At 43.6% G+C, this 106,203-nt stretch overlaps 2 protein-coding genes across 4 annotated transcripts; one reads left to right on the top strand and one right to left on the bottom strand.

Moving 5' to 3' along the window:
* Positions 1 to 10,438: 10,438 nt before the first annotated feature.
* LOC115108945 (uncharacterized) lies at positions 10,439 to 12,964 on the top strand. Its single transcript, XM_029633496.2, has 5 exons — positions 10,439 to 10,480; positions 10,601 to 10,698; positions 10,841 to 11,325; positions 11,434 to 12,180; positions 12,316 to 12,964. The coding sequence occupies exons 2-5, from the start codon at positions 10,628 to 10,630 to the stop codon at positions 12,480 to 12,482; spliced, it is 1,470 nt and encodes a 489-aa protein (XP_029489356.2). The 5' UTR covers positions 10,439 to 10,480; positions 10,601 to 10,627; the 3' UTR covers positions 12,483 to 12,964.
* A 14,853-nt stretch (positions 12,965 to 27,817) lies between these two features.
* Positions 27,818 to 100,239, bottom strand: LOC115109726 (coiled-coil domain-containing protein 136-like). Of its 3 annotated transcripts, none has more exons than XM_029635000.2 (12): positions 99,994 to 100,237; positions 99,700 to 99,758; positions 67,584 to 67,720; positions 63,578 to 63,728; positions 57,410 to 57,484; positions 56,479 to 56,579; positions 55,834 to 56,035; positions 54,687 to 54,804; positions 49,116 to 49,404; positions 48,441 to 48,572; positions 44,621 to 44,733; positions 27,818 to 31,393 (listed from the first exon to the last, which is right to left on the bottom strand). In XM_029635000.2, the coding sequence occupies exons 2-12, from the start codon at positions 99,749 to 99,751 to the stop codon at positions 31,381 to 31,383; spliced, it is 1,383 nt and encodes a 460-aa protein (XP_029490860.1). In that variant the 5' UTR covers positions 99,752 to 99,758; positions 99,994 to 100,237; the 3' UTR covers positions 27,818 to 31,380. The 3 variants fall into 3 exon arrangements, 2 of the variants coding, with proteins under 2 accessions (XP_029490860.1, XP_029490861.1); XR_003860548.2 differs by having other exon boundaries at positions 31,372 to 31,393; positions 44,621 to 44,684; positions 99,994 to 100,239; XM_029635001.2 differs by lacking the exons at positions 99,700 to 99,758; positions 99,994 to 100,237 and adding an exon at positions 89,742 to 89,853.
* Positions 100,240 to 106,203: the final 5,964 nt, after the last annotated feature.

Here is a 106,203-nt window from a genome sequence, read left to right as displayed (position 1 = left end):
TGCAATTGCACCTGTGTAATGATCATGCTGTTTAATCCACTTCTTGATTTGCCACACCTGTCAGGTGGATGGATTATCTTGGACAAGGAGAAACGTTCACTAACGGATGTAAACAAATTTGTGTACAAAATTTGAGAGAAATAAGCGTTTTGTGTTTATGGAAAATTTCTGGGATCTTTAATTTAAGCTTATGAAACAAACACTTTATACGAGAACAAGTTTTAAAACCTTTTTGTCATAGAAAATGAAACATTTGTGTTTCTTATTGGACAATTCCATGTAGTTACTCCCTTTTTCAGTCTTGTTTTCTTCCGGTAGATACCTAATGAACACAACCCTGTTGTGCGGTGTTGTCGTCTTCTTTTTTGTCTTTCTATTCCTCTCCTTCCTCCTCTTCCCCCAGCTGAACCGTAGTGTGGAGTTGCAGGGAGGGCATCCCAGCCTAGAGGAGAATGAATGGCGGTGAGGATGGTACTGGCCATGATCGGGGCCTTCTTTTTCTGATGACTTCCCTACACGGCCCTGTCTGTGGTGGTGGACTCAGAGCTCCACATCCCTCCACTGTTGGCTGTCATGCCTTTGTACTTCGCCAAGCCCAGTCCTGTCAACAACCCTATCATCTATTTCCTAAGTAACAAGCAGCTATGTGTAGGAGTGCCAGAATAAAGTGAGGACACAGCACATCAATTGAGTTTGTAGATTATTGAAGGAGACTGCTAAATCAGGTCCTTGTGGTCGTAATTCAATTAGGATACAGATTTACATTAAAATGTTGGTTATTAAGTAGATTACACTCGTATCAAGATAAACTTGGTATGTCTTGTGTATTGAAGAGTGTATGAATTGTCTTAAAGTTCTTTACCACAATTCTGTATGTAGTTTCTAACAGTTGGTGTCTGTCTGTCTACTCCCTGTAGTTCCGCGATGCCACTCTAGAGGTCCTCTCCTGTGGGCTCTACATCGCTCATGGCCTGGCAACCGACACCCTCACCATGCACTCAATGACCCTGATAAGCACCGTGGGCACAGGTAGCCGAGGGATCAGCGCCCACAGCAAGGTTTTACCGCTGTGAATCCTCTCTCCTTTGTCTCCTCCATCACTCCACCGGAAACAGAAACAGGCACCTTAGAAGTATCACGTTGGTCTGGGTACATCCGAGTCCCGGCCCCATGAAGGGGGAGAGGAGAGAATAGCTTCCTCCTCATCCTCAGGCCACTTAAAGTTGTCCCCGTACAAGTCCACTTCAGTCATTATCAGCAAGACCTCAAGCCACATAAAGTAGTCCCAACCCTGCAATTCCACATCAGTCATCAGCCAAGGCCGCCTCCTCAATGCCACCAACATTGGAATTGACTAAAGGACTAAGTCTTACAGTAAGTGTCCAGTGAAAATCTAACTTTTAAAAGTTCATATTCTGTTAACTGATACCCAAAGAATGTGGTTGACCCATCCCATACTCATGTGGCCAAAGCATAAATGGGAGAAAAAACACTTACAAGATTGAGGTATGTTTTTTTATTTTTTATCTCAAACATTTCAAAAATCAGCATGAATATTTTTAATGAACGATATATGATATATGCCCACACCATTTCAACACAGAAAAACTGCTTTTTAACATAGTTAATTACCATTGTTTGGAAGGAAAACAATTTCACACATAGAAAATGGGATCGTGAATTATGTTTGATGTCAATTCCTCTTTGAAAATTATTTTTGTTCCTACAGATGTAGGAGCTTAATTTCACCTACAGTTCCAGTCAAACGTTTGGATACACCTACTCATTCAATGGTTTTTCTTAATTTAAAAAAAATGTTTTACATTGTAGAATAACAGTGAAGTCATCAAAACTATGAAATAACACATTTGGAATCATGTAGTAAAGTAGCCACTCTTGGCATTCTCAACCAGCTTCATGAGGTAGTCACATGGAATGCATTTCAATTAACAGGTGTGCCTTGTTAAAAGTTAATTGTGGAAGTTCTTTAACTTCTTATGGCTGGGGGGTAGTATTGAGTAGCTTGGATGAATAAGGTGCCCAGAGTAAATTGCCTGCTACTCAGGCCCAGAAGCTAAGATAGGCATATTATCAGTGGATTTGGATAGAAAACAGTCTGAAGTTTCTAAAACTGTTTGAATGATGTCTGTGAGTATAACACAACTCATATGGCAGGCAACAACCTGAGATAAAATCCAACCTGGAAGTGGGAAATCTAAGGTTTGTAGGTTTAAGTCTTTGGCTATCCAATAAACAGTGTCAAATTTGGTCCGATTGCACTTCCTAAGGCTTCCACTAGATGTCAGCAGTCTTTAGAACCTTGTTTCAAACTTCTACTGTGAAGGGGGAGTGAATAAGAGCTGTTTGACTAAGAGGTCTGGCAGAATGTCATGAGCTAAATCATGTGTGCGGCCGTGAGAGCGAGCTCTGTTCCTTTTAATTTCTAAAGACAAAAGAATTGTCCGGTTGGAATATTATTGAAGATTTATGATAAAAACATCCTAAAGATTGATTCTATACATTGTTTGACATTTTTCTACGAACTGTAATGGAACTTTTCGTCTGGACTAAGTGCCTGCGCCTCTTGAATTTGGATTTGTGAACTAAACGCGCAAACAAAAAGGAGATATTTGGACATAAATGATGGACTTTATTGAACAAAACAAACATTTATTGTGGAACTGGGATTCCTGGGAGTGCATTCCGATGAAGATCATCAAAGGTAAGTGAATATTTTTAATGCTATTTCTGACTCTGTTGACTCCACAACATGGCGGGTATCTGTATGGCTTGTTTTGGTGCCTGAGTGCTGTACTCAGATTATTTCATGGTGTGCTTTTTCCGTAAAGCTTTTTTGAAATCTGACACAGCGGTTGCATTAAGGAGAAGTATATATTTAATTTCATGCATAACACTTGTATTTTCATCAACATTTATGATGAGAGGCCTCCCGGGTGGCGCAGTGGTTAAGGGCGCTGTACTGCAGCGCAAGCTGTGACACCAGAGACTCTGGGTTCGCACCCAGGTTCTGTCATAACCGGCCGCGACCGGGAGGTCCGTGGGGCGACGCACAATTGGCCTAGCGTCGTCCGGGTTAGGGAGGGTTTGGCCGGTAGGGATATCCTTGTCTCATCGCGCACCAGCGACTCCTGTGGTGGGCCGGGCGCAGTGCTCGCTAACCAAGGTTGCCAGGTGCACGGTGTTTCCTCCGACATATTGGTGCGGCTGGCTTCCGGGTTGGATGCACGCTGTGTTAGCATCTTATGGCTAGGGATTCCGCTAGCGCCCCCCCCCAAAATTCCGCTGAAAAGGCAGCGCGGGATATTCAAAAATATATTTTTTTAAATATTTAACTTTCACACATTATAAAGTCCAATACAGCAAATGAAAGATTAACAAGATGTTTATCTACCCATCGTGTCTGATTTAAAAAATGTTTTACAGCCACCAAATCCCAAAAAAACACACAGCCATTTTTCCCAGCCAAAGATAGTCACAAAAGCAGAATTAGAGAAAAAATGAATCACTAACCTTTGATAATCTTCATCAGATGACACTCATATGACATCATGTTACACAATACATTTATGTTTTGTTCGATAATATGCATATTTATATCCACAAATCTCGGTTTACATTGACGCCATGTTCAGAAATGCCTCCAAAATATCCGGAATAATTACAGAGAGCTATGCCAGATAACAGAAATACTCATCATAAACTTTGACGAAAGATACATGTTTTACATATAATTAAAGGGACACTGGTTGTTAATGCAACCGCTGTGTCAGATTTTTATTAAACGTTACTGTCACGTTCTGACCATAGTTCTGTTGTGTTTTCCTTGTTTTAGTGTTGGTCAGGACGTGAGCTGCGTGTGCATTCTATGTTGTGTGTCTAGTTTGTCCGTTTCTGATATGGTTCTCAATCAGAGGCAGGTGTTAGTCATTGTCTCTGATTGGGAACCATATTTAGGTAGCTTGTCTTGTGTTGGGGTTTGTGGGTGGTTGTTTCCTGTCTTTGTGTTCTCTGCACCAGATAGGACTGTTTCGGGTTTTGCCACGTTTGTTATTTTGTATTTGTGTAGTGTTCACGTTATCGTCTTTGATTAAACATGTTGAACACAAACTACGCTGCATTTTGGTCCTCCTCTCCTTCGACGGAAGAAAAACGTTACAGAACCACGGGCAGGAGCAGGAGAGGCAGCAATGTCAGGATTTCTGGACATGGGAGCAGAATCTGGACTATACAACTTGGGAAGAGATAGGCAGGTGGGCGGTCGACCCAGGGAGAGTGCCGGAGCCCGCCTGGGATTCGCTGGAGCAGTGCGAGGAGGGTTACAGGAGAATGGAGTTGGAGAAACGAGCATGGCGGCGCAGTAGGAAGCCCGAGAGTCAGCCCCAAAAATGTCTTGGGGAGAGGCACACAGGGAGTATGGCGAAGCCAGGTAGGAGACCTGCGCCAACTTCCTGTGCTTACCGGAGAGCGAGATCGACCGGGTAGGCACCGTGTTATGCTGTGGAGCGCATGGTGTCTCCAGTGCGGGTGCATAGCCCGGTGCGGTACATACCAGCTCCTCGTATCGGCCGGGCTAGAGTGGGCATCGAGCCAGGTAAAGTTGGGCAGGCTCGGGGCTCAAGAGCTCCAGTGCACCTGCACGGTCCGGTCTCTCCAGTGCCACCTACACGCACCAGCCCTCCGGTGGAAGCGCCCCGCTCCAGGCTTCCTGTGCGTGTCCAGAGCCCAGTACTCCCTGTTCCTCCTCCCCGCACTCGCCCTGAGGTGCGTGTCCTCAGCCCAGTACTACCAGTTCCGGCACCACGCACCAGGCCTACAGTGCGCCTCGCCTGTCCAGAGCTGCTAGAACCTCCCGCCTGTCCAGAGCTGCTAGAACCTCCCGCCTGTCCAGCGCTGCTAAAACCTCCCGCCTGTCCAGAGCTGCTAGAGTCTCCCGCCTGTCCAGAGCTGCTAGAACCTCCCGCCTGTCCAGAGCTGCTAGAACCTCCCGCCTGTCCAGCGCTGCTAGAACCTCCCGCCTGTCCAGAGCTGCTAGAGTCTCCCGCCTGTCCAGAGCTGCTAGAGTCTCCCGCCTGTCCAGAGCTGCTAGAGTCTCCCGCCTGTCCAGAGCTGCTAGAGTCTCCCGCCTGTCCAGAGCTGCTAGAGTCTCCCGCCTGTCCAGAGCTGCTAGAGTCTCCCGCCTGTCCAGAGCTGCTAGAGTCTCCCGCCTGTCCAGAGCTGCGAGAGTCTCCCGCATTACTTCGACGGAAGAAAGCCGTCACAGTTACGAAAAAAGCATACCATGCAATAATCTAAAATGGCGCTAAGAGGTAACAATATTTCTCAGCCATGTTTGAGTCAACAGCAATACGAAATTACATCATAAATATTCCCTTACCTTTGATGATCTTTCATCAGAATGCAGTGCAAGGAGTCCTAGTTCCACAATAAATATTTGTTTTGTTCCATAATGTCCATTACTAGTGTCCAATTAGCTGCTTTTGCTAGCACGGTTAGTTCACATGTCCAAAATCTGGTGCTGGTCCAGGCGAACCCAGACGAAAACTTCAAAAAGTTATATTCTAGGTCGAATAAACTGGTCAAACTAAGTAGAGAATCAATCTTCAGGATGTTATTTTCATATATATCCAATAACGTTCCAACATTCATTTTTGTCTACAGAGTAATGGAACGCAAGGCTATATCAACAGTAATATGCGCAACCAGGAACTGGCATTCTGACAGACCACTAACTCATTCCCCTCCCGTCCGGTCCCACATCACACTAGAGACTTCATTCCATGTTCTACTGACTGTTGACATCTAGTGGAAGGCGTAGGAAGTGCGAACAGATCCATATCTTATTTGGATGTGAATAGGCGATGACTTGAAATTCAACCAGCCCCAGAATTTCCACTTCCTATTTGGAAGTTTGCCTGCCCTATGAGTTCTGTTATACCCATAGACATAATTCAAACAGTTTTAGAAACGTCAGTGTTTTTTCTATCCAATAGTAATAATAATATGCATATATTAGCATCTAGGACAGAGTAGGAGGCAGTTTACTATGGGCATGCAATTCATCCAAAGTGAAAATGCTGCCCCCTCTCCCTAACAGGTTTTAAGAAGTAGGGTTGGGTTGGGTTGTGTATCGGAGGACGCATGACTTTCAACCTTTGTCTCTCCCGAGCCCGTACGGGACTTGTAGCGATGAGACAAGATAGTAGCTACTAACAATTGGATACCACGAAATTGGGGAAAAATAAAAAATAAAAAAACACATTTATGAGTATTTCTGTAAATTGATGTCGCTCTCTGCAAAATCACCGGATGTTTTGGAAGCAAAACATTACAGAACAGCGCGCCAATGTAAACTGAGATTTTTGGAAATAAATATGAACTTTATCGAACAAAACATACATGTATTGTGTTACATGAAGTCCTATGAGTGTCATCTGATGAAGATCATCAAATGTTAGTGATTAATTTCATCTCTATTTCTGCTTTTTGTGACTCCTCTCTTTGGCTGGAAAAATGGCTGTGTTTTTCTGTGACTTGGCGCTGACCTAACATAACCATGGTATGCTTTCTTCGTAAAGCCTTTTTGAAATCGGACACTGTGGTGGGATTAACAACAACTTTATCTTTAAAATGGTGTATAATACTTGTATGTTTGAGGAATTTTAATTATGAGATTTCTGTTTGAATTTGGCGCCCTGCACTTTTACTGGCTGTTGTCAAATGATCCCGTTATCGGGATTTCAGCCGTAAGAAGTTAATGCGTTAGAGCCAGTCAGTTGTGTTGTGACAAGTTAGGGGTGGTATACAGAAGATAGCCCTATTTGGTAAAAGACCAAGTCCATATTAAGGCAAGAACACCTCAAATAAGCAAAGAGAAACATTTCAAGAACTTTGAAAGTTTCTTCAAGTCTAGTCGCAAAAACCATCAAGCACTATGATGAAACTAGCACAGCCCAGTGCGGGCTATTCCACCTCGCCGCACTGGCCTGGTTACGGGGAGCATTCAACCAGGTAAGGTTGGGCAGGCTCGGTGCTCAAGAGCTCCAGTGCGCCTGCACGGTCCGGTCTATCCAGTGCCACCTCCACGCACCAGCCCTCCGGTGGCAGCCCCCAGCACCAGGCTGTCTCTCAGTCTTCTGCCTACAGGTGTTCCCGCCTGTCCAGCGCTGCTAGAGCCTTCCTCCTCTCCAGCGCCGCCAGAGTCTCCCGTCTGTCCTGAGCCGCCAGAGTCTCCCGTCTGTCCTGAGCCTGCTGAGCTGTAGTCGATGAATCATCAGACACCGGCTTTAACCAGTTGAGATCACCAATCAAGATCATTTCACTATAAAGAAGTTTACACATAAGGTGTGTCAAAGAATAAAATTCATCACCGAGAGCACAGGGGGGTCTATAACAGCCAATCACAGTTATAGAGAGACCCTTTGAAACCTCAATATTCAAAGCAAGAAATTCCAACTGTTTACATATAGCTTCAGACTTTGCCACACTTATAGGGAATTTAGTTTTTACATATATAGCCACACCCCCACCTTTCTTAACCAGATCAGTGCGATAAACATTGTAACCACAAAAACAGACTTGCTGAGCCAGGTTTCAGAAAAACACAATTACATCAGCATCAGTTGATTTAGCCCAAATCCTAACCCCATCAATTTTTGACAACAGGATGTTTTTAAATGAAAAATACCAAAACCAGATCTTGATTTAAAATCAGAGGGGGTTTGGAGACATTGCATATCAGGGCCAGGGTTAGGTTGCACGTTACCTGATATCAACAAAAGAAGAATAACTAGGCACCTCGGTTTAATAACCTTTGTACGGCTTCTCTTTTTTTAAGAGACCTACCGCAAGCCAATTCTAGAAGTGAGTTTCCAGACAATACAAAACAGTCATTTAAAACCATTAGACCTTGGTAGTGACAAAATTCGTACTGTTCACATCATGCCACAAATACATCGGCATTTGGACGAGTGGACCGAGTGAAAAAGAGCGAGTTCCTGCAGACAAAATGTCTAATGGACGGGAGAGCACATTGTCAGATGTACTCACCCCACAGCAATGTTCGTTTTCTCCAGAGTTCAGTAAAGCCTAGTGGTTAGAGCATTAGACTAGTAGCCGCAAGGTTGCAAGTTCAAACCCCCGAGCTGACAAGGTAAGGTACAAATCTGTCGTTCTGCCCCTGAACAGGCCGTCATTGAAAATAAGAATTTGTTCTTAACTGATTTGCCTAGTTAAATAAAGGTACAAAATATATAAAAAAATGTTTGAGTGTGAGTAGATTGGGTGTTGAGGTCGTAGGTACAACTGTAAACATTTCCGTTCTCAAATGTCTGTTTAATGTGAGAAACAAAATGGAAAAACACCTGTTAGACCATTACAATGCGCACTGTCATGCAATTTTACTATTACCAACAAGACAATGAAGTGATACGTGCCATGGAGACTTATAACGGATACTTTCCAAACACCAAAAGTTCCCACGCTGGGCGATACTGTTTACTACACTATTGTGCATACAATCCAAGTCATTGTGCATACAATCCAAGTCATATTGTCATTCATAATCTTATTTTTAACCGTATATCTTTGCAAAGGTGTTCCTTGTGTCAATTCAGAGCTTGGAAATATTGGAATAATGTGCTTAAGAGGACTCTCAAGGCGCACAACAGGATAACACAACAACCACATGTTCAATTGACAATCATTGCTTAAATGGATGTGGTCGATAGATTTGTATAGGTGTAGCAGTGTGATGTTGTTCCCCTATATTATGCACCAAATTGCACACAAGGACCAATTCAAATAGGCCAGGTATAATTTGATAATAATAATAATTCAGTGTATTTTTTTTATTGAATTACAGCTGCATAGCTAATGTTTTTCTTTGGTGTAAAAACACTTTTTCATATCAATATTGTTCATACATGTGATTGTATATTTTGGTTTGGCCCATCGCGGGTTTACTGCATTTCCATACCCCCTTATTGTTCTCTTTTGCCTGCCCTTCAGCTTGCAAGGTACGTTGTCCTTGGCTCCGAAATTGTTCAATATAAAACCGTGGTAATGTTACACAATGTACTGTTATGCTACCATAAGTTTGTTACAATGTGGATAATATAAAGATGTATGTTAACAAGGTTCACAAAGCTCGCTAACTGGGGTATCTATTGTAACTTGTGAGTACTTGGGACAGTGTTTGAGTGAGTGTCCGTATGCTTGCGCAGGTGCCTGAGAGCTAGGACTGCGCCAAGGGTTAACCTAATGTGTGTTGTCTCTTCGTGTGCAGGGCAAATAAAAAAATATTAAACTAGCAGACCTCCAGTTGTGGCAGCGTCCTAATTAAAAGTACACAACGCAGAACGAACCACGCAACATAGGCATATATAAATAATGTATTTACCTTGTAAGGCAAGATTGGATTAGTTGGTCTAAGCAACATGCACCTGGATAATCGCGTCATGAATCGGGAAAGGCTCCTATATCCTCATATACACATTATGACATAATAAAGAGTTTAATCGTTCACGAAATAAAGACATAGAAGCATACCCATTTATACAGGTTCTACACATTCCATTTCTCCATGGCAATAGAATGTAAACATTCTAATTTGCGCCAAACATCGCCTACAACTCCATTCTAAGTGCAGCATATTGGACGACTCCACAGTCATTGATCATTCGCGACTTTAAGTCATTCCTGCTATCTCTAGAGCATCCCGTGTATCTATAGCGCTGCATTTCTTCCCCATCTTACCATGGATAGGGTTTGGTGCATTCCAGAGATCACTTATGGTCCCACAAAGGTAATCTTAGGAGAAACTCATTTTAGCATACTGTAAATGCCTGTGCATAATGTGCATAACAAAGCATCATTACTTTGATTATCTTCAAAGGAATTCTGTAGAAGCAGCCTTTATTTTCAGACTCTGCAGGCCTGCTGGGAGGAAACATATTACAATAAACAGGTAAGATCCATCCCACAAAAACATAAACAACAGAAAGAGAGTTGTATTTCAAGACAGTTTAGAGAAGGTGGTCATAAGAGTTCTTAATATCACTTGCAAATTGTGGGGCATGAGCAGTTGTGAAATGTTTAGAGAGGCCCTTCTGAAAGCACATATGGTATTTCGTGGCACGGTCTCACACCTTACCTCATCTTGCAGAAGAAGCTCATGGTCCACTATCTGCTGCTCCAGAGTCAAGGCCAGGTCCCGCCCCATGTCACCACGGAGCACATGAGCAACTGGCTGGTGTCTCAGGGCAAAAAATCCCTTAGGGAGAGGTGAGTACCACATCAGCACTCACCTTCACTGCCATTTCCTGCCACCAGCAGCACTCCAGGAGGTGTGGGTAAAATAAGCAACAGAAAAATCAGAAGCCAGGAAAGTTGAATTGCTCTGTGTTTTATTTGAAGGGTGTGGAGGGAAACCCTGGAGCAGGGAAACGACTTCGCTCGGCTGGTAAGAGAATGAGAGTTGGAGACATACTACAAGTTAGTGAGCCTTTCAACAACGAGTTAGCACAGCAGAATTAATCTGTTGTGAAATTACACTAATGGGACTTCCTGTTGTATACTGCAGGCCTGGGATGTAAACACTTGCCTAAAAATGATGAACATAGAGCACGAGGCTTTCTGCAAGCTCCGCCGCTCCATGCACCCCACCTCGCCTGCTGACATGTGAGTTCCATGTACTGCCCTGCATATGACTTGATCCATTTATCTACATATCTGGAACTACGCAGAAACAGACTAAGACAGTGTTCTAAGTGAGTACATTGCACATCGTTTAGCTTTGTTTTCTCCTTATTGTTGATTTCAGCGATCCTAAGGTCCACAGCATCGTGGAGAGAGCTGTGAGGAGCATTCTGGGCGAGCAGTCCAATGAGCCCCGTAGCAACCTGCTCAGCCCATCTCAGTTGGTGGTGGAGGTGGTGCCCAGGCTCCTCCTGGCCCTGTGGTTTCAGCCAGAGGAATGCCATTCAGAGCACCCGATCCTTATAAGTGGGATGGCCGTAGGCATGGTGGCGGCCGTAGTGGAGAAGCTCTCCTGCATGTTAAAGGACCCTTCCCCTCACATCCCTTTCTCCCGGGCTGCTGCTTTTGACTCTGTGCGGTCAATCCTCGGGAGAATCAGTCAGTCCTTCTCCACCGATGACCTGCAGAGCCCTTTTTATATGAGCGCTGTCTGTGCCTTTGTGGCGGACGAGGTGCAGAGCTGCTTCCAGCCCCCTGCAGCCACCCTACCAGTCCCCCCTGTCCTCGTGGTGGGCGTTTCCACCACATTACCAGCTGACATCCAAGCAGGTGAGTAGCAATGATAGAGAGCACTCTGACAGATGCCTGTTCTGATGACATCTTGGTGCCTTGTAGTAGTAGAGCTCATCAGGATTGTTGTTGTCACCCACAATACAGACCCGGCTTCTTCCCACCTGGAGGTTGAGGACATCACCCATAACACAGAGGCAGACCCAGCATCTTCCCACCTGGAGGTTGAGGACATCACCACTAACACAGAGGCAGACCCGGCATCTTCCCACCTGGAAGTTGAGGACATCACCACTAACACAGAGGCAGATCCGGCTTCTTCCCACCTGGAGGTTGAGGACATCACCACTAACACAGAGGCAGATCCGGCTTCTTCCCACCTGGAGGTTGAGGACATCACCACTAACACAGAGGCAGACCCGGCATCTTCCCACCTGGAGGTTGAGGACATCACCACTAACACAGAGGCAGATCCGGCTTCTTCCCACCTGGAGGTTGAGGACATCACCACTAACACAGAGGCAGACCCGGCATCTTCCCACCTGGAGGTTGAGGACATCACCACTGACACAGAGGCAGACCCGGCATCTTCCCACCTGGAGGTTGAGGACATCACCCCTAAGACAGAGGCAGATCCGGCTTCCTCCCACCTGGAGTTTGAGGAGATCACACCTAAGACAGAGGCAGATCCGGCTTCTTCCCACCTGGAGGTTGTGGACATCACCACTAACACAGAGGCAGATCCGGGTTCTTCCCACCTGGATGTTCAAGACATCACCCCTAATACAGAGGCAGAGCCCATCTCTTCCCTCTTGGAGGTTGTGGACGTCACACCTGAAGAAAGGACTCTCACGATGGCCGTCTTCGCCACTCTGCCAGCTGACATCCAAGCAGGTGAGTAACACTTAGAGAGCACTCTTGACAGGTGCCGTTTGTCATGACATCTTAGTAGAACCTTTCAACTGGCCAGTGTTTAGAAGCTACGGTTTGCATTTGTTTACATTCTGATCCTCTTTCTTCCCTTTCCAGAGGATGTTGCTGTGGTCACCCCGGATGTCACCCCACACGTCACCAAGGATGTGACACTGGATGTTCCATGCAGAGCTAGGAAAGGGGCAGTCCGGCGATTATTTTGCAGGCTTTGGAGGGCAGTGTGCTGCTGCGCCTGCCACAAGGAAGAGGAGGAACAATATTAATTATTCATCACACCTGTAGAAAAGGGATTGAACCATAGACCATTAAATTATTCGCATTTTAATTGAACTAAGTTCTGCTTTTCTTCTGTTTACTACTTAATTTCAGAACTTTTCTATAAACTTTCACTTTGCAAGTGTGGATTAGGTTGTGTAAATAAGTGGGAAACATCCCAATTTTAATGCTTTGAATAATTTACTTTGTACATTAAAAAAAAAAGTATTATTTGACAATAAAAAAACGGAGGGCGCTCAACCAACTTTCAGTTGAAGTGCAACCAAAAATTTGAATCATCATAGAAAAGGAAAAAGCCCAACTCTTGTTCACTATAAAAAAAAAATGCATTGTTTTATTCAAGCAAGGTTAAAAGATTAACGTTTCGGCCTAGTCTATGATGATATGCAAGTTGTGTTTGCCCAGTAAAAGGGTGACCCAGACTCACCCTGGTTCTTGAGGGTTGAAGACAGTGAAAAATGATCATTAAGTAAATGGGACTTTTCAACTATTGAATAAAAATCTTTAATGAACATGAATTTAAATACAATTGACTTGAGGATCAGAGCAGGCTAACTGGATAGGCCTGAAGGCCCTCTGCCTCTACCTCTGTGTGGTTCATCTCAACCAAGAGGTTGTGTGGGTTGTCTTTCTCTCTGTGGGTGTGAATCACTATGACTTCTCCCTCTGCCTGCCATTTGACTGATCAGAAGCCTTAAGTTCTTTCTTGCTCACATGAACAGGAGGAATGGCGTCTGGGGTAACCTCCTCTATCTAATGCCTTTTCCACCTCCTCTTTCTGTCTGTGTTTGACTGAGGTCACTCGTTCTCTCTCCATGGGTGTTGGATAGTTCCTAGTCCTCTGTGTCTTTGTGATGGTGGAGGGAGTTAACCTGTTCCGGCTCCCTCTAAGGGTGTGCACCGTAATCTCTTTCGGTGTGTTGAGGGGTTCAGTGGTTTTGGAGGGAGTCTGAAGTTCGATCTCTAGCGATGACTGTGGGGTCTGTCCCGTGGTGGTGTCCCCCTCCCTCCTAAGGAGGAGCCACTGAGACATGTGATGAGGCCAAGAAAGATCTCTGCAAGGACAGTTTAGGATCACAACATCACAACACTGCTGCTCATTCATATTCAAACACACCTCAGATTACGGACACCAACATGGACGCCCCCCTTAAGGACCTATTGTCCTTAAGGCTTTTAATACAGTCTTTTATCTCAATTTCAGATAACTCATCATCACAAAAATCCCTGAAATCATTATCTATCTTCTTAGCAATTTTTGCAACACGTCATGCTCTATCAACTGAGCTACGAAGGAGCACGTCGACGTCACTAGAATGATGACAAGCCATTTTAACGGTTTCTAAAGGGAATCATAGAATTCCAAACTCATTTCTATGGCAACACAGTTGTCAATTTTGTAAACAATCATTTTCGAACATGTGTTGCCAAGAGACATCTAACCGACGTTCTATGGAATGTTTTCTGTGCGAAAACAACAACTTCAGTTTGCTGCTGACAACAAACTTGTTTGATTTTTGAGACCTGAGAACAATCGACTGGAAAATGCCTGGGTGCTTTTCAAGACTGGCGGAGAGAGTGCGTGGACGTCGGCGGCCTACTGCGTCGACAGGTTGTTCAAATTCATTTGTGGCTTGTTTTTCTTGTCTTTTTCCGTTTTGCAGGGTTCGTGATCGTCGACAGGTGGACAGCGACAGCGACTTCGAAGAAGGTATGTGGAGTTTAAAACTCTTATTTTACTACATTTAACAATGTCATTATAATTTGCGAAATGTTGTGTATTTCTATCATTCAGACTTGGCAAAAATGCTTGTGCTAGAGATGTTGTAGCTAGCTAGCTTACTAGCTAACATTAACTTTAGTAACTGTTGCTAAGCGATCGACTTTTGCTACCTAGCTAGCTAGTATTAGCAATCTTGCTACGTTTTATGTCCTAACAATAGTTTATTTTATATTCCAATGTTTTAGAAACAACTGTCCTGGATGAGGTCCAGTTGGATGTGCCATTGGATGATGTGCCAGATGTTCCACAGCTGCCAGTCCTCCTTGATGCCCAGAATGCTGCTATCATCCTTGAGGATGTGCCAGATATGCAGACTATCCTTGAGGTACAATTTTCTGAAAGTTTGGGGTTTTATGTTTGAAAAATATCCCTGATATTCAAGTTGTGTCTCTTTGACATGCAACAAATCTCTTGTCTGCTTTCTGCTTTAGGAGGCCACTGGCAATTGGCAGTTGATTCTGATTAGGTTCAGCCCCCTATAAAGGGCCTGTTGTTATCAGGGTAAGAGACCCCCCACACACACACACACACACACACACACACAGTCACATCATGGTTACAATGTTTACTGTTTCCAACATGAATGTATTGTAATGTGCAGAACAATGCTTGGTGGTTAAAGCTTGGAGAACTTTCCAGTTCATCAGCCCCATCATCACCTACATGCGTGGGGGATCCCAGGGGCGGCAGGGTAGCCTAGTGGTTAGAGCGTTGGACTAGTAACCGAAAGTGTTGCAAGTTCAAATCCCCGAGCTGACAAGGTACAAATCTGTTGTTCTGCCACTGAACAGGCAGTTAACCCACTGTTCCTAGGCCGTCATTGAAAATAAGAATCTGTTCTTTAACCTGTTGCGACGAGCAATCCCGTATCCGGGAGCGTAATTATAGCCTCAAGCTCATTACTATAACGCAACGTTAACTATTCATGAAAATCGCAAGTGAAATGAAATAAATATATTGGCTCACAAGCTTAGCCTTTTGTTAACACCACTGTCATCTCAGATTTAAAAAAATGCTTTTCAACCAACCCAGTGGGTTAACTGCCTGTTCAGTGGCAGAACAACAGATTTGTACCTTGTCAGCTCGGGGATTTGAACTTGCAACACTTTCGGTTACTAGTCCAACGCTCTAACCACTAGGCTACCCTGCCGCCCCTGGGATCCCCCACAAGCATTTGTGTAAGAGTATTGATAGCTAGCATAGCATTAAGCCTAGCATTCAGCAGGCAACATTTTCACAAAAACAAGAAAAGCATTCAAATAAAATAATTTACCTTTGAAGAACTTCGGATGTTTTCAATGAGGAGACTCAGTTAGATAGCAAATGTTCAGTTTTTCCAAAAAGATTATTTGTGTAGGAGAAATCGCTCCGTTTTGTTCATCACGTTTGGCTAAGAAAAAACCCCCGAAAATTCAGTCATCACAACGCAAACTTTTTTCAAAATTAACTCCATAATATCGACAGAAACATGGCAAACGTTGTTTAGAATCAATCCTCAAGGTGTTTTTCACATATCTATTCGATGATAAGTCACTCGTGGCAGTTTGGTTTCTCCTCTGTTCAAAATGGAACAATGCACGCACCTGGAGATTACGCAATAGTTTCGACGGAGGACACCGAGTGGACACCTGGTAAATGTAGTCTCTTATGGTCAATTTTCCAATAATATGCCTACAAATACGTCACAATGCTGCAAACACCTTGGGGAAAAGACAGAAAGTGTAGGCTCATTCCTTGCGCATTCACAGCCATATAAGGAGACATTGGAACACAGCGCCTCAAAAATCTGGCTCACTTCCTGTATGAAATTTCATCTTGGTTTCGCCTGTAGCATTAGTTCTGTGGCACTCACAGACAATATCTTTGCAGTTTTGGAAACGTCAGAGTGTTTTCTTTCCAAAGATGTCAATTATATGCATAGTCGAGCATCTTTTCGTGACAAAATATCTTGTTTAAAACAGGAACGTTCTTCATCCAAAAATGAAATACTGCTGAAATACTGAAATACTGCCCCCAGAGGTTCAAGATTTAGTTGGAGGCGTGCATGGCCACGCAGTCATGGGTGAACAGGGAGTACAGGAGAGGGCTCAGAATGCACCCTTGTGGGGCCCCAGTGTTGAGGTTCAGCGGGGTGGAGATGTTGTTACCTACCCTCACCACCTGGGGGCGGCCCGTCAGGAAGTCCAGTACCCAGTTGAACAGGGCGGAGTCGAGACCCAGGGTCTCGAGCTTGATGACGAGTTTGGAGGGTACTATGGTGTTAAATGCTGAGCTGTAGTCGATGAACAGCATTCTCACATAGGTAGTCCTCTTGTCCAGATGGGTTAGGGCAGTGTGGTTGAGATTGCATCGTCTGTGGACCTATTTGGGCGGTAAGCAAATTGGAATGGGTCTAGGGTGGAGGTGATATGGTCCTTGACTAGTCTCTCAAAGCACTTCATGATGACGGAAGTGAGTGCTATGGGGCGGTAGTCGTTTAGCTCAGTTACGTTAGCTTTCTTGGGAACAGGGACAATGGTGGCCCTCTTGAAGCATGTGGGAACAGCAGACTGGGATAATGATTGATTGAATAAGTCCATAAACACACCAGACAGCTGGTCTGCGCATGCTCTGAGGACGCAGCTGTGGATGCCGTCTGGGCCTTCAGCCTTGCGAGGGTTAACACGTTTAAATGTTTTCCTCACATCGGCTGCAGTGAAGGAGAGTCCGCAGGTTTTGGTTGCAGGCCATGTCAGTGGCACTGTATTGTCCTCAATGCAGGCAAAAAAGTTATTTAGTCTGCCTGGGAGCAAGACATCCTGGTCCGTGACTGGGCTGGTTTTCTTCTTGTAGTCCGTGATTGACTGTAGACCCTGCCACATACCTCTTGTGTCTGAGCCGTTGAATTGTGACTACTTTGTCTCTATACTGACGCTTAGCTTGTTTGATTGCCTTGCGGAGGGAATAGCTACACTGTTTTGTATTCGGTCATGTTTCCGGTCACCTTTCCCTGGTTAAAAGCAGTGGTTCGCGCTTTCAGTTTCACGCGAATGCTGCCATCAATCCACGGTTTCTGGTTTGGGAATGTTTTAATCGTTGCTATGGGAACGACATCATCAATGCACTTTCTAATGAACTCGCTCACCGAATCAGCGTATTCGTCAATGTTGTTGTTTGACGCAATGCGGGACATATCCCAGTCCACGTGACCAAAGCAGTCTTGAAGCATGAAACAAACTAAATCCGAAACAATACCATGTGGCCCAAACACTCACACGGAAACAAACACCCACAAACCAAAAGTGAAACCCAAGCTACCGGTCCCACAAACCGCGGACCCAGCTTCCGGCAGGGCAGGCGGAGGGGTAGGTTTCGGGTCGAGAGCCAGACCCGGTCTAGTAATGAGGGAATGTAAACCAGGTGTGTGGGAAAACAAGACAAAACAAATGGAAAATGAAAGGTGGATCGGCGATGGCTATTAGACCGGTGACGTCGACCGCCGAAAGCAGTGGAAGTCGTGACAGAACTGTTTAAAACCATCAATCTTGTCATCGTGATGTCTATAAACTTTTAGACTAACATCACCAATCTGAGGTTAACATTGTGTAATTCCACTAAGATTTATAGGGTGAAAATGCAAGCTTGTGTAAGGTAGTAACACACACTGTCAGCATTAGGGAAATTTGCGCAATATTCAATTTACTATGGCAAAGAAATTCAACATGTCAATTTAAGATTATTGTATTTGTTGCCTACTCACAAAGTATTACCAAAAGTACAGTGTAGGATCGGAGGTGCTGGGGGATGGAATGGACGGACCCCGATCCAGACGTCCGCGGTGGCCAACAGGTTATCCAGCCGAATGGATAAATCCTCCAGCTGGTCGAGGGTAAGGGTGGTGTCCCTGCAGGCCAGCTCTCGACAAATGTCCTCACATAGACTACACCGGTAATGGTCGATCAGGGCCCTCTCATTCCATCCCACGCTGGCAGCCAGGGTCCTGAAGTCCAGGTGACGGAGGGGTGGACAGCGGTGTGGGTTGTGGTGTTGGTTGGGGTGAAGTTGATGGAGGTGTGGGAAAACCCCCTCTCTCCCATCGTTCCTTGGTGAGCAGCACGCGATCCATGGCTGTGCCAAGATGTTGGAGCATAGTCGCGTGCTACTGGACGCGTTCCTCTACTGGTACAGGAGGACTGGGTGCACCTGCTGATTCCATATTTTTGGTGCGTGATTCTGTCAAGTGTCAGTGTGCAGAGGTGAGGACGGAGTCAGACGCAGGATACAGAACTGAGAAAATAACGTAGTTTACCTGAAAAATAAACAATCATAAATTCCACGCAGGGAAAAACACAATGACACAGAAGACTAACACTCAACAAGGAACAATCACGCACAAAATATCATGGGAACCAGAGGGTTATATAGGGAAATAATTATAACGTAATTGGAACCAGGTGTGTACAATCAAGACAAAACAAATGGAAAAAGAAATGTAGATCGGTGGCAGCTAGAAAGCCGGTGACAACGACCGCCGAACACCGCCCAAACAAGGAGAGGCACCAACTTCGGAGGAAGTCGTGACACAACTAAACACCCTGGATTCTTTACACACACATTGAAAGGCAAAAATCTCAAATTTGGACTCATCAGACCAAAGTACAGATTTCCACCAGTCTAAGGTCCATTGCTCGTGTTTCTTGGCCCAAGCAAGTCTCTTCTTATTATTGGTGTCCGTCCTTTAGTAGTGGTTTTAATGGAGCAATTCGATCATGAAGGCCTGATTCACTCAGTCTCCTCTGAACAGTGTATGTTGAGATGTGTGTTTCTTGAACTCTGTGAAGCATTTATTTGGGCTCCAATCTGAGGTGCAGTGAACTCTACTGAACTTATCCTCTGCAGCAGAGGTTACTCTGGGCCTTCCTCATGAGAGCCAGTTTCATCATAGCGCTTCATGGTTTTTGCGACTGCGCTAGAAGAAACTTTCAAAGTTCTTGAAATTTTCCTTATTGACTGACCTTCATGTCTTAAGTAACAATGGACTGTTGTTTCTCTTTGCTTATTTGAGCTATTCTTGGCATAATATGGACTTGGTCTTTTACCAAATAGGGATATCTTCTGTAAACCATCCCTACCTTGTCTCAACACAACCTATTGGCTCAAACGCTTTAAGAAGGAAAGAAATTCCACAAATTAACTTTTAAGAAGGTACACCTGTTAATTGAAATGCAATCCATACCTCATGAAAAGGTTTGAGAGAATGACAAGAGTATGCAAAGTGGTCAAGGAACAGGACGGCTACTTTTTTGCTTACTACATGATTCCAAATTGTGCTATGTCATAGTTTTGATGTCTTCACTATTATTCTAAAATTTAAAAAATTGTAAAAAGAAAGAAAAACCCTTAAATGAGTAGGTGTGTCCAGACTTTTGACTGGTACTGTATATATTGTGACATTGCAAATATGGTACAATCCAGGGGTGCAAAGCTCTTGGAAACTTACCCAGAAAGACTCACAGCTTTAATCACTGCCAAAGGTGATTCTAACATGTATTGTGAATACTTAAATGTGAATACTGTGTGATTATTGTAAATGAGATATTTCTGTATTTCATTTAATACATTTGAGAAAAGAAAAAAACATATTTTCACTTTGTCATTATGGGGTATTGTCTGTAGCTGGGTGAGATGATTAAAAAAAATCATCATCATTTAATCCATTTGGAATTCAGGCTGTAAGAAAACAAAATGAGGAATAAGTTAAGGGGTATACCTTCTGAAGGCACTGTATATATGCAAGAAAGTGATAAATGAGCGACTCTTTGAAAGGGGTTCATATAAACATTGCCTTATTTAAAAATAAATAGCTATCATGCTATAATCGGCATAGTTTCTCAGACCAAATCTTCATTCTGGTATAAAAAAAGCAATCTGATCATACTCCAGTAAAATACACGCTACAGGGAATGCAAAAAAAAATGGCTTCTGCAAAGCACATATACATTGATTTCATACTTCGGGTCTTTATTCAAACACACTTGGAATAAAATGCTCTTTCAGTATTTTGTTGCAGGTTGTGCAATGTTCAAAAGTGTGTGAGAAATTAGCATCAATGTGTGTGTTTGTGTGTGGGGTCAAGTTTGGACGGTCGTACATATGCAAATAGCCGAGATTGTATATTTCAGGACCATGGACAGCAGCGATATCGGCATGGCGATATCTGTCATCCAGCACCACATGACAGTAGACAGCGGCCATCTCATGTGAAGTTGGCACTGGGGAAATCCCATGTAATGAGAAACGAGGCCAAGGAGGAAAAAAGACTGAAGGAGAAGACTCCCACAGGAACTCTATGCTATAAACTGTTCTGCCACATTCCCTTCAAATGTTACATCTTTCAATTTGTAAATAATAGGGAATACAGTGGGGCAAAAAAGTATTTAGTCAGCCACCAATTGTGCAAGTTCTCCCACTTAAAGATATGAGAGAGGCCTGTAATTTTCATCATAGGTACACTTCAAATATGACAGACAAAATTATTTTCTATGAATTTATTTGCAAATTATGGTGGAAAATAAGTATTTGGTCAATAAAAAAAGGTTATCTCAATACTTTGTTATATACCCTGTGTTGGCAATGACAGAGGTCAAACGTTTTCTGTAAGTCTTCACAAGGTTTTCACACACTGTTGCTGGTATTTTGGCCCATTCCTCCATGCAGATCTCCTTTAGAGCAGTGATGTGTTGGGGCTGTTAGTGGGCAACACGGACTTTCAACTCCCTCCAAAGATGTTCTATGGGGTTGAGATCTGGAGACTGGCTAGGCCACTCCAGGACCTTGAAATGCTTCTTACGAAGCCACTCCTTCGTTGCCTGGGCGGTGTGATTGGGATCATTGTCATGCTGAAAGACCCAGCCACGTTTCATCTTCAATGCCCTTGCTGATGGAAGGAGGTTTTCACTCAAAATCTCACGATACATGGCCCCATTCATTCTTTCATTACATTACATTTACATTTAAGTCATTTAGCAGACGCTCTTATCCAGAGCGACTTACAAATTGGTGCGTTCACCTTATGACATCCAGTGGAACTGCCACTTTACAATAGTGCATCTAAATCTTTTAAGGGGGGTGAGAAGGATTACTTTATCCTATCCTAGGTATTCCTTAAAGAGGTGGGGTTTCAGGTGTCTCCGGAAGGTGGTGATTGACTCCGCTGTCCTGGCGTCGTGAGGGAGTTTGTTCCACCATTGGGGGGCCAGAGCAGCGAACAGTTTTGACTGGGCTGAGCGGGAACTGTACTTCCTCAGTGGTAGGGAGGCGAGCAGGCCAGAGGTGGATGAACGCAGTGCCCTTGTTTGGGTGTAGGGCCTGATCAGAGCCTGGAGGTACTGAGGTGCCGTTCCCCTCACAGCTCCGTAGGCAAGCACCATGGTCTTGTAGCGGATGCGAGCTTCAACTGGAAGCCAGTGGAGAGAGCGGAGGAGCGGGGTGACGTGAGAGAACTTGGGAAGGTTGAACACCAGACGGGCTGCGGCGTTCTGGATGAGCTGTAGGGGTTTAATGGCACAGGCAGGGAGCCCAGCCAACAGCGAGTTGCAGTAATCCAGACGGGAGATGACAAGTGCCTGGATTAGGACCTGCGCCGCTTCCTGTGTGAGGCAGGGTCGTACTCTGCGGATGTTGTAGAGCATGAACCTACAGGAACGGGCCACCGCCTTGATGTTATTTGAGAACGACAGGGTGTTGTCCAGGATCACGCCAAGGTTCTTAGCGCTCTGGGAGGAGGACACAATGGAGTTGTCAACCGGGGATAGAGTCAAGCGGGCAGGTTGTTGGGCGGCCGGCCGTCACAAGACGCGAGATTTCATCTGGAGAGAGAGGGGAGAAAGAGGTCAGAGCACAGGGTAGGGCAGTGTGAGCAGAACCAGCGGTGTCGTTTGACTTAGCAAACGAGGATCGGATGTCGTCGACCTTCTTTTCAAAATGGTTGACGAAGTCATCTGCAGAGAGGGAGGGGGAAGGAGGATTCAGGAGGGAGGAGAAGGTGGCAAAGAGCTTCCTAGGGTTAGAGGCAGATGCTTGGAATTTAGAGTGGTAGAAAGTGGCTTTAGCAGCAGAGACAGAAGAGGAAAATGTAGAGAGGAGGGAGTGAAAGGATGCCAGGTCCGCAGGGGAGGCGAGTTTTCCTCCATTTCCACTCGGCTGCCCGGAGCCCTGTTCTGTGAGCTCGCAATGAGTCGTCGAGCCACGGAGCGGGAGGGGAGGACCGAGCCGGCCTGGAGGATAGGGGACATAGAGAGTCAAAGGATGCAGAAAGGGAGGAGAGGAGGGTTGAGGAGGCAGAATCAGGAGATAGGTTGGAGAAGGTTTGAGCAGAGGGAAGAGATGATAGGATGGAAGAGGAGAGAGTAGCGGGGAGAGAGAGCGAAGGTTGGGACGGCGCGATACCATCCGAGTAGGGGCAGTGTGGGAAGTGTTGGATGAGAGCGAGAGGGAAAAGGATACAAGGTAGTGGTCGGAGACTTGGAGGGGAGTTGCAATGAGGTTAGTGGAAGAACAGCATCTAGTAAAGATGAGGTCGAGCGTATTGCCTGCCTTGTGAGTAGGGGAGGAAGGTGAGAGGGTGAGGTCAAAAGTGGAGAGGAGTGGAAAGAAGGAGGCAGAGAGGAATGAGTCAAAGGTAGACGTGGGGAGGTTAAAGTCGCCCAGAACTGTGAGAGGTGAGCCGTCCTCAGGAAAGGAGCTTATCAAGGCATCAAGCTCATTGATGAACTCTCCGAGGGAACCTGGAGGGCGATAAATGATAAGGATGTTAAGCTTGAAAGGGCTGGTAACTGTGACGGCATGGAATTCAAAGGAGGCGATAGACAGATGGGTAAGGGGAGAAAGAGAGAATGACCACTTGGGAGAGATGAGGATCCCGGTGCCACCACCCCGCTGACCAGAAGCTCTCGGGGTGTGCGAGAACACGTGGGCGGACGAAGAGAGAGCAGTAGGAGTAGCAGTGTTATCTGTGGTGATCCATGTTTCCGTCAGTGCCAAGAAGTCGAGGGACTGGAGGGCGGCATAGGCTGAGATGAACTCTGCCTTGTTGGCCGCAGATCGGCAGTTCCAGAGACTACCGGAGACCTGGAACTCCACGTGGGTCGTGCGCGCTGGGACCACCAGATTAGGGTGGCCGCGGCCACGCGGTGTGGAGCGTTTGTATGGTCTGTGCAGAGAGGAGAGAACAGGGATAGACAGACACATAGTTGACAGGCTACAGAAGAGGCTACGCTAATGCAAAGGAGATTGGAATGACAAGTGGACTACACGTCTCGAATGTTCAGAAAGTTAAGCTTACGTAGCAAGAATCTTATTGACTAAAATGATTAAAATGATACAGTACTGCTGAAGTAGGCTAGCTGGCAGTGGCTGCGTTGTTGACACTACACTAATCAAGTCGTTCCGTTGGGTGTGATAGTTTCGACAGTGCTGCTATTCGGGGGCTAGCTGGCTAGCTAGCAGTGTTGATTACGTTACGTTGCGTTAAAAGAACGACAATAGCTGGCTAGCTAACCTAGAAAATCGCTCTAGACTACACAATTATCTTTGATACAAAGACGGCTATGTAGCTAGCTATGTAGCTAGCTACGATCAAACAAATCAAACCGTTGTACTGTAATGAAATTAAATGAAAATGTGATACTACCTGTGGAGCGAAGCGGAATGCGACCGGGTTGTTGAGAGAGGAAGTTCAATTCGGTGGACGTTGGCTAGCTAGCAGTGTCTCCTACGTTAAGGACGACAAATAGCTGGCTAGCTAACCTCGGTAAATTAAGATAATCACTCTAAGACTACACACTCTAAACTACACAATTATCTTGGATACGAAGACAGCAAAGACAACTATGTAGCTAGCTAACACTACACTAATCAGGTCATTCAGTTGAGTGTAATAGTTTTTAGTGCTGCTATTCGATAGACGGTGGACGTTAGCTAGCTGGCTAGCTGGCTAGCTGCTGGGCAGATAGCAGTGTAGACTGCGTTAGGACGACGAAATACGATAATTACGCAATTATCTTTGATACAAAGACGGCTATGTAGCTAGCTAAGAAGAAATTGCTAAGATTAGACAAATCAAACCGTTGTACTATAGTGAAATGTAATGAAATGTAATGAAAAGTTATACAACCTGCGGCCGAAGTGCGAATGCGACCGCTCGCTCCAACGGGCCCCAACGGGCTCCTTTACACGGATCAGTCGTCCTGGTCTCTTTGCAGAAAAACATCCCCAAAGCATGATGTTTCCACCCCCATGCTTCACAGTAGGTATGGTGTTCTTTGGATGCAACTCAGCATTCTTTGTCCTCCAAACACGACGAGTTTTTACCAAAAAGTTATATTTTGGTTTCATCTGACCATATGACATTCTCCCAATCTTCTTCTGGATCATCCAAATGCTCTGCAGGATTTGAGTCCCTGGCGGCGTAGTGTGTAGGCTTTGTTACTTTGGTCCCAGCTCTCTGCAGGTCATTCACTAGGTCCCCCTGTGTGGTTCTGGGATTTTTTCTCACCGTTCTTGTGGTCATTTTGACCCCACGGGGTGAGATCTTGCGTGGAGCCCCAGATCGAGGGAGATTATCAGTGGTCTTGTATGTCTTCCATTTCCTAATAATTGCTCCCACAGTTGATTTCTTCAAACCAAGCTGCTTACCAATTGCAGATTCAGTCTTCCCAGCCTGGTGCAGGTCTACAATTTTGTTTCTGGTGTCCTTTGACAGCTCTTTGGTCTTGGCCATAGTGGAGTTTGGAGTGTGACTGTTTGAGGTTGTGGACAGGTGTCTTTTATACTGATAACAAGTTCAAACAGGTGCCATTAACCCCTTGAACCTCTGGGGGCAGTATTTCATTTTTGGATGAAAAACGTTCCCGTTTTAAACAAGATATTTTGTCACGAAAAGATGCTCGACTATCCACAGGGATGCTGGCCCATGTTGACTCCAATGCTCTCCACAGTTGTGTCAAGTTAGCTGGATGTCCTTTGGGTGGTGGACCATTCTTGATACACACCGGAAACTGTTGAGCTTGAAAACCCCAGCAGCGTTGCAGTTCTTGACACAAACCGGTGCGCCTGGCACCTACTTTCATACCCCATTTAAAGGCACTTAAATCTTTTGTCTTCCCCATTCACCCTCTGAACATACAAAATCCATGTCTCAATTGTCTCAAGGCTTAAACATCTCCTCCCTTCATTTACACTGATTGAAGTGGATTTAACATGTGACATCAATAAGGGATCATAGCTTTCACCTGGATTCACCTGGTCAGTCTGTCATAAAAAGAGCAAGTGTATATTAGTGTAAAAAAAATGACATTGCAGAGTATTTTTGTAGATTGTCCCAAAAACATTCACACAACAAAATGTGAAAAATTTCATGGGTGTGAATACTTTCTGAAGGCACATATATTATTCAGTGTATTTGAAAATTCAGACCCTTTGACTTTTCCCACATTTTGTTATGTTACAGCCTTATTCTAAAATTGATTAAATAAAACATTTTCCTAATCAATCTACACACAATACCCCATAATGACAAAGTGAAAACATTTTTAGAAATGTTTGCACATTTATTACAAATAAAAAACAGATACCTTATTTACATAAGTATTCAGACCCTTTGCTATGAGACTCAGGTGCATCCTGTTTCGATTGATCATCGTTGAGATGTTTCTAGAACTTGAATGGAGTCCACCTGTGGTAAATTAAATTGATTGGACATGATTTAGAAAGGCACACACCTGCCTATATAAGGTCAGTTGACAGTTGACAGTGGATGTCAGAGCAAAAACAAAGCCATGAGGTCAAAGGAATTGTCCATATAGCTCAGAGACAGGATAGTGTTAAGGCACAGATCTGGGGAAGGGTACCAAAACATTTCTGCAGCATTGACGGTCCCCAAGAACACAGTGGCCTCCATCATTCTTAAATTGAAGAGGTTCAAAACCACCAAGACTCTTCCTAGATCTGGCTGCCCGGCCCAAACTGAGCAATCGGGGGAGAAGGGCCTTGGTCAGGGAAGTGACCAAGAACCTGATGGTCACTCTGATAGAGCTATAGAATTCCTCTGTGGAGGTGGGAGAACCTTCCAGAAGGACAACCATCTCTGCAGCACTACACCAATCAGTACTTTAATGGTAGAGTGGCCAGATGGAAGCCACTCCTCAGTAAAAGGCACATGACAGCCTGCTTGTGGTTTGCCAAAAGGCACCTAAATACTCTCAAACCATTATAAACAAGATTCTCTGGTCTGATGAAACCAAGATTGAACTCTTTGGCCTTAATGCCAAGTGTCACGTCTGGAAGAAACCTGGTACCATTCCTACGGTGAAGCATGTTGGTGGCAGCTTCATGCTGTGGAGATGTTTTTCAGCGGCAGGGACTGGGAGACTAGTCAGGATCGAGGGAAAGATGAACGGAGCAAAGTACAGAGAGATCCTTGATGAAAACCTGCTCCAGAGTGCACGAGGACCTCAGACTCGGGCGAAGGTTCACCTTCCAACAGGACAATGACCCTAACACACAGCCAAGAGAAGGCAGGAGTGTCTTCGGGACAAGTCTGAATGTCCTTGAGTGGCCCATCCAGATCCCGGATTTGAACCCGATCGAACATCTCTGGAGACACCTGAAAATAGCTGTGCAGCAACGCTCCCCGTCCAACCTGACATTGAGAGGATCTGCAGGAAATAACGGGAGAAACTCTCAAAATACAGGTGTGCCAAATTTGTAGCGTCATACCCAAGAAGACTTGAGGCTGTAATCTCTGCCAAAGGTACTTCAACAAAGTACTGAGTAAAGGGTCTGAAAACGTATGCAAATGTGATATCAGTTTTTGTATTTATACATTTGCAAACATGTATATAAAATCTGTTTTTGCTTTGTCATTATGGGGTATGGTGTATAGAGTTTTTTTGTGTGATTTTTAAAAATCCAATTTAGAATAACACATTGTAGAAAAAGTCAAGGGGTCTGAATACTTTCTGAATGCACTGTATGTGTTAATACGTATCATTGGCACTGACACATATGGATTATAATTTACTTTTCTAATCATTTACGGTACAAAATATACCTCCAGGTATCAAAATGACCACAACTACTGTATATTCAAAACAACAAAGTCAAAGGGAAACAAATGCAAAGCAGCAAACTGAGAACTCTGAAATAGAGGCTCATAACTCACATACATACAATAGCATTTGCTATGAAGCATAGGTAAAATAAGCTTAAACAATCGTGTTCAGGATAAAGCAACATTCATATGCATTGTTGCAGTCATATAGGAATTAGGGACTGAAGTTTAGTAAGTTGAGCAGCATTAAGATGCATTATTTTTCGGAAGAGGTGAGTCACTAAGTTCTACATTGCCTGTCAAGATGTAGGACCTTGAATGAGAACTAACTGTTACTAACTAACTAACTAACTAACTGTCTACTATTAGATCTCCCACAACAAAAATTAAGATACATTTGTATCTGTAACATAGGCAAATATACAACTCAAGGAAATACAGGATCAGTATTGCTTTTGGTGGGTTGTTTATTTTTAGCGATAGCATACTTATACTGGCAAATAATAATAAAAAAAAAACTCTATATGCATCCAGTGATTACTCAACCAAACATAGGTATTGAAAACAATTGTCAATATAAACTCACCATGAATAGGCTTTTACATATAGCTTAATTTGGCTATCAAATATACACTGCTCTTTCAAAATAGATAGACTTTCTACAAATCTATTACAAATGGAGAAATATATCTCTCCCATTACTCTATACCACTTCTGACTATTTACATCAAATACAGAGTAAAACAGAAACATCATATTAAACATAAATGAACTATAACAATTCTCTTAGACTGTATGTAGCATGCGTTTTTTTAAATTCGGAAGTAGTTATATATACTTTTACTGTGTCACAAAATTTCCCAGGTGTTATCAGAGAATTGAAAACATTTGAAATGCTGCCTTGGATTTGAATGTGACAGTTCAATCTAGACATATTTTGAATTAGCAAAGAAAATGAACATAATTGACATAACAATCCAATTTCAAGAATGGTTTCTGCAATCAAACTGGTTTAGCTGCCACTTAGTCTACCAACCCTCTGCCACCACCACACTCATGCTTATTGTCATGTTATGACCAGATATGGTAGAAAGTAAATGTACTATCTCTGGTATGACCACAAGAGCATTAAACTATGGAATGCTGACTGTCAACATTCTCATGCTGTGTACCTGGAACTAGAACAATCTGAACAATTCATTTGAATGACATCTCAGTCTCAACTACATGTGCAAACACCAAGCAAAGACACTAAAGTCTCTTGTCCTTCTCATAAAAACACCTGTAGGTTCCTTTTTACATACATTTTAACGAGAGTAGTAATACTGAATAATAATATTATTTTGAGTAATACAAGAGAGAGGATACAGGGAAAACTCAGTTATGATTAGTGCGTACAGGTGTTTTGTAAATATTCACAAGTTCAAAGTTAAATACCCACTGTCCTTTGTCTGAATAACTGCTACTGTATGTTCAAATGAGTAGATAACATGATCAATACATTACAAATAGGTCATTTAACACTAATGTGTTACTGCACTAAACATTTCAGATTTCTAGGGGAACTGGTGAAGACATCAAAGACGTGTCGGAGACACCTCCAAATGTGACCCTACTTGGAATGTGAGTGGATTTGTTTATTAATCTGGCATCTGAATTAATTTTTTGGGGGGAGGCTGATTCCACTATCACAGTATGACAGTGCAGTCATGCAGGCTTTACCGGCGACAAACCTGGGCTCAAATACTATTTGAATACTATTTGACGTCTTCCAAATACTCTGAGTGTTTTCTCTAGCCTGCCTGAAGTGCCAGATGGGTGTGGTTTGCAATTTTGGGACTATTGTATTGGTGCATTCAACAAACAAGCTCAATCAAGCACGGATGAGGTATTTGAACTGATTTGAGATTTTTAACCCAAGTCTGTTTGACAGTGCCCTAGGCTAAGTTAAATTCAATTTTTTTTAAAGTGACTGACTGTGGACAAACATAGCTAGGACACTCCTATGTGGGTGAGGTGGTGGTTAAACATAGGCTTGAAACACCGGGCTAGGGTTGACAGGTGCTTTAGAAGAGCTGAGCTTATCTCACATACTCTTCTCTCTTTAATGAGGAAACCATAACAAATAGGTATTTACAACTTGGACACAAAGATTGAACATCCTCATCCTCACTAAAGATAGAACGAGTGGAATGATCTTTGTATTTTTAAGTAAATGTAAGTGTACAGTGTCGTGAAAGTATTTGCCCCTCTCTGATTTTCTCTATTTTTTATACTAAATATTATCAGATCTTCAACCAAAACCTAATATTAGATAAAGGGAACCTGAGCAAGACAAATAACAAACATATTTTAATGATTTAAATAAGAAAGTTATGCAACACCCAGTTCCCCTGTGTGAAAAATAACTGACCCCTTACACTCAATGACTGGTTGTGCCACTTTTAGCTACAATGACTACAACCAAACACTACCTGTAGTTGTTGATCAGTCTCTCACTTCACTGTGAAAGAATCTTGTCCCACACTTCCATGCAGATCTGCTTTAACTCAGCGACATTTGTGGAGTGGCCTAACTACAGGAAACGTTTGGGTGGAGTAATTGCAGCTAAAGGTGGCACAACCAGTTATAGAGCGTAAGGGGGGGGCAACTACTTTTTCACCGATTGGGTGTTGCATAACATTGTTTATGAAATAAGTATGTAATTGGTGCGTTATTTGTTCACTCAGGTTATCTTTATCTAATGTTAGGTTTTGGTTGAAGATCTGATAACATTCAGAATAAAAAATATGCAAAAGTAGAGAATCAGAAAGGGGACAAAAGGTTTTTCACAACAGTGTATATTGATGAGAACATAGTGTATGTGTTATAAATTAGTTATTGCCTTTAGGGGAAAGTATCTGCCACTCTAGACTAGACCTTCATGACTAATTTCACTTTAATTTAGAGAAATCCCTAGGGTTTTAGCGATTCACAAGACACAAGCTATTCAAAATACATAATTATTTCATGTATTTGACATATTCCTTTAAATCAGAGGTGTCAAACTCATTCCACGGAGTGTCGATTGTCTTTGTTTTTGTGTGTGTGTTTTTTTCCCCCCTTTCAATCAAGACCTAGACAACCAAGTGAGGGGAGTTGCTTACAAATTAGTACAAAGGCGAAAACCTGCAGACACTTGGTCCTACGTGGAATGAGTTTGACAGGCGCTTTAAATAATTCAATACACATAGATATAATTATATTTGAAGAACATTTCTGTTAGTACTTATTTACAATATCATGAGTTAAAGAGCTTTATTCAGCAATTGTGCAAGATGCAGAGGTTGCTATTGTTAAAGAGAACTAATCACAAAGGCAAATCAATAGAGGACTCAACATTAGTAGAGTAGAGATAGTAGCATAATAAATTCATGTAGAAAGACACAAGGTGAGTGTTGTATAAGAATAATACTGGACATTCAAACTCAGGAGGACTTAAGCAAATCAACAGAGAGACAGGAAAGGAATAGGATACAACAGGAGTAGACATAGATTTAGGCTCAACAGGTACTCTCCCATTGAAACTATGTATTCACACTCTCTTCTTAGCTTCACGAAGACACTCTCTTAATAAGTCTTGACATGTGTTCCCCAGAACAGGGGAGAAAATGAATCCATCTGTTTTCATCTGAAAAGCTGTGGCAGCACATCACTTTATCTACCAATTTCAGAACATTCCTTTCACAAATCCTGTGTTTTTCTGAATAGTTGCCATCTAAATATATTTTGCTGCTTCCAAGCTATGAATTAGAGGAATGGTGTCTGATCTGTTGTTGGTGCCCTGGTAGGGTCCCAGATAGACGTGATAGGAGGGTAGAATGGAAGGTAGCGGTCTATAAGCAGACATCACTGTCTTTGTCCGTATACAGTTGTTGTCTTTCTGCTCAACATCAGGTCAAGGCTCTCAACAAGCTAACCATGATCAGAAGAGCAGCTGTTGCTGCGGTGACGGTCAGAATAGGGTTCCATTCTATATCACTCCCCTGAGGATGCAGAGACAAAGGTTAGGGGTGGATTTTAGAGACCTTTGCACACTTAGTAAGGCATACAATAAATACAAATATGAAATAAACATGCACACACAAACACATTTACGCCAAACGTGCACTGAAAACTGTCACCAAATATTTAAATCACAAATATGTACACATTCGGCATTAAATAATTTGCTGACGTTACAACAAAAATTATCTAAAATATAACAGTGATGTCATACATGAAAGCACTGTGTGAAACTACCTACCGTCCCATGTTTGTCACTCAAAAATACTTGGTATGTTTTATGCATGTACATCTTACGATAAATGGGACTTTCTAATTGCCACCCTCTAGCTAGCAATTACTTTGTCTGGTACCATACTGTATGTGCTGTAGCCAACTTCTCTCTGCCTTACCTGACAATGAATGAAGAGACTTGGCTAAAGCACAAACTGACTGGCACGAGACTAGTAATTATCCTCTTCAACCTATGGGAGCGCTATGTCATTATTGGATAAAAAACGTGCCCGTTTAAGCGCAATATTTTGTCACGAAAAGATGCTCGACTATGCATATAATTGGCGGCTTTGGAAAGAAAACACTCTGACGTTTTCAAAACTGCAAAGATATTATCTGTGAGTGCCACAGAACTCATGCTACAGGTGAAACCAAGATGAAACCTCAAACAGGAAATGAGCAGAATTTTTGAGGCTCTGTTTCCCATCGTCTCCTTATATGGCTGTGAATGTGCCATGAATGAACTTGAGCTCTCTGCCGTTCGTCCAAGATGTCTGCAGCATTGTGACGTATTTGTAGGCATATCATTGGAAGATTGACCATAAGAGACTACATTTACCAGGGGTCTGCCCGGTGTCCTGTGTCGAAATTATTGCGTAATCTCTAGGTCCATGTGCGTTCCATTTCTTCAGAAGAGAAAGTCAACTGCCACGATGGATTTATCGTCGATAGATATGTGAAAAACACCTTGAGGATTGATTCTAAACATCGGTTTGCCATGTTTCTGTCGATATTATGGAGTTCATTTGGAAAAAAGTTCGCGTTTTAATGACTTAATTTTCGTTTTTTTTCTTACCCAAACGTGATGGAGAAAATGGAGCGATTTGTCAACACAAATAATATTTTTGTAAAAACTGAACATTTGCAATCTAACTGAGAGTCTCCTCATTGAAAACATCTGAAGTTCTTCAAAGTTCTTCAAAGGTAAATGATTTTATTTGAATGTTTTTCTGGTTTTTGTGAAAATGTTGCTTGCTGAATGTCAGGCATGTCAGGCATAATACTATGCTAGGCTATCAATAGTGTTACACAAATGCTTGTTTTGCAATGGTTGAGAAGCATATTTTTGAAAATCTGAGATGACAGTGTTGTTAACAAAAGGCTAAGCTTGAGAGCAAATAGATTTATTTCATTTCATTTGCGATTTTCATGAATGTTAACGTTGCGTTATGCTAATGAGCTTGCGGATAGATTTACACAATCCTGGATACAGGTTTCTTTCGTAGCTAAACGTGAAGCAGAAAACGGAGCGATTTGTCCTGCACAAATAATCTTTTTGTAAAAACTGAACATTTGCTATCTAACTGAGAGTCTCCTCATTGAAAACATTTGAAGTTCTTCAAAGGTAAATGATTTTATTTGAATGTTTTTTTGGTTTTTGTGAAAATGTTGCCTGCTGAATGCTAACGCTAAATGCTACACTAAATGCTACGCTAGCTATCAATAGTGTTACACAAATGCTTGTTTTGCAATGGTTGAGAAGCATATTTTGAAAATCTGAGATGACAGTGTTGTTAACAAAAATATAAGCTTGAGAGCCAACATATTGATTTCATTTCATTTGCGATTTTCATGAATAGTTAACGTTGCGTTATGGTAATGAGCTTGAGGCTGTATTCACGATCCCGGATCCGGGATGGCTCGTCGCAACAGGTTATCCACAATTATAAACTGGGTGGTTTGAGCCCTGAATGCTGATTTGCTGACACCCGTGGTATATCAGACTGTATACACACGGGTATGACAAAACATTTATTTTGACTGCTCTAATTATGTTGGTAACCAGTTTATAATAGCAATAATGTACCTCAGGGGTTTGTGGTATATGACCAATATACCACGACTAAGGGCTGTATCCAGGCACTCCGCGTTGTGTCGTGGGTAAGGACAGCCCTTAGCCGTGGTTTATTCTCCTTATTTCTTAAACATAGAGTATCAATGATATATCTCAACTCCTATGTCAACTCTGAACACCTGATCAAACCAAAACTACACAACAGCAGTAGTAACCAAAATAAACATTTCGGACAATCTTCGTGGTCCTTCGAGATGGATTTGAACCAGCATCTGTCTTACTTTACTTTAAAGGGAAATGGAAACACTAGGTTTTACTGTAACTGTAAATCGCCATTGCTTTTGGGTTCATATTATTACATCAGTGACCGGGTAGAAACATTTTAGAATGCTGATTTATGATGGCCTGTAATGCTTGATGCTCAAGTGGTTTGCAGGTCATTTCTATTTTTCTAATGGTTGGGAACTCTTTTGGATCTTATTTTTCTCAGTAGACTACAGATATCTGCCTCTCCAGTGCATACTGTCCGTGCAACAATGTATCAATTCATCTCCTGTCAATCTTTTCCCCACCAGTTGATTTAGCCTATGCTGTATTTACATTCAGCAACCAAAAGCAAGGTTGCTTCTCTCCTCAAATAGGCTAATAGTAACAAAACGTATTCAAAATAACTGTCCAAAAAGTTGTAGCCTAGTTTTCCCCTATGACTCAACAAAGCTTAGAGGAATTGCTCAAATGTCAGCGGAGAGGCAAGCGAAAGTGCATTATTGCGCAGGAGACAAGTGAAGATGAATAGGCTAAAGATGAAGGCTACCTATTTAAAAGCTCATCCTTAACCATCATTCGTAGGCTAAATATTATGCCTAACGGGACTACTCTAGTGGATTTACCACTTTGCAAGAGAGAACAATTCTGGCGGTTTCTAGAGTTTACACTCCGAGGGCCCTCGGAGTGTGGTGTCGGGAAAATAACTTCACACTCAACATCAACAAAACTAAGGAGATGATTGTGGACTTCAGGAAACAGCAACTTCCGGGTTGGAGCGAGCGGTCGCATCTGCACTCGGTCCGCAGGTAGTTTTTCATTTCATTACATTTCATTATAGTACAACGGTTTGATTTGTCTAATCTTAGCAATTGTTCTTCTCAGCTAGCTACATAGCCGTCTTTGTATCATAGATAATCATAGATAATTGCGTAATTATCGTATTTCGTCGTCCTAACGCAGTCTACACCGCCCTGCAGCTAGCTAGCTAGCTAACGTCTACCGTTAGCTAGTCCACCGTCTACCGATTAGCAGCACAACTTCCACTCAACTGAACGACTTGATTAGTGTAGTGTTAGCTAGCTACATAGTTGTCTTTGCTGTCTTCGTATCCAAGATAATTGTGTAGTTAGAGTGTGTAGTTTTAGAGTGATTATCTTAATTTACCGAGGTTAGCTAGCCAGCTATTCGTCGTCCTTAACCTGTTGCTCCTACCCTCTACTTTTTTGAACATTTTGTTAAAAATCGCGCAACATTTCAGCGCCCTGCTACTCATGCCAGGAATATAGTACGTTCATATGGTTAGAATGTGTGGATAGGAAACCCTCGGACGTTTTTAAAACTGGTTAAATCACGACTGTGGCTATTACATAACGTGCGTTACATCGGAAAGCGCAGGAAAACCTGATCACAGAAAATGGAAATAAATATCCTTGCGCCACTTCAAGCAATTGTTAACAGTGAGCCGAATTAGATAAGACCGAGCATTCAACTCCCACAGCATCCCCATGTTGTCTAGAGTCTTGTGAATTGAATCCTCTTTGATTCTTGGTTGAACCGAAAGAGGGGCACGACTTACCTCCGGTCTCCGCCCAGATCATTCCGGAAGAGCTCTCTCCTGAAATTTTTTCCAAGACGACAGCTAATGATATTTACATCGCCTACGGATGATTTTTATCGCTTATTAACGTTTACTAATACCTAAAGTAGCATTACAAACGTATTTCGAAGTGTTTTGTGAAAGTTTATCGTCTACTTTTTGAATTTTAAAAAATGACGTTACGTTGTGAAATCGCTGTTTTTTTAGTTTATCACACAGTCTACATATAACGATATCTTGGCTTTATATGGCCCGATTTAATCGAAATAAAGACCCAATAGTGTTTATGGGACATCTAGGAGTGCCAACAAAGAAGATGGTGAAAGGTAATGACTGTTTTCTATTTTATTGTGCGGTTTGTGTAACGCCGAAATGCTAATTATTTTGTTTACGTCCCCTGCTGTGCTTTTCTGTTGTAGTGTATTGGTGCATGCTATCAGATAATAGCTTCTCATGCTGTCGCCGAAAAGCATTTTAAAAATCTGACTTGTTGCCTGGATTCACAACGAGTGTAGCTTTAATTTGATACCCTGCATGTGTATTTTAATGAACTTTTGAGTTTTAACTAATACTATTAGCATTTAGCGTAGCACATTTGCATTTCCAGAGCTCTAGTTGGGACGCAAGCGTCCCAACTAGAGGCAAGAGGTTAACGTAACAGAACTTCCGCACTCAACAATCCGGTCGCATTTTGCTTCGCTCCACAGGTAGTATCACATTTTTCATTTCATTACAGTACAACGGCTTGATTTGTTTGATCATAGCTAGCTACATAGCCGTCTTTGTATCAAAGATAATTGTGTAGTCTTGAGCGATTTCCTAGGTTAGCTAGCCAGCTATTGTCGTTCTTTTAACGCAACGTAACGTAAATCAACACTGCTAGCTAGCCAGCTAGCCCCGAATAGCAGCACAGTAGAAACCATTACACTCAACGGAACGACTTGATTAGTGTAGTGTCAACAACGCAGACACTGCCAGCTAGCCTACATAGTCAACAACGCAGCCTCTGCCAGCTAGCCTACTTCAGCAGTACTGTATCATTTTAATCATTTTAGTCAATAAGATTCTTGCTACGTAAGCTTAACTTTCTGAACACTCGAGACGTGTAGTCCACTTGTCATTCCAATCTCCTTTGCATTAGCGTAGCCTCTTGTGTAGCCTGTCAACTATGTGTCTGTCTATCCCTGTTCTCTCCTCTCTGCACAGACCATACAAACGCTCCACACCCCGTGGCCGCGGCCACCCTAATCTGGTGGTCCCAGCACGCACGACCCACGTGGAGTTCCAGGTCTCCGGTAGCCTCTGGAACTGCCGATCTGCGGCCAACAAGGCAGAGTTCATCTCAGCCTATGCCTCCCTCCAGTCCCTCGACTTCTTGGCACTGACGGAAACATGGATCACCACAGACAACACTGCTACTCCTACTGCTCTCTCTTCGCCTGCCCACGTGTTCTCGCACACCCAGAGAGCTTCTGGTCAGCGGGGTGGTGGCACCGGGATCCTCATCTCTCCCAAGTGGTCATTCTCTCTTTCTCCCCTTACCCATCTGTCTATCGCCTCCTTTGAATTCCATGCTGTCACAGTTACCAGCCCTTTCAAGCTTAACATCCTTATCATTTATCGCCCTCCAGGTTCCCTCGGAGAGTTCATCAATGAGCTTGATGCCTTGATAAGCTCCTTTCCTGAGGACGGCTCACCTCTCACAGTTCTGGGCGACTTTAACCTCCCCACGTCTACCTTTGACTCATTCCTCTCTGCCTCCTTCTTTCCACTCCTCTCCTCTTTTGACCTCACCCTCTCACCTTCCCCCCCTACTCACAAGGCAGGAAATACGCTCGACCTCATCTTTACTAGATGCTGTTCTTCCACTAACCTCATTGCAACTCCCCTCCAAGTCTCCGACCACTACCTTGTATCCTTCTCCCTCTCGCTCTCATCCAACACTTCCCACACTGCCCCTACTCGGATGGTATCGCGCCGTCCCAACCTTCGCTCTCTCTCCCCCGCTACTCTCTCCTCTTCCATCCTATCATCTCTTCCCTCTGCTCAAACCTTCTCCAACCTATCTCCTGATTCTGCCTCCTCAACCCTCCTCTCCTCCCTTTCTGCATCCTTTGACTCTCTATGTCCCCTATCCTCCAGGCCGGCTCGGTCCTCCCCTCCCGCTCCGTGGCTCAACGACTCATTGCGAGCTCACAGAACAGGGCTCCGGGCAGCCGAGCGGAAATGGAGGAAAACTCGCCTCCCTGCGGACCTGACATCCTTTCACTCCCTCTCTACATTTTCCTCTTCTCTCTCTGCTGCTAAAGCCACTTTCTACCACTCTAAATTCCAAGCATCTGCCTCTAACCCTAGGAAGCTCTTTGCAACCTTCTCCTCCCTCCTGAATCCTCCTCCCCCCCTCCTCCCTCTCTGCAGATGACTTCGTCAACCATTTTGAAAAGAAGGTCGACAACATCCGATCCTCGTTTGTTAAGTCAAACGACACCGCTGGTTCTGCTCACACTGCCCTACCCTGCGCTCTGACCTCTTTCTCCCCCCTCTCTCCAGATGAAATCTCGCGTCTTGTGACGGCCGGCCGCCCAACAACCTGCCCGCTTGACCCTATCCCCTCCTCTCTTCTCCAGACCATTTCCGGAGACCTTCTCCCCTACCTCACCTCGCTCATCAACTCATCCCTGACCGCTGGCTACGTCCCTTCCGTCTTCAAGAGAGCGAGAGTTGCACCCCTTCTGAAAAAACCTACACTCGATCCCTCCGATGTCAACAACTACAGACCAGTATCCCTTCTTTCTTTTCTCTCAAACTCTTGAACGTGCCGTCCTTGGCCAGCTCTCCCGCTATCTCTCTCAGAATGACCTTCTTGATCCAAATCAGTCAGGTTTCAAGACTAGTCATTCAACTGAGACTGCTCTTCTCTATATCACGGAGGCGCTCCGCACTGCTAAAGCTAACTCTCTCTCCTCTGCTCTCATCCTTCTAGACCTATCGGCTGCCTTCGATACTGTGAACCATCAGATCCTCCTCTCCACCCTCTCCGAGTTGGGCATCTCCGGCGCGGCCCACGCTTGGATTGCGTCCTACCTGACAGGTCGCTCCTACCAGGTGGCGTGGCGAGAATCCGTCTCCACACCACGTGCTCTCACCACTGGTGTCCCCCAGGGCTCTGTTCTAGGCCCTCTCCTATTCTCGCTATACACCAAGTCACTTGGCTCTGTCATAACCTCACATGGTCTCTCCTATCATTGCTATGCAGACGACACACAATTAATCTTCTCCTTTCCCCCTTCTGATGATCAGGTGGCGAATCGCATCTCTGCATGTCTGGCAGACATATCAGTGTGGATGACGGATCACCACCTCAAGCTGAACCTCGGCAAGACGGAGCTGCTCTTCCTCCCGGGGAAGGACTGCCCGTTCCATGATCTCGCCATCACGGTTGACAACTCCATTGTGTCCTCCTCCCAGAGCGCTAAGAACCTTGGCGTGATCCTGGACAACACCCTGTCGTTCTCAACTAACATCAAGGCGGTGGCCCGTTCCTGTAGGTTCATGCTCTACAACATCCGCAGAGTACGACCCTGCCTCACACAGGAAGCGGCGCAGGTCCTAATCCAGGCACTCGTCATCTCCCGTCTGGATTACTGCAACTCGCTGTTGGCTGGGCTCCCTGCCTGTGCCATTAAACCCTACAACTCATCCAGAACGCCGCAGCCCGTCTGGTGTTCAACCTTCCCAAGTTCTCTCACGTCACCCCGCTCCTCCGCTCTCTCCACTGGCTTCCAGTTGAAGCTCGCATCCGCTACAAGACCATGGTGCTTGCCTACGGAGCTGTGAGGGGAACGGCACCTCAGTACCTCCAGGCTCTGATCAGGCCCTACACCCAAACAAGGGCACTGCGTTCATCCACCTCTGGCCTGCTCGCCTCCCTACCACTGAGGAAGTACAGTTCCCGCCCAGCCCAGTCAAAACTGTTCGCTGCTCTGGCCCCCCAATGGTGGAACAAACTCCCTCACGACGCCAGGACAGCGGAGTCAATCACCACCTTCCGGAGACACCTGAAACCCCACCTCTTTAAGGAATACCTAGGATAGGATAAAGTAATCCCCCCCCCTTAAAAGATTTAGATGCGCTACTGTTCCACTGGATGTCATAAGGTGAATGCACCAATTTGTAAGTCGCTCTGGATAAGAGCGTCTGCTAAATGACTTAAATGTAAATGTAATGTAAATGGAACACCCCCCTATCCACATCGATGGAACAGTAGTGGAGAGGGTAGTAAGTTTTAAGTTCCTCGGCGTACACATCACAGACAAACTGAATTGGTCCACACACACAGACAGCATCGTGAAGAAGGCCTCTTCAACCTCAGGAGGCTGAAGAAATTTGGCTTGTCACCTAAAGCACACAAACTTCTACAGATGCACAATCGAGAGCATCCTGTCGGGCTGTATCACCGCCTGGTACGGCAACTGCTCCGCCCACAACTGTAAGGCTCTCCAGAGGGTAGTGAGGTCTGCACAACGCATCACCGGGGGCAAACTACCTGCCCTCCAGGACACCTACACCACCCGATGTCACAGGAAGGCCGTAAAGATCATCAAGGACAACAACCACCCGAGCCACTGCCTGTTCACCCCGCTATCATCCAGAAGGCAAGGTCAGTACAGGTGCATCAAAGCTGGGACCGAGAGACTGAAAAACAGCTTCTATCTCAAGGCCATCAGACTGTTAAACAGACAGCACTAACATTGAGTGGCTGCTGCCAAAACACTGACTCAACTCCAGCCACTTTAATAATGGGAATTGATGGGAAATGATGTAAAATATATCACTAGCCACTTTAAACAATGCTACCTAATATAATGTTACATACCCTACATTATATATCTCATTCATCTCATTATTCATCTCGTATATACTGTACTCTATATCATCTACTGCATCTTTATGTAATACATGTATCACTAGCCACTAACTATGCCACTTTGTTTACATACTCATCTCATATGTATATACTGCACTCAATACCATCTACTGTATCTTGCCTATACCGCTCTGTACCATCACTCATTCATATATCTTTATGTACATATTCTTTATCCCCTTACACTTGTGTCTATAAGGTAGTAGTTTTGGAATTGTTAGCTAGATTACTTGTTGGTTATTACTGCATTGTCGGAACTAGAAGCACAAGCATTTCGCTACACTCGAATTAACATCTGCTAACCATGTGTATGTGACAAATAAAATTTGATTTGATTTCAAATTCAAATGTATTGTCGGCATTGACCACCACATGCTTAACTCCCACTGATAAAGGATTAATCATTATGTAGGTGACCGGTTGCTGGAATTTCTATTTTCTTAATGGTTGTGAATTTGATCAGCATCACACCGTCGTAGCCTACTAGCCATAGGTCTATTCTTTCACCTTTAAACTCTCCCCCATCAATATATTTTGTACATTGTGTCTTTCCATTATCCTGCACATGCAACATTTCAGAAATAACTGCACTTGTAAGGTGTTTTTAACTAAAAGAGTAGGCCATAGCTGCAGCAGCGAATTTCACTGTGCAAGAAACACATTTCAGATGTTGGGATGACAGGTGCTGTATGCAATGTGAACTTCGCAAGCCCTCAACTCACATAAAGCTTCCGTTACATTGCTGAACAGCACACTTGCACTTGATGTGCGTTTATGGATGAGAACGTAAACTTGCCATTTTCAAAGAGTTTAGCTCAATGGGAAACAGCGGATGTCCTGCTTTGCAATTTATTGCCTACATTTACAGCCAGGGCAGAGCCGGTGTTGTGGGAGGGCCTTAGGGTTCCTGGCCCGCCCTAACGTACCTCCTTGCCTGTCCAAATAAAACATTCAAATATTGATCATTTATTTGACTGAGACAGGCGCTGTCAGAAAGACCCATCATTGTCAGATAAAGCATCTGAGCAAGCGAAACAGCGTCTCTCTATCTCAGGATGTGTAGCCCATGTATCTGATGCTGTCTGGACTAAAAGAGTATGGCATGACATCATTTTTTGACCAAACCACATCAGATACATGGGGCTACAAGACAGAAGGGTGCTGTTTCAGTCGATCGGAAGCTATTTTGGACTAACTTGCGAAGGTAACCTATTACTTCTAAGTTATTTGTTTTACAATCAGATGAATACACCATGACTGGTTGTGTTCATGCCACATTAACAGTCAGGCTAACACATTTGTATAGTCACATGTCGTTACTATAAAACCCACAATAGAACTGCTAAAGCACTCATTTGGACTGCTCATGAATGTAAGGAATGTATTACTGTGCAATCTTTAAAGTCATGCCCCACTCTGTCCTTGCCATTGTTAGAACTGGTGTTATAGACTGTTTTAGGATGGCATGTCGTATATGGTTTTCCCCATTGCCCCGCCTTCTCTCGACATTAGGGCCTGATCCCCTCCTTCTCCCGATAGTCGATGATGCCAAACTCGCTCTGATTGTCTGCCCAGTCATGTGAAATCCATAGATTAGGGCCTAATGGATGTTTTTCCATTGATTGATTTCCTTATATGAACTGTAACTCAGCAAAATCTTTGAAATTGTTGCATGTTGCGTTTTATATTTTTTGTTCAGTATAGTAAGAGATGAAATACATGAAGTAGGCTTAAAGTATGATGGGGAAAATGGAAGTGAACTATGCATAATTATGTAATCACCAATTGTGAATGAAGAACAGGGCGGTCCATTATATTGTATTGAACTATTCTAATGATATAATCTCAAAATGTTATGTACTATATCAGTCTACTCTGGCCTACTTGGTGTACACAGTGAGAGCGTGCCTAATTTACAATGTCACGAAGACCAAGACGAATGGATGCACTCGTTAGCGTTTCTACAAAATCTGAATTAAAACGACTTCTGATGGAGGGGAGGAAATGAATCATGATGACTTCTCTGTTGAGTATTCTTCTGATTCTGAGCCTCAACCTGAATCTTCACCTCCGGAGCTTAAGCTAAAAAAAACTGTCTGCACTGTGCAGGTGCCCACGCCACCACCAAATGAAACGGCGAGACAGGAGAGAGGATGGCAGGGTTTGGAATAGAACAAGCCGGTGAAAATTCTACAGGCTATTATCACCACAAATGTCATCACTGAGGGAGCCGGCCCTACATCTCAAGCAAGACATAAAATCAGCAATGCACTCAACAGCTTTCGTTGTTTGTTGGACATGCTCCAACTGAAAGCTGACTTTTTGACTGCTGTCATATCAACACTTATATTCATAATGCCATTATTGCTTTTGTGATGATATTCTCCATTATCAAGCACACTTGGTGCTTGTAATGATGTTTAGGCTACTGATGTTTTTGTCATTTGACTATGCGGCAGGGTAGCCTAGTGGTTAGAGCGTTGGACAAGTAACCGGAAGGTTGCAAGTTTAAACCCCTGAGCTGACAAGGTACAAATCTGTCATTCTGCCCCTGAACAGGCAGTTAACCCACTATTCCTAGGCCGTCATTGAAAATAAGAATTTGTTCTTAACTGACTTGCCTAGTTAAATAAATGTAAAATAAAAAATGCATCTTACTGACTGTACTTCTTTGTGGTTGGGGTATTTATTTGTATTTTGTAGTTATAAGAGAAGCTTATACCGGGATCCAACACCAATGCTTTCTGTTTCATAGTTGTAACAACGGCAAGTCCTCAACTGGCAGCTTCATTAAATAGTACCCGCAAAACACCAGTCTCAACATCAACACTGAAGAGGTGACCCCGGGATGCTGGCCTTCTAGGCAGAGTTGCAAAGAAAAAGCCATATCTCAGACTGGCCAATAAAAAATAAAATATTAAAATGGGCAAAAGAACACAGACACTGGACAGAGGAACTCTGCCTAGAAGGCCAGCATCCCGGAGTCGCCTCTTCACTGTTAACGTTGAGACTGGTGTTTTGCGGGTACTATTTATTTTGAATTGTGCTAACATAATTGCAAAATGGTTTTCTAATGATTAATTACTCTTTTAAAATGACTTGGATTAGCTAACACAACGTGGCATTGGAACACAGGAGTGATGGTTGTTGATAATGGGCCTCTGTACGGCTATGTAGATATTACATTTAAAAAATCAGACGTTTCCAGCTACAATAGTCATTTACAACATGAACCATGTCTACACTGTATTTCTGATCAATTTGATGTTATTTTAACTGACTTTTATTTGCTTTTCTTTCAAAAACAAGGACATTTCTAAGTGACCCCAAACTTTTGAACAGTAGTATATGTCTACATAGCCTAGGCCTACTGTAGCTAATATTGAATATCGTTTACTTTGAAGTTTAACAGGGCTTAGCTATATTGCACAATGAGCATCAAGGTTTCAATGCAAATACATCTTGTATTTCACAGTAATTTTGCTTAAAGGAATAATCCACCCCAAACCACTAATTCCTATTATTTACAGTGTTCAATAACTAATATGTGAGAACAACATTTTTGGCAAACAAATGTTTCTGTACTTATAATAAGATTGGGAGAAACATGTGGCGGCAGGTAGCCTAGTGGTTAGAGCGCTGGGCCAGTAACCGAAAGGTTGCTGGATCGAATCCCTGAGCTGATAAGGTAAAAATCTGTCATTTTGCCCCTGAACAAGGCATTTAACCCATTGTTCTAGGCCGTCATTGTCAATAAGAATTTGTTCTTAACTGGCTTGCCTAGTTAAATAAAGGTTACATTTAAAAAATGAAAATCTTTGTGGAAATCTGTTGCAGATAAATTGACTTCAAACCCCGCAGTGCTCTCTCTCTCTCTGGTCAAGCTTGCTAGCTAGCTAACAAACGTAGTTACACACAAGTATCATGATGATGTAACACGTTTCATTTCTAGGGTGGAAACCCTTTAATATTTGGATGTGAGAGCTCTCACTCCCCTTACTGTACAATAATAAATCAACGTTCCAAATGTCTGGACCCAGTCAATGAAGTTGCAGCTTGCGTCATTACCATGGCAATGTTAATGGCAGGGCCTAGTCCCAAATTAGCATTGGCTCCGAAAAAAAGTATTCAAAGTTATTCAAAGTAGCAGTTTCTGTATGACAAACACCCAGGACATGTATTTAGGGTTTGTTTAGATTGTTTTATATGGCCTAGCTTGTAAAATGCTTCCATTCCCCTGCAAGTTACTTTACTTTAAGATAGGGCCTTAATTTTACGTACAGTAACTATCAATATGGACATAACAAAGTGCAGAGGACCGACAGACAGAGAAGTATTCTTCCTCCTACCTTGCTTTCTGGAACGCCAGCTCGGACAACCAGCACCAAACCACTCCCAATATTACAATCATTCCTATGAAGGGGATGGAGAGAACAGGGGACTCAGACGAATGGATGTTGCTCTGGATTAGGGGAAGAAAAGGGGGGGGGGGGGTGGATGAAGATGGAGGGGCATTGGAGAGAACGAAATAATAAATGAGTGGAGGGCAAAAACGTTTACATACGGACACCACAAATCACCCAAATGAATCCAAAATTAAACATGATATGGCCTTGCTATGAAGGGGTAGGGGAGTTATGGTATGGACTGATACAAATAGGGTAGGGATGGAAATCTAGATAGATTACGTCAATTCGACTGAACGACAGTACATATAAGAATTTATTATGCCAAAGTAAGCCACCATATTTTTTCAAAGGTTTGAAGAAAAAAAGAATGGAATATATTAGTACAATGCATGTGATTATTTATGTGCATTACGTGACTGAAATTGTCTGTGGTGACAAAACAAACAACAATGAAAAATAGTGACACAAAGCAAGATGTTGAAATACATGGTGAAAATCTCATAACTCTTTCCGTATTCATTGGGGCTCTTGAGTGGTGCAGCGCTCTAAAGCACTTAATCTCAGTGCAAGAGGTGTCACTACAATCCCTGGTTCAAATCCAGGCTGAGTCACATCTGGCTGTGATTGGGAGTGCACAATTGGCACAGCTAGGCTGTCATTGTAAATAAAAATTTGTTCTTAGCTGACTTGCCTAGTTCAATTTTTTTTATTTTTTTATTTTTTTTATCCCAAGTCCACGGTAAACACATAAAGCGTGTGGACATATAATACAACGCACAGGGACAGTATTTGTAGACTGGGACAGGCAGACAGTTTGACACAAGGGACAGTGCTGCCATAGGGAGGGCATGACACAGACAAAGTGGAGGGCAATTTACAGTGCCACATACAGACAGAGATCATAGCCCTTAAGCATGTTCTCTGATATGATCTGACAGTCATTGCCACCTTATATCAAAGCATATTATAATATACAGTCATGTATATACATACATACATACATATATGTATGTATGTATATTGATATACAGTGCCTTCAGAAAGTATTCACACCCTTTGACCTTTTCCACATTGTGCTACAGCCTGAATTTAAATTGTATTAAATTGAGACTTTTTTTGTCAACGGCCTACACACAATACCCCGTAATGTTGAACTGTTTTAGACATTTTTACAAATTGATTAAAAATTAAAAGCTGAACTGTTTTGAGTCAATAAGTATTCAACCCCTTTGTTTTGGTAAGCCGAAATAAGTAAGAATTGGCTTGACAAGTCACATAATAAAGTTGCATGGACTCACTGTGTGCAATAATAACATGATTTTGGATTACTACCTCATCTCTGTACCCCACACATACAATTATTGGTAAGGTATTTTCTGTCATCTGAATTAGTTTTAACATAGATTAGTTTACCCTGGCCTCAGATCATTTTAAGAATTTTTGTCTTGACTCAACTTATTTCAGAACAAACATGGATTCATGTAAAAGAAGAAAAAAGCTAAATCCTCTCTGATTGACATAATTCTGAAAACTTGCCCCCATAAGTACTTTTCCGGTGGTGTCTTTGCAAATTAGCTGAGTGATCACTGTCCTGTTGCATGTATTAGAAATACCAAACAGACCTGATCCTCGTAAAGTAATAATTAAAAAAAAATGTTTTCTCCCCAAGGGTTTCTTCATGATATATGTATCTTGGGGTTCCCGAGTGGTGCAGCGGTCTAAAGCACTGCATCTCAGTGCAGGAGGTGTCACTACAGTCCCTGGTTCAAATCCAGGCTGTATCACATCTGGCCGTGATTGGGAGTCCCATAGGGCGGCGCACAATTGGCCCAGCATCGTCCAGGTTTGGCTGTTATTGTAAATAAGAATTTGTTCTTAACTGACTTGCCTAGTTCAATAAATGTATTACTCAGAGATTTAATCTCTATGTCAGATAAACAGGCCATCTTCAAACACCTTAGAGTCAAAAATATAACAAATGCTTGGTACTCTATAGAACTTTCAAATCTCTTTATGATGAAAAATCAGTCCTGCCTGGCCTGGGCTTAGGCTATAAAGAACTGACTCGGTTGCTGATTGGAGGCTTTCAGGCAACTGCGAAATAACCACTTTTAAGAAAGCGAAATCAAGCTACTTTCTGAGTTCTAGCTCAGACTCTGGTAATGTGTCTACATTTGGGAAAATAGTTAATGCACTGACGCGTGGAAATTCCTCTCTGTCAATGCCTAAGCAAGTTGTGTCAGAGTCTGGATCATTACTGATGTTGGGTCACCACGAGCCGCCAGAACAGCTCAATGCGCCTTGGCATAGATTCTGTGTGGAAGCACCTACTTTCAATATACTTTTGTATTCATCATTTACTCAAGTGTTTCCTTTATTTTGGCAGTTAATTGTAGAATGGACAGAGAGGTATCGCTCGAGTTGCCACATAATGGAATATAACGTTGTGGATATGATGTGTACGATATGTAAAGATCTGCATCACTATACTGAGAGCTTTTCGGTTTCTAAAATGACTAATTTGTGTTTTCTTTAGAGCCCCTATACTACACAACAAGGTTGAGGAAATTATTGTTGGTCGGGGGTAAGTTTCTCAAAAACAAGTGAAATCACAAAACAAGTGTCTGGACCCTTCTATAACATGCCATTTCCATCCAAATTTTAGATTTGGTTGTAAAAATGCTAAATACTTCCTTAACCTACAGACGTAGGTACCAGACCCGGTCTCAGGGATGGTTAACTCTCGAAATCACTTCAATATCCACTAAATTAGGTAAATCTCCTTTAAAAAAATGTCAACTTACTTGTGGAATAATCTCCAAAACTCTCTAAAATGTAATGCTTTGATGCAGCTCGTGCAATTCAGATAGCTAATTGTTGACCTTTTTTTACTGAAGAATGTGTTTGTTTTGTATGATTGTGTTGTGTTTTGTAAGTTGATGGTGTAATAATTTGTGTTTTATATGTTTTATTTGTAAATGTTGTACATTTGTGTCACGCCCTGATCTGTTTCACCTGTTCCTGTGAATGTCTTCACCCCTTCCAGGTGTCACTTATTCTCCCCAGTGTATTTATCCCTGTGTTTCCTGTTTCTCTGTGCCAGTTCGTCTTGTATGTTTAGTCAAGTCAACCAGCGTGCTTTTCCCATACTCCTTTTGCTATTCTCCTTTTTCTAGTCCTCCTGGTTTTGACCTTTGCCTGTTTCTGGACTCTGTACCCGCCTGCCTGACCACAAGCCTGTCTGCCACTCTGTACCTCTTGGTCTCTGATCTAGTTTGAACCTTTTTGCTTGTCCATGACCATTCTCTTGCCTACCCCTTTGGATTAATAAACATTGTAAGACTCCAACCATCCTCCTGTGTCTGTATCTGGGTCTCGCCTTGTGCCTTGATACATTTGTATTGATTGTGTACATGCAAGGCTCCCATGTTTAAGTGGCCTTGGTCTCAATGGGATATCCCTGATTAAATAAAGGTTCAAATAAAAATATTTCAACAGTATCTATACACATAACATGTGGAATAAACAGACACAGAATAGGTGTGATGTGTGTGCTGTATTTCTTGTTTTCATTTGCGTAAACTTGAACTTTTTTGTAAAACACAACAGTCAAAAATCTCAAGCAGGGAAATGTTGAAGTCAGAAAACAGTCAGAAACAATTAGAACAAACCCCAAAAGCCTTAATGATATGCAATATACCGTTATTAACTCATATCACTAGGGTGACACCTGACCTCTAACCCCAATGTGACCTCTCACCTGCCACCCTCCAGCCAACCTCTCGAGCTCTGCCTTGCAGTGCAGTAGCTCCTCCTCCAATTCAGCCCTCTCCCTCTGGCTGCAGTCATACAGTTCCTGCAGTTCCCGCAGCTCCGTCTTCAACCCATCACACTGAGGGAGACCGAGTAGAACATAAAGAATCAATCAATCACATTTATTAATTAACAAAGCCCGTTTTACATCCACCGCTGTCACAAAGATCTTTAAAGTAATCCAGCTTAGACCTCAAAGAGCAAGCAGAAGCACAGTGACAAGAAAACACTCCCTAGAAAGAACAATTGTTGAACACTTCAGAACAGAGATTCATCCCGACACATTACAGGCCAGGTCTGTAAATTGTGTCGTAAGTCCATTGCTGCAGTGCCTAATAATTTGTTAGTGATTGTGCAGCTGCTGCTCTGTTGTTTTTCTTTGGCTTTATAATTTCTTCAGCGCAGTTCTGAATCTGGCTGATTAAAACTGCTCCAATAGTCAGTGAGCATCCACTACTATAGTTACTATGGTACCGTCTGGTGCCTAATATACCTGTCTCTGTACCAGCGAGGCCTTCCCCTGCCTTTTTCACCTGGTCCCTCAGAAAGAAAATCTCCCTGAATCTTCCTTTCCAGACCCATCCAATAGACTGTACTGTACCGTTCTATTACCATAACATACCTGTCTCTGTACCAGCAAGGCCTTCTCCTCAGCCTGTTTCAGCTGGTCCCTCAGGGAGAAGATCTCCCCAAATCCTCCATTCCAGCCGGTGGGGGTCATGGGCTTCCCATCGAACGAAATGTTCTTCTGGATGGAGGCGTCCACAAGGCGGCAGTTGGTGCCTGGGCTCGTAGACTGGCACTCGACCATGGTCATATAGCTCTCCGCCATGCCCCCCTCCTCTGTGCCCACCCCCACTCCTGTACCAGCTATCTCACCATCCTTCAGGGACAGATATACGCTGTTGGAGCTGATGTGGAGCGAGAGGAGAGAGTAAAATCCCAAAGGGGATTAGGTGAAAAGAAGGAGAAGAAGATTAATTGATCTGGTGAACAATTAAATCTTAGGCTTTTTACGAAACAAAAATAGAAACGCAACATGTAAAGTGTTGGTCCCATGTTTCATGAGCTGAAATAAAAGATCCCAGACATATTCCATACGCACACAAAACTTATTTCTCTCAAATTTGTGCAAAAATGTGTTTACATCCCTGTTAGAGAGAATTTCTCATTTGCCAAAATAATCCAGGTGTGACATATCAAGAAGTTGATTAAACAGCATGATCATTACACAGGTGCACCTTGTGCTGGGGACAGCAAAAGGCCACTCTAAAATGTGCAGTTTTGTCAAACAACACAATGCCACAGATGTCTCAAGTTTTAGGGAGTGTGCAATTGGCATGCTGACTGCAGGAATGTCCACCAGAGCTGTTGCCAGAGAATGTAAGGTTTATTTCTCTACCATAACCCACCTATCCAATGTCATTTTAGAGAATTTGGCAGTACTTCCAACTTCTCAAATCAAATCAATTTTTTTGGGTCACATACACATGGTTAGCAGATGTTAATGTGAGTGTAGCGAAATGCTTGTGCTTCTAGTTCTGACAGTGCAGTATCTAACAAGTAATCTAACAATTCCCCAACAACTACCTAATACGCACAAATCTAAAGTGGTGAGAATATGTACATATTTTATTTTATTTTACTTCACCTTTATTTAACCAGGTAGGCAAGTTGAGAACAAGTTCTCATTTACAATTGCGACCTGGCAATGGATGAGCGATGGCCGAACGGCATAGGGAAGGTGCAATAGGTGGTATAAAATACAGTATATACATATGTTATGAGTAATGTAAGATATTTACACTTTATTAAAGTGACATTGTTTAAAGTGACTAGTGATCCATTTATTAAAGTGGCCAGTGATTGGGTCTCAATGTAGGCAGCAGCCTCTGAGTTAGTGTTTGCTGTTTAGCAGTCTGATGGCCTTGAGATAGAAGCTGTTTTTCAGTCTCTCGGTCCCAGCTTTGATGCACCTGTACTGACCTCGCCTTCTGGATGGTAGCGGTGTGAACATGGAGTGGCTCGGGTGGTTGTTGTCCTTGACGATCTTTTTGTCCTTCCTGTGACATTGGGTGCTGTAGGTGTCCTGGAGGGCAGGTAGGTTGCCCCCAGTGATGTGTTATGCGGAGCAGTTGCCGTACCAGGCTGTGATACCACCCAACAGGATGCTCTCGATTGTGCACCTGTAAAGGTTTGTCAGGGTTTTGGGTGACAAGCCAAATTTCTTCAGCCTCCTGAGGTTGAAGAGGCGCTGTTGTGCCTTCTTCACCACACTGTCTGTGTGGGTGGACCATTTCAGTTTGTCTGTGCTGTGTACACCAAGGAACTCAAAGCTTTCCACCTTCTCCACTGTCCCTTCAATGTGGATAGGAAGGGTGCTCCCTCTGCCATTTCCTGAAGTCCACGATCATCTCCTTTGTTTTGTTGACGTTGAGTGAGAGGTTGTTTTCCTGACACCACACACCTAATTGCCCTCACCTCCTCCCTGTAGGCTGTCTCATCGTTGTTGGTAGTCAAGCCCACTAGCGTTGTGTCATCTGCAAACTTGATGATTGAGTTGGAGGTGTGCATGGCCACACAGCCGTGGGTGAACAGGGAGTACAGGAGGGGGCTGAGCACCCTTGTGGGGCCCCAGTGTTGAGGGTCAGCGAAGTGGAGATGTTGTTTCCTACCTTCCTACTAGCACAGCTGGCCCTTGGATGTACACAGAGAGCTAATATTAATAATATGCATGTCAATCTCAGCCAGGAGAGATTGACTTCATCAGTACTTTTATTTATGAGAGGTATTGTTGAATGCACCGAGCTGTCTGTCTAAACTACTGGCGCACAGCTTGTACACCCATGCATACCCCACAAGACATGCCACAAGATGTCTCCTCACAGTCCCCAAGTCCAGAACAGACTATGGGAGGCACACAGTACTACATAGAGCCATGACTACATGGAACTATTCCACATCAAGTAACTGATGCAAGCAGTAAAATTAGATTTAAAGAGCAGATTAAAAAAACACCTTATGGAACAGCGGGGACTGTGAAGCAAATCAAACATTGGCACAATCACACACACACACACACACACACACACACACCCACGGATTTAGTACTGTAGATATGTGGTAGTGTTGGAGTAGGGGCCTGAGGGCACACAGTGTGTTGTGAAATCTGTGAATATATTATAATGTTTTTAAAATTGTATAAACTGCCTTAAATTTTGCTGGACCCCAGGAAGAGTAGCTGATGCATTGGCAGCAGTGGGGATCCATTATAAATACAAATACAAAATTCCTTCACCACCTGCGGGCGGCCCGTCAGAAAGTCCAGGACCCAATTGCACAGGGAGGGGTTGAGACCCAGGGCCTCCAGCTTGATGATGAGCTTGGAGGGTACTATGGTGCTGAATGCTGAGCTGTAGTCAATGAACAACATTCTTACATAGGTATTCCTCTTGTCCAGATGGGATAGGGCAGTGTGCAGTGTGATGGCGATTGCGTCATCTGTGGACCTGTTGGGGCAGTATGCAAATTGAAGTGGGTCTAGGGTGGCAGGTAAAGCACTTCATGATGACAGAAGTGAGTGCTATGGGGCGGTAGTAATTTAGTTCAGTTATCTTTGCTTTCTTGGGTACAGGAACAATGGTGGCCATCTTGAAGCATGTGGGGACAACAGACTGGCATATGGAGCGATTGAATATGTCTGTAAACACACCAGCCAGCTGATCTGCGCATGCTCTGACGACACTGCTAGGGATGCCGTCTGGGCCAGCAGCCTTGCAAGGGTTAACACGTTTAAATGTTTTAATCATGTCGGCCACAGAGAAGGAGAGGCGCAGTCCTTTTTAGCGGGCCACGACGATAGAACTGCATTATCCTCAAAGTGGGCAATGATGGTGTTTAGTTTGTCTTTAAGAGTGACGTCGGTGTCCATGACGTGGCTGGTTTTCTGTTTGTAGTCCGTGATTTCCTGTAGACCCTGCCACATACGTGTCTGAGCCGTTGAATTGCGAGGGGGGGGGGGGAATAACTACACTGTTTATATTCAGCCATATTCCCAGACCTCTTTCGTGGTTAAATGTGGTGGTTCTCGCTTTCAGTTTTGCGCAAATGCCGCCATCCATCCACGGTTTCTGGTTAGGGTAGGTTTTAATAGTCACCGTGGGTACAACATCTCCCATGCACTTCCTTACAAAGACACTCACAGAGTCAGCGTATAGATCGATGTTGTCCTCTGAGGCTGATCGGAACAAATCCCTGTCCGCTTGATCAAAACAATCTTGAAACGTGGATTCCCATTGGTCTGACCAGCTTTGAATGGTTCTAGTCACTGGTACATCCTGTTTGAGTTTCTGCCTATAAGACATAGGAGCAATATGGCGTTGTGGTCGGATTTGCCAAAGGGAAGGCGGGGGAAGTTCGCGGAAGTTAGAGTAGCAGTGATAGAGTGTATTACCCCCTGTGCGTAGTGCACTCAATATGCTGATAGAATTTAGGTAGACTTGTTCTCAAATTTGCTTCATTAAAATTCCCAGCTACAATAAATGCAGCCTCAGGATATATGGTTTCCAGTTTACATAGAGTCCAGTGAAGTTCCTTGAGGGCTGTCTTGGTGTCTGCTTGAGGGGAAATGTACACAGCTGTGACGGTAACTGATGAGAATTCTCTTGGGAGGTAATATGGCCGGCATTTGATTGTAAGGAATTCTAGATCGGGTGAGCAGGACTTGAGTTCCTGTATGTTGTTATGATTACACCATGAGTCGTTAATCATGAAGCATACACCCCCGCCCTTCCTCTTCCCAGAGAGGTGTTTATCTCTGTCGGAGCGATGCATGGAGAAGCCCTGTAGCTGAACTGATTCCGACATCATATCACGAGAGAGCCATGTTTCCGTGAAACAGAGAATGTTACAATCTCTGATGTCTCTCTGGAAGGCAACCCTTGCTCGAATTTTGTCTACCTTGTTGTCAAGAGACTGGACATTGGCAAGTAGTATACTCGTGCACATCACCCACCGTTCCCGTCTACAGAGCCTGACTATAAGGCTGCTCCATCTGCCCCTTCTGTGGCGCCATTGTTTTGGGTCGGCTTCTGGGATTAGATCCATTGTCCTGGGTGGTGGTCCAAACAGAGGATCCACTTCGTGAAAGTTGTATTCCTGGTCGTAATGTTGGTAAGTTGCCATCGCTCTTCTATCCAATAGTTCTTCCTGGCTGTATGTAATAAGACTTAAGATTTCCTGGGATAACAATGTAAGAAATAATACATAAAAAACAAAATATTGCATAGTTTCCTAAGGACTCAAAGCGAGGCGACCATCTCTGTCGGCGCCATCTCTGTCACAACCTCAGACCACGTGTAACCACACCAGCCCGGGAGTGTCACATCAGACTTCTTCACCAGTGGGATCATCTGAGACCAGCCACCCAAACAGTTGATTAAACTGTGGATTTGCACAACCAAAGAACTTCTGCACAAACTGTCAGAAACCGTCTCAGGGGAGCTCATCTGCATGCTCGTCATCCTCACAAGGGTTTTGACTTGCCTGCAGTTCGGAGTTGTAACCAACTTCAGTGGGCAAATGCTCACCTTCGATGGCCACTGGAACGCTGAAAAAGTGTGCTCTTCACGGATGAATCCCAGTTTCAACTGTAACGGGCAGATGGCAGATAGCGTGTAGAGCATCATGTGGGCGGGAAGTTTGCTGTTGTCAACGTTGTGAACAGAGTGCCCCATGGTGGCAGTGGGGTTATGGTACTGTATGAGCAGGCATAAGATGCGGACAAAGGACACAATTACATTTTACCGATGGCAATTTGAATGCACAAAGATACAGTGATGAGATCCCGAGGCCCATTGTCGTGCCATTCATCCGCCGCCATCACCTCATGTTTCAGCATCATAATGCATGGCCTCATGTCGCAAGGATCTGTACACAATTCCTGGAAGCTGAAAATGTCCCAGTTATTCGCCTGCATACTCACCAGACCAACATATGCATATCTGTATTCCCAGTCTAGTGAAATTCATAGATTAGCGACTAATTTATTTATTTCAATTGACCGGTTTCCTCATATGAACTGTAGCTCAGTAAAAAATTGGTGCATGCTGCATTTATATTTTTGTTCAGTTTAAATGGGTAGCAGATACTGTAAGCAGACTAAGTAGCCAAATAATTGGATGCGTCCTCTCACCCTGTCCTCTGTAGTTGGAGGAGCTGTAGTTTCTCAGTCAGGCGTCTGTTGTCGTCCTTCAGAGTCTCACACTCCTCCCTCAAAGTGACACACTCCTGCCTCAGTGTACCTACATCACCTGACAAAACACAACAGGATCGTCACACATATCAGGGTTGAGTTCAGTCGGCACAAAACGCAAGAAAACTATCTGAAACGGAGTGATCTAGGGAGGTACTCTGAACTTGTCCAATAAGAAACACACACAACCCAAGAGCTACACAGTAACACATCCTCCACAAGTTCTGTTTGTGTGACCACAGGCAAACATTGGGTATGATAGATGTATCGCTCATCACTATGTACATGGGAGGTTTAACTAAAGTATCAACGCTGAGTCTATACTTATGTGCCCTACCCATCAAAACCATTCGGCCTATTTTACAAGTCTGTACTCTGCCCACTGCAAATAGACATCAATGACAGAGGCAGAAAGAGAAAGACCTACTGTCTGTAAACCTAACATCAGACTGGAATTTGACACTCATAAAACTGTGACCCAAACCCTACTGACTCTGCCACTCCTGTACTGCTCTGTCTAGGCATCTACACTGATAACATGATGAAACCTGTGCATGAGGTCCTGGCTGTGTTATTGCTGTGTTATTGCTAGCTGCATCATGGTTACAATCTCACAGTCAAAGACAGTTGGGGTTTAATAAAAGAGGTTGAGGAAAGGGTTAAATATGACAAAAATGTCTCACACAGGGAGCCACGGGGGTGGTGGTAGGGTGATAGGTTGTGTGTGTTTGGAATACCAAGGATGACAGTGATGTCAGTGATGTCACCCTCTGAGTCAGGGAATGAGGCAAGTTAGGGGGGAAGTAGAGGGGAGGCACAGTGACATGTAAGGGACACAAACCCAATACATGACATCACTGCTCTGCTCTGGTGGTGAGGGTTAGGGTGTGACTCAGGGAAGGGGGGAAGGGTCTAGAGAAGCCCTTTGCTGATTGATGCTGCTTTGACCTGGCCAGTGGACAAGGTCAGGGGTCAGGGATAATAAGATCAGCAAATTTACTGTGAAGACCTTCCCAGATCTCGATTCGCAGCGTGGTGATCTCTAGCTCCTATTGCTGCTCCTCTTATCTCCTCCCCTCTCTCTCACCTCCTTTCCTCTCTTCCTCCCTCCTTTGACTCTTCATGCTGATCTCTGCTCTCAGTGTGGTGATCTCCAGCTCGTACTCCTGCGCCTCATCGTTGAGCCTCCCCAGCTGGGCCCGGAGGCGACACAGCTCCTCCTGCAGGGACGCAATGTCGTTCTCCCTCTCGGCCGCTGCCTCCTCAGCCGCCTGCTGCAGAAGCAGAACCTGCAAATAATCAATCAATAAATCAATCAATCAAACTCAGCAGCACCACCTGTAACACAAGGAACCGAACAGTCAAACCTATCCTCGCATGCAGAGAGCACATACTTCTGGAAATAGTAAAGTAAAATAGCCTAACAAAGTAGAATAACCTAAAGTAGAATAGCCCTAAAGTAAAGTAGCCTAAAGTAACTTAAAGTAAAATAGCTTAAAGTAAAGCAAAGTATCTAAATCCAAGTAAAATAGCCTTATTAAGTTGCATAGTCTAAAGTAAAGTAGCCTAAAGTAAAGTACCTTCAAGTAAAGCAAAATAGCTTAAAGTAAAGTAAAGTATCATACAGTAAAGGAAAATAGTCTAAAGCAAAGTACAATAGCCTAAAGTAAAGTCCAATAGCCTAAAGTAAAGTAGCTTAAGTAAAGTAAAATAGCATAAGGTAAAGCACCACCTCCTCCTGGGCGAGGCGTAGCTCCTCGTGAGCCTCAGTCAGCTCACTCTCCTTCTCCTCCTCTAGAGAGTCCATCTCCTCCTGTACTGAACGCAGCTGGGCTGGGGAGGGAGACATACAGGGACAAGAGTTTAAATGCTTATACATACAGCAGTGTTCTTCAAACCTCTCCTCTGGGACCCTTAGCAGTTCCATATGATCTATTTCAGAGCTAGCTCACCTGATTTAACTTGTCAAGTAATCATCAAGCCATTGACTAGTTGAATCAGGTGTGCTCGTTCTAGGCTACAATGAGTTAGGTAGTGATAAGTGAGGAGATCTGATAACAGGGTGCATGAGCATATGGGTGTTCCTGGGAGAAAAGTAAGTTGGGATTTCAAGAGTAGCTAGTGTAACTGGAGGTAAAATGGGCTGTAAGTGAGCCCCAGACATTGACATCAGACAATTGACTCAGATCCCCGTAAGACAAATGACGACACACACATGTAACACTTGACAGCCAATTACATCACCTCACACTTATGCAACACAGCCGTTCTGTCTATGTAGCCTTTCTGTGGGGGCTCACAATGTCTCTGTGGCCCCTCAAATGTAAACTTTTCATTAGAGGTTAGGTGGGACAATGGAATTCCATATGGTGATTGGACATTTATGAATGATCTATTCATTTACCAATCATAATTTTTCCCCATTAGCAATCTTTGTGTCAAACAGCCTTTACATGTAATTGTTGCGGTTCTCTTTGGCAGCTGTGAAGCGTGAGTCGGTGATATGCACATCCCAAACCTTTAAGTACGGGTGCTGGAGGGCCTCATGATATATACTGATATATGCTTTATTGTTGTCACCAAATTCACAATGGTGTCACTTATTTGGTGCCAGGATTAAAGCACTCGGGAGCAGCACTTTATACATCTGTTGCAGACAGTACCTTGCAGGTTGTAGACTTGTCTTGCAAAGGCTTCTGCCTGGTGGGCACTGGCCAGACGCTCATCCTCCAGCAGACCTGTATGGGCACATAGGGAGGGAGAGACAGGTATGAGAGAAAGAATGAGTCAGCAGTTTGTGGTGTAGTGGTATATTCTCACTTCACACATTTTTCTGAAGCGTCAACATTGGCCTCATTCATATATTATATTTATTTTCAAAGCCTTAAAATTTGACATCCACATCAATGGTCTTGTTAGCAAGTCTTTAGGTTTTACACCCATATACATTAACTGGCATGTGATGTGACAATACAGTAGTGATTTACTCTAAAGGTCTTCACTGGTCCAAAAAGTTGGACCCATACTGAAATGGAACTGGGGCATTCTCACCCCTCATTCTCACATTCTCATGCATAAATTAACTAATATAAAGACACCTTCTGATCAGACTTGAGGATATCTAGACCCATTCCGTATAGACCTAGTCAGATCCAGATCTGGTCTGATCCGAGTGAGGGAATCAGCAGAAAATATATTTTTTAAGCTACATCATTTTTTTAAATGGTTATTATTTGTATTTATTTTTTACCATTAACCCCTCCACCACCCCCCTCTTTGGAAGACAAATATATTTTAGTTTTTTTTTTTACAGATTTTTTGCTACATATACATGCAATTTTACATACACATTTTACATACATGGTACTTTTATATAAAGCAGTCACATAAAAATAATACTTTATCAAACATAAACTCTTTAATCCCAACCCTCAGCCACGCTCAGCCCATCCCACCTATCACCATAGACCAACCCTCAGCCACGCTCAGCCCATCCCACCTATCACCATAGACCAACCCTCAGCCACGCTCAGCCCATCCCACCTATCACCATAGACCAACCCTCAGCCACGCTCAGCCCATCCCACCTATCACCATAGACCAACCCTCAGCCACGCTCAGCCCATCCCACCTATCACCATAGACCAACCCTCAGCCACGCTCAGCCCATCCCACCTATCACCATAGACCAACCCTCAGCCACGCTCAGCCCATCCCACCTATCACCATAGACCAACCCTCAGCCACGCTCAGCCCATCCCACCTATCACCATAGACCAACCCTCAGCCACGCTCAGCCCATCCCACCTATCACCATAGACCAACCCTCAGCCACGCTCAGCCCATCCCACCTATCACCATAGACCAACCCTCAGCCACGCTCAGCCCATCCCACCTATCACCATAGACCAACCTCAGCCACGCTCAGCCCATCCCACCTATCACCATAGACCAACCCTCAGCCACGCTCAGCCCATCCCACCTATCACCATAGACCAACCCTCAGCCACGCTCAGCCCATCCCACCTATCACCATAGACCAACCCTCAGCCACGCTCAGCCCATCCCACCTATCACCATAGACCAACCAGCCACGCTCAGCCCATCCCACCTATCACCATAGACCAACCCTCAGCCACTCTCAGCCCATCCCACCTATCACCATAGACCAACCCTCAGCCACGCTCAGCCCATCCCACCTATCACCATAGACCAACCCTCAGCCACTCTCAGCCCATCCCACCTATCACCATAGACCAACCCTCAGCCACGCTCAGCCCATCCCACCTATCACCATAGACCAACCCTCAGCCACGCTCAGCCCATCCCACCTATCACCATAGACCAACCCTCAGCCACGCTCAGCCCATCCCACCTATCACCATAGACCAACCCTCAGCCACGCTCAGCCCCCTCAGCCATCCCACCTATCACCATAGACCAACCCTCAGCCACGCTCAGCCCATCCCACCATAGACCAACCCTCAGCCACTCAGCCCATCCCACCTATCACCATAGACCAACCCTCAGCCACGCTCAGCCCATCCCACCTATCACCATAGACCAACCCTCAGCCACTCTCAGCCCATCCCACCTCACCATCCAACCCTCAGCCACGCTCAGCCCATCCCACCTATCACCATAGACCAACCCTCAGCCACTCTCAGCCCATCCCACCTATCACCATAGACCAACCCTCAGCCACGCTCAGCCCATCCCACCTATCACCATAGACCAACCCTCAGCCACGCTCAGCCCATCCCACCTATCACCATAGACCAACCCTCAGCCACGCTCAGCCCGTCCCACCTATCACCATAGACCAACCCTCAGCCACTCTCAGCCCATCCCACCTATCACCATAGACCAACCCTCAGCCACGCTCAGCCCATCCCACCTATCACCATAGACCAACCCTCAGCCACTCTCAGCCCATCCCACCTATCACCATAGACCAACCCTCAGCCACTCTCAGCCCATCCCACCTATCACCATAGACCAACCCTCAGCCACGCTCAGCCCATCCCACCTATCACCATAGACCAACCCTCAGCCACTCTCAGCCCATCCCACCTATCACCATAGACCAACCCTCAGCCACTCTCAGCCCATCCCACCTATCACCATAGACCAACCCTCAGCCACGCTCAGCCCGTCCCACCTATCACCATAGATCACCCTCATTTGGTTTCCATGTGCCATATATTTCTCCATTGTGCTATGATGTTTTACATACTTTTTGAACATTTCTAAATCGTATAGTATCCATAGATTGTGAGCTAAAGATGAAAACCTTTCCTACGAGTACTATTATATTATTTATTGACTGACTATGGCTTTCCAAATCATCCAACACTGCTATTTGTAGGGTTATTTTTAAATGCATGTTGTGATTTTTTAACCATTCCTGAACCTGTGGCCAGAAACAAGCTACATGGGGGAAAAACCAGAATAAACTATCTATTGAGCTGAGATTGTTATATGCCACATACAGTTGAAGTTGGAAGTTTACATACACATTAGCCAAATACATTTAAACTCAGTACTAGTAAAAATTCCGTCTTAGGTCAGTTAGGATCACCACTTTATTTTAAGAATGTGAAATGTCAAAATAATAGTAGAGAGAATGATTTATTTCAGCTTTTATTTCTTTCATCACATTCCCAGTTGGTCAGAAGTTTACAAATGCGATGAAAGAAATAAAAGCTGAAATAAATCATTCTCTCTATTATTATTCTGACATTTCACATCACAATTACTATTTGGTAGCATTGCCTATAAATTGTTTTACTTGGGTCAAACGTTTTGGGTAGCCTCCCACAAGCTCCCCAGAATTGTGGCCCATTCCTCCTGACAGAGCTGGTGTAACTGAGTCAGGTTTGTAGGCCTCCTTGCTCGCACACGCTTTTACAGTTCTGCCCACAATCTTTTTATGGGATTGAGGTCAGGGCTTTGTGATGGTCACTACAATACCTTGACTTTGTTGTCCTTAAGCCATTTTGCCACGACTTTGGAAGTATGCTTGGGGTCATTGTCCATTTGGAAGACCCATTTGCGACCAAGCTTTAATTTCCTGACTGATGTCTAGAGATGTTGCTTCAATATATCCACATAATTTTCCTCCCTCATGATGTCATCTACTTTGTGAAGTGCACCAGTCCCTCCTGCAGCAGCACACAACATGATGCTGCCACCCCCGTGCTTCATGGTTGGGATGGTGTTCTTCAGCTTGCAAGCCTCCCCCTTTTTCCTCTAAACATGACGATGGTCAATATGGCCAAATAGTTCTATTTTTGTTTCATCAGACCAGAGGACATTTCTCCAAAAAGTACGATCTTTGTCCCCATGTGCAGTTGCAAACCGTAGTCTGGCATTTTTATAGCGGTTTTGGAGCAGTGGCTTCTTCCTTGCTGAGCGGCCTTTCAGGTTAAAGCCATGACATAATTTTATGGAATTTTCCAAGCGGTTTAAAGGCAGTCAACTTAGTGTATGTAAACTTCTGACCCACTGGAATTGTGATACAGTGAACTATAAGTGAAATAATCTGTCTGTAAACAATTGTTGGGAAAATTACGTGTCATGCACAAACTAGATGTCCTAACCGACTTGCCGAAACTATAGTTTGTTAACGGCAGGTAGCCTAGTGGTTAGAGCGTTGGACTAGTAACGATAAGGATGCAAGATCGAATCCCTGAGCTGACAAGGTAAAACTCTGTATTCTTCCCCTGAACAAGGCAGTTAACCCACTGTTCCTAGGCCTTGTAAATAAGAATTTGTTCTTAACTGTCTTGCCTAGTTAAATAAATAAAAATAGTTTGTTAACAAGACATTTGTGGAGTGGTTGAAAAACTAGTTTTAATGACTCAAACCTAAGTGTATGTAAACTTCCAACTTCAACTGTATATATAGCATTCTGTTGGTGGCAAGAATTTTATATAATAATTTAAATTGAAAAACTCTAAGTGTTGAATCAAGTGTAGTTTTTTTAACCAGTTCATAAACCATATGCCATGGAATTGGTACATCGAAAATGTCTTCCCATTTATTTTACAACCTGTATGGCGCAGCTGTCAACATGTTTTTCCTCAAATGAAACTGGTATATTTCCTTTCAACCAAGTTCCCTACCTTCTCCCTTTTCCACCTGCCTTCATTTTTGTTGTAGTGCTGCAATCAGTTGGTTGTAAATTTGGATTGAGCAGATATTCCCACATATTTTTGATAACTGCATATGTGACATAAATCCTCTGTTTTTATTCATAATATCATGAATAAATATAATATCATTTTGGGGTATTTTGTTTGTTGACGTGTCTATTTTAGAATTTTGTTTGATGCCATTTTTCCCCCTTTCCCACAATGGATGTTTTATTTCTTGTTCTATACCCCGTCCAACTGGTGGTGGTAATGCACCATAAATATATATTTAAACAGGACCCCTACTTCCCGTGGGAAGTGTCCCAGGCATCCTGTTCCATCCCCAGCATATGGGGAGTGATGACATCATAGTGTGGTCCAACCCAACCTGGAAGCTTCCCTGGAGCCTGAGCGTGCTGAATGCGCCTGTGTGTGTGTATGCGTGCGTGTGCGCACGTGTGTGTGCGCATGTACGTGTATCTGAGCGTGCTGTGAGCATGCAGCTTTCTGTCTGTCTGTGAAATGCCTGCCCCCTACCAGACAAACAACTGACACTCTAAAAGTACCCCGGCATGAGCTGTTCTCACTGAGCTGAGTTGGCGCTCACTATGTTCACAGCACTAAGGCCTTACTCAGTGTGTTCACTAAGTTCATAGCACTTAAGGCCTTACTCAATGTGTTCACTATGTCCTCAGCGCTAAGGTCTTACTCAGTGTGTATGAGACAAAACATCTAGAAATCTCAGGGAAGGGAATATGTCTGCAGTATGTAGGGTGTCCACCTACTTTTCCCAGAGTGGGTGAAAACCCACTTTGGTGATGACATTTCACTTCCTTGTGTTATAAAATATATTTTACCAAGACAGATATGATTATTTATGTTCTGAATCGTTCAGTGGGGTCTTTTTCTAACATCTAATTAACAGTATATCCAAAAAGTCCGATTTCGTAACCTGATACATCCGATAATCAGCTCTGTGGACAGAGCGGAGCAGCTTTCTCTCAGCAACTTTTGATGATTTTACATGCTGTGGTGGTCATCTTCAAAGTTGTTTCCACAGGTTGCAAAAATACAATTTTGCATGACACGAACTGAATTAAATGTAAAATGCTTTAAAAATCTTCAGGTACGCCCAGTGCTCCATTTACATTTTACGAAGTTACGCTTGTTTTTGTGAGAAATTTTCTACTAGAACATGAATTTCGCATTAATATGAAAAGCGTCTACTAAAATATGAAAATACTACATCTTACCTCTATAATGTTTATGTCCTGGGAGAAGAAAGATGAAGAGTTCAACTGGAGAGTGAACCTGTTAGATTTAAATCTCACAGAGTATCTGGTCCCTATTAATTTAATTTTGCCCATCCTACAAGTGTAAAAATGTGTAGCTTTTGAACGGATTATGATAGAGACATGAGTTTTGGACATTGGTTTTCTGAGAGGATTACCTACCCAATTAACAATTTACCCATTGGTCAAAATATGTGTTTTCACTCCAACCCTAATCTAGCACACCTGATTCTAATAATTAGCTGGTTGATCACCTGCACCAGGTTGGGGTTGGAGCGGAAACCTACAGGAGGGTAGCTCTCCAGGAACAGGGTTGGAGAACCCTGACCTATAATATGGCACTGCTAATGGACCACAGCTAACAGCTAACTAGCTAGCCATTTCGCATCAACTACTCTCTTACCCTGTAGCTCGTGGAAGGCCTCTTGGTGTTTGTTGGACATTTCCCTGGCCTCCTCTAACTCCAGAAGGAGCTGCAGCACCTGGCTCCTCAACTCCTCCAGCTCCTGCTCCTCAGACAGGGGCTCCTGCTGCTCCCTCCTCCCCTTCTCCTCCTCCAAGATAGAGATTGATAGATCAAATCAAATACATTTTTATTCACTACATGCTTCGAATACAACAGGTGTAGAGCTTACAGTGAAATGCTTACTTACAAGCTCTTAGCCAACAATGCAGTTTTAAGAAAAACAAGTGCTAAGTAAAAAATAGATAAGTAAAAATAACAAATAGTTATTAGAGCAACAATAAAATAACAGTAGCGAGGCTATATACAAGGGGGTACCGGTACAGAGTCAAAGTTAGTCGAGGAAATTGAGGTAGAGTTAAAGTGACTATGCATAGATAATAACCAGAGAGTAGCAGGAGCGTAAAAGAGTGAGGGGGGACAATGCATATACTCTGGGTAACCATTTGGTTAGCTGTTCAGGAGTCTTATGGCTTGGGGGTAGAAGCTGTTAAGAAGCCTTTTGGACCTAGACTTTGTTCTCCAGTACCGCTTGCAGTGCGGTAGCAGAGAGAACAGTCTTATGACCAGGGTGACTGGGCCTCCCTCAGACACCGCCTGGTATAGAGGTCCTGGATGGCAGGAAGCTTGGCCCCAGTGATGTACTGGGCCATACGCACTACCCTCTGTAGTGCCTTGCGGTCGGAGGCCGAACAGTTGCCATACCAGACAGTGATGCAACCTGTTCGGATGCTCTCTATGGTGCAGCTGTAGAACGTTTTGAGGATCTAAGAACCCATGCCAAATATTTTTGGTCTCCTGAGGGGGAATAGGCTTTGTCATGCCCGCTTCACGACAGTCTTGGTGTGTTTGGAACATGATAGTTTGTTGGTGATGTGGACACCAAGGAACTTGAAATTCTCAACCTGCTCCACTACAGCCCCATCAATGAGAATGGAGGCGTGCTCGGTCCTCCTTTTCCTGTAGTCCACAATCATATCCTTCGTCTTTATCACGTTGAGGGAGAAGTTGTTGTCCTGGCACCACACGACCAGGTCTCTGACCTCCCTATAGGCTGTCTCATCGTTGTCGGTGATCAGGCCTACCACTATTGTGTTGTCGGCAAACTTAATGATGGTGTTGGTGTCGTGCCTGGCCATGCAGTCATGGGTGAACAGGGAGTACAGGAGGGGACTGAGCACACACCTCTGAGGGGCCCCAGTGTTGAGGATCAGCGTGGCGGACGTGTTGCTACGTACCCTTACCACCAGTACAGGATCCAGTTTCAGAAGGAGGTGTTTATTCCCAGGGTCCTTAGCTTAATAATGAGCTTTGAAGGCTCTATGGTGTTGAATGCTGAGCTGTAGTCAATGAATCGCATTCTCACGTAGGTGTTCCTTTTGTCTAGGTGGGGAAGGGCAGTGTGGAGTGCAATAGAGATTGCTTCATCTGTGGATCTGTTGGGGCGGTATGCAAATTGGAGTGGGTCTAGGGTTTCTGGGATAATGGTGTTGATTATGAACCATGACCAAACTTTCAAAGCACTTCATGGCTACAGACGTGAGTGCTACGAGTCTGTAGTCATTTAGGCAGGTTACCTTAGTGTTCTTGGGCACAGGGACTATGGTGGTCTGCTTGAAACATGTTGGTATTACAGACTCAGACAGGGAAAGGTTGAAAATGTCAGTGAAGACACTTGCCAGTTGGTCAGTGCATGCTCGGAGTACACGTCCTGCTAATCCGTCTGGCCATGCGGCCTTGTGAATGTTGACCTGTTTAAAAGTCTTACATTGGCTACGGAGAGCATGATCACATGATTTCAACTGTTCAGTCTGCGGCTATGGAACCCTGACCTGCACACCAGACGTGCTACCTGTCCCAGACCTGCTGTTTTCAACTCTCTAGAGACAGCAGGAGTGGTAGAGATACTCTTAATGATCGGCTATGAGAAGCCAACTGACATTTACTCCTGAGGTGCTGACTTGCTGCACCCTCGCAACTACTGTGATTATTATTATTTGACCATGCTGGTAATTTATGAACATTTGAACATCTTGGCCATGTTCTGTTATAATCTCCACCCAGCACAGCCAGAAGCGGACTGGCCACCCCTCATAGCCTGGTTCCTCTCTAGGTTTCTTCCTAGGTTTTGGCCTTTCTAGGGAGTTTTTCCGAGCCACCGTGCTTCTACACCTGCATTGCTTGCTGTTTGGGGTTTTAGGCTGGGTTTCTGTACAGTACTTTGAGATATCAGCTGATTTAAGAAGGGCTATATAAAAAAATTTGATCACACAGTCGTCCGGCGAGCTAATGCTCTCATGCATTGTTCAGTGTTGTTTGCCTCGAAGCGAGCATAGAAGTAATTTAGCTTGTCTGGTAGGCTCGTGTCACTGGGCAGCTCGCGACTGTGCTTCCCTTTGTAGTCTGTAATAGTTTGCAAGCCCTGCCACATCCGACGAGCGTCGGAGCCGGTGTAGTATGATTCAATCTTAGTCCTGTATTGACGCTTTGCCTGTTTGATGGTTCGTCTGAGGGCATAGCGGAATTTCTTATAAGCGTCCGGGTTAGAGTCCCGCTCCTTGAAAGTGGAAGCTCTACCTTTAGCTCAGTGCGGATGTTGCCTGTAATCCATGGCTTCTGTGGGGACATTTTCGATGCACTTATTGATGAAGCAAGTGACTGATGTGGTGTACTCCTCAATGCCATTATATTCCAGTCTGTGCTAGCAAAACAGTCCTGTAGCTTAGCATCGGCATCATCTGACTACTTCTTTATTGACAGAGTCACTTTAGTTTTTGCTTGTAGGCAGGAATCAGGAGGATAGAATTATGGTCGGATTTGGCAAATGGAGGGCAAGGGAGAGCTTTGTACGTGCCTCTGTGTGTGGAGTAAAGGTGGTCTAAAGTTTTTTTTCCCTCTGGTTGCACATTTAACATGGTAGAAATGTAAAACGGATTTAAGTTTTCCCTTCATTAGTCCCTGGCCACTAGGAGCACCGCCTCTGGATGAGCGTTTTTCTGTTTGCTTATGGCGGTATACAGCTCATTGAGTGCATTATTTTTGGTGGTAAATAGACAGCTATGAAAAATATAGATGACAACTTTCTTGTTAAATAGTGTGATCTATAGCTTATCATGAAATATTCTACCCCAGGGAAGCAAAACCTTGAGATTTCCTTAATATTAGATTTCGTGCACCAGCTGTTGTTTACATAAATATACACAGACCGCCACCCCTTGTCTTAGCTGCTCTATCATGTCGATGCAGCGCAAACCCCGCCAGCTGTCTTTTATCCATGTCATCGTTCAGCCACGACTCGGTGAAACAAAATATATTTGTTTTTAATTTCCCATTGGTAGGGTATTCGTGATCGTAGCTTGTCTATTTTGTTATCCAATGATTGTACATTGGCTAATAGGACTGATGTTAGAGGCAGATTACCAACTCGCCGTCGGATCCTTACAAGGCAAAGTCCCCGATATCTCCATCTCTTTCTCCTGCGAATGACGTGGATGTTGGCCTTGTTGAGTGTCTGAAGTAAATCCTTCCTGTCTGACTCGTTAAAGAAAAAAATCTTCATCCAGTACGAGGTGAGTAATCGCTGTCCTGATATCCAGAAGCTCTTTTCGGTCATAAGAGACAGTGGCAGAAACATTATGAACAGAATAAGTTACAAATAACGCAACAAAAAAAAAACCACACACAATAGCACAATTGATTAAGAGCCCGTAAAACGGCAGCCATCTCACAGGAGGCTGGTGAGGGATGGACAGCTCATAATAATGGCTGGAATGGACTGAATGGAATGGTATCAATCACATGGAAACTAAATGTAATGTCAAACAGCAGCAGATAAAAAAAGACACACATAGAACAAAAAAAACGAATACAAAATCAGGACCCATAAACATGCCAGACAAATAAAGACTACAACAGATACCACCAACAAACATAAGAGCTTCTCTACCTCCTCCTCCTGAGCTCTGTCCATTGTCTCCTTTTCGTTGTTCTCCAGTACTCCTCTCTCCTTGGCTGTGATCTCATTGTCCATGCTGCGGCTCAGGCTGGGGCTGCTCTCCGCTTTCAGATCTCCACAGGGCTCATCTGAGGGTGATTGAAAAAATACAGAATTATAGATGGTTGAAACCCTATAGTTTATGGTAGAAACAAAACAACCTATTCAGATCACACAGGTATATATTCTCCAAGACCTTTTACTTCAAGAGTCACTTTCCCAGACACAGATTGGACTAAAAAGCCCTTTAAATTAAGAAACCTTTGCAAAAAAACACATGTCAAATGTGCAGGTTCACATGTGAAATACTGTAGCTGTTTTCATGGTGAGCTTACATTTTACTCATGAAACCATATTTCTAACTGTGAAAATCTCACTTTCACATGTGGAATTGCAGATTCACATGCAGGGTTGAAATAATATTATTCTCCTCACAAGTGAAAAGATGGTTTAAACATGTTGCAGTAGCATGTTTCCACCAGTGGAATTATGGTGAAGACATCTAAAAAGCCCAAATGATTTTACGGGACATTCGCAGAGGTAATGGATCACGTTCAAATGGCAACATACACTGAGTACACAAAACATTAAGAACACCTGCTCTTTCCATGACATAGACTGACGAGGTGAATCCAGGTGAAAGCTATGATCCCTTGCTGATGTTACTTGTTAAATCCACTTCAATCAGTGTAGTAGATGAAGGGGAGGAAAATAAAGATTGTTAAGCCTTGAGACAGATGAGACACAAATTGTGTATGTGTGCCATTCAGAGGGTGAATGAGCAAGACAAAAACAGTAAGTGCCTTTGAACGGGGTATGGAAGCAGGTGCCAGGCGCACCGGTTTGTGTCAATGACTCTGCAATGCTAGGTTTTTCACACTGTGTATCAAGAACGGTCCACTACCCAAGTAACCTTTTGGTTACTAGAACGCTTTCGACACCTTGTAGAGTCCATGCCCCAACGAACAAATTCTTACTTTCAATGACGGCCTAGGAACAGTGGGTTAGCTGCCTTGTTCAGGGGCAGAACGACAGATTTGTACCTTGTCAGCTCTGGGATTCAAGCTTGCAACCTTTTGGTTACTAGTCCAACGCTCTAACTACTAGGCTACATTTAAAAAACAGTGGAGTTATATTTTGGGTTCTGATGGGGTACGACAGTTGAACTAAGCTCCTGATGTATTTATACGTTATATTCTTCAAGAATCAATGGAAACATGTCATTAATATGTCCTAAAGTGTATGTAACAACTAAGGATTGCCCCTTTAACTGTCAGTGACCATCATACAGCAAAACTACATTGAGTATACCACACATTAGGAACACCTTCCTGATATTGCCCTCAGAAAAACCTAAATTCGTTGGGGCATGGACTCTACAAGGTGTCGAAAGCTGTTACGAATCCCTTTTGGCCCGACAGTCTAGGGGGGATGGTAATGAGACCCGTAACATAACTCATGCAAATTATTATTGTGACAAAGTAAAAGTGTGCACGAAATAACCACGACAACAGAAATCTACCGTCAAACTCTAGGTTTATTTATAAACACACGGTAATGGGGGGAGCAGGAAAAGGGGCTGAGCTGGACCCAAGGAAAGAAACAATAAGTATTCAAAAACACCCCTAAGCTAGACTAGCCTACTTTAACAACAGCTAACTAACTAACCAAAAATACAGTGGGTGGTCCGCCCAGTTCTAACTAGTGTATTTAACAAAGTTCACCTACGGGTAGTGTATGCCCATGGGCGACTTGTCTTGGTTTCCCCGTTTTCCCACCAGCAACAAACAAACACCATAACCAAAAACAATACTCACAGGTGATGACAAAGTGCTATGAGGTGCTTAAACAAAAGAGAGGTTAAGACACAAAGCGAGAGTGAAACACAGAGACCTACAGACATGGCATTTACAGAGCGATTCAGCTAGAGATTGAGCGAGAGATTGCTCTAGAGCAAACAAATGATGGGGTTTTTAAACCATGGGGAAGGAACTGTGATAGGGTAGGAAATAGGAGGAGGTGTGTCTTCTGATTGATGATTGATTGTTGACTGATTGGGGAGTGATGGTTTTCACCTGTGAGGGGAGAAGGAGAGAAAAGAAACACACACAGGATACACACACACACAGGATAACTGTATCCGTAACAAAAGCGTTCCACAGGGATGCTGGCTCCAATGCTTCCCAAAGTTGTGTCAAGTTGGCTGGATGTCCTTTGGGTAGTGGACCATTCTTGATACACAGTGTGAAAAACCCAGCGTTGCAGTCATTGACACAAACCGGTGCGCCTGGCACCTGCTTCCATACCCCGGCACTTACTGTTTTTGTCTTGCTCATTCACCCTCTGAATGGCACACATACACAATTTGTGTCTCATCTGTCTCAAGGCTTTAAAATCTTTATTTTGTACTTCTTTTTCCACATTTTGTTACAGCCTCAAAAAAATTATATTAAATTTAGATGTTGTGTCACTGGCCCACACACAATACCCCATAATGTCAAAGTGGAATTATGTTTTTAGAAATGTTTACAAATTAATTAAAGATACACTATGAAGAAATCGCTACGCAATTTCCTGTTTGCTAAAATTCAAATTGTTCACCTAATTTCAATTTGTGACAAAACTAGCAAGTCTAGTGTAGAGAATCATTGTACCATCTTAACCACTGTGAAATATATTTTCCATAACCCAAAATGATATTTTCAGCTGTTTGACGCTGGTGTACAAAACCAAAAGTAAAATATGCAAAAACTAAACTTAAGACCAACTTAAGACCAGGAAGCATAGAAATAAAGCACATAGAACAGATCTACCACTTCTTAGACTTGCTTTCAATGATAATGACACATCTGTAACTGTAACATTTCTATGTGAATTTGGTCGGGTCTCCCAAAAAGTTACATGTTGCAGCTTTAAAAATGAAAAGCTGAAATGTCTTGAGTCAGTAAGTATTCAACACCTTTGTTATGGCATGCCTAAATAAATTCAGGTGTAAACATTTGGTTAAGAAGTCATTGACTCACTCCGTGTGCGATAATACTGTTAAACATGATTTTTGAGTGACTACCTCATCTCTGTACCCCACACATACAATTATCTGTAAGGTCCCTCAGTCTAGCAGTGAATTTCAAACGCAGATTCAAACAAAAAGACCAGAGAGTTTTCCAATGCCTTGCAAAGAAGGACACCTATTGGTAGGTGGGTAAAAAAAACAGACATTGAATATCCCTTTGAGCATGGTGAAGTTATTAATTACACTTTGGATGTCACCCAGTCACTACAAAGATACAGGCGTCCTTCCTAACTCAGTTGCCGGAGAGGAAGGAAACCGTTCAGAGATTTCAGGGATTTCATGACTTTAAAGCATTTACAGAGTTTAATGGCTGTGATAGGAAACTGAGGATGGATCAACAACATTGTACTTACTCCACAATACTAACCTAATTGACAGAGTGAAAAGAAGGAAACCTGTACAGAATAGAAATATATATATTTTTAAATGCATCTTGTTTGTAAATAAGGCCCTAAAGTAAAACTGCAAAAAATGTGGCAAAGAAATGAAATTGTCCAGAATATAAAGCGTTATGTTTGGGGCAAATCCAACACAACACATTACTGAGTACCACTCTTCATATTTTCAAGCACAGTGGTGGCTGCGTCATGTTATCGTTATGCTTGTCATCAGCAACGACTAGGGAGTTTTTGGAATAGAGCTAAACACAGGCCAAATCCTAGAGGAAAATCTGGTCCAGTCTGCTTTCCAACAGACACTGGGAGAAAAATGTACCTTTTATCAGGACAATAACCTAAAACACAAGGCAAAATATACACTGGAGTTGCTTACTATGACAACACTGAATGTTCCTGAGTGGCCAAGTTACAGTTTTACTTAAATCGTCTTGAAAATCTATGACAAGACTTGAAAATGGCTGTCACGTGGGGATTTTTTTTTCCATGAGGGAAAAACACTTGGAAAATGTCCATAAATCAGGTGTGACCAAGATGTATATGTGTTATATATATGTTTTTTTAAGTGTCAGAAAACCACGTTTTGTCATGTGTTTTTTTTGTAAGGGAACTCTCTTGAGCAATATTTTTCGTCCAGGAGTATCTACAGCAAGACCGACCAAACTAGGGTTTGACCCGTGACAATGTTTTGTTTTGCCACCCAGAATATTTTTTTTGTTCGTTTTTTAGTTGAAAGTTAGAACATTTGAATATAGCAGTTTTCCACTTCTTATGTCAGTCACTGACAGTCACTCAATTAGCCCATGCATTGCTAAGTAAGGTAGTCTAGCCAGCTATCTAAACCTTGTAATAGACTAATCATCACCAAATTAGCGACTGGGCATGCAAGGCATGTGCCCAGGGGCCCTGACTTCCAGGGGGCCCTCATTGATTTTATTTGTCACTCTCACTCGGATATCATATGGACATGGCATAAGTCTTCTTTTTTTTTCACCTTTATTTAACCAGGTAGGCTAGTTGAGAACAGGTTCTCATTTGCAACTGCGACCTGGCCAAGATAAAGCATAGCAGAGTGATCAGACAACACAGAGTTACACATGGAGTAAACAATTAACAAGTCAATAACACAGTAGAGAAAAAAACACAAAAAAAAGGGGTGGTCTATATACAATGTGTGCAAAAGGCATGAGGAGGTAGGCGAATAATTACAATATTGCAGATTAACACTGGAGTGATAAATGATCAGATGATCATGTACAGGTAGAGATATTTGTGTGCAAAAGAGCAGAAAAGTAAATAAATAAAAACTGTGGGGATGAGGTAGGTGAAAATGGGTGGGCTAATTACCAATAGATTATGTACAGCTGCAGCGATCGGTTAGCTGCTCAGATAGCTGATGTTTGAAGTTGGTGAGGGAGATAAAAGTCTCCAACTTCAGCGATTTTGCAATTCGTTCCAGTCACAGGCAGCAGAGTACTGGAACGAAAGGCGGCCGAATGAGGTGTTGGCTTTGGGGATGCTCAATGAGATACACCTGCTGGAGCGCGTGCTACGGATGGGTGTTGCCATCGTGACCAGTGAGCTGAGATAAGGCGGAGCTTTGCCTAGCATGGCCTTGTAGATGACCTGGAGCCAGTGGGTCTGGCGACGAATATGTAGCGAGGGCCAGCCGACTAGAGCATACAAGTCGCAGTGGTGGGTAGTATAAGGTGCTTTAGTGACAAAACGGATGGCACTGTGATAAACTGCATCCAGTTTGCTGAGAAGAGTGTTGGAAGCCATTTTGTAGATGACATCGCCGAAGTCGAGGATCGGTAGGATAGTCAGTTTTACTAGGGTAAGCTTGGCAGCGTGAGTGAAGGAGGCTTTGTTGCGGAATAGAAAGCCGACTCTTGATTTGATTTTCGATTGGAGATGTTTGATATGGGTCTGGAAGGAGAGTTTGCAGTCTAGCCAGACACCTAGGTACTTATAGGTGTCCACATATTCAAGGTCGGAACCATCCAGTGTGGTGATGCTAGTCGGGCAAGCGGGTGCAGGCAGCGATCGGTTGAAAAGCATGCATTTGGTTTTACTAGCGTTTAAGAGCAGTTGGAGGCCACGGAAGGAGTGTTGTATGGCATTGAAGCTCGATTGGAGGTTAGATAGCACAGTGTCCAGTGACGGGCCAAAAGTGTATAGAATGGTGTCGTCTGCGTAGAGGTGGATCAGGGAATCGCCCGCAGCAAGAGCAACATCATTGATATACACAGAGAAAAGAGTCGGCCCGAGAATTGAACCCTGTGGCACCCCCATAGAGACTGCCAGAGGACCGGACAACATGCCCTCCGATTTGACACACTGAACTCTGTCTGCAAAGTAATTGGTGAACCAGGCAAGGCAGTAATCCGAAAAGCCGAGGCTACTGAGTCTGCCGATAAGAATATGGTGATTGACAGAGTCGAAAGCCTTGGCAAGGTCGATGAAGACGGCTGCACAGTACTGTCTTTTATCGATGGCGGTTATGATGTCGTTTAGTACCTTGAGTGTGGCTGAGGTGCACCCGTGACCGGCTCGGAAACCAGATTGCATAGCGGAGAAGGTACGGTGGGATTCGAGATGGTCAATGACCTGTTTGTTGACTTGGCTTTCGAAGACCTTAGATAGGCAGGGCAGAATGGATATAGGTCTGTAACAGTTTGGGTCCAGGGTGTCTCCCCCTTTGAAGAGGGGGATGACTGCGGCAGCTTTCCAATCCTTGGGGATCTCAGACGATATGAGAGAGAGGTTGAACAGGCTGGTAATAGGGGTTGCGACAATGGCAGCGGATAGTTTCAGAAATAGAGGGTCCAGATTGTCAAGCCCAGCTGATTTATGCGGGTCCAGGTTTTGCAGCTCTTTCAGAACATCTGCTATCTGGATTTGGGTAAAGGAGAACCTGGAGAGGCTTGGGCGAGGAGCTGCGGGGGGGCCGGAGCTGTTGGCCGAGGTAGGAGTAGCCAGGCGGAAGGCATGGCCAGCCGTTGAGAAATGCTTGTTGAAGTTTTCGATAATCATGGATTCGCTCTGGATAAGAGCGTCTGCTAAATGACTTAAATGTAAATGTTAAATGATTTGTCGGTGGTGACTGTGTTCCCTAGCCTCAGTGCAGTGGGCAGCTGGGAGGAGGTGCTCTTGTTCTCCATGGACTTCACAGTGTCCCAGAACTTTTTGGAGTTGGAGCTACAGGATGCAAACTTCTGCCTGAAGAAGCTGACTGCGTGTATTGGTTCCTGACTTCCCTGAACAGTTGCATATCGCGGGGACAGTTCGATGCTATTGCAGTCCGCCACAGGATGTTTTTGTGCTGGTCGAGGGCAGTCAGGTCTGGAGTGAATCAAGGGCTGTATCTGTTCTTAGTTCTGCATTTTTTGAACGGAGCATGCTTATCTAATATGGTGAGGAAGTTACTCTTAAAGAATGACCAGGCATCCTCAACTGACGGGATGAGGTCAATGTCCTTCCAGGATACCCGGGCCAGGTCGATTAGAAAGGCCTGCTCACAGAAGTGTTTTAGGGAGCGTTTGACAGTGATGAGGGTGGTCGTTTGACTGCGGCACCGTAGCGGATACAGGCAATGAGGCAGTGGTCGCTGAGATCCTGGTTGAAGACAGCGGAGGTGTATTTGGAGGGCCAGTTGGTCAGGATGACGTCTATGAGGGTGCCCTTGCTTACAGAGTTAGGGTTGTACCTGGTGGGTTCCTTGATGATTTGTGTGAGATTGAGGGCATCTAGCTTAGATTGTAGGACTGCCGGGGTGTTAAGCATATCCCAGTTTAGGTCACCTAACAGAACAAACTCAGAAGCTAGATGGGGGGCAATCAATTCACAAATGGTGTCCAGGGCACAGCTGGGAGCTGAGGGGGTCGGTAGCAGGCGGCAACAGTGAGAGACTTATTTCTGGAGAGAGTAATTTTCAGAATTAGTAGCTCGAACTGTTTGGGTATGGACCTGGAAAGTATGACATTACTTTGCAGGCTATCTCTGCAGTAGACTGTGACTCCTCCCCCTTTGGCAGTTCTATCTTGACGGAAGATGTTATAGTTGGGTATGGAAATCTCTGAATTTTTGGTGGCCTTCCTGAGCCAGGATTCAGACACGGCAAGGACATCAGGGTTAGCAGAGTGTGCTAAAGCAGTGAGTAAAACAAACTTAGGGAGGAGGCTTCTAATGTTGACATGCATGAAACCAAGGCTTTTTCGATCACAGAAGTCAACAAATGAGGGTGCCTGGGGACATGCAGGGCCCGGGTTTACCTCCACATCACCCGCAGAACAGAGAAGGAGTAGTATGAGGGTGCGGCTAAGGGCTATCAAAACTGGTCGCCTAGAGCGTTGGGGACAGAGAATAAGAGGAGCAGGTTTCTGGGCATGGTAGAATATATTCAGGGCATAATGCACAGACAGGGGTATGGTGGGGTGCGGGTACGGCGGAGGTAAGCCCAGGCACTGGGTGATGATGAGAGAGGTTTTATCTCTGGACATGCTGGTTGTAATGGGTGAGGTCACCGCATATGTGGGAGGTGGGACAAAGGAGGTATCAGGGGTGTGAGGAATAGGACTAGGGGCTCCATTGTGAACTAAAACAATGATAACTAACCTGAGCAATAGTATACAAGGCATATTGACATTTGAGAGAGACATACAGCGATGCATACAGTGAACACAGGTGTTGAATTGGGAAAGCTAGCTAAAACAGTGGGTGAGACAACAGCTAATCAGCTAGCGTAACAACAGCAGGTGAGATGGCATTGACTAGGCAACTCGGCCGACAGATAAAACAAACAAGCAGAATGGAGTACCGTGGTAATGGACAGTCCAGCGTGCATCAGCTATGTAGCCAAGTGATCAGAGTCCAGGGGGCAGCGGTGGATGGGGCAGGGGGGCTGGGCTGGCGAGTGTTATCCAGGTTAAGAAAACTAACAATGACTAAATAGCTTGTAGCTAGCTAGCTGGTTAGCTTCTGGAGGTTCTTGAGTGTGTTCTAAAAATAAAGATAATAGCGATTCCGTATCACATTGGGTGAGGCAAGTTTCCGGAAGGTATAAACAAATTTTTTTTTTAAATCGGGAAGAGATAGAGTACATATGGGCCACTGCGTTTTTGGGACGCGGCGGGACGGTTAGCAGGCCTGTGCTAACAAGCTAACAGATTAGCAGGCCAGGGTAAACAAGGTAGTAGTTAGCGGACCTGGGCTAAACAAGCTAGCAGTTAGCGTGCCGAACTAGCAAGCAAGGAGATAGCGAGGGCTAGAGAGTTAGCCTTTGGAGGACGTCGCGATGGGGTGAGTCTGTTTATTCCTCATGGGGTTCAATGGGGAAGAGATCAGGGCTCTGTGCAGGCCAATTAAGTTCTTCCACGCCACTCTTGACAAACCATTTCTGTATGGACCTCGCTTTGTGCACTGCTGAAACAGGAAAGGGCCTTCCTCAAACTGTTGCCACAAAGTTGGAAGCACAGAATCGTCTTGAATGTCATGGTATGCTATAGCGTTAAGATTTCCCTTCACTGGAACTAAGGAGCCTGAACCATGAAAAACAGACCATTATTCCTCCCCCACCAAACTTTACAGTTGGCATTATGCATATGGGGGCAGGTACCGTTCTCCTAGCATTCGCCAAACCCAGATTTGTCCGTCGGACCCCCGAGATGCATTATTGCTATTAAAAACTGGTTACCAACGTAATTGGAGCAGTAAAAATACATGTTTTATCATACATGTGGTACACGGTCTGATATACCACGGCTGTCAGCCAATCAACATTCAGGGCTGGAACCACCCAGTTTATAATTCTAATTCTAAACCTGGGTGGTATGAGCCCTGAATGCTGATTGGCCACAGGTATGACAAAAAATGACATTTTACTGTTCTAATTACTTTGGTAACCCGTTTATAATATCAATAAAGCACCATGCATAAGAACAGCCCTTAGCCGTGGTATTGTCCATATACCACACCCCCCCGGGCCTTACTGCTTGTCAATTTGTTCGATCTGCAGCCCACCACTCAGAATATATTTTGGCCCACCAAGCCCAAAAATCGGAGCTTCCCTGACCTACAGACTTAATCTAACCTTGTTCCGGGAAACCAGCCCCAAGGCTATTATCTTATGTTTACTTCCATAAAAGCTGCTCCAGAGATGTCTCTTTCCTCTGGGCCTTTTAAACATTATATCCAACAGCGCCATCTAGTGATGCAGCTCCTACAGTGCATCAGACATGGCCTACAGTCTGTAGTCAAAGAGCATGTATTGAAGTTTGTGCATATTGACACAGTTGTAGAATTAAACACATGTACATGGTGTATGAGCACAGAGCCCATATTTGATGTTGGTCAGGAACAAAAATCGCATTATTCAAGATGAAGCTTGGATGTAATGCATTGACATTTACTAAACAAGACAACAAAAAAGGTCAATCTTTTAAACTCCATGTGCGCACAAAGCCGACAGCATACAAAGACACAGTGTTTTGGGTTTCTGAATGAATTCACATGGAATTGCCATCCACTGCCATGGATGGAAAGACATCCATCCATGGCAGTGTTGGTAAAATATTCACTGTAGCTTAGCTAGCAAACATAACTCAGATTTTTGACATTCTTCTTCTCCTTTTACTACAAATCAAACATCCATTTCTCATTTCTCCAGGTGGGGTGAGAGTAAGCTACTGTCCTCTGCTCCTTTCTTTCCTTCTTTCTAACCCCTCATTCACATTTCATGGTTGTGTTGTCGCTTTTTGTAGTACTGTTTTGTGCCTATTCCTATGTCCTTACAGGCCTGTTTGTTATGTAGTGCATTCTGTTAAGTGAAAAATAAAGTAAGCTACAGCCATAGGCTGGACAGCAGACGGCGAAATGAAGGGGCGAAGGGAGGGCGTGATGTCGCCGTTCTCTTTCTCTTAGTCTCGGTCTCTTTTCTCTTCCTCTTTGCTTCTGTTTCTCACTCTCACCTTGTGAAAAATGTTTCCAATGTCTATCTTCAACAACGTTGGAGTACTTCCACACTGCTCTAAAACAAACGTCTATCCATTTAGTTTTGAAAATAGATCTGACCTGGAGGTCATGTTGTTGTGCTGAATTAATCCTGGTCCTGTGTGTGTGTGTGTGTGTGTGTGTGTGTGTGTGTGTGTGTGTGTGTGTGTGTGTGTGTGTGTGTGTGTGTGTGTGTGTGTGTGTGTGTGTGTGTGTGTGTGTGTGTGTGTGTGTGTGTGTGTGTGCGTGTGTGTGTGTGTGTGTGCGTGTGAGCGTCCGTGTGTTCGTGCATGCGTGTGTACCATGTGATATGTTGTCCTATTTCCCGATATATCCCAGACTGTCTGATGACAATACAGATATGCTGAGAAAGAGAAATAGAAGAGAGACAGAGAAAGACAGAGACCGAGAAACAGAGACAGACAGAGAGACAAAATCAAAGAGAAAGAGAAGAGCGACAGAATAAAGAGGGGAAAAAAGAGAGAGAAAGAACGATAGAGAGGAGAAGAGAGAAAAAAGCAGCGAGGGACAGAGAGTAAAACATTAACTAACGGTGTGTGTTCGTGTTTCAACTGATACATTTTTATATTTCCTGATATTAACCAGGCTGTCTAGTTAATGTGCTACAGTAGCCCAGAGGGTCCAATCGCAAAATCTCACAGCTCAGGGGAAACATGTACAGCACTGACAGAGGTAATTATTTCTGTCGCATGTACACATGTGCATGCACGTATACCCTGTGTTTGAAAACACATTAAGGCCTGGAAGGGTTTGCGTGTGTGTCGTTGGATGAGAGTGTCGCATTAAAGTTTGATGCTGTTGTAATGAGTTAGCAATGAAGAGCATTGAGAGATCGGGGGGGGGGCATAGCCCCAAGAGGCTGCCTGCTAGGGCATCAGGACACAAATAGAAGAAAGGGGAATACCTAGTCAGTTGTACAACTGAATGCCTTTAACTGAAATGTGTTTTCCGCATTTAACCCAACCCCTCTGAACCAGAGATCTTCGGCATACGGGGAACAGTGGGCTACATGCCTTGCTCAGGGCAGACCTTGTCAGCTCGGGAATTCGATCCAGCAACCTTTCGGTTACTGGCCCAATACTCTAAGCACTAAGAAGCATCAGTCATACAGTCGTCAAGTATATATACTGAACAAAAATATAGACACAACATGTAAACTGTTGGTGTCATGTTTCACGAGCTGAGATAAAAGATCCCATACATTTTCGCACAAAAAGCTTATTTCTCTGAATATATCAAGAAGCTGATTACACAGTATGATCATTACACAGGTGCACCTTGTGCTGGGACAATAAAATGTCTAAGATGTCTCAAGTTTTGAGGGAGCGTGTAATTGGCATGCAAACTGCAGGAATGTCCACCAGAGCTGTTGCCAGAGAACTGAATGATAATGTCTTTCCCATAAGCCACCTCCAATATTGTTTTAGAGAATTTGAGAGTATGTCCAACCGGCCTCACAACCGCAGACCATGTGTAACCATGCCAGCCCAGGACCTCCACATCTGGCTTCCGGAGTCGCATTTATATTTTTGTTCAGTAGATATGAAACTAGCTCTTGCTTTATGAAAACTTCCATTTACTCAGATTGTATCACACAACATATTTAACTTTCTGTTCATCAACTCGTATATCCTGCAATACCTCATTTAGAGTCAAGGAAGTAAGAATGAAACAGAAACAGCAAGTATGCCTGTGAGACGTGTAAAAGTGTAGAAGTCACTCCCCTCAACAGTCATCCTTACACATGACTGATTATATCACACCTCTCTTTAAAGATCTTTCCTTTGTTGACAGCTAATTGCTACACTCACTCCATTGACATTAATCGAACAGTACACCACACAACTTTAGCCTTCTGTTCAGAGAAACATAATGCCGATGCTGTTTTGACATCTGTTCATGCACTAAAAAAAAATCAATTTCGCGGTCACAGCTAGTGCAGATCAGACATCACGTCATCTTGCTACTTATCATTAGAAACATCTGGAGTCACACAAGGTGATCCCACTCTACTGAATAACTATCGGCCCATAATCTAAATAGTCTATTCTGGAAAAGGTATTGGAGTCTCTAGTCAATAAGCGGCTTAAGGCCTACCTCCAGGAAAACAGTATTTTGAGTGTTATGCAATCAGGTTCCAGGTGTGACCACCGCACTGTCACAGCAACTTTGAAGGTTTGAATGATATTCACTGTGCCCTGGATAGAAAACCGCATGGTGAATTTGTATTCACAGACTTGGCAAAGGAATTTGACTATGTGGACCATACTGTCTTGGTGCAGAGATGGAAGTGTATTGGGATTACTGGTCATGCTCTGGAGTGGTTCGTGAATTACCTGTCAAATCGAACCCAGTGTGTTAAGGTAGATGATTGTAAGTCGGGCACCATAGAGTTGTCTTCAGGTGTGTTTCAAGGATCAATTTTAGGTCCCCTGCTGTTTATTATCTATATCAACAACATTGGGAGACATATTGAGAGAGGAGACAAACCTGCTCAATGGGTGACATGTCTGGTGAGTATGAAGGCCATAGAAGAACTGGGATATTTTCAGCTTCCAGGAATTGTGTACAGATCCTTACGACATAGGACCGTGCATTATCATGCTGAAACATGAGGTGCTGGCCCAGGATGAATGGCACGACAATGGGCCTCAGGATCTCATCACAGTATCTCTGTACATTCAAATTGCCATAGATAAAATGCAATTGTGTTCGTTGTCCGTAGCTTATGCATGCCCATACTATAACCCCACTGCCATCATGGGGCACTCTGTTCGCAACATTGACATCAGCAAACCTCTCACCCACACAACGCCATGTGGTCTGCGGTTGTGAGGCCGGTTGGACCTACTGCCAAATTTATGGTAGAGAAATGAACATTAAATTATCTGGCAACAGTTCTGGTGGACATTCCTGCAGTCAGCATGCCAATTGCACGCTCCTTCAAAACTGTGGCAATGTGACAAAACTGCACATATTAGGGTAGCCATTTATTGTCCCCAGCACAAGGTTCACCTGTGTAATTTTTTATTATTTTTATTTTACCAGGCAAGTCAGTTAAGAACAAATTCTTATTTTCAATGACGGCCTGGGAACAGTGGGTTAACTGCCTGTTCAGGGGCAGAACGACAGATTTGTACCTTGTCAGCTCGGGGGTTTGAACTCGCAACCTTCTGGTTACTAGTCCAACACTCTAACCACTAGGCTACCCTGCCGCCCCGTAATGATCATGCTGTTTAATTAATCAGCTTCTTGATATACCAAAACCGGTCAGCTGGATGGATTATCTTGACAAAGAAGAAATGCTCACTAACAGGGATGTAAACAAATTTGTGCATTAAAGTTTATCGTAATATGCTTTTTGTACAACACTTTGCATGTTGCGTTCATATTTGCTCTACACTGAAGGCTTTCTTATTTGCCTAGTTGAGACACACTACCTTTTCATCAAGGTCTATGCATGCTATGTATCATGCAGACCTTCGTTTTGTCACCAATCAGAGAGGTCTAACTCACCATTGTGATCTCTACAGTGCTGTCGAGTGGACATTACTAGCAACTTGCATGCTCAAACACTGGTACATACTTATTTACAAGGCCATTTTAGGAAAACTGCTATTTTATCTATCCTCTCTTCTAGCTCTAAATGAAAACACATACACTACCAGTCAAAAGTTTGAACCCACCTACACGTTCAAGGGTTTTTGTTTATTTTTACTATTTTCTACATTGTAGAATAATAGTGAAGACATCAAAACTATAAAATAACACATATGGAATAATGTAGTAACCAAAAAAGTGTTAAACAAATCAAAATATATTTTACATTAGATATTCTTCAAAGTAGCCACCTGTTGCCTTGATGACAGCTTTGCACACTCTTGGCATTCTGTCAACCAGCTTCATGAGATAGTCACCTGGAATGCATTTCAATTAACAGGTGTGCCTTGTTAAAAGTTCATTTGTGGAATTTCTTTCCATCTAAATGCATTTGAGCCAATCAGTTGTGTTGTAACAAGGTAGGGGTGGTATACAGAAGATGGCCCTACTTGGAAAAAAAACAAGTCTATATTATGGCAAGAACAGCTCAAATAAGCAAAGAGAAAAGACAGTCCATCATTACTTGAAGGTCAGTCAATCCGGAACAACTTGAAAGTTTCTTCAAGTGCAGTCGCAAAAACCATCAAGCGCAATGATGAAACTGGCTCTCAAGAGGACCACCTCTGGAAGACCCAGAGTTACCTCTGCTGCAAAGGATAAGTTCATTAGAGTTAACTGCACCTCAGATTGCAGCCCAAATGAATTCTTCACAGAGTTCAAGTAACAGACACATCTCAACATCAACTGTTCAGAGGAGACTGTGTGAATCAGGCCTTCATGGTCGAATTGCTGCAAAGAAACCACTACTAAAGGACACCAATAAGAGGAAGAGACTTGCTTGGGTCAAGAAACACGAGCAATGGACATTAGACTGGTGGAAATCTTTCCTTTTTTCTGATTAGTCAAAATTTGAGATTTTTGATTACAGCCGCTGTTTCTTTGTGAGACGCAGAGTAGGTGAACGGATGATCTCCGCATGTGTGGTTCCCACCGTGAAGCATGGAGGAGGAGGTGTGATGATGCTTTGCTGCTGACACTGTCTGTGATTCATTTAGAATTCAAGGCACACTTAATCAGCATGGCTACCACAATATTCTGCAGCGATACGCCATCCCATCTGGTTTGCACTTAGTGGGACTATCATTTGTTTTTCAACAGGACAATGACCCAAACACACCTCCAGGCTGTGTAAGGACTATTTGACCAAGAAGGAGTGCTGCATCAGATGACCTGGCCTCCACAATCACCCGACCTCAACCCAATTGAGATGGTTTGGGATGAGTTAGACGGCAGAGTAAAGGAAAATCAACCAACAAGTGCTCAGCATATGTGGGAACTTTCAAGACTGTTGGACAAGCATTGAATATGGTTGCGAGAATGCGAAGAGTGTACAAAGCTGTCATCAAGGCAAAGGCTGTCTACTTTGAAGAATCTAAAATATATATGTGCTTAACACTTTTTTAGCTACTACATGATTTCATATGTGTTATTTCCCAGTTTTGATGTATTCACTATTATTCTACAATGTAGAAAATAGTACAAATAAAGAAAAACCCTTGAATGAGTAGGTGTGTCCAATCTTTGGACTTGTACTGTATGTGTTTCTATGCATGTACAGTATACATCTTTGTGGATGCCTGTGTAGGAGGCTTTGCATTATTCACCCCCCATTATGTCCCTGTTCTGAAGCTCTCTCTCTCTCTTTCTCGCTCTGTCATGGGCAGCACCATTGAGGCCATCTCCATTTTGAAGTAGTACATTTTCGTCTTCACAATTGGCTGATCCCTCTAATGACCCAGTTGGACATGACTCCAACAGGATCACCAGGAGGGATCAGCCAATGAAGTTGTATGTCCCACCCAGTTGACCACATTAAAATGGTGGAATACAGCCTTTTGGCCACTAGAGGCCTCTATTATTCTCTATGGCTACAACCCATAGGAATCCCCAACCAGTTGACTAATTTGACTACTGTAAAATGGCGTAAGCATGGTGGAAGCCCTCAATGGCTCTGCCCATGCTAAATTGGCCTTTTGGCCACTAGAGGCCTTTATCATTCTCATCCAAAATTATGCTTTGGTTCATTCAACCTATTAGAAGAGTTGGTGTGGCTTATTGGGGGCGTGGCTAACCAGTTGATGCAATTCTTGTAGTTGGCTACATTACAGAGGCACTGAAGAGAGCGCTTGAGGAGAAAGTTTGGCTGATTTAATGAGCCACTGTGTTATTTAAATGGATATTCCGTGTTTGCTCTTTCAATGGGAAGAAGGGAACGTAGATCAGAGGAATATAAATAGTACAGAATGGACCCACAGGCTTAGGGGTGTATGGAATATGAATATGCTAATGAGCCCACTGTTTTTGTATACTATGTTTTTATTTCCTGTATAAAAAGGTTCCATCCTCATCTCATCTACCTTGAGAGGTGCCCAGGTGTGTTCGATTTGTTGCCCCTGGTGACCAAAGAGCATCAGCGTCAACGGCAACGAGTCTCGTCAGACCCATATGGTTAGTTAGATCAACATCACAGGATGGAGGATCACTTCAAACATATAACAGAGATGCTCTCAGATGAAATGAATAGAATGAGAGAGCGATGGAGAGAGAGAGAGAGAGAGAGAGAGAGAGAGAGAGAGAGAGAGAGAGAGAGAGAGAGAGAGAGAGAGAGAGAGGGGGGAAAGAGTAAGAGAGATAGGGAGAGAGTGAGAGTAGAGAGAGAGAGCAAGAGAGAACGAAAGAGAGAGAGAGGTAAAAGAGAGCATGAGGGAGAGAAACAGAGAGAACTGGATAAAGAGGGAGAGAGGGAATGAGAGAGGGAGAGAGAGAGAGGAAGAGCGATATAAAATGAGTTAACTAACGCCATAGTGTGTCATGGGATAATGTTATCCCATTGCCACTTTGTGTTTATGACCCAAGTCACTCAAACCCCAGAGGGGAGAAAAGCAGTAGAGAAAAATAGGAAAACAAAAGCAAAGTGGAAGGAACTACAGAACTGAAGAGTGCAGTAACATTACAGAGGCAATGAAAGAGAGAGTTTGGCTGATTTAATGAGCCATTGTGTTATTTAAATGGATAATCTGTGTTTGCTCATTCAATGGGAAGGGAAAGTGTATCAGAGGAATAGAAATAGTACAGAATGTGCCTCATTAGATGAGCATGAAGTGATACTCTCACATCATCACAATGGTGACCCCCCCTCCCCCTCCACCAGGCTTAGGGGTGTATGGAATATGAATATGCTAATGAGCCCACTGTTTTTGTTTACTATGTTTTAATTTCCTGTATAAAAAGGTTCCATCCTCATCTCATCTACCTTGAGAGGTCCCCAGGTGTGCTCGATTTGTTGCCCCTGGTGACCAAAGAGCATCAGCGTCAACGGCAACGAGTCTCGTCAGACCCATATGGTTAGTTGGATCAACATCACAGGATGGAGGATCACTTCAAACATATAACAGAGATGCTCTCAGATGAAATTAATAGAATGAGAGAGCGATGGAGAGAGAGAGAGAGAGAGAGAGAGAGAGAGAGAGAGAGAGACTGTGGAAGAGAAAGAGAATGAGAGAGAGACGGAATGACAGAAAGAGAATGAGAGAGAGAGCAAGAGAATGAGAGAGAGACTGGAAGAGAAAGAGAGAATGAGAGAGAGACGGAATGACAGAAAGAGAATGAGAGAGAGAGAGAGAGAGAGAGAGAGCAAGAGAATGAGAGAGAGACTGGAAGAGAAAGAGAGAATGAGAGAGAGACGGAATGACAGAAAGAGAATGAGAGAGAGAGAGAGAGAGAGAGAGCAAGAGAATGAGAGAGAGACTGTGGGAGAGAAAGAGAGAATGAGAGAGAGAAGGAATGACAGAAAGAGAATGAGAGAGAGAGAGAGAGAGAGAGAGAGCAAGAGAATGAGAGAGAGAGAGCAAGAGAATGAGAGAGAGACTGTGGAAGAGAAAGAGAGAATGAGAGAGAGACGGAATGACAGAAAGAGAATGAGAGAGAGAGAGAGAGAGAGCAAGAGAATGAGAGAGAGAGACTGTGGGAGAGAAAGAGAGAATGAGAGAGAGAAGGAATGACAGAAAGAGAATGAGAGAGAGAGAGAGAGAGAGAGAGAGAGAGCAAGAGAATGAGAGAGAGACTGTGGGAGAGAAAGAGAGAATGAGAGAGAGAAGGAAAACAAGGTGGGAAAAAGGAAAACAAAAGCAAAGTGGAAGGAACTACAGAACTGAAGAGTGCAGTGGCATTACAGAGGCACTGAAAGATATTGGCTGATTTAATGAGCCACTGTGTTATTTAAATGGTTATCCGTATTTGCTCTTTCAAAGGGAAACATTGTAAGTGGGTCAGAGGAATAGACATATTACACAATGGGCCTCATTAGATGGGCAGGCATAAAAGTATGGGTTGGGGGTAGTAAGTGTGTATCTGTGTGTGTGTGTGTGTGTGTGTGTGTGTGTGTGTGTGTGTGTGTGTGTGTGTGTTTGGTTTTAATATCCTTGTGGGGACCAGAAGTCCTCACAAGGAGTGTAAAACAAGGATAATTTGGACAAATGGGGACATTTCGCCGGTCCACGAGGAAAAGGCTTTCTAGGCATAGGTGTTATGGTTACAATTAGGGTTATGGTTAGAGTTAGGATTGGGGGTTAAGGTTAGCGTTAGCAGTAGGTTAAGGGAAAATATCATTTTGTTGGGTCCCCACAAGGATAGTAAAACAAACGTGTGTGTGTGTGTGTGTGTGTGTGTGTGTGTGTGTGTGTGTGTGTGTGTGTGTGTGTGTGTGTGTGTGTGTGTGTGTGTGTGGGCGTGTTATTTCTATTGATCTGTTCTACAGGGATGTAAAATGGCAGAGAGAACAAAGCAGAGAGACAAGTGATGTGGGAATACATGCTTTGATCAGAGATCTGCAGCTCCCACCTGAATGCATTCAGTATTCTTTAGAAATCTCGCTAAATGAGAGAGAGAGAGAGAGAGAGAGAGAGAGAGAGAGAGAGAGAGAGAGAGAGAGAAGGAGAGAGAAGGCTTCAGAGCAAGGGCAGGAGTGGGCGGTATGTGAATAATGCAAAGCCACCTACACAAGCAGCCACAAAGATGTATCCATGGCACACATACTGGACATGCATAGAAAACAGATATATATTGTACAGACTCACAGAAACACATGCACACAGAAAAACACATGTATTATAAAACACATAGTAGATACACATAAACATTGTGACAGTCACACACATGTACAGTATACAGACAGACAGACAGACATGCATGCATAGAAGCCCACACACACACACACACACACACACACACACACACACACACACACACAAGCAATGCGAAATGCTGAGGGCAAGTTGACAACAACAAAGTCTTGCAGAAAGGAGAAGAGTAGCTAAGGATTCAGAACAAACTAGAAAAAAAGTCCCATGAGTGCACTAACATCCCAACTTGTGGAACTTTAAAGCAGAGATGTTTCCATTATGTAACCAAAAGAGAAAAAAACACATCACATACTCAATATTTCAAGGACCTGCAGCACACTACCCTGAAAGCAGAGAAGGAGAGAGAGGGAAATCAAAACCCAGGGGTACAGGCCTGTGAGATGGAGAGGGCTGCCTGGGGAAGTTCTCCGCTGAGGGGGCATACAGCACTAGCACTGGATGGGGAGGAGAAGAGAGGAGGAGGAAAGGAGCACTGGAAAAGACTAGCATCGTGACTCGTGTAGGTATTACGCCACCAGTTGGAAGACAGTGAAGGAGCAGAAGAGAGGAGGAGGAGAAGAGTGGTTGGGAGCATTGTGTGGGAAGTATGAACACTGGAGTCAGGTACCACTGTGTATGGGAGACAAAGAGAGCGTAGGACTGCTGCTGAAAGAGAGAGGGGGCAGAGAGAGGGAGGAGTGGGAGAGAGACAGAAAGAGCGAGAGAGGCATGGTGGGCACTACCAGCTCTCATAGTCTCATGTCAGAATAAGACCTTCATCTATGTTTCTCAAACGTCCAATTTCAAAGTTGTTTGAAATGTCAAATATCAAAGTGTTTAAGGTTAAGTTTAGGCATTAAAGTCAAATCCTTAAGGTTAGGCATTAACCCCGAATGGTTAAGGTTTGGGATAGGCTTAAAACAAAAATATCAAAAACAACTTCCTATCACTGGATTCAAACTTGCAACCCTTGGAAGCAGAAGTTAACAGAGCTCACCGTTGCCCCTAGTGGCCGGTTTCTATGTCATCTCCCGACTCGCCAGACATTTATGGACGTTGAATACTGACTTGTATCATGGGAAAACTGTCTGGGTGGGCAAGTTCGTGTGGGAGTAAGAGGTGGTGTGTGAGGATGGGTGGGTACACGATTCACTCACGACTGCTGTATGTGCGTTGTGTGTGTGTATGCATGAAGCATGTGCAGGCTGTGCACTCTTGAGGGATGTGTGTCTAGTTTTGTTATGAGATGGTACTCTCTGTGCTGTATGTAGAGTAAGCCCACAGCCCAAAAAAAAGATAAACAAAAAGATGAAGCAACACAACTCAGGGTGAATTCCCAGTCCTAAAGTATATCCATACATTGACATGATAGTGTTATCAGCCTCCACTTCAGTTCTCAGTTCTTTTTCAGCATCAGTTGTCAATCAAGGGTAAGAGGCACTTCAACAGTAAACCTAAAATGACACTATAAGGGAGCTTTTAACAGCAAGGTTCTAAAAGCAGGCCTCAAGTGAAACCATGGTGCAGTGATCAGTCTGGTTTGACCGAGCTAGTTAAATGCATGCCTGAGATGTGTCAGGCCTAAAGCTGATGACAGGAGAGAAGTCCCTGGGAGAGCTGAGATAACAGGAAGAGCCACACCAGACCTGACCTGAGTCAGGATCCATCTTCCTCCTCTGGCTGACACAGATACATTTTGAGTCCTCTGTTTGGGCTAACAAAAGACTACTGAGTTCCCCTTAGCATTACTAATAAAAGGTGAAGATGCATTTACACTCTAGTCAAGTAAACTTGACTTATTCCATGTAGCTAGTGGAGCAAAGGGCCTTAACAACAGTGCATCTCCAGCAAACCCTGTTCTGGATTCTGAGTCTGCATCCAAAGTAGAGGGCAAAACCCAAGGGTGGTGTGAGGAGGAGGATACAAGTACAACTTAACCCACATTCTACTCTGAAGGCTCCCAGTTCAGTCAAGAGATAACAACAAGACATGGAAGAACGGGAATCTCCAATCTGGCAAACTCAGCGTTGGTCAAAAGGAGCCGTTCAGTATCCAGCAGACAACAACAACCAGATTTGAGCAGAAAGCTCCAACCACAGCAGTGGTCAAAATGAACGTGACCTGTGTCACCTCTGATCCATTGTGTAACGAGTGTGTGTGTGTGTCCTCTCTGTAATGTAGACACACAGACCTCCACTGAGACTGCCCATTCAATGCCCTACACGCTTTGAATCCTTGCAGCTCTTTCCTACATGGATAACACCAAAAGCGTTCTTTGCATTCCTCTCATAATGGGTACTATAACAATATCATTGTGTTGTTATATTTATTTTAACGTGACAGTGACAGAAGGCCATTGTACATTATCTAACACATTTATATTCAGCCATTTAGCAGACGCTCTTATCCAGAGTAAATTACAATTAGTGCTTTGTGCACCTTAAAAGTAGTATGCATGAAGCTTTAGGTTGAACTGAGCTGAGTTTAAACAGAATATCAGCAGTCAGACATGGCACCTTCATAAAAATGAATTAAAAAAAATAGAACTGGTTACAGATCATTCAAGCAAAAGCTGATCAAGAAGGAACTGGTAAATCTTACATCACTAAACATGATTATTTAAAGAAACATCAGATCATATCAAATCACATACAATCATTTCTATTGACTATTCACTTCTAAAGACTGACAATACAGCATTTTGTAAAATGCTATTCCCACTGTACAATTCTCCATCCATCAAACCTGACTCTGTAACATCACATAACATGAAATCACAAGCATCCTTAATAATACACCCCTGACCATGTCATTTCCACTTCACCCCATCATTAAAACAGTCCATTCATACCTGATGCTGTGGCTGTGGTTGCACCATTAAATCTCCTGTAATCCCATAGATAGCACACAGTAACATCTGCTCTGTCTCCTTTTTCCAGTCTCTCCTATCTGAAGTGCTGAAGCCTGACAACTGAGAGATGGAATGCAGCTCTCCTCTTATCTGATATGAAGAGAACAAACTAGCTAGCACATCAGTCTCTCTCCCCACCTCCCTTTCCTCTCCTCCCTTCTCCAACCACCTGACCACGTGTCCCTTCTCCACCTCCTCAGTTTAACAGCTCATCCCTCTCTCCTGTTCAGGAACATTCTCTGATCTTCCTCACTGACCACACAGACCTATACGTACAAAGATATTGTCACATCAGTTGAGTGTATCTGCTCTTTGACCTAGTGCTGTTGAAAGATGTTATAGAACCATCACAGAAATACACACATACACAAAGATACGCAAAAACACATGCAAATATGTACAAATAAACACAGAGGCCTCATGCTCTTAGTTGGCTTTAGCTAGTTCAATCTCACAACCTCATAACTAGCTACCAAGAAGCCATTTCAGGCTATCAATCAAGTTAGAGTAGCTAGCTTGTCTAACTATTTTAGCTGGCATGCTAGACTTGAGAAAAGCAAGCAATAACTAAATGTGCTGAGTAAGAGTCACATCCCTTTCAATATTTTACCCAGATTTTAGCATAGATGCAGAGAAGCATATTTGTGACTCGTTTCAGGAAACTAGGCGTATGTCGCCACGTCACTACTTCACAGGAGAGGCATTTCAAATCAAAAATCAAATCAAACTTTATTTGTCACATTTGCCGAATACAACGAGTATAGACCTTACCGTGAAATGCTTACTTACAAGCCCTTATCCAACAGTGCAGTTCAAGAAGAGTTAAGAAAATATTTACCAAATAAAAAATATATAAAAAGTAACACAATAACATAACAATAACGAGGCTATATACAGGGGGTACCGGTACTGAGTCAGTATGCGGGGGTAAAGGCTAGAGGTAAATGGTACATGTAGGTAGGGGTGAAGTGACTATGCATAGATAATAAACAGCGAGTAGCAGCAAAACAAATGGAGGGGGGTCAATGAAATAGTCTGGTGGCCATTTGATTAATTGTTCAGCAGTCTTATGGCTTGGGGGTAGAAGCTGTTAAGGAGCCTTTTGGTCCTATACTTGGTGCTCCAGGACCGCTTGCCATGAGGTAGCAGAGAAAACAGTCTATGACTTGGGTGACTGGAGCCTTTTGGTCCTATACTTGGTGCTCCAGGACCGCTTGCCATGAGGTAGCAGAGAAAACAGTCTATGACTTGGGTGACTGGAGCCTTTTGGTCCTATACTTGGTGCTCCAGGACCGCTTGCCATGAGGTAGCAGAGAAAACAGTCTATGACTTGGGTGACTGGAGCCTTTTGGTCCTATACTTGGTGCTCCAGGACCGCTTGCCATGAGGTAGCAGAGAAAACAGTCTATGACTTGGGTGACTGGAGCCTTTTGGTCCTATACTTGGTGCTCCAGGACCGCTTGCCATGAGGTAGCAGAGAAAACAGTCTATGACTTGGGTGACTGGAGCCTTTTGGTCCTATACTTGGTGCTCCAGGACCGCTTGCCATGAGGTAGCAGAGAAACAGTCTATGACTTGGGTGACTGGAGCCTTTTGGTCCTATACTTGGTGCTCCAGGACCGCTTGCCATGAGGTAGCAGAGAAAACAGTCTATGACTTGGGTGACTGGAGCCTTTTGGTCCTATACTTGGTGCTCCAGGACCGCTATGCCATGAGGTAGCAGAGAAAAAACAGTCTATGACTTGGGTGACTGGAGCCTTTTGGTCCTACTTGGTGCTCCAGGACCGCTTGGTGCTCTATGACTTGGGTGAGGACCGCTTGCCATGAGGTAGCAGAGAAAACAGTCTATGACTTGGGTGACTGGAGCCTTTTGGTCCTATACTTGGTGCTCCAGGACCGCTTGCCATGAGGTAGCAGAGAAAACAGTCTATGACTTGGGTGACTGGAGCCTTTTGGTCCTATACTTGGTGCTCCAGGACCGCTTGCCATGAGGTAGCAGAGAAAACAGTCTATGACTTGGGTGACTGGAGCCTTTTGGTCCTATACTTGGTGCTCCAGGACCGCTTGCCATGAGGTAGCAGAGAAAACAGTCTATGACTTGGGTGACTGGAGCCTTTTGGTCCTATACTTGGTGCTCCAGGACCGCTTGCCATGAGGTAGCAGAGAAAACAGTCTATGACTTGGGTGACTGGAGCCTTTTGGTCCTATACTTGGTGCTCCAGGACCGCTTGCCATGAGGTAGCAGAGAAAACAGTCTATGACTTGGGTGACTGGAGCCTTTTGGTCCTATACTTGGTGCTCCAGGACCTTGCCATGAGGTAGCTTGCCATGAGGTAGCAGGAAAACAGTCTGCTGGAGCCTTTGGTCCTATGACTTGGGTGACTGGAGCCTTTTGGTCCTATACTTGGTGCTCCAGGACCGCTTGCCATGAGGTAGCAGAGAAAAACAGTCTATGACTTGGGTGACTGGAGCCTTTTGGTCCTATACTTGGTGCTCCAGGACCGCTTGCCATGAGGTAGCAGAGAAAACAGTCTATGACTTGGGTGACTGGAGCCTTTTGGTCCTATACTTGGTGCTCCAGGACCGCTTGCCATGAGGTAGCAGAGAAAACAGTCTATGACTTGGGTGACTGGAGCCTTTGAGGTAGGTCCTTGGGTGATACTTGGTGCTCCAGGACCGCTTGCCATGAGGTAGCAGAGAAAACAGTCTATGACTTGGGTGACTGGAGCCTTTTGGTCCTATACTTGGTGCTCCAGGACCGCTTGCCATGAGGTAGCAGAGAAAACAGTCTATGACTTGGGTGACTGGAGCCTTTTGGTCCTATACTTGGTGCTCCAGGACCGCTTGCCATGAGGTAGCAGAGAAAAGTCAGTCTATGACTTGGGTGACTGGAGCCTTTGGTCCTATACTTGGTGACTGGAGCCTTTTGGTCCTATACTTGGTGCTCCAGGACCGCTTGCCATGAGGTAGCAGAGAAAACAGTCTATGACTTGGGTGACTGGAGCCTTTTGGTCCTATACTTGGTGCTCCAGGACCGCTTGCCATGAGGTAGCAGAGAAAACAGTCTATGACTTGGGTGACTGGAGCCTTTTGGTCCTATACTTGGTGCTCCAGGACCGCTTGCCATGAGGTAGCAGAGAAAACAGTCTATGACTTGGGTGACTGGAGCCTTTTGGTCCTATACTTGGTGCTCCAGGACCGCTTGCCATGAGGTAGCAGAGAAAACAGTCTATGACTTGGGTGACTGGAGCCTTTTGGTCCTATACTTGGTGCTCCAGGACCGCTTGCCATGAGGTAGCAGAGAAAACAGTCTATGACTTGGGTGACTGGAGCCTTTTGGTCCTATACTTGGTGCTCCAGGACCGCTTGCCATGAGGTAGCAGAGAAAACAGTCTATGACTTGGGTGACTGCAGCCTTTTGGTCCTAGAAATGGTACAGAGAAAACAGTCTATGAGCCTTTTGGTCCTATACTTGGTGCTCCAGGACCGCTTGCCATGAGGTAGCAGAGAAAACAGTCTATGACTTGGGTGACTGGAGCCTTTTGGTCCTATACTTGGTGCTCCAGGACCGCTTGCCATGAGGTAGCAGAGAAAACAGTCTATGACTTGGGTGACTGGAGCCTTTTGGTCCTATACTTGGTGCTCCAGGACCGCTTGCCATGAGGTAGCAGAGAAAACAGTCTATGACTTGGGTGTCTGGAGTCTCTCAGAATGTTATGGGCTTTCCTCTGACACTGCCTATTATATACATTCTGTTCAAACGTTTGGGGTCACTTAGAAATGTCCTTGTTTTGGTCCATTGAAATAACATCAAATTGATCAGAAATACAGTGTAGACATTGTTAATGTTGTAAATGACTATTGTAGCTGGAAACGGCAGATTTTTTAAATGGAATATCTACATAGGCGTACAGAGGCCCATTATCACCAACCATTACTCCTGTGTTCCAATGGCACGTTGTGTTAGCTAATCCAAGTTTATAATTTAAAAATGCTAATTGATCATAAGAAAAGCCTTTTGCAATTACGTTAGCACAGCTGAAAACTGTTGTCCTAATTAAAGGGGCAGCAGGTAGCCTAGTGGTTAGAGCGCTGGACTAGTAACCGAAAGGTTGCAAGATCGAATCCCTGAGCTGACAATGTAAAAATCTGTCGTTCTGCTCCTGAACAAGGCAGTTAACCCACTGTTATAAGAATTTGTTCTTAACTGACTTGCCTAGTAAAATAAATAAAAAGAAGCAATACAACTGGCCTTCTTTAGACTAGTTGAGTATCTGGAGCATCAGAATTTGTGGGTTCGATTACAGACTCAAAATGGCCAGAAACAAATAACTTTATTCTGAAACTTGTCAGTTTATTCTTATTCTTGTCAGTTTATTCTTGTTCTGAAATGAAGGCTATTCCATGTGAGAAATTGCCAAGAAACTGATGATCTCATACTACTGTGTACTACTCCCTTCACAGAACAGCGCAAACTGGCCCTAACCAGAATAGAAAGAGGAGTGGGAGGCCCCTGTGCACAACTGAGCAAGAGGATAAGTACATTAGAGTGTCTAGTTTGAGAAACAGACGCCTCACAAGTCCTAAACTGACAGCTTCATTAAATAGTACCCACAAAACACACGTCAACAGTTGGCGACTTCAGGATGCTGGCCTTCTAGAGTTGCAAAGCAAAAGCCATATCTCAAACTGGCCAATAAAAAGAAAAGATTAAGATGGGCAAAAGAACACAAGACACTGGACAGAGAAACTCTGCCTCTTCATGGCAACCGGTCAGGATGCTCTCGATGGTGCGGCTGTAGAACTTTTTGAGGATCTGGGGACCCATGCCAAATCTTTTCAGTCTCCTGAAGGGAAAAGGTTTTGTCGTGCCCTCGTCACGACTGTCTTGATGTGTTTGGACCATGATAGATCATTGGTGATGTGGACGCCAAGGAACTTGAAACTCTTGACCCACTCCATTACAGCCCCGTTGATGTTGAAAGGCGGACCTGTTTTCCTGTCGTCCACGATCATCTCCTTTGTCTTGCTCACATAGAGGGAGAGGTTGTTGTCCTGGCACCAGTTCTCTGACCTCCTCCCTATAGGCTGTCTCATTGTTGTCGGTGATCAGGTTGTGTCGTCAGCAAACTTAATGAGGGTGTTTGACTCGTGTTTAGCCACGCAGTCATGGGTGAACAGGGAGTACAGGATGGGACTAAGTACACACCCCTGATGGGCCCCAGTGTTGAGGATCAGCGTGGCAGACATGTTGTTGCATACCCTTACCACCTTACCACCTGCGGGCGGCCCGTCAGGAAGTCCAGGATCCAGTTGCAGAGGGATGTGTTTAGTCCCAAGGTCCTTAGCTTAGTGATGAGCTTCGTGGGCACTATGGTGTTGAATGCTGAGCTGTAGTCAATTAACAGAATTCTCACATAGGTGTTCCTTTTGTCCAGGTGGGAAAGGGCAGTGTGCAGTGGAATTGAGATTGCGTCATCTGTGGATCTGTTGGGGCGGTATGCGAATTGGAGTGGGTCTAGGGTATCCGGGAGGATGCTGTTGATGTGAGCCATGACCAGCCTTTCAAAGCACTTCATGGCTACTGACGTGAGTGCTATGGGACGGTATTCATTTAGGCAGGTTACCTTCGCTTCCTTGGGTACAGGGACTATGGTGGTCTGCTTGAAACATGTAGGCATTACAGAAAATGTCAGTGACGACACTTTCCAGTTGGTCCGTGCATGCTTTGAGTACATGTCCTGGTAACCCATCTGGCCTCGCAGCTTTGTGAATGTTGACCTGTTTTAAGGTCTTGCTCACATCGGCTCCGAGAGCATTATCAGCTGGTGCTCAGTGCTTTAGTGTTGCTTGCCTCGAAGCGAGCATAAAAGGCAGTTAGCTCATCTAGTAGGCTGGCGTCACTAGGCAGCTCGCGTCTGGGTTTCCCTTTGTAATCCGGAATAGTTTTCAAGCCCTGCCACATCTGACGAGCGTCAGATCCGGTGTAGAACGATTCAATCTTAATCCTGTATTGACGCTTTGCTTGTTTGATGGTTCGTCTGAGGGCATAGGGCGATTCCTTATAGGTGTCCAGATTCGTGTCCCGGTCCTTGAAAGCGTCAGCTCTAGCCTTTAGCTAGATGCGCATGTTGCCTGTAATCCATGGCTTCTGGTTGGGATATGTACGTACGGTCACTGTGGGGATGACGTCGTCGATGCACTTATTGATGATGCCGATGACTGAGGTGGTATACTCCTCAATGCCATTAGATGAATCCCAGAATATTTTCCAGTCTGTGCTAGCAAAACAGTCCTGTAGCGTAGCATCCGTGCCATCTGACCACTTCCGAATTGAGCGAGTCACTGGTACTTCCTGCTTTAGTTTTTGCTTGTAAGCAGGAATCAGGAGGATAGAATTATGGTCAGAATTGCCAAATGGAGGGCGAGGGAGAGCTTTGTATGCATATCTGTGTGTGGCGTAAAGGTGGTCTAGAGTTTTTTTCCCTCTGGTTGCACATGTGACATGCTGGTAGAAATTTGGTAAAACTGATTTAAGTTTGCCTGCATTAAAGTACCGGCCACTAGGAGAGCCACTTCTGGGTGATCATTTTCTTATTTGCTTATGGCCCTATAGAGTTGGTTGAGTGCGCTGTTAGTGCCAGCATTGGTCTGTGGTGGTAAATCGATGGCTACGAATAATATAGATGAGATCTCTCTTGGTAGATAGTGTGGTCTACAGCTTATCATAATGTACTCAGGCGAGCAATACCTTGAGTCTTCTTTAATATTATACATCGCACACCAGCTGTTATTGACAAAAAGACACACACCTTCACTCCTCTTCTTACGAGACGTGGCTTCTCTGTTTTACCGGTGCATTGAAAATCCCTCCAGCTCTATATTGTCCGTGTCATCGTTCAGCCACGACTGTGAAACATAGGATAAACCAGTTTCTTAATGTCCCGTTGGTAGGATAATCATAATCGGAAGTCATCCATTTTATTTTCCGATGATTGCATGTTAGCAGGTAGAATTGATGGCAATGGGAGTTCTCGCTCACCTACAGATTCTCAAAAGGCAGCCTGATCTCCGTCCTCTTTTCCTTCGTCTTTTCTTCACGCAAATTAAGTGGATCTGGGCCTGTTCCCAGGAGAGCAGTATTACTTTCTCATTGGACTCGTTAAAGGAAAAATATTCTTCCAGTCCGTGGTGAGTAATCCCAGTTCTGATTTCCAAAAGTTATTTTCGGTCATAAGAGACGGTAGCAGCAACATTATGTACAAAATAAGTAAAGAAATAAGTTACAATCAATCCCCCCAAAAAACTAACAAAATAGCACAAGTGATTATGGGCATGTAAAACGTCAGCCATTCTCTTCGCTGCCATTTTAAACATAAACATAACATTTGAACGTAAACATTTGTTTTTTTTAACAAAATATGCACTTTTGGGAGAAATGCCTTCTGAACCATGTGAACCTTTATGTGCCTTAATAACAAACGTGTATGCCATCTTTAAATAGGAATACATTTGTTAGATAACAAGCCTAGTTGGTTTAACCATGGAAACAGACAGGTACCTTCCTGCAAGCCATCATTGGCTTAATAGATGGGCTGGACATGCCGAGAGATGAGATCGGATTGGTCTGTCATGTAGCATGCTTCTTTCTGTAACATGAGAGGCTCAGTATGTGTAGGCAATTCTTTCTTTTGAAAGATATCATGAAGAACTGCAAAAGTGTTGCTCTCCACTTTCTGGAGGACTGAGTTTTGAAATCAGTGAAATGCCCGGTGGAAGCAGAGTATGATAAGGAGATGGAGAAAATTCTGGCATTTGATTGCAAATATGCAGAGGGAGTCAGAAGGAGAACACAGAAGGCTGTTGTATAAAACACCTGTCTCCGGATTGCATCTTCATACTAAGGGTAACCATGGCATACATGACAGAGAGGGAGAAGCGTTCATCCATGTATATGGTTAGGAGAGTCTAGCTAGGTCAATTTTCAGATATTATACATGTTAATTTTGTCAAAAAGTTGTTTTCATTACTTGCTAGCTAACATTACGTGTATGATCTGTGTAGTAATATTATTTGTATCTCAGAGGCATTTGAATTGCTAGTTATAGCCTAGCTAACATTGAACCTAGTTGGTTAGCTACCATCAGATTCATACAGGGTAGTTGTAACGTCCGTTGTTTGAAGGAGACCAAGGCGCAGAGTCATTTGTGGTCATCATATTTATTAAATGAGAACCAGCAACAAAATAACAAAGTGAAACCAAAACGAACGTACCATTCCGTAGGCTACAAGAGCTGTACAAAAACAAGATCCCACAACATAGGTGGGAAAAAAGGCTACCTAAGTATGATTCCCAATCAGAGACAACGATAGACAGCTGCCTCTGATTGGGAACCACACTCGGCCAAACACAAAGAAATACAAAACATAGAATTCCCACCCCACATCACACCCTGACCTCACCAAATAGAGAAATAAAACGTCTCTCTAAGGTCAGGGCGTGACAGTAGTAACGTTATGAGTTGGGATTATGGTTCATTGTTTAGCTAGCTAGCTACATGTCTAATCAAAAGACTCCCCTATACAAGTAACCATTTCAAAGTACCATTTACACCTTCTGTATCCTGTCCATGTAACAAATAAACTTTGATTGTATTTCATATAGCATGCATTTACCAGAGACATTAATGTGAAGAACAACATGACCTGCACCAAAGTCAAATTAGGATTTAACGTTAGGCCAACGAGACAGTGTCCAAGTTCATTAGAATACCCTTCTTTTAGTTCTTCACACTCACAACCGTAAACTATTTCATGTAATTAACTCGCTATTAATTTGTAAACAATGATATTTTGTGAGTTTATTTTTCTGCAATAATTCATTCAAATGAGCTCAATTTAAGATGTTGTCAGCTATATGATATGGTTATTATTTGAACTGGCTCGCAGCTAACTTAAAGTTAACTAACGAGATAACAAGCTAGAAACAAACCAAAACATTTAGAAAGTTGCTTTTAGTTGCCTGGTTTTCTAGATTGACATACTGTATATTAAATTCATTTTTAAACTGATGGGTTTACTGGTGTTAAAATACACCAGTTATGCTATTTTGGACCACCAGGCTGCAGCTTGTCGTTTTTTGTGTTTATACTTATATTGTCGGATGACAAATGGTGTCACTGGGACAACTGTCTACAGACATGTCGATTGACGTAGTATAACCCAGTCTTTAGTCTTGAAATCTTCGGTTGTTTAGTATACTACTGTACACACTCTGTTCAGCACATGGCCCACATGTGAATCCTTAAAGAGATGGGTGGGGCTAAGGCTTAAGAGGATATGAACAATGGTGAATGGGTGTAGACAAAGAAGAGCTCTCCAGTAGGTGTACCAAAACATTTAAGGGCCACTTTCTCAAAAAATGGGGTTACAAGATGATCAACTTTCAAATCAGAATTACTTTCCCATTGTTCCTCATTTGTAGTGTATAATATACCATTTTCTAGCTCTGAGTCTCTACTTGCACAAAACACAATTTCAAATTTTGCTACATAAGACCAAATCGAGCCGGTCGGACACATTGTGTTTCTTTTAAACAATAACCACCAGTCAGGACAGTCAGCTCAAGAGGTATGGTAAGATATTCCGAAAAATAAACCTTTAAAAAAAATACTTATAAGTAAGCATAATGATTATGGCTCTCAGTTGCAGTAAAAAACAGTTTCAGTTGTTTGAAAAATGCTAAAATGCTAAATTCTCCAACTTCCACACACGGATGAGCTAGCCATCCTCATAGGACCACCCCCCAGCCATCCTCATGTACTTTGGGCCTCCTCAGATTACATACACACAGTCAACAAACAATTTGCGCGTGCGCGCTGGCAACGAGGACACAGACCTGTAGATTCCAGCGCATCCTCAATGAGTGGAGGTAATCGCAGTCCATCCATGACCTCCCTGCAATTCCAGAGAGAGAGAGAACGAGATAGATAGAGAATAAAAGAGAGAGAGAGAAAGAATGATGGGGGAAGATAGAGAGTAGGCGCGATGGTCAGTGAACTCCTACACACGCCCACCTCAGCTGCAGGCAGAGACAAAACACACAGAAAGAGATGAAAGGCAGCACAGCAGCTGGCAAGCACACACACACACACACACACACACACAGACACGGCACACACACAGTCAATACCTTAGGAGTAGTGGAGAGTTCCAGGGAGCTGAAGCCTCTGCTCTCTTCTCGGTAGCGTGGGAGAGAGAGTTGCCGAGAGAGAAGAGGGGAGGAGCAGAATGAAATAAAAAATATGCAGTTTTTCCAAACGACAACCTCCGTCTGTCTCCTTCCCTTTTTTTCTACAACTGATTTTGCACAGTGGTGTGTGTGCGCCGAAGTTCTGAAAGCTTTTCAGCACTCCCTCTTGCTCTCTCCCGCTCACACACACGGACCCACTGCCAAATGTATTTACTTATAATGAAATCCAGACTGTGAGAGTGTGTGTGTGTGCGTGCGTGTGTGTGTGTGTGTTTTTGCTGAGCGATTAACCAACATTTCGGTGGGGGTTCAGTTATTAAAATTTGCACCAGTGCGCTAATCTAAGAAACATAGGAGAGATATCAGCCAATCCACCGCATCCGCATCCGCCTATGTCAGCCTTCCTTATCTTCGGTGGAAGGTGGCTGAGCTATAGTGGTGTATGTCAGACCATAAGTCATCCCGAAAATTGGTCTTTTCATGAAAACATCTGTAGCGTCTGAATGGTTCGGCTATTACTACAAACTACAGTATTATCCTTTCTGCTCTACGAGCCCAACAAGTGTCACAGGACTCATCCGAAGTTGGTAAAGCTGATGTGCCAATTTGTCTGTAGCTGTCTGAACCGTTTGAGCTACAAACTAATATGTGGAAAGGGGAGACTCTCATGAACGCTTGTCTGAAGGTAACCTATACAAAAAATAGAAGTAAGGGAGATTTTGTGCAAAAAAAACAAGGGGTTAAATATCTGTAAAAAAAAAAAGTATCTATATATATATACAGTGCCTTGCGAAAGTATTCGGCCCCCTTGAACTTGTAACCTTGCCTGAAACTAAGAAACCTCACCTTCGTTGAACTGTGTGTGATTCAATGTGAATCACTATAATTGACTGGTAAACACTGTGTGGAGCAGGGCCTCTTGTGCTAGAGAAGAGACTGCTAGCTAGTGGACAGAAGAGCAGGCAGATACTCCTTTACAGCTGAGGCAGGCTCCCTCCCCTGAAAGTCCTCAATCTTGGTAACGATTCCAGTATCACGATACCATGATACTTGCTTTTCCATGGCAAAGAAGAAAACACAAAGCAGACTTACCTCTATGTTCCTTTAAAAACCTGCTGTATATAAAATATTGTGTGATATAGCTTGGAAAAATACAAATGTGACACGTGACAGAAGGCGGTGTGTTTGCAACATTATAATGTTGTTTCTCAGGTAAATAAGTCTGCTTCATGTTTTGTTTCCTTGCCACAATATATCCATGTATTGCGATACTGCTATTGTGATAACCCGATTGGTTAGAGTAGGGCCATGCATGGCCGGCCCCAGGCAACCCCCCCCCCCCCCCCCGTTTCAGCCATGATGGAAACACAAACGTCTGAGTCTTTTTAGACCAAGCACAGGTTTAAATACCTCCAGGAAATGGCCCACAAGACTGGACCCAGTGAGGCCCCAACATCGCTCGCCTATCGCTGTCTCCTACATTAGTAGAATCCTCTCCCTTCTCTGTTTCATTTCTATAAGTCCTCACCCAGGGACCTCCACTCGCCTCCCCAACTTCCCTCCTCACCAATAGTATACAGTGCCTTGCGAAAGTATTCGGCCCCCTTGAACTTTGCGACCTTTTGCCACATTTCAGGCTTCAAACATAAAGATATAAAACTGTATTTTTTTGTGAAGAATCAACAACAAGTGGGACACAATCATGAAGTGGAACGACATTTATTGGATATTTCAAACTTTTTTAACAAATCAATAACTGAAAAATTGGGCGTGCAAAATTATTCAGCCCCCTTAAGTTAATACTTTGTAGCGCCACCTTTTGCTGCGATTACAGCTGTAAGTCGCTTGGGGTATGTCTCTATCAGTTTTGCCCATCGAGAGACTGACATTTTTTCCCATTCCTCCTTGCAAAACAGCTCGAGCTCAGTGAGGTTGGATGGAGAGCATTTGTGAACAGCAGTTTTCAGTTCTTTCCACAGATTCTCGATTGGATTCAGGTCTGGACTTTGACTTGGCCATTCTAACACCTGGATATGTTTATTTTTGAACCATTCCATTGTAGATTTTGCTTTATGTTTTGGATCATTGTCTTGTTGGAAGACAAATCTCCGTCCCAGTCTCAGGTCTTTTGCAGACTCCATCAGGTTTTCTTCCAGAATGGTCCTGTATTTGGCTCCATCCATCTTCCCATCAATTTTAACCATCTTCCCTGTCCCTGCTGAAGAAAAGCAGGCCCAAACCATGATGCTGCCACCACCATGTTTGACAGTGGGGATGGTGTGTTCAGGGTGATGAGCTGTGTTGCTTTTACACCAAACATAACGTTTTGCATTGTTGCCAAAAAGTTCAATTTTGGTTTCATCTGACCAGAGCACCTTCTTCCACATGTTTGGTGTGTCTCCCAGGTGGCTTGTGGCAAACTTTAAACGACACTTTTTATGGATATCTTTATGAAATGGCTTTCTTCTTGCCACTCTTCCATAAAGGCCAGATTTGTGCAATATACAATATGCAATATTGTCCTATGGACAGAGTCTCCCACCTCAGCTGTAGATCTCTGCAGTTCATCCAGAGTGATCATGGGCCTCTTGGCTGCATCTCTGATCAGTCTTCTCCTTGTATGAGCTGAAAGTTTAGAGGGACGGCCAGGTCTTGGTAGATTTGCAGTGGTCTGATACTCCTTCCATTTCAATATTATCGCTTGCACAGTGCTCCTTGGGATGTTTAAAGCTTGGGAAATATTTTTGTATCCAAATCCGGCTTTAAACTTCTTCACAACAGTATCTCGGACCTGCCTGGTGTGTTCCTTGTTCTTCATGATGCTCTCTGCGCTTTTAACGGACCTCTGAGACTATCACAGTGCGGGTGCATTTATACGGAGACTTGATTACACACAGGTGGATTGTATTTATCATCATTTGTCATTTAGGCCAACATTGGATCATTCAGAGATCCTCACTGAACTTCTGGAGAGAGTTTGCTGCACTGAAAGTAAAGGGGCTGAATAATTTTGCACGCTCAATTTTTCAGTTTTTGATTTGTTAAAAAAGTTTGAAATATCCAATAAATGTCCTTCCACTTCATGATTGTGTCCCACTTGTTGTTGATTTTTCACAAAAGAATACAGTTTTATATCTTTATGTTTGAAGCCTGAAATGTGGCAAAAGGTTGCAAAGTTCAAGGGGGCCGAATACTTTCGCAAGGCACTGTATATATATATTTCCAGAACTTTCTTATATGTCCTAGATATAGGACAGACACTTCAAAACCTTATTCCTTATTATTTTTCTTTTGACTGTATTTCTTGCCATTTTCAGAATGTCTTATTCAATGTGTTACTATAGAAGTATAGAAGTATAGAAGTAAAGCCTCATTATATATTTTATATATATATATATATATATATATATATATATGTTTTTACATACCTAAAAGAGGCCTAAAAGTCCAAATATCTAAATGATACATGGTAGGACCATTTTAAAACACTTCCATATGTTATTTTATAATGCATTTACGTGATTATTTTTTAATAATCAAACCGAAACTGAACCGACCTAGAAAAACACTAATCTCTCAGCAAAGTGTGTTGTGTGTGTGTGGTCTAACTTTACTATCCTTTTGGGTACCAAAAGTCCTCACAAGGATATTAAAACAAAGAAAATGTGAGGACATTTCGCCGGTCCCCAAAAGGAAAAATGCTTTTTTAGATTTAAGGTTAGATTAAGGATTAGGCTAAATATAATTTGCATGTGTGTGGCTGTGGAGGCTGACAGCTAGCTCTGTAGATTGCTGATCCATTGTTCCTTTCCCCTCCCCCGGTTTGAGTTTCTCTCTTTCTCGTGTTTACTGCTAATGAACAGCGCTCATTCTAAAAAAACGATTCTCAAGTATACGTCCTCCCCTCACCCCCCCTCTCCACTCTTCTTTTTCTTCCTCCTTCCTTTTTTTCTCTCACTCACATCTGGCCGCTTATCTACGACTGTCTTTCTCACATATGGCAGCTTATCTACGCAACAAGCCGAAATCGTGACGTGAGACAGAGTCTGAAAATATGACTCTAGAGGACTAGATGAGAAGAGAGTAGAAGAGAAGAGAGGAGAGAGGGCTTAACTCCTCGTTGGCCTCCCTCCCTCACCAGAGGATGTTCATATCACAACACTGTCACAAAGCAGGAAGTGCTCACACATGAATCAAGCAGCATGTTTTATCTGAATGAGAAAGGTGTTCAAAACAACATGTTTTCCTATATCTGTACAGCACTGAGAAACAAACCCGTGTGTGTGAGATAAGGACAGAAAACAAGATCCAAGAGTCAATGCGACAAGGAAATTCAACAACAGACAGAAAGATTGGTGTCTCTTTAGAACCAGTTTCATCAATTCCACGTGTCTGTTTCCTCAAACAGATGTACCGTCAGATGAGGAAGTGGTTGCCACAGACACACACAGGGGTAGTTTGGTAAAACTAATCCCGTCCGAATCGTGCACTGAAAAAAACGGACATGCTGGGGTAATTATTACAAAACCGACATTCTATGGTAATACTAGTCCCATAAGATGCATCTCTGTGTAAACTGAACTATAAAAATATAATTACCATAGCAATTCTATGCATCACAAAGACCATGACAGCCATATTGAATGTACTGTCAGATTGTCATGGTCTGATGGGCTTTCATGGGTTGAACAGCCGCAGCCACAGCATTGGCAAGAGAAGTTAGGCAATAATATGCATCACAAATACCATGTCAGCCATTTTGGGTGTATCCATGAATGTACTGTTAGATTGTCATGGTCCGAGGGAATTTTCCTGCTCTATTTCTACGTTTGAACAGCCACAGCAGAGCCAGGGGACTGATGGGAGGTTAGGAATGTTGACTTCATGCAGTGGTAGTCAGTGTTTCTCAGAGAGAAGAGAACTCGTTTGTCCTGGAAGGCCAAGAGAATATTCCCAGAGAGAATGTTCCCATTGTGAGGTCATAAGGAGGGGAACGAGTTCTCCTCGGATCCTCTCAGCCAAACATACTGTGGTCTTTGTTTTGTCTATGTGTTTTAACATGCAGAGATGATGATGGAATGTATAGTTTGTATGGTTTGTTTGAGTGATAATGAGCCGGTGTTTGGAGGATATATTGGCATGTGTGTTGTTAGGTTCGAGACGGTCTCGGGCTAGAACACCGTGCCAATATATCCTCCAAACACCGGCCTTTAGGGCATTATCACTTTTATACAACGGGTTACCGACATATTCAAATAATGATTGACATATTTTCTAATTTTTATTTTATTTTATTAATTTATTCATACTATTGAATCATTCCACAACATATAGTCCCGACACAAATCTAAGAAATATTGACCATGAACATGGGTGTGACATGCTGTTGCCTCCGAGTTCCCCTGGATACATGACATTAGGCCAGTGGGCTATTTATTTACACCTGCACAATCAACTTATTTTACATGGAACGAGTAAAATAAACTTTTCACAATGTTACATTACATTAGGTAATACATGTAATCCAACCTTTGGGTTTAAAACGACAGTGATGCACATTCACCCAACATACAATCTATTGCTTAGGAAAACTGTGCTGCTGCTGCTGTTTTAGCTTCAAGCATAGCTGTGGAGCTGGATGGTTGCTAAGCAACTAAAGCAGCAACTCTGAGGTGCCTTTGAATTAGGGCATTTTAAAGAAGTGCTTTGCTGGGTTATGTAACAATTCAGGGTTCTTACTGATCAAATACTTCCACAGAAAACATCATTTGATATCATGTGTGTTAGTTGAGGAAGATCACTATGATCCTTGGGAACTTGTGAAATGTAAATATTGCCAGCATACATACACTATATGTAGAAACATATGTGGACACCCCTTCAAATTAATGGATTCAGCTATTTCAGCCACATCCGTTGCTGACAGGTCTATGAAATCGAGCACACAGCCATGCAATCTCCATAGACAAACATTGGCAGTAGAATGGCCTTACTGAAGAGTTCAGTGACTTTCATCATGGCACGGTCATAGGATGCCACCTTTCCAACAAGTCAGTTTGTAAAATGTTCTACCCTGCTAAAGCTGCCCCGGACAACGGCAAGTACTGTTATTGTGAAGAAGAAATGTCTAGGAGCAACAACGGCTCACCC

Source organism: Oncorhynchus nerka, linkage group LG25 (genome assembly GCF_034236695.1).
Source record: "Oncorhynchus nerka isolate Pitt River linkage group LG25, Oner_Uvic_2.0, whole genome shotgun sequence".
Taxonomy (NCBI): Eukaryota; Metazoa; Chordata; class Actinopteri; order Salmoniformes; family Salmonidae; genus Oncorhynchus; species Oncorhynchus nerka.
Note: the sequence above shows the minus strand (reverse complement) of the source record. Positions and strands in the feature narration are given on the sequence as shown.

Bases quoted from the DNA above. Each gene is read 5' to 3' on its own strand.
- LOC115109726 (XM_029635000.2), bottom strand. From the start codon at position 99,751: ATGGATGGACTGCGATTACCTCCACTCATTGAGGATGCGCTGGAATCT. The intron at 56,036-56,478 runs GTGGTGCTTTAC...GATTATTTGCAG, and splicing joins TACGCCTCGCCCAGGAGGAG to GTTCTGCTTCTGCAGCAGGC. The intron at 44,734-48,440 runs GTGAGAGGTCAC...CCCCTAATCCAG, and splicing joins GGTTGGCTGGAGGGTGGCAG to AGCAACATCCATTCGTCTGA.
- LOC115108945 (XM_029633496.2), top strand. From the start codon at position 10,628: ATGATGAACATAGAGCACGAGGCTTTCTGCAAGCTCCGCCGCTCCATG. The intron at 11,326-11,433 runs GTGAGTAGCAAT...CCCACAATACAG, and splicing joins ACCAGCTGACATCCAAGCAG to ACCCGGCTTCTTCCCACCTG. The intron at 12,181-12,315 runs GTGAGTAACACT...TTCCCTTTCCAG, and splicing joins GCCAGCTGACATCCAAGCAG to AGGATGTTGCTGTGGTCACC.